This window comes from Emydura macquarii, unplaced genomic scaffold, assembly GCF_026122565.2.
Source record: "Emydura macquarii macquarii isolate MOO-44397 ecotype Brisbane River unplaced genomic scaffold, CSIRO-AGI_Emac_v2 contig_629, whole genome shotgun sequence".
Lineage (NCBI taxonomy): Eukaryota > Metazoa > Chordata > Testudines > Chelidae > Emydura > Emydura macquarii.
In genome coordinates, this window is record NW_027130766.1 from 7554449 (window position 1) to 7673391 (window position 118943).

The 118943-nt window shown below is 52.2% G+C and overlaps 5 protein-coding genes across 9 annotated transcripts; 4 read left to right on the top strand and 1 right to left on the bottom strand.

The window, feature by feature from the left end:
* Nucleotides 1-11663: 11663 nt before the first annotated feature.
* ORMDL3 (ORMDL sphingolipid biosynthesis regulator 3) lies at nt 11664-26632 on the top strand. Its single transcript, XM_067541241.1, has 4 exons — nt 11664-11793; nt 18468-18674; nt 19565-19716; nt 21315-26632. The coding sequence occupies exons 2-4, from the start codon at nt 18501-18503 to the stop codon at nt 21448-21450; spliced, it is 462 nt and encodes a 153-aa protein (XP_067397342.1). The 5' UTR covers nt 11664-11793; nt 18468-18500; the 3' UTR covers nt 21451-26632.
* Nucleotides 26633-29963: 3331 nt separating this feature from the next.
* GSDMA (gasdermin A) lies at nt 29964-38689 on the top strand. Of its 2 annotated transcripts, none has more exons than XM_067540931.1 (10): nt 29964-30079; nt 31432-31694; nt 31955-32144; nt 32458-32623; nt 32726-32819; nt 34103-34147; nt 34880-35025; nt 35528-35678; nt 36381-36454; nt 37245-38689. In XM_067540931.1, the coding sequence occupies exons 2-10, from the start codon at nt 31481-31483 to the stop codon at nt 37482-37484; spliced, it is 1320 nt and encodes a 439-aa protein (XP_067397032.1). In that variant the 5' UTR covers nt 29964-30079; nt 31432-31480; the 3' UTR covers nt 37485-38689. The 2 variants fall into 2 exon arrangements, with proteins under 2 accessions (XP_067397032.1, XP_067397031.1); XM_067540930.1 differs by having other exon boundaries at nt 31454-31694.
* A 1586-nt stretch (nt 38690-40275) lies between these two features.
* PSMD3 (proteasome 26S subunit, non-ATPase 3) lies at nt 40276-49023 on the top strand. Its single transcript, XM_067541242.1, has 12 exons — nt 40276-40585; nt 41376-41566; nt 42055-42192; nt 42758-42894; nt 43082-43272; nt 44358-44461; nt 44691-44805; nt 46091-46210; nt 46477-46580; nt 47177-47332; nt 48216-48266; nt 48680-49023. Exons 1-12 carry the CDS (start codon nt 40402-40404, stop codon nt 48755-48757), a joined length of 1569 nt encoding a protein of 522 aa, XP_067397343.1. The 5' UTR covers nt 40276-40401; the 3' UTR covers nt 48758-49023.
* Nucleotides 49024-56671: 7648 nt separating this feature from the next.
* On the top strand, nt 56672-63504 carry CSF3 (colony stimulating factor 3). The gene is made up of 4 exons (XM_067540932.1): nt 56672-56980; nt 59473-59580; nt 60546-60692; nt 61165-63504. The coding sequence occupies exons 1-4, from the start codon at nt 56858-56860 to the stop codon at nt 61336-61338; spliced, it is 552 nt and encodes a 183-aa protein (XP_067397033.1). The 5' UTR covers nt 56672-56857; the 3' UTR covers nt 61339-63504.
* Nucleotides 63505-72817: 9313 nt separating this feature from the next.
* On the bottom strand, nt 72818-106723 carry MED24 (mediator complex subunit 24). 4 transcript variants are annotated; one of them, XM_067541245.1, is made up of 26 exons: nt 106618-106723; nt 105844-105977; nt 102236-102318; nt 101578-101616; nt 99330-99403; nt 97058-97281; nt 96322-96433; nt 95503-95653; nt 94860-94973; nt 93427-93474; nt 92575-92657; nt 91631-91717; nt 90978-91089; nt 90009-90151; nt 88012-88049; nt 87336-87418; nt 84862-85040; nt 84472-84571; nt 83203-83378; nt 82300-82564; nt 81773-81954; nt 81192-81285; nt 80627-80726; nt 77265-77345; nt 76442-76590; nt 72818-75706 (listed from the first exon to the last, which is right to left on the bottom strand). In XM_067541245.1, the coding sequence occupies exons 2-26, from the start codon at nt 105971-105973 to the stop codon at nt 75590-75592; spliced, it is 2964 nt and encodes a 987-aa protein (XP_067397346.1). In that variant the 5' UTR covers nt 105974-105977; nt 106618-106723; the 3' UTR covers nt 72818-75589. The 4 variants fall into 4 exon arrangements, with proteins under 4 accessions (XP_067397346.1, XP_067397347.1, XP_067397345.1 ...); XM_067541246.1 differs by having other exon boundaries at nt 84868-85040; nt 105844-105982; nt 106618-106661; XM_067541244.1 differs by having other exon boundaries at nt 105844-105982; nt 106618-106661.
* Nucleotides 106724-118943: the final 12220 nt, after the last annotated feature.

Here is a 118943-nt window from a genome sequence, read left to right on the forward strand (position 1 = left end):
TCATTACAGACAGACCAGGAAACAAGGATCTGCCACTGGAATGCAGCCACTTCTGGGGCGGAATGCTGCCACACAAGGGCTGTTTAGAACAGAAAGTGCAGAAGAATCCCATGCCCAAGGGAGACATGTCAATGACCTCAGCTGGAATCAGGCCAGAGCACCAGAGCAATACCTTTTGGGGGACAGTGCCCCCAAGACTGCAATTTACCACCAGACTGGAGAGTGGCACTTCCAGCAGCACAGCGCCCACTGGGCTAAGTGCTGTGTCAGAGGGAAGAAGAGCATCCAGAGCTGAACCCCTGCCATGTCTTCCTGCAGACGGCTGGGATTTCCTCCGAGGGCTCCCATCCAAGCTTGGCCCTGCTTAGCGTGCAAGGGCTGGTATGGCTGCTGGCCATGTGTTGCATAAACCGACCCTTTGTCCTCCTTGGCCCTATTGTTACTGACCGAGACGTTAATCTCCAGGCTGCAACGAGCGAACCATCCCGAGAACCGGCCCCCAGCCCTGTTCCCACTCTGCAACAGGAGCCAAAATTAGAGCAGCTAAGGACAGCAGAGAGGCATGCTGGCCTGGATTCCTAGTGCTGGCCGGCGAGGCAGAGCTTTCTAACGTAATAGAGTGCAGGATGCAGCCTTGGCACTGCTAAGATCAAGGAGGGGGCTGGGGCAGGGGGCGACTTTCTCTGCCATGGGCAGTCTGGGTGGGGAGGGCCAGAGCACAGTGTTGCCCTGATTCCTCTCCCAGGGTGACGCCTATGCCTTGTTTTCTGCCTGGTGCACGGTGGGGAATCCCTCTGCTCTGCACTAGGCAGACAGCAGTGATTCACGAGGCTGCAGGGCCAGGCAACAGCTGCATGCTGGCCAGAGCCGATGCAACCCGGGTCCCTCCGTAAACCGAGCGCAGTGGATCTCGACCACAAAGCAGAGACAACCCTGCCTTGCCCTGAACAAAGGGTTTGTCATCTCTCTCTCACTCCCCCCTTCTCCAAGGAGAGATGGGGCTCCCCGTACATCCCGCCAGCACTAATACTGCTCTGCCTCCCCCCCAGGAGAGCCGCTGAGCTCTCTTCCTGCACTGTCTGTACACTTGTACCCCTGTCCAGGGAGAAACAACAGCATGGAACCCAGGTGTCCTGCATGGCAGCACGGAGCACTGGCTCTCCATGAGGCCACGGAGCTAGCCTGCCTGGGGGCCGCTAACCATTGCGGTACATCCGCCTGGCCCTGTCCGCCCCCAGGGCTTCCGCTCGCCCCTGGTCACAGTTCATTTCAGTTAGTTATTTTCCTGGATGGCCTTTTGGCGTCCTCATGACGGGCTCCGTGCATCAGCCCCCGGGGCGAGCCTGCAGTGCGGCACAATCCCAGCACCGACCCTTCCCAGCAGTGAGGATGCTCGGTCTGCACTGTAAACGGGGCAGCGGCAGCAGCGAGATAAAAATAGCAGACACCGAGACGTCTTGCTGAAGCGCTGCAGTTAAATATAGCAACATATTGACCCAGACGGCAAGCAGCAGCAGAAGTGGCAGCCTCTGGGGAGGGAGTGGGGGTGGGGACGCGGGAAGTGTCGCCACCTGGGAAGGAAAGCAAGCAAGCAAGGCAGGCTTGGAGTGAGGATGGGGGAGGAGGAGTATAAGGCAAGACTCTCAGCATTGGGAGGTGGCAGGAGAGCCCCATCTCTCAGCCCCTGACGCTGGCGTCCTGTGCGTTTAGTAGCCTGGACGTACCTGAGACACTTATTAGCAGAGCAGGGTCAAACGTAGGACATGCAGTTCTCACCCTTCGCTTCCCCCAGCACGAGCCACTGACCTCATCCCGCTTTGCTGGGGAAGCCGTGCCAATGACGCACAGCGCCGAGACGCTCTGGGGCCAGGCCAGCAAGCTGAACACTTGCAGAGTCGCGTGGGGAGTCATCCACAGCCCACTGGAGTCAGCAGAAAGGCTCCCAGGGACTCCAAAGGGCTTTGAACTGTCAGCAGGTTGGGGACAGGAACCATCTGTTTGTTCTGTGTTCGTACAGCACCCAGCCCAGCGAGGTCCTGGTCCGTGATGGGGGCTCCTGGACACGACGACAACACAAATAATAAATAACAAAGAGCAACATATTTTTTGTCTCTGGCACCTCCTCCCACTCTAGTGCCTTATCCAGCCCAGGAGTCAATCTGTTCTGGCCTCTGGTCTCCAACCACCATCTATACTAGATGCCTTCTTGTGGATATGTATGGAATAACCTGGCCGGAAGTGGAGTTCCTTCCTGACCCCATGGTCCGTAAGTGGTTGGGCTGGCATGCTAAAGCAGGAGAGTTTATTTCCTTTATACGTTTTTTGTATTTCACTGTGGATGTTCTTGTTCTCCACAGAAACGTCTAATCCCACAAGGAATCTGACAAAGCTCCCAGCCTCAGTGAGACCTTAGGGCAAGGAGGTTTTCAATGTACTATTTTTTTTTATTTAAAAAAAAAAAAGGAGAAGAAAACAGAGCAAAATGTAACAAACAAAGGAAACCAATCAATGTGTAGAATCTATTTTCCCGTCTCCCGAGAGCTGCATTCCCTCCCCACCGACCCAACACAGCAAGGCTCCAGGGCCTCCTCCTTAGCCGGTGTAAAACAACCCAGCGGCACTGAAGTCCATGGAGCAGGGCCAGTTTAACCAGCTGAGCATCCGGCTCAGAGTCCGTACTCTTTGCTCCCACTATGTGAGTGTTGTTATGGTACCTCTCTGTGATAGAACAACCCCCACAAACCCATCTTCACCTCCATCCCACCCAACCCCTTGACGTGGAGGAAGAAGAGTGAGTGATGGCTAAAGTGGTGGGAAAAATGAGGACTCTTTTCCCGCACCCCTCAGGAGATTTAAAAAAAAATTATCCTTCCTTTCCCTGAATCCCAGCCGCTGCCCCAATGCCTGTGGGGTCCCTGACATGTGGTTGCAGGTGTGGGGTACAGATGAAGGTGCTGTTTCCTTTCACGGCAAGTGCTAGCAGATTGCCCAGCACACACACAAACATGCACTCCTTCTACTTTCACACACAGGCAGCTGAGAGAGGCTGCTTGATAAATGACTGAAGGGGATTAATATTTATGGGATTTAAAAATAGCTGCTGCATTGAGTTTCCCCCTCACGTGCAGAGCCAGCGGGATGTGGGGAAGCTGCTAAATTAGATGTCACGGTGCAGAGGGATTCTGCTCACTCAGGCAGGAGAAGGGATAAAAATAGATACTGCGTATGTGCATGTGTCTCCTATACACCAGGGCAAACTCTATTGGGAGCTCCCTCCCTCCTTTCCCCCGCCCGCTCCTGAAAGAACAATCAGGCATCCCTGTGTCTTTGAACAAGCTAGTGCCTTCCCCTGCTTTTCTGCAAACACACCCTCCTCTCTTGCACCATCCCCTTTGTTCTAGCATTTCTGTTTCCATTCATGCACTGTTCTGCTTTTAGAGCAGAGAAACCCCAAGCAAATAAAGAACTGAGCATGACAAGGTGTAAGCCTTTCACACAAAATCAGAGCCTTTCTGCAAATTCGTGATAAAAAGCAAAACCAAATGGCAACATTTCAAGCTCTTGGAATTTCTCTAAGAAGATTTTTACTAGCTCTAAGCGGAATTCAGAGGACCTGGTGCTCTGGCCCTCTGTTCCAACCACTCCCAGGAACAGACCCCAGGAGCTCTGGCTCCCTCTTTCTTGCTGCTCTCACCACACTCTACACCCCAAAGCAGGATAGAAGCCAGGAGTCCTGACCCCCAGTCTCTTAGTCCAACCACTAGGTCTCATACCTCTACTCCTAGGTGGAACTAGAACTCAGGAATCTTCAGTCCCAGTCCCCTGCTGTTACCATAAGACCCCATTCTCCTCCCAGAGCTAGAGTTCGAACCCAGGAGTCCTGATTCCCAGGCCTTCTTGTAACCACCCCATCACAGTCCTCTCTCAAAGCCCGCAACAGAACCCGGGAGTCCTGTGTCCCTGTTCTAGTACAAGTTCTAACCACAAAGGCCACAATCTTCCCTCTGGAAGCAAATCTCATGTGGTTTCCAGCCTGCTCCCCTGTGTCTGTGTGGCATCCTCAACAAGTGAAATAAGCGAATAAAGCTGATCAGACATTGCAGGGGAGGCAGTATGCCAAGAAGAGGAGCCTTTGCAAAGCAGCAGCAGTTGGGGGAGGAGCTTTGGACAATATTCTTGGCTATAGCTAAAACGACACAGGAACAGGGGGCCTGACTCTGCTCTCTCTATCAGGAATAACTCCAGTAAGTCTATGGAGTTTCTCTGAGGTAACACCAGTGTCAGAGGAGAATCAGGCCTAGATTAGGTCAGACCATAGGTCTATTCCTTCCCACGTCCTGCCTTTGACAGTGATTCATCCTGATGCTTCAAAGGAAGGAAAAGCCCATAATGCATCTGGCCATTGGTGCAAGCCTGCACATGGGGGAAAGATTCCTTCTTGCCCCCATGGTGATCAGCTAATGCCCTGAAGCGTGAAACTGGACCGAGCTGAATATAGAAAAATGTTGTTAATGAAAGTAAAATCGTCCAGCCCCTGTGTGTCTCTGACCTTCTGGGCCAGCAAACTCACATTTTACAGCTGGCCTCAGAGAATGGTGCTTGGTAATTGTGCCTACTGGGTGGAACTCAAGTAAACAGTGACACAATCGTTCCTCCCAGCAGGAAAGGTTATCTAATCCCCCAGCTCCGTGAGGCCAGGATCACGCCCCTGTGTGCAGACAGCAAGGGCAGGAATTGAATTTAAAAAAAAAAAATCCCACAAAGTAAACTGAGTCCAAAATGTCAGCAGGGAAAGTAAATGGGCCAGATTCTCAGCTCGGTAAATCAGCATGCTTTGCTCGACCTCCCCAGCTAAGACTCTGACCAAACTACATTGAAAGAGAGGAGGCATGGGCCAAGGATGCTGGCTTGGGACTCCATAGACCTGCCTAGAGTTCCCTGCTCTGCTCCAGACGCCCTGTGTGACCTTGGGTCAGTCTGTCTGGGCCTCAGTTCCCCTCTGTGCCCTGGGTTACTAGCCCTGCCCTGCCTCCCAGGGGTGAGTGAGGGTGAATACATCGAAGATGGTGCGGGCTAGGTCAGACAGATGAACAAAGAGAAGATGAAGGGTGAGGCACAAGAGTAAAGCTGCCCATTGGAGGGAGATCTCTGCGAGAGGGATGGTGAGGAGGCTATGTCTACACTACAGCTTATGTTGGCATCATTTATGTTACGTTCCATTGCTGGTTCCACTGCCCCTCCCCTGGCTGTGGTCAGTCAATAATATTCCACTGAAATCGGAGGGTGGGGGTGGACCTGGGAAGTTCACCCGTGCACCATGAGTCCCACGTTAGCCAGCTCCACTGGTGCATTCAGCTTGCAACTCTTGACAGCACCTCGACAGACCAAGTTTGCCCGTCTGATGCCCTGACTGCTTCTTTTAAAAATCCATACACGGGAGGTATCCTCTGCCGTCTACTACATTGCCAAACCCATAAACAAGCAGCTGCTGCGAGGAAATCTCTGCCTCGGGGAGGTCGCCTCTCTGCACTGGCTCGCACGCCCAGTCTTTGATAAACTAGACAGTCCCCAGTATTGCATGCTCCAGCAATTCCTAGCTGCCTCCTTAGAGCTTAGTCCAGCAGTGCCCGTAGGGTGGGTTGCCATCTCTTGGCGAACCCTGAGAATGCAGCGGCTATACAAGGCGCACAGGGATTCTAATGACTGGCGAGCTAGGTCCTTTGAGCTCAGTGTGTTTATATTGATTTCATCAGCTAAGGATTTTGCCCATAGTCCCTTCAAGAAGCATTTATCAGAGGCTTGGGCCAATTATTTCACAATCAAGCAAAAACAATCCCAGAGACCCAGATTAACCATAATTGTAAACATCTTTTCATTTGTTCCTGGATTTTGATTAATAGAAGAAAACTAGGAGTGACAACACTAGGAGAACCAGCACCCTAGCATCATGGCAGCCACCTGATTCAGAGACAGCTGCGGGTCCTTGTTTAGCAACATTGAAAGGAGAAATTATGCAGGAGAGAGATTTAAAATAGGAGTGACCCAGGGAGTGCCCAGGTATCTATTCCCAGCTCTGCAGTTGACCTATTGTGTGACCTTGGGCAAGCTTTGGGCCTCAGTTTCCCTTCCTGCCTTTTGTCTTTTCACATTGCAAACTCTTCCTGGCAGGGACTGTATCTCATTATGAATAATACAGGGCCTAGCGTAATGGGGCCCTAATCTCAGTTGGAGCCTCTAGGTGCTACTGTAATACAATTAATAATAAACAAGGAGCCTCAATAACTCTGGGGTCTCCAGTGAGGTCATCTGCATGAGGTGGCAATATAATATCTCTGTAGGGCTAGAGGCTGTCATGCAGATTTCCATTCTGTACACCCAGCGTGCCATAAAAATGCAGCCACCTCTAGATCACCAGTGTGAGTCCAGCCCACATCAGCAGTAACCAGAATAGTATTTCCACTACATGGCACTTCAGTGAAGTAGCTGTGACAGTTTTGTGGGTCTCAGTCCAGCTCTCAGCCGAGAGTCTAGTCACATCACAAAAAACACCAGCCTAGGCAGCGCTAAATCTTGATGTAGCAGATGATATTACTGATCCGCAGGCAGGTTAATTAGGCAGTTGGTACAAATAAACCTCCCAGATCTAAATGGTCACGTCAAGTGTAATTAATGTGGTGGAAAAAGCAGTGCTGTCACACAAACATGCACATTCACATAGTCATAAACACACTCATTTGCATGCATGCACACACACAATTCTTGCACATGCATACATTCACAAATGCATTTACTCGCTGGCCCCCAGGGTATGTACTTGGGCTAGCCCAAGCCGCCAGGGCCACACTACTAGCTTGAGTGCTATCCAAACTGGGAATTACCCCTCCCACTGCAGCGTAGATGTACCCTCACACACCACATTTACTCACACACCCATTCACAAACTGACTCACTCACACACATACAAATGTAATTCCATACTCACGCAGCTACAAACACACTCTTCTGACAAAAGATGAGGAGCTGCCCATCTCTCAGTGACCAACTGACACCTTACGTGTGTTCCTGTGAGCCTGACTGGGAGCTCACACTCAGCAGTTACAGGGATATAACATGGCAGAGAGCAGCTGGGTCATCAGTTGAGAGATGCATTGACTTCTGGTAACATCACAGGAAAACCTCAATTACTTCTCAGATCACCACTGGAAAGCACGCCGTGTTGTTACTCTTGCTGCTCAAATTCCAATCAAAGAAAACAAGGTTTCCCTGGATAATTATTACACAGTCGGGATGAAAAAAAAATCAAATGAAAATCTGGGCTAAAATGAAATTCAGCAAGTTGGGTTTGAGGGGCATTGACAGAGCAGTGTGAAGAAGCTAGGACTGGAATAGTGGTGGGGCTGTGGGTCAGAGCTGTAGGGGTGGCATTCAGACTGGAATATCTGGGGTCGGGATTGAGAGGCATTGGCAGAGCTCTGGCTTGGGGGAAACCCGGGACCGGAGCCCCGCGTGCTACACAGCAGAGGGGTGTAGGCAGAGCTGCATATGTGAGGCCCAGGGCTGGCCTATCAGATCGTGTGGCCAGTCAGCATGGAGGTGCATTGACAGAGCCGTGAGGAAGCCTCCAAGCAGAAGAGCAGAAGGTGCTGTGTGTCAGGGCTGACGTGCATCAGCAGAGCCCTGTGCAAGTCCCTAGCACAGCATCCACAGGTCTCTCTCTGGCCATATAGGGCTGCACTGCGCCAATGCTCCAAGTCCCACACTCTCAGGAGTTGCACCTTCACATACATTCATCTGATTACAGCCTGTGTTTATAAAAAAGAACAAAAGCAAGTGTTAACAGCAGCCCGGGATCTGAGCTGCGCTGTTGGGTTAGTTCTCAAGGCAAGGTGGGTAGGAGGATGCTTTTCCAAACTCCTGTTTAGTGGTTAAAATAGCAATCCACATGCACTAGAGTTAACTCCACTAGCCGATCAGAGCCCAGCTGGGCTGTGACTATGGGAACCCCACAGACTAGACAATTACAACCCCCCTCCCGGACATGTAGGGTATGATTATCAGTGGATACTCGGCACTTTTGAAAATCAGGCCACCTTATTAAAGTGCCTAAATGTGGATTTAGGAGGCAATTTTCCAAGGCACATCTGGCAGGTAAGCTCCCAGTTCCCACCCCTTTGAATATCTCTCCATAGGGTTTGAGGAAGAGATAGGCAGCTGCCCTGGGGTAATGAAGAAGAAATGTTGAGCTACGGTGACTCTGGCAAACATGCGCTGTTCTCCATCAAGCCTCACACGTGAGCTTAGGAAGGGATTCTCTCTCCACCACTACCGGGACCTCAAGTGTCTGAGCTGGCTACCATCAAGAACTGAACCAAGGCGTACCAGTGGTAAATGTAGGAGCCGGAACAGCACGAGCCAAAGAGCCAGGTTCTGCAGCTGTAGGCTGGAACAGACTTACATCCCTGTGGATCAGGCACACAGGGGAATGTGTAAGACACTGTGACTAGGGAGTTACATTTGCTTTTCCTTACTTTTTGCTGCAGATCAATGAATATGGGGCACAGATGTCTTCAGCTTTTCTTATCTCCCCTCTGATGCTGGTCAGGTAAGGTGCGAATTAGGGGAAAATAGCCCTGGCCAGGGACCAGTGAACCCAAATGACTGACAGAGAAGCAACTCATCTTGGGAGCTGGTTTCCAAATAACAGCATTGCACCCTCTGCTGCTGCGTAGTGGGAAAAGCTCACAAGCTGCACAGAGCAAATGCAGTAAGCATGCAAATGGGCCATGCAGGGGCTGGAGTGGCAAGATGCTTAGCTTTGATTATTTAGCAAACTAATGCATGGCCCAGATACACTCCTCTGCCATGCAGAAGGCAAAGAATTCAGAGTGGAGACAGGATCCTCACCTTGGTCCCTTGGCCCAGTGATGTTACAGTGTATACAACTATTACAGGATTATTAGACATTGGTGACACAATGGGTGCCACTGATTAGCTCATGGTTACTTCACAGTCTCAGGTCCTGATCCTATAAAGCACTTAAGCATCTGCTTAAGTTTATGCATGTGAGTAGCTCCAAGGAAGTCAACAGGATTGTTCCTCGGTTTAAAATGAAGCACATGCTTAAGTGCTTTGCGGGATCACAGCCTCAATTTGTAGACAGCTATGAACATGTGCCTACCCTATAATATTATACTTGCACCCCACAGAGTATGCTACATTGCATGAGATTATTATTGCTATTAACTGTTTATGTTAATTATTGTATGTTACTATAGCACCTGTCATCCCACAGGATTCCCAAAGTGCCTTACAGACATTATTGACATGGGACTACTGAAATAAACAGCCAACTAGCACACAACACAACTATGGGAAAGGGAGGGGAATTTTGGCCAAAGACCTCAAGGCCAACCCCATACTCTTAAAAGAAGGGCAATGGGTTATTTAATATCATTCAGAGAGGATAGTGCTCCAGTTTTTAAGGTCTCATCAGAGAGGGTGCTAGAAAACTACCTGGGACACAAATTTAAGCAGTGGGTGGGGTGAGGGTGTCTTTTGAATCAGACCTTAAAAATCCAGACTCTGCTCTGTGCAGACATGAAAGAACCCATGAGGCACTTTCATAAGATAAAGGGTTTGCCCCAGTGTCCTTGGGCCAAATTTTCCTCATCCCCACTGCATATTTCTGCCAGTATTTGGAAGCTAGAAACTGGGACATTTGAGAAAGGCTGATATCATGGGCTAAAACTCAGGCAAGCTGGCTTCAATTCCAGGCTCTACCACACACTCCTTGAGTGACCTGGGCAAAGTCATCTAATCTCTCTGGCCCTCAATTTCCCGCTCTGTACAAAGCAGATAACAGTCCTTCCTTTGTCTGTCTTGTCTATTTAGACTGTGAGTTCTTTGTCTCTCATTACATGTATGTACAGCACCTAGCACAATGGGGCTCTCATCTCAGCTGGGGCCTCTTGGTGCTACCATAATACTAAATCATAATTATAATTTGGGGGAGAAAATAACAACTGAAGTGAATGGGAGCAGGAGAGCCTTTTGGAGGAAAGTGGATAAAAAATTAGAGCTATTTAGTGAGTGCTTGTCCTTGCGAAAGTGTACTGCATGCTGTGCCCAGCAGCCCAAAGGTCAGGGATGGGCCTTCATACAAATAACACAATCAGCTGCCTAGGGCGCTCTCGTTTGTGGAAACGGGCAATGTCCCATGTGAACTCTGCACCTCAGGGGGCCGAGGGAAGCCAACTCATCCCCCAGAATGCTTTGCAGCCCTCACAATTTACACGTCAAGGAAATGAAGGGTGAACATACGAAAAAATAGAGAACAAAGATAATTGGGCAGTTACCACAATGTGTTATCCATGATGCAAAATCGTTCTTAGTATTAATATTAGGGTCCATCTCCAGCGTGCTCAGCTAAGATCAGGGCCATGGAGTGCTGGGCACTGCACAGAGACAGAATTAAACCGTCCCTGCCCCAAAGGGTTTCCAGTCTAAATAGACAAGTGGGAAACAGAGGACAGAGACTTGCCCCCAGGCCACTGATAGGCAAGAAGAGACCCAGATTTCCTGAGGCTCCGTCCACTTTGCTATTCATAAGGCCACCGTACCTCCCTATTTAGCACAAAATCACATACTTATATCATGGTCTGTGCTTCGTTGCGGTGTATGCTTCTTGCTGAAATACAGGACTAATAGAGTCCGGTCACGCAACCACTTGCACATGTGAATAACTTTACTTATCTGATTTCTCAGGGCCCCGCTCCTGCAATTGGATCCTCATGTCCACACAGAGACCCATTTGATTTCACTTGTGCTCCATATGGGAACAGGATCAACCCATGTCATTCCCATTGCAAACTCCAGGCTCATGTAAGTAAAGATGCTCCTGCACATGACTTTGCAGGGCTGGGCTGGGCTCACAGACCACGTAAGCTCTTCAATGCAGGGACTGGTTTTGCCGCTGTCCCTTGCAAAGACTGAAGCATACGCTTAGCTGTAAGCACCTAAATATTAAATTGAATGCAGTGTGTTTACTCACACACTTAAAGTTTAAGCCCATGTTTATGTAATCCACGTGCCTAACCTTAGACACTGAATTTTGGGTCTCCAGGTGCTTTTCTATAGGAGCTGGGATGTTTTTAGGCACTGGAGAAGTGACCTCTAGCCCAGCCAAAGGTTACACGTACAGCCCCAAATTCTGCAAGCATTTATTCCCACGCTAGGCTTTACTCCTACATTCATTTCAAGGGGACTGTTGCTGGTAGGAAAGCGAAGCGTTTGTAGGGCAAGGACTGTAGTCTCGTCTTTGCTGGCCTCGGGCCTCGGCTGTGTGCGCTGTGCAGCGTGGGGCGCGCGGCCGATGTCCAACAAACCCTCCCCGAGTAAAGGAAGGCGCCGGGCCTGCTGACAAGGCAAAGTCAGGAGAGACTCAGGGGTGAAAACAATGACACATGAGAGCCTGCGCACCCATGAGCGGAAATACAATAAAAACGAACAATGGCAACGCACAGTGTCTGCGGCGACCCGGCCGCGAACGTGCAGCATCGACCCTCCCGCTTCCGGGGGCCATGGGACATGTGGGAGTCCCGAGCGCCCCCAGGGGAACTACATTTCCCAGCGCGCCCCGCGGCCGCGGGGGATGCTGGGGCGGGCGGGGCCGCGGGCGGGCTGCTGTGTTGTCCGCGGCTGGGGAGCGCGGAGCCGAGCCGGGCTGCGGGGAGAGGCCCCCGACGCTGAGCCCGGGGCGCGGGGGGGGGAGCCGGAGCCGGAGCCGGCGGCGCGGTGAGCAGCGGAGCTGGGCGGGGTGCCGGGCCGGGGGCAGAGGTGGGGGGTGGGGACCTGGTGGGGGGAAGGGACGTGTGGGGCGGGGGGGGGAAGGGATGTAGGCACCGAGAGGGGCAGAGACCTGGCGGGGGGTGCAAGGCTTGGGAAGAGCCCCAGTGATGGGAGGGGCAGGGGGGCCTCAGGGAGTGTATGTGTGGGGGGAGGCATGCTGGACTCTGGCGGGGGGGGCATTTCGGGGCCCTCTGCTGCCTGGGCCATGGGAGGCTGGAAAGCCAGCTGGGCGAGCCGTGCCAGCTTCCGTCTGGGGGGGGGGGGAAGTGGGGCTGGGAGCCTGCCAGGGTGGGTTGGCAACCTTTTGTCTGTGTGTTTTGTTTTTGTGTGTGTGCGCTTCAAGATTTAGGCCCGTGGACCTTTGCTTAGAGCCCTGGGGCTCGTTGCTGCTGTCGAGCTGGGGTTTTGGGGGTGACCTGGACCTGAGGGTAGGACTGGGAGCTTCAGGCCACCTTCACTGAACTGTACCTGCAGGCAGCACAAGAGGTCCCTGGGGGAATGAATGCTTAGCCACTCTTTGGGGGAGCCTGGAAAGCAAGGAGCCAACCCTCAGCACAGCTGGGATTTCAGCAGGGTGAGGGGCTCCTGGAGCTTTGAGATCTGCTCCAGGTGTTCCGTGGTAGCATCCCAGGCTTTCTTGGGGAGGTGATGGAAGGAGGAGCTGTGGGTCTCCAGGGAGGGGTAGCTTGGCATCACTAGAGTTCTGGCTATCCACAGAGCAGATACAGCATGGGGAAGTTTCTCACAAACGCAGCCACGTCCCCCCACAACTACTGACCTACAGGGGCCCTTTGGTCCCTGTGTCTGACAGTGTCATGGGCTTCTCCACTGAGGCTGCAATCTCCATTGTGATCTGGGTGTTTGTCCAAAAGGCCCAACTGCTTTGCCAGCCTGAGCTGGATTTGACCTGGTGACCTCAAGGTGAGTCCCATGCCCTCTTTGTCCTCCCCTCTCTGACTCACACAAAGTCTCCCAGCTGGAGCAAGGCATCCACTTCTGCTGCAGTTTCCTATAATACAATATAATGGAATGAGCTGGCGCAGCCAGAAAGCAACAGGTCCCTGAGTTGGCATGAAGGGGTTAATAATGGGAGGCCTCTGGGGAAAGCGCAGACTGGAACAAATTCTGCTGTGAAAGCAGAGGTGGGGGGTGAGGCTGGAGCTGTGGGAGCAGAGGTCTCTGCAGTTCATAGACAAAACAGCCCTCACTAGCTGCTTCGGAAGACTTTGGCACAACTGTGGGAAATCCCCTCTATGGGTGGGAACTTTTCTTTGAGAGTCTCTAGGCTGAGGGCAGCTGGGGCGTGAATCCTGTATGGTGGGTTCACTTTTGTTTTGGATATGTATTTCCCCTTCCCCCTCCTCCTATGTACCAAGCAGGACTGGAAAGGCCTCAGGGCACATATGTCTCCAGGACTGCCAGTAGTCTGCTTTATTTGGATTGTCATCTCTTTGGGTGTAAAAAGACAGCGCCAGGTGCTATGAAGTGGAAAATGTGGCCCAAATGATCTCCTGTGGTTTTCAGAAACATCCCATCACCCTAAATTAGACTTAACTTGGCACTAACCAACTAATGTTAAATATTTTGAAAATGAACATGACACTGGTGTAAAAGGACATGTTAAATGCCTACAGAGCTATAGCGTCCATCTGGCAAGGGGTGGAGGTGCTGGTACTTCTCTTGGCAAGTGATGGGGCATAGTCCTTTCCCATATAACTGCAGCAAACAGGCACTGCACACTTCCTGCAGCGTGGTAGGATGGTCCCCACCTTCCAGCAGATCCTGTGCCTGGCAGGTGCATCTGGAAACCTGCTGCCCTTCCACTGGGGTGCCCAGGAGACAAGTGGATTTTAGGAGAGTACATCCATTCCCATAAAGGAGGATGGGGAAATGACCAGCTCCCCAATGGCCAGCCCACGCATACTGAAAGCATCATGCCCATCCACCCAGCGAATGGCTTGCTGCCTCATCAGCCCATTAACAGCCTGATCTCCCAGATACCATGTCTTGCATAATGTGTTGGTTGTTTGTCATCTGTGTTGGTTCCAAAGGCCCCTCCCTTGGAGTCCTTGAGCCCAGCACAGCCCCAGCATAGGATGGTGCAATGCCTGCTGGCTTCAGCCAGCGTCACCGGGCTTAGAGTGCTATTTAAATATACCACAGGAAGGCAAGCAGCTGAATATTGGCAAAATGTAGAAATGCTTATCCACAAAGGCTAGAAATCTCAGTACTACAATGGGTGAACTAGAGTGCCTGGCATTAATGAGGATCTCATAATAGGCATCATAGAAACTTGGTGGAATGAGGTTAATCAATGGGACACAGTAATACTAGAGTATCAAATATATAGGAATGAGAGAGAGGTCATGCTGATGGGGGAGTGGCATTATATGTGAAAGAAAGCAGAGTCAAATATTACATGAAACAAACTGAACCATAGAATCTTCATGGGCAGAAATTCCATGCTTGTAGCAGTAGAAATATACTACCAACCACCTCGGCAGGATGGTGACAGTGATTGTGAAATGCTCAGGGATGTTAGAGAGGCTACAAAAGCAGAAAGTGCAATAATAATGGGTTAGGGTTAGGAAAGGAATAGATAATAAGATAGAAAATATCATAATGCCACTATATAAATCCATGGTGTACCCGCACCCTGAATATCACATGCAGTTCTGGTCGCCCCATCTCAAAAAGAAATATAGTGAAACTGGAAAAGGTTTAGAGAAGAGCAACACAAGTAATCAAGGATATTGAACAGCTTCCATACAAGGAGAGACTAAAAAGCTTAGGGCTGTTCACCATAGAAAAGAGGCGGCTAAGGGGCAATATGATAGAGGCCTATAAAATTATGAATGGTGTGGAAAAAGTGTTATTTACCCTTTTCCACAATACAAAAACCAGGGGCCACCTGCAGCAGGTTGTATACAAATGAGACCAGTGTTATGTCCTCCGGTTGAGTCTGAAGGATGTCGGCAGAGTTGTGTGTATGGCAGGCCAGAGCTGGCATACCAGGGGAGCTGCAGAGCTGTATTGAGGGGCACCAGCAGAAGGCAGGGGGGCAGGGCTGGGATAGTAGGGGGGATAGTGAGTTGAGGTTGAGTGGCATCGCAGAGCATACGTGTTGGAAGCCCAGGGCTGGGCTAGCAGGGGGCTGTGGGTCAGGATTCAGGAGCATTGGCACAGCTGTGTGTGTTCCAGGACTGGCACAGCAGTGGAGGCTGTAGGGCAGGATTGGCACATGTCTCAGAGCTGGACTGGAACAGAGCAGGCAGAAGGTTCCATAGACTTGTCTATCTCAGAGATCGGTCTAGCTCTTACAACAATTTGGACTTTTCTCCCCCTTGGGAGGATGCTCTCCAGCAATGCAACAATCCCAACCTTCACACTCAGCCTGGTGAAACACTGAAGTCTTTCCACCCCCAAGAAACAGTTGCACAGCTGGAAAATTGGAGCTTAGCATCCATCTGCTTCAGAAGGGGGATGGGGCTGCGGCAAAGTCTCCATCACTTTTCTCATGTGCTTTATTTTTCCTGTCAGTGAGCAAATCCCATCTGTAAAACCATCAAAGCTAATAAACTGTGTCCTGGGAGGGGGAAAGGAGCTGTTGGCTTTGATTGGTTAGTAGCTCTTAAGTAAGATTTGGAATAAGAGGCAGAGACGTGAGCTATCTAGAGAGTGGGGCTAGGGATGGCATCTGTACAAGAGAGCTAAATGTCAATCCAGGAACAGAGGGAGCCCTGGCTGAAATGGGGGATGCTGGGGTATTTTAGGCAGGAGAGCAGGACTTTGAAGTGGAATCTGCAAAGTTTTTCTGATATTACTCAATGGCTGGCATCCTAAGTGTGCAGTAATCCCTATGGTGTCCACATGAAGTAGGTTTTGACCGTGTCTAATCCACATTTTACAAGTGGGAAACGGGCACAAAGAGGATACGGGCCCCAGATTTCAAAAGTGGCTTCTTAGTTTGCACCTGGCCTGAGTTGGATTTTCAGCTCCCTCTGAAAATCCAGGCCCCTGTGTGTCCTCAAATGGAACACCTGGAACACTGACATACCTTCTGGCCTAAGCGCTCGATCCAAAGCTCTGTAGGAATTTACCCATTGACTCCAGTGGGCTGTAGATCGGGCCCTACATGACCTGTCTAAGGCTGAAGATGGGCTTTGTGCCTGAGTTGTGATTGGGATTCATGAGTTCCTGCCTCCTAGCCCCATGCTCAGACCCCGCCTCTGTCTCCCACGAAAATCTCAATGGCTGGCCCCTCTTGGTAGATGTTCTGTGATCCAGGGAAGTGGTGACAAGAAGCTGAGCAATTAGTGGATTCGGGGTGCAGAGCAAGTCCGAAGACTTCTCCAAGCACAACCACTTGTCAGCCTGTGGTGTCAAGGTTTCTAAGCAGCAGAGGAATCTGCGTGTGTGTTGGATAGCAGACCTGCCTCGTGCCAGATGTCTGATGCTGAGCAGCATCTACATGTGTCTACAAGAGGCCTGAAGGACACAGCACGGCCAGCAGCAGCTGCAGGAAGGATAGTGCTTGTTCTGTGTACTAACCCTTGGCAGGGACAATAAAAAAGATAAGAGCTGCAGCCTCCAAAATAACCCAGGCGCAGGATTCTATGTAAGGAAACTTGGAACATCTGGCAGCTGTGTAGAGAGCACAACAATGGGTCTGGCTGCAACCCGCCTCCCACGACCCAAGCATGTGAGGGCTGGAGAGAACAACAAATTTGAATGTTTAAGACGAGCCCAAGGATGGGCAGAAATTGCCAAATGTCAGCCCTGATCCTGGATACATGCTTAACATGATGCATGCGATCAGTCCCGCTGACTGACCCACGTGCTGAAGGGTTTGCTGGATAGTTAGGCACATACAGGTGTCCAGGCCGGAAGGAACCATTCTGATCATCTAATAACAGGCCAGAAACTCCCTCCCAGCGATTCCTGCATTGAACCCAGGAAGTGGTGGTGGAGCTGGAGTGAGTCTCTTAGCAAGACTTCAAGTGATGGAGAATACACCCATTGCTTCGTTAAAAGCATGGTGACATCCTGATACTCGGTACCTGTGGGAGACAGGTGACTAAGAGGTCCCCCAAGGGTCTGAGTCTGAAAATACTTGCTTACTAGGCCTGGCAGTGACTTCACTGCTCAGTACCACGAGTTATCCCACTGTCTGGCAGCAGTTTGCTCCCAGGATTGGGCCCATCACTAGCATATTTTGGCCCTCTCTAGAATCTGAATTTTTCTGGTTATGATCTCATTCTTAGTGAATGACATCACAATCTGCCTTCTGATTGGAGCCAGCTGTGGAGTGTGCAGGCAGGACCACAGCCAGCTGAGATCTGATGGGGGTGAAAGGCCTCGTTTCCTGTTTGTTTTGTCATGGTGGTTTTTATCCCTGTAGGGTGGTAGCAGTGTTTGAACCTGGCCACAGATAGATCTATCCAATTCCATTCTGCTCCCGCTCCTTGTATGTTTCATCATTAGATGAAAGTCCAATAAGCATGCTCCATATTGAATCCTGTGACTGGGGTTTGCTGTTGAACCTGTTTAATTATACAGGTGAATCAGTGCAGCAACCCTAGGCCCAGAGATTTCATGTATTCCTGTGTATGGCACCAACTCCAACCTTACTCCAGCCAATGACAATGTTCTCCTTTTTGGCAGTGAGTTTCTCTTTCTGGCCTTATCAGCATTGCTTTGAAAATGCTTCTTTCCATGCTGCTCCTGGGTCTGTGCATTCTGCACCACAGCAGGGGAGGAGCCTTCTCCTGTGTGGTTGCCTGCATCGTTATCTCACCATTGCTTTTCTAACCTCGCTGTTAAAGGATCTCTGTCCTTCCTCACCTGGGCTCTTCAATTCTCCTTCCCTTTACTTTAATAATCTCTGCAAAGCCTTTAATTGGGGGACATTTTTTTACTCCTTACAAAATAAGGGTCTAGGTCAGTGTGAGGAGACCCCAGCAGCCACCCAGAACCCCATGGCAGTCAACGGTACTCATCACAAGTGTAAGATTACACACACACCTATGACTTTGCAGGATTGGGGGCTGAATTTTTTCTCTGGACATATTATGGCCTGGATCCTGCAAACAAACTTTATGCTCCAGATTTTGCAGGGTCAGGGCCTTAATATGTCATGAAAAAGAAAATTTGGTCCATGTTATGCTGTGAAATACCCATTTGGCTCTTCCCAGGCAGAGTCACAGGACTGAAATCATCCATGTGCCCTGCTCCCCCAGAATATGCTGCCAGAGTTATAAACACTCCATTGTAAAGATGCTTTCCTCTTCCCTGGCACCTTCCACCTGAATCTCAAACTTTAGTGGATTTAGCTCCCACACAAGAATATTGTCTTCATTTTACAACTAGGGAAACTGAGGCAGAGGGCGGTGAAGTGACTTGCCCAAGGTTTCGTGGTGAGTGGGTGGCAGTATCTGGGACAGAACTCGGTAGTCCTGATTTTCTGCAAGATGATGCTCCATCCTGGGCCATGTTGGTTGAGTAGCAGGAATGGGGAAAGATGGGGCTGTTGGGTGGAGGGTTCTGGTTCGCTTCTAGCTTACTGGAGTAGCAGCTTCTGCTGCCTCCCTGCACTGACCTGGCTCTCGCTCTTGGTCCAGTTTCAGGACTGCCTACCTGACACATGAACCAGCATGAACGTGGGGACAGCTCACAGCGAGGTGAACCCCAACACCCGTGTCATGAACAGCCGGGGCATCTGGCTCTCCTACGTGCTGGGGATCGGCTTGCTGCATGTGGTACTTCTCAGCATCCCCTTCTTCAGCGTCCCTGTGGTCTGGACTCTCACCAACATCATCCACAACATGGTAAGTGGGTGCCACAGCTGACTGGCCCTGTGGGGAACTAGCCATTTGGGTGACTAGCCCTTAAAGGGATACTACCAAGGGATCCTGCCGTGAAATCAAACCCCATGTCCTGAGTTCCTATGTGCATGTGGGATGCAGTCTGGCTGAGTGAGCAGCTATATCCCAGGCTCAGCCCCCTTTCACCTCTAGGTCATGGGTTCAAATCCAGCCCGGGTGGTAACAACCACACTGCCTCCCCATGAATCTCAAAGCTCATTGCAAATAGCAGTGAGTTCCCCTTTCCCTTCTGGCCCCAGGATGTGGGTCAGTATTCTCACCATTTCACACCTGAGGGAACTGCGGCACATTGGAATGAAATGTCAGGTGAGATTGGAGCTGGGAATAGAGCCTAGGAGATACCACCCCTGGCACCCACCACCAACATGCAGGCAGAGCCGAGGGCAGCGAGTCTGTGGCTGACTTATTTCAAAGGCTTTCTCATGGCAGATGGGCAGGAAGCACCTGATGTTGTCTGTGCGGCCACGTTCACGCTTCAGTATTGCATCTCTTCCTGATACACAGACTTAAGTTTGATTCCACTCCATTTGTAGTCTCCTCTGATGCTGGGGATCTGAATTTCCTAATGTGTCTGTCACCATCTCAGCCAATCCCACCGGGGAGCTCCAGAGCCCAGGCTTCCTAGCTGGGCTGTCATGGCCGGCATCCTGTGATCCTAATTGCCAATGCCAAAAACAAATCGTTCATCAGATGACAGCAGCTCCCCCTAGTGGCCCAGCCTGGTTTGCAGCTTGCCAGGGTGAGACCTTTCCTAGTGATGCGTTCCTGGCTAAGGTCAAATGAACCTCTCTAGACACTGCGCGAGTTTTACCTTCTGCTTGTGTTTGCTACAGAGTATGTACATCTTCCTGCACACCGTGAAAGGAACTCCCTTTGAGACTCCGGATCAGGGGAAAGCCCGGTTGCTCACACACTGGGAGCAGATGGACTATGGCGTGCAGTTCACAGCATCGCGCAAATTCCTGACCATCACGCCCATCGTGCTGTGAGTACTTTGGGCTGGCCAGCTGGTCACAGTGACATGCTGCCAAATAAAGCCAAAGCCCTCCATTGTCCTCCCAAAAAAAATGCTAACTCAGTGGCCTAAAACCAGATCCACACACTGCAATAAGTGATTTATTCATTGTGTCTGTAGCCACTTGTGTCTGTGCTGCTGTTCACTCTTCCTGCTGTGGATGTCTTGGGGATCTGCTTTTAGCTTGTGACAAGGTGCTTTTCAGCCTGGGTCAGTGCCCATAAAAAGTGCCGCTCGACAGAGACCGGTGCAGACCTGATGTGGCTCAAAGGCCCACTATCTCATAGATCACCAGGGTGGGAAGTGAATTTATTATTAACATTATTTACTACGTGTATTATGGTAGCAGCTAGAAGCCCCAGTCACAAATCAGGACCCCGTTGTGCCAGGTGCTGTACAGACACAATAAAAGGACCGTCCCTGTCCCAAAGAGCACACAATCTATGTTTAAGACAAGAAATAACAGATAGATACTCTAGGAATGATTTTGGGCAAGCTCTGAGACAGTATAGGTCAGCACAACAGGCAGTGGTTTCAGCACACCAGCAGTCTGACTGTTGTCATGTTGCCCTCACAAACTGACCCCACCTCTGAATTTAGCCACCAGACCAGATGCAGAAAGGCAGGGTGTTGGATTTGGCCTCATGGCAGAAGGGATTTAACGTAGGATACTGAGGTAGCTTTGTGGATGTGTATGGGGAATTCCTCTCTAGCACGAGAAAACATAACAAATGGGCAGTGAAGGCTGGCACCCTGGCTTACTGGAAACAAGAGTCAACATCTCAGTAGTGAATGAGAGAGAAATAGGGTGGGAGAGACCGTGAAGGGCTCTGAAAATACAGACAAGTAGTTTGTGTTTAATGCGATGGGAGACATGTTTTAGATCATCCAAAGTCTGTAGTGTCCCAGCAGAATGAAGTGTTGATGCCTGGATCAGACCATAAAATCACATCAACAAGGGGAACATCTTGCTTTTTACCCTTCTCCCACTCCTCCACATTTCAGTTCTGATGCTGTGGGAGCTGCCTAGCTGCTTGGAAACGTCGCTTTCCTGCCATGTACAGTGTGAGGCATGGAGGACAGGCTCCATCACCTCTACTGAAGGTGTTTCTGAAGGACTGTCCCTGCCATTTCCTTTGCCAAAAGCACATAAGAGTGACTGCTGCAAAGATGCTCCGCTGTTTAAAGACTTTTGGGACCAGAGCCCATGGCCAGAAGCACAAAGAGCCTGAGATTCCCCCATGTGAGACTACATCTCATATTGGAATCTGGGCTTGTTAGCAGCTAGAAACCCAATCTTTGTGTCTTTTATTTGGGATTACCCAGCTTTATGTTGTGCTAATCTGAAGCCCTGCCTTTCTGTCCTGAGCTGGGGGCTCAATTCAGAGGTGGGGTCGGCTAGTGGGTGGGTAATTTACACACCAAGGGAGCAGGATGGGTTGTAGCAGGTAAAGCAGTCAATGAGTCTCTTGCAACCAATATCTCTCCCTCAGAGAATATTCCTGGCCACTGGGAGTGATGGAAGCTGTGGGCAGCGGTGATTCAACTTCCCCATCTCTCTCCCCTAGGTATTTCCTCACCAGTTTCTACACGAAATACGACCGGATACACTTCATAATCAATACCATCTCCCTCATGAGCGTCTTGATCCCCAAGCTGCCCCAGCTCCACGGAGTCCGGATCTTTGGGATAAACAAGTACTGAGCCCCCTGGATGACGTGATCTGAAGGGGAAGGGGAAATCCCGTCATCTTAGTCCTCCCTTTCCCCCCAACTGGGATATAATTTTGCGATGGCTGTTTAAATGCAGTATCCAATAGACTTGTATGCCGCATGTAGCTCCTCATGCCCAATAAATCTAAGAAGCTCTGGAGTAGCAGAATCCTGAGTAGAGTTTAGCATGGAGCCAGGAGATTGGTTGCTGAACTTCATGTACTCCAGTATTATGAATAGCTGCAGATACACTGAGACGTCAAGGTACAAATAGGTCAGTCTCTGGAGAGGCTCCCATCCAGAGGCCAATACACTGAATGGAGAGAGCAGGGGTGGGGAGAAAGCTTAAAGAGCTAGAAGTTATTACTATGGCAAATGCACTTTAAAATACATTGGCCCTTTTTGAGGTTAGATGCACTCACAAAGGGCTACCTGGGGAAATTAAAAGGGGGCATGGCTGGATTTCCCAGGAGTGAAAACTCGTTGGCCACTTTAATTTTGGGAGGTGGATTTTATTCTTAAACTTCTCTCCTCCTGCTGGGGAGGGGATTATTTTTTCTAATGAGAAAATAGGAAGGAACGACCTGGCGCTCCCAGCAGAGCTTTCCCATTTTCCAAGGCACAGTTTGTACGATTCGTGGGGTGGGAGAGAATTGGATTCCAAATCCCACTTGCTTCTGTTTATTTAAACTATTACCAATGTCTGTTTATTTGTAAAGCGGAAGTGGTTATGTTTTAAGCATGTGTGGAGGGGGGTTGTTCTCCCCCATCATGTGCACCCCCTCAGTGGTAACACTATGTGGCAGTAGGATTAAGGGTTGGAGATGTGATGGTGCTGCTTGTTAGTTTTGTTTTAAAATGTTAATGAGAATGATCTGAGGCACTTGACATGTGGAGATCTGGCAAGGGGGAAGGCTGCTGACTGACAGGTTTGCTCTAGGTGGGGGATAGATTGTCGTTAGCTACAGTAATGGGGGTGCTGGTGCAGGAAGGAATGTGGCCATGATTGGGGTTAAATGGGTCTTGTTCTTCTCCCCTCCCCCTGCCCAGGGCTCCAATGTCTATATCTAGGTCAGTGGCTTTTGCCAAATACCAGCTGTGGGCACATCTCTGCATGTGACATCACATGCAAAAAACCATTCTCAGGCTTCTGGTTGGGCCTGGAGACTTGTCCGTAGCACCCCATGGGCCATGAGCAAAATGAAAGGAGCTGTAAAAGGACAGGGATGTTGTAATGGTGCCGTGTTTCTGAGTGGAGGCAGGAGCAGACAACAGATGTGGCTGGCCCGGAGAAGGGCAATGAATATGACAGGTCATTGAAACATTTAACTTATCAATGGCATAGAAAATCCGAGATGTGCAGTCTGTCGCATACCCAGACCATGGCTACAGAAGGCTACCTGCCTGTCAGGATCTGGCCAGTGAAGATGTTTGGCACAGCAAGGAGGCAAGTGTTTCTTACTTTGCCTTTTTATTATCCAAATTTGTTGTCGTTGTGCAAATACAAAGCCCTGCCCTTCTGCCCCTGAACTGGTGGTTAGATCCAGAGGTGCGGTAAGGTACATGTCAATTAGTGGGTGGAACCTGCACCCCAAGAGAGTGAGGGACAATGGGGCATTGCAGGAGGCAGTTAAACAGCAAGGGAGATGACTAACAAACCTTCTGTTTGACTCATTTTGCTTTTGTTTATGCATCATGAACTTATTTCAAGCTGCTCCATGGAGCGATCATGTTTTCTGCACCTTGCATTGGTGTGTGGGAGGGACACTACCTGGCAAAGTGTGTGTGTTTCTACTAAGGGCTGTTACGATATGCAGATGAGCTAGTTATCCAGAGTCAGAAGCTGATTTGGAGGACAATGTGGGATTTTTAATTTAAATTATAATCTGCAATAGAAATGCAATAATCCCAGTGTGGAGAGAGATTGTTGAATAAAGTTTTGATAATCAAGGTTTGGGCTAAATGAGGGACTTGTTGATGTAATTACTAGATAAGGGAGGCATTTCCAATATAACCAGGAGGTTTATATAACCCAGGATGCAGCATAGTTGCAACACTGTGAAATCCCCACCCCCCCGGAAAAAAAAATTGCTAACTAAAGTTAAGGGTGAACAGCAGATCTGGCCCCTAGTAGCTGTGTATCTGTCCACAGAAACCGCAGGATTTTCTAGAAGATCAATCTGCTGGTTGAAATATGCCTCTGTTTATATTTTTCATGCTACCGTGGCACGTTCATGTAGGTGATTTTTTTATTTTTCTTAGTGCTTTGATTATCTCAAGTTTTCTGACAATATAAACATTTTAAATAAGATATTTTAGTTCCTGCATTAGCCAGACGTAGCTTTAGAAGTGAGCAGGTGGCACAGTGAATAGAGACAATAGAGTTTAGAATTGATCTAATGGTCCTAGCACAGGACGGGGAGACAGGAACTCCCAAGTTCAAATCTCAATCCTTGTAGTGACTCCTCACCTGCCTTTGGGTGACCTCTCTGCCTCAGTTTCATCATTTGTACCCCACGGGGGGAGGGAAATAATTAGCCTACCTCACAGGGCTGTTGTGAGGCTTATTTAGCCACTGTCTCTAAAGTGCTTCAAAGACAGAAATGTTACTTTAAGTATTAGTGAAAGGAAGTTGACAGGAAGAATTAGATGATGGAGGAGGAGAACCTGCTTTGGGTTCTTGAAGAAAAGGAGCCTGTCAAATGCAGGTTAATTAATTTGTTAGGGCTCTTCCCTTCTCCTCCTCCCTCCCTCCCCCCCCCTCCCAACACAGTGGGAAGCAGATTGCTGCTTTGGTTAATGTACTATATATGCCAGGGCTAGTGCATTTTTTCAAGCTACTAGCCCATGAGGTCTGGAAAAAAATAGTTTCAGGCTAGTGCTGTTTTCTGATGAGACTGTCTGAGTGGATTCAGAAATGAACATTATAGATCCGTGCCTCGGATGGCAATGTTGACACTGCAGATTTCCCCTTTGCAGTGATAGTACCTTCACACAGATTGCTGGGATGATGTGCCCCATCTAAGGTGCACACTGCTGGATTTACTCAGGGGTCCAGCAGGTCACAGAATTACAGTGCTAATCCTAAACCTTCTCCAGTGAAAGAGATGAAACACACAGCATGGTGTTGTTAATCTTGCTTGGAGACAAACAGAAACCTAATAAGAAGAGACAAAATGATCACTTTAAAGGTGGGAAGCTCTACCCAGAGACATGGGGCAGGAATCATTTTATCCTTGTTTTGCACACAACTCCCCCACCATAAGTAAACAAGGGCTTTTTTTTTTTCTTCATTTGCTTAAACCCATTATTCCCAGATACATGTAGGTTTTGCACTTTCTTTCTCTCTTGCTGGTGCATGCAACCCGTGCAAAACTGGTGTGATTTTTGTAGCAGAAATGTAAGCTGACGCTAGGCTCCAGACCCTTGTTATTGTACAGCACTGACTCTCGGCAGACCTACACCAGCCTGGGTCTGTACCTGCACTGTTTGTGGTGTTGCATAACATGACATATGTCACGATCAATCAGTTCTGTTAAATTAATGAACTGTAAAACTATTGAAAATAAAATCATGAGCTCTTCAGTGGGGCAGTTTAACACCCAGAGTGTAGGTTTTCCTAATGGGTTACTAAGTTGTGATATTCATAGAAAAGTCTAATGATATCTCTTTTAAAGCATTTCAGTGAAACCGGTTTCAGTGAAGTGTTTATGGCACACTGATGTCAATGGAATTTAAGCACACGCTTGTGTTTTGCTGAATTGTGGCCCTACTTGGCTCAAGTGAGGGGAATCGGGCCCTAGGACTTGGCAGTTTAAAGGGGTTTTAGATAACTTTTAAAAAGAGTGACCCATGATTACGTCAGATAAATCTATTCCCCCTCCCTGTACAGGGGTAACTTCCATTAAAACGTCACTTATAAGTGGGGGTCTGCATGTGCAGTATCTTTACTAGGCACTTGTGGGTGATCTGGGAGTGAAAGTAATGAAACACTAGTCCAAAAAATAGAGAACAAACCACACTGTCAATTTCCTGAAACTCTGCATTGAACAGGTGGAGAAGTTTGCAAGAATTTAGAGAATCTTGAATATTTAAATATGGCTGCAGCCAGTGTGGTGGTGATCCCAGAGTGAAATTCAACCCTTGTGCAAAGGGCCTGTTAAGCTGCTCAGACTAGAGATAGGATTTCCAAAGACACTTGACTCCCCTTGACTTTCAATAGGATTTTGGTGCCTAATTCATTTAGGCCCTTGGGAAAATCTTCCCCCAGGCCTCATGCTGGCTCCCTACATAGTGGGAGGTGTGAATTTCAATACTGCCAGTGCTTTTAGTTGTAGTTTTGTCTGCTGCAGATGAAGAGCAGCAAAAGAGAAACAAAGGGTTTTAGAATCTATAGTATACCAGTTCACAGGCATTGGCCTGACACAAGCCATTCACGTTACTTGGTCTTCTTGCTGCAAGACCTTTTTCATCAGCCATTGTGAGGACTGTGTGCTTATCCAGATAGTACAGAAAGGGAATCTTCCCCGCCTTGAGGAAAAACAGAACAGAGAGCTGCTAACTTGGCGTTGCTGAGTTAAAGCCCTCATCCTGCAATTTGTTTCAAACAGCTGGATCTTTAACATGGCACTATACAGCTCTTCCACATGATCCAATTGCACGATTGAAGCCTTCTTTCCTCTTGTGCTGCCTGGCCGAGATCTAAGGCTGTTTAGTCCATGAGGGTTTATTTAAAATAGTAGCAGCAGTTTAAAAATAATAATGTAAATACTGAAAGAACGGTACTGATCCTCAAAGGGGGGACAACAGCTGGGTCACTGTTGGTAGTAGCACACCTTATTCAGAGTCTCATATTACATATCATATGATTTTCTTTAATACCAGTGAGATATATTGCTTTGACTTACCATCATGCATAAAACAGATATGTATTTTTAAGTGTGTGCGCACATAATACATTCTGGGGGCAATTTCAGTGAGTTAAATCAGTTTTGTATGGAACATTCTTGCATTGTACATAGAATTTTAGTTTTGTTTTTTCCGGTTCCCTCTTCTTTTGTGTAAAAAAGTTTCATCTACAGGAACTTTCTAAGACAAAGTGTGAATATTATTTTTATTACTCCTTTGTACAGTATTCTAAGATAAACTAATAAAGGTCAGTATTCATGTAACAACCTGTTTGTGCTCTTTACATTTTTGTGTATGAAGTGATTTCATTTTAATTGCAAACTACTGCCAAGAGTGAAAAAACAGAGTAAATGACAAATGAGTATCAGATAGCAAACCTACATTATCAGTAAACAAACCAAAACTAAAGCCATCTGGCTTTTCCTGTATCCTAGCAGACAGAGAAGGGATGAGATCCAATAGCTGGAGGTCGAAGTACACAAAGTTCAAATTAGAAATAAGATGCATATTTTTAAGTGAAGATAATCAGCCATTGGAACAGATCCACAAAGGATCAGATGGATTATCCATCCCTTGGAGTTTTCAAATAGAGTGATTTGTCTTTAAAAGATGTGTCTTAGTTCAATCACAACTTGTTGGAGTGGAGATAGGAATTGCTGGGTGAGATTCTCTGGCCTGTGCTATGCAGGAGATCAGATCAGATGATCAGAATGGACCCTTTTGGCCATAAAAATCTATGTAGCTGGATGCAGTCACCATCCCAGAGCAACATCGAAGGAGCAGAAATTTGTGTCTGGGAAATTTCAGTCTGGGAAGATGCTTACAGACACTCAGCTCAACTCTGTCTGCAAAAGCAACCCCCAGCCCCCAATAAAGCTGGACCTCGCCCTCTGCCCACATGCCCTGTTCAACTTGCCCTATCAGGAAAGGCCTCGAAGCAGCAATAAGCCTGCTGTAGCGGGGCCTGAGTGTTGGCAAATCCAAGCTGTGGCAGGCCATAGAGAAGAGTGGATTCCAGAGTCAATGACAGTACCCTGGTGCCAGCTTGCTCCTGTTGAACTGGGAAGAAGGGGAAACTCAAGGTTCACAGCTGATCCCAGCTGCAGTAGTATCATGTGGCAGGAGAAGGCGGTGGTCCTGAGAAACATCCCCAAAAGTTCCAAAACAAATCACGGCCTGCACACACACTTCTCCCCTTGGTGACGGAACAAACACGTAACAGATGTTAGTTGTGTTGCCTAATGCACGACTGGACGATGCTCAAATACTAAAGTGCTGAACGCAGCCTGAGAACCTACACAGAAAAGATGCAGCAGTCAAAATCCACAGTGGTCTTTGCAGGTTACAAGTCAGCACTTGAATCAAATCAGAAATGCCTGCAGATCTCTGACAGATACAGAGCTGTGGGCGAGTGTCTGGGGGAGTTTTACAACGGATCAGGCCATTGGGTGAATGGGTGAGTGCAAATCTTTGAAGATCCACACCAGCAACGCAGAGTACCCCAGAAGATTCCTCCATGAGCATGCAGCATGGCGCCTTCTAGTCTGCTGCAAGAGATTATTCAAGGCAGGATTTAGCAGCATGAGAAATCACATTCAGAGGAATGCCTCTGATCAGAATCACCTGGCTGCTTGTGGGGGAAGATGGGAAGCTCTACCCCAGCGCCCAGCCTGTGTGCAGGTGGGAGGCAGCTACCAGGCCCACTGACATCAATATTTTGGTGGTGGTGGGATAGAGCCAATAACTTTTAACCAGGCCCTCTGTCTTTTGTGTCTGTGGGTCTCACGCTGGTTCTGCTCTGTTTGCTCTTCTCCCACTTTTTCTGATACATGGAGCCAGCACATGAATTTGCCTCACATCCTGGATGTGGCTTTTGGGCCAACCTCATAGGCTGGGCCATGAAGCTGGGCATCTTGTAGCTGCCCCATCATAGGTGCTTGACTGGCAGCCAGCAGAGAGGTGGTGGGCGACATAGCTGGTTCTTGCCCATTTTTAAGGCTCTTTTAAAGGTAAGGTGAGGGGATCTGCTATGCAGGAGACTGTCTCCCAGCTGCGCTTCCCTTTCCCTGAGCAGCTGACCAGATAAGGGGAAGGGTTGGGAAAGAGGAAGTGGCCAACTTGCCATGAGCTATGCTGGAGGCAGGAACAGACACAGAGAGCTGTGTGTGGAACAGGCTGTGACGGCCAGACATTACAGCTGGACACAAGTCTGTACAGGACTGATGGGGGAGTGACTGTAGAGACACTGACTGGGTGCTGTACAAACACAGAACACAATGACAAATACTGCCCAAAGAGTTTCCAGTCTAATGGCCTAGCAATGATAATGTTGAAAGGAGGATCATAAGTGTGTACGCTGATTCTTGAGCCTGCTTTTCACCTCCCTGCCCAGCTGGAGATATTTTTTTTTCATAAGCAAATGCCCATCACACCACCTCTAACACCATATCCCACCCGTGCTTGTCATTTTCCATGTATTGTCAGTTCAGTTACAGCAACCTAATAATCCCTAAGTGGGCTAGATTCCAGCCATCTCAGCAATCACCTGTCACCTGCCTGATTGTCCAGGACAGCTACAAGAAGCCTGGCTTGGTAGCCCAACATAGGCAGCATCATATGGAAGGCGCAACCGAACAGCCAGGAACAGATGGGTGAAGCAAATCTACAAACTTTCTGCCTGCAGCACAAAGCTATAATGGGATTGGACATTATTATTAGAGGAGCAAACAGACTGAAACGGGCATGCCAACCACTTAAGCACCATGGACACACCAAAAGCGATCCAGTATTACTGGGGCCAGGCAGCAGTTTCTTCCTGTGCAGTAGGTTTGTTTCGTACAAGAGAAACCATGAAAGGTGCAAGAAACAAGAAGCTGGTTCTGGTAAACTGTGGCTGTAGCAACTTTATGATGGGAGACTGAATAGCTGCAATGGGGGGGATTTTGTTCGAGTTGGACCCAAGATGCAAAGTTCCGATTGGAATTGGAATTTCCCCACAGTTTGGGGGTGTTTTCAAGTTGGGGGGTCCAGTTTTTGCCCATTTAAAGAGTCAGTTAAACTGAGTCTGCAGAGGGGATGAGTTGGTCTGTCTAGGTTCTTATATGATGTTCCCTCCAAAAGTATAAAGTGTGCACATAATTTTGTATATTCAATTGATGGGGTTTAAAACTCGCAATCCACAACTCCACTTCCTCCCGTTTGCTTCTTCCACGGGGATCAATACAGATCAGTGCACGCCGCTAGGGCCTGTAGTTGCTGTAGATTGAAGATACCCTAAGGTGGCATTGGAGAGCTTTGGAGTAGGCATTTTGTCCACCTCCAGTGTCCAGCCTCTCCGGGCCTGAGACAGCTCAACCAACACCAAGCAGAAGGCTGCTGCAAGTACAGAAAAGCTGACAAAATGCTGAGATGGTAAATGAACAAACCAATAAAAACTTGGATCAACAAGACGACCAGCTGTTCAGAGTCAGAACTGAAAGTAAGAAACGCACATTTCGCCATGTCCATTGCTCTGGCAACCACTTCCTGTAATGTCAGGGAACATAGAGGAATCTGGATTTTTTTTTTTTTTTTTAATTTCTTCAGCTGCTGAAAAGTGAAACTATAAGAAGCCATGCGGCACTGACTAGAGGCACTGTTGATCACAGCAGGAACCATCAGGTCTAAGTTTGTTTCTGAGAAGACACCATTTAAGGATAACAAACAACGGATTGGTATGTTGCTGGTGGAGAAAGTTTACGGGAGGGAGGGGGGTAGGCTACCTGTTAGTTACTTCTGAGGCCCTCCTTTCTTCCGTGATCTTCAGAAACAGTGTGGTATGTGTTTAATAAAAATATTGTAATGATGCAAGCTTAGGGTAATATTGGGGCAGGAGGGCTACTCCTTTTTCCTCTGGAGCTGCCAAAAAAAAACCTAAACAAAAACCTGAAACTCCCGTTTCCTGTTCTGATTTGTAATCTGTGCCTTTCTGCTCTTTAAAAACAAATCTGTGCTACTGGAGTGTTTGGTTTTAAAAAGAACAGCCAGGTATGGACTATGAGTAAAGCAAGTTATGTAAAATATTAGAAGAAAAGAACAGTGACTTTTTTTTCAGGAGAGTAGGAACCTGACGTATAGATGTGGGAAGCAACCCTTCCTTCCTTCTTTCCTTCTCCATGGGAGTTGAATCCTAGCAGCGGGCACAGAGGAATGGCTGTAACTTTCTTCTGTGTGGGCAAAGCCAAGTTTAGTTTGTAAATCACTGCCATACTGCTTTGTCCCTAGCTGTGGCTGAGTCACCGCAGAACGTACCGCATTCTAATCTAGTCAAAGTACAGAGGAAAGGCGGGGGTTGGGTGAGATAGACCTGAAAAAGGATGTTGCCTGAAGGGCACTTATTTCCTTTCTGCCCCTGCCAGACATTTAACTCCCATCTGTGAGGATATGGCAGCTAGAAGAGGTCCAGGGCAGCTCTCAGTTTCCATGCTCCCTATTACCTGAGCTAACACCATCTAGTCCTGTATTTTCAAACAGAGGGGACTGGCACAGAACAAGACAGGATGTCTCCAAAACAGTGTGGGCTGTTATGTGAACTCCTCCCTCTACAATACCAAAAAGAAACTACGGAATCATTTTGAAAACTTTTTTTTTCATCTTTGTACTGGAAATATTATATGCAGCTGTTGCCTGATTTTGGGTGTTTAGTCATTTGAATGGGGTTCTAGGCTCGCCAATTGATCTGATCAGAAGATAATGAGGTTCTTGTCCCGGAATCAGGCTCCAGAAGAGTTTTATAGGGACCCTGGGGTGCACGACAGGAATGCTCACACTGATAGCCAAATCTGTATAATTTTAGAAGCTTTTATTAAGATAACATAAAATGATAGACAAATGACTGATTATAAGAAAATGAATAATCGAATGGATAATGGATAATAGTCTTACTTTAGAGTCTCATGTGATATATATTTCTGCAGTATGCTTTGGATTAATATACTCTCACCCTTTCCTGCCGACCATGCCTTGCTGCAACCTCCAGTTTAGGTTTCAAATCGGTTTGCTTTACTTGTCTTTGCCTCCTCCTAAGGTACAAGTACATTTTGCTTCAGTTCAAGGTACGTCAGGCTGCAGCCAGGATGTTTCACAAGGTAACCAAAGACCTAGCAAAGCATCTGGCTCCAGATGGAGATCTGCTCCTGGTTCGCAGCCTTATCGACCAAGATCACTTCAGACCCCTATACCTACTTCGAAGGAAACCAAAAAAACCATTCTGGATGACTCACCACTACTACAAAACAGGGTTAATGATCTGGGACATTCTGGAACCTGGAGAAGACAACAAATATCTAGGTAATGCCTGACTTAAGTTATCTTCCCATGTTTACACATCTAGTATGGTAACAGTGCCTGGAGCATCCTGTCCTGAGAGGCTGTTTTCTTTCAGTGACTGACTAGGGAATGATGCCACTTGTGTCTGAACTCTATCAGGCCATATCCTGCTTGTGTGCAGAGGCGCTCTGGACCATAATTACATATAAGTGGTACACATCTAATGTGTTAACTGTTGCAGGGTTTCTCTCCCCCTCCCTCTCCTCCCCCCCCCCCCCCAGATGTCCAGGATTCGGGCTCAGTCACTGTTGTGGACTATGTGGATGGTAGAGTAGAAGGGAATGTTAATCTGCCCGATGATTTTGGGAGAATGGAAGCGACAGGAGCTGCCAGCATGTACCAAGTGAAATCTGTCAAGGTGAAAACAGCACGAGTCAGCCCAGCAGCCCTTGCGTCACTAAAAGGAGAAAGGTGAGGCTGGCAGAAATGGGGAAAGGGAGGACTGCTAACAACTTATGCTAGGCTGCCCATGGGCCATGTCAGCTGCTGAGACAAGCTGTAACAGAGTCACATCTCATTTCCCCTGGCCGCATCCCTCACCAGGACTGTGAAAAGAGATGGACTAGAGCCTTCTGTGGCTCTGTGCAACTCAGGGATTCTGCTTAAATGAGGGGAATTCCCGGGTGAACAGTTCCCCGGAGTGGCAAATCCAAGAATAATGGAGGGCCAGTGTCGGGACTGTACACTAGCATACAGAAAGATGCAGAGTCCACTTCTTTTTTAGGAAAATCAAAATGGACCATCCCTTCATTGAACATTTAAGGCGGCGCAGAGAGAACTTGTATGTGATCACTGAGGCAGTACAGACTTTGGAGGAAACCACATTTTACAAGTCTAACACCATGGAAGGCAGCATTCTGAATGAGATCTATGTCCATTTTTCATTAAAGGTTTGATTTGTGTCTAGATTCAGGAAAAGGGGGAGAACAGTCCCCTCTGTTTAGCACATCTCTGTGCTGTATGAGCTCACTAACTCCTCTTTCCTGAACCAGGGCAGCAGAGGCAGCAAGAAAGGCATAGTTGTCCCTAAGGACTGTGTCCTGGCGTTCAGAATCATGCCACTAATTATTGACGACGAATCATTGGGTAAGCATCATCCAGAAAACTCCAGCTCATCCATTAGAGGGGAAAAAATGCAATACACTAGAAATAAACTTCCCAAACATTTTTTATGCTTATTTGCAAGACAGTGGACAATGTTTTTCATGAATGGCACAAATATGTGGGGTGAAGCCATTGTATGGTGGATAAATAACCATATCTGCTCTGGGAGAAGATAGGTATTCACATGAGATTTCAACGGAACTGGAGTGTCAGTTAGATACAGGGAAGCTGGATGGCAGAAGCTGCAGAGATTCACAGATTTCAGAAGGGACCATTGTGCTCATCTAGTCTGACCTCCTGTATAACTCAGGCCAGAGAACATCTCCAAAATAATCCCCAGAGCAGAGCTTTTAGAAAAATATCCAGTCTTGCTTTTAAAAAGTGCCAGTGATGGAGAATCCACCATGACCCTTGGTAAATTGTTCCAGCGAGTCATTACCCTCACTGTCAAATTTACACTTTATTTCATCTGAATTTCTCTAGCTTTAACTTCCAGCCATTGGATCATGTCAGACCTTTCTCTGCTAGACCAAAGAGTCTATTATTAAATATCTGTACACCACGTAGATACTTATAGACTGTGATCAAGTCACCCGTTAACTTTCTCTTTGTTTAGCTAAATTGATTGAGCTCCTGGAGCCTATCACTATAAGGCAGGTTTTCTAATCCTTTCTTCATTCTCGTGGCTCTCCTCTGAACCCTCTCCAATTTATCCACATCCTTTTTGAATTGTGGGCACCAGAATTGGATACAGGACTCTAGCAGTGGCCGCACCAATGCCCAGTACAGAGGAGACTCCTGCACAGAAACTGTATGGCAGAAGACGAGGGCTGGGAAGGAAACAAGGAGGGTGGTCCAAGTGGACCTGCAGAAGGGAAGGCTTTGTAGAATGAGCACAAAATGCTATCAAACCAGAACAGCATTGTTTGACACCTACGTTGCCCAGACACAAATCCAGACAAAAAGGTGCTGTGTGGTGGAGAATCAGGCCAAAGAGTGCAATTGTGAACAGAATCCTGAAATAAATGGGATAAAAAGTAGAATGTTTAAGGACAATTGTGATAGCTTTATACCCTAACCCCAAGATGCAGCTTGCACAATACAGATATTTGGAAGTGGGATAGTGGTATTTTCAGGCTTAAATGTTGCTCGTGAAAATCGGTGGGGTGGGGTGGGGTGGGGTGGGGGGGCGGGGGAAAACCCTGAGGCATCAAATAACTCTTCAAAGGTTATAAATAGTTATTTCCCTTTTTGTATCTTTCCAGGCATTTCCTATCATCCAGATGATAAAACATTTGTTCCAGATGGTGGTAAACAGCACATTTTACTGTCTCTATTTGTGTTAATTCTCTTTCTAAAGCATGTTTTTAGTTAAAACAGTGTGACTTTGTGTATGAACACTCATATCAATTTAATCCTGGCTTAGAGCAGTTTACCTTGCACCAGGACGTTTACAGAGTAAACTAGATTGATATAACCAGTTTTAAACCAATGCACAGCTTTGCACCAGTTTAATTATACCTGGTTTTAAACTCTAAGTGAAACCAGTGCAATCTGTATGTAGACAAGCCCCCAAAGTTGCTAGTACAGGTGTAGCTGAACCAATCCTAGCAATAGTGCCTGTATTCAATTCTGGACTCTGTTATTAACTTATCATGTGACTTTGGACAAGTTATTTCTGTAGCATTAAAAAACCACTTTGATAAGAAAATGTATCCATATCCTTGGATAGAAGGCATTAAAGGAGAACCAAATATTACTAATTACCTATATTGCATCCGACGAAGTGGGTTTCTGCCCACGAAAGCTTATGCCCAAATAAATGTGTTAGTCTTTAAGGTGCCCCAGGACTCCCGCTGTTTTGCTAAAAACAGACTAACACGGCTACTCTCTGGAACTTACCTAATGTGTGATTCTCTGACTATTCACAGAGGCCTTTCTAAATCTAAATTTTCCAAATCTAAATTTTGAGTCTCAGCTGACCTTTTTTAACAGGGACAAACAGGGAATCCTGCATTCTGACTCTGCTCTGCTATTTTCAGATGAAGGAATGGGAGGCCTGCAGGGAGAAGTTGAAAAGGAATGTGCAGAGCTCTTACAGTTATCCACAGATCTGCGTGACAAGTTCTTAAAATCAATCATAGCCATGATAATAAACAGCGACCTCTTGCAAGAACTTGTGCTGGAGGTAAAGCTCCCTTTTTCAGTCATTATGGGTGTATAGACCCCTCCCCCCAACTCAAAGTCCCTTCCTATCCTGTGACTATCTGTCAGTCCAGTACCTTCTGATCTGGCCTCCATTGCCACATAAGTAGATAAACTAAATGCACAACCCCAGCCCTGCTCTGGCAGGAAGAGGGACAGAATGACTCCGTAGGCCTCTTCCACCTAGCATCTATGAGTATCATTTTTAAAAGGAGCACAGAAATTTCCACATCTGAATGTGCCAATGGACCATTTCTTCCAGCATCCTGTATCTAACAGTGGCCAATGTGAATATTCAACTCCCCTAATGCCACAATTGTGCTACCATAGATAGCTGAGGAAAAATGGGGTCACCCAACACCCCTTTCTTCCCAACGCAGTCGGATGCATGCTTCAGTACATCACATCACCATGCAGGATTCAAATTTCTCTCAGTAGTCTCCAATAAATTAGTCCTGAAGCTTTTTTTTTCCTCTAACCCTCAGCTAGAAGAGGCTCTTGAAGATGCTGATAAATGTAAGCTGAAGAGTGAGAATCCAGACTTGGAAGGCTTGCTAAACAATCTACAGGCTTCTGAAGGCAGCATAGTCCGTGAGCTTGCTGAGCCGGTTCTCTACACTCTTCACGCTCTATGTGGTAAGAATGAGTTCTGGGTATTTTAATGGGGGCATCCACTAACTACACCAGAACATAAGAAATGTGTCTGCCTATAAAAAACAGAATGAAGGACTAATGCGAACTTGCACAGTTCAGCATTCCTTAGATTCTTGACTAGGGCAGAGGTGTAGAGTCTGGTGAGAACTTAGACCCTGCTTTTGGCGGTCACTGTCCAACTAACATAGTGTACTATTTGCCAGATGTAATATTGTGATTTGCACCCCTTTATGGCATCCTAGCAAAATTATCCTGTTGAGGCACCCACTTAGAAACATACTGCATTGGGGACCCTAAAATGCAGCATGCAGAGGACCTGAAACATCAGTGAGAACCTGAAAAAGGGCAGAAGGGTGGTTAAGTCACAGGAGTGGGAATCAGGACTCTTGGTTTCTGTTCCCAGCTTTACCACAGCTTGCTCTGTGACTCTGGGCAAGCCACTTCCTCCCTTGTCTATGCCTCAGTTACCCCATCTGTATAATGGGGATAGTAATTTCAAACACTCACACCCTCACAAGGATAGTGAGACTTAATTTAGTCAAATTATTAAACTGCTTTGAGATGATCAGAAGGGAGGGTGGATAACTGATGGTTATCCATCCGGGCTTGTCTGCCCTCTGCTCTTGCCATATGATTCTCCCAGAAAAAAACCCTTTTCTCACACCATTTCTTCTTTTTTTCCAGAGCTAACTGAGGATCAGTTGCTGCGGCTGGCACAGTCTGTGGAGAAGAAGATTGTATCCAAACAGTTTGAGTTGGTGAGAGAGAATGCCAATGAAATATGGCACCACATGTCTCTCAATGAAGTTTTCCATGTTGTGGTTTTAAATAAAAGCTATGATTAGATCAAGGCATAAACAGCAACATCACAACATGAGGTGACGCGAGAAGGAAGGGTTACTACAGGCTTCCGATGAGGCAGGGATCATAACTGCCCATTTTCCAAGGAATCCATTAAAACACGGAGGCCGAAATTTTCTGACACTGAGAGCCATGCTGGCATTTACCCAGGAAACCAGGGATGGCATTTACCTTGCAGATCAGGATATGTTTAAAAAAAAAAAAAACACACACACAACCCTGAACAGAAGCAACCCTACCATTTGCTGTAATTTTTATTCTCTTTGAGAGATGAATGGAAATTTCTTTGTAATTTGAATTCAGCATAATCTAGACATGCTGTTGCCCAGTTTTACCCTCACCCAGAAGTTAGGAGGAGGATGTGGCTGTGGCTTGCATTTGTCTGTCACATTCCTGCTTTAAAAGCAAAATACTTTTAGGGAACTAATCCACTAAAAACTGGAAATCAATAAGTCTTTATCATGATCTTAGCAGAAAAGAAAAACCTTGACGAGTTCTAATAATAATGCACGTTTACACACAGCACCTTGAAGGATCTCAGAGCACTTTACAAACTGAAAGACTGAGATCATTTATTCATCCACCACGGTGACTATCGTGAAGTTCCACAGGTGATGTCTGGCAAAGGCTTATTCCTTTAGCAGCCAGAGATTTAACATTTTGATTTTGCTTCTTTGTGTTGCAAAGGTCAAGAGCATGTTGAAGCAAGATTTCCCGACAGGAGCTTTCAGCCTGGATGCCGAGCTGGTCTCATCCCTGCAAGAGGAGGAACTGAACATAACCAAAGCAATGATGGAGCTGGGTGGAGTGACGCTGCAGGGAAATGCACCTTATCTTACTGGGACTGGGGACCTGGCTGCTTTCTCAGCCCTCCGTGCATTGTATGTAGCCTTGTATGTGTTACATCTTCTGTCTAGATCAGAATAGACATGACACCTTTCCTCACATTAGGAGGGAGGTCAATGGAAAGACTGAAAAAATATTTCCTGAAGTGAGTTTTTCTCTAAAAGAATCCCCAATTGTATACACCCACATACTGTAGCAACCTTATTTTGATCTGGATGAGACTTCATATCTCCTCAGTGCTGCTTCTAGATCAGTGGGTGGGAGAAGGGGATTGTTGCAAGTTGCCTGGCCGCCAAAAGAAGTGAGAAACCAGAACAAAGAATTAAAACAGGTTCTCCCATAAGATTGTGCAAAATACCAATCACACTGTTTACTGGACCAGGATGTCATGAGCTTGTCTGCCATTTTCTGTATGATCCGAATTTCACGCTAAAACAATGGCACATCACTTCCTTTGAAGACACAATGTGACAGCCAAAGACAGCAGAAGTTGTGTGCATATTTCTGAGGGCAAAGTCTGGGCCCTATATGCAAATTCTCATGCAAGTCACTAACTGACTAAATGAAAGAGCCATTTCTAGTAAAAATCAGTAGAATTAATAAAATGCTAATCTCTGGCATTCTCCATCCAAGATCTCAAAGCATTATACAGATATTAATAAATTATCCCTTAGGCTTGCCCTGTGAGGTAGGTGGTTAGTATTAGGTTCTTCCCCTAAAGGGGACAAAGCAGCACAGAGAGGTTCAAGTGATTCTATAACCCCCATAACCACTATTCTATTATCACAAAGGGGCAAATAACTTATTTTCAAATGTTTGGAGCCTGTCCCTTCTGTATTTATCCTAAGACCCGTTACTGAAGTTGCTCTTTCTTCTACTCCTTCGCCCTTTAGTCCTATTAAAACCAGAGATAGGGCAGACTGCTTTGGATTTCCATCCCATCCTCAAATAGTAGCAGTATTCTCCTCACAACTGCACTGAGTCTTTCTTCTTATCTGCCAAGATGCTCAGTAATAGCATTGAGCATCAATGTAATCTTCTTCACACTACAGCCTCTTACAAAAGTGTAAGACTGCTGCCAACATGTAGGGTTGAATTTCACCATCTCTGACCATATATTATAAAGTTTGCTCCCCACTACTCACCTATTGCACATACTTTATTAATAGCTTTCTCTGCGTTCTTTATTTAGACTGTAAATTCCTTGGACCATAACTGTCTTGTACTAAGTATTATTCTTTGATCAATGACCTGAACTCAGGTCAATAAACATTTATATCTTACAGTTAAAATGTTTGTTTCATTTGCACTAATTTAGCAATCTATAATGCAAGTAGAAGTAAGCAAAGAAACAAAGATTTTAAAATAGGCTTTGCAGTGAACCTGAGGCGCTCGAGGCCTAGTACCAGTAAGCATAGACTCATAGGGTTGGAAGAGACTGCAAGAGCATAATCCCTCTTATGCAGTTAGCATAAGGCCACATTAAGCCTAATATAAAAGTTAGCATAAGTAAGTAACTTTGGGCCAGAAGATTTAGCAATATGTATCTTGTGATAGACTGTTAGCCCACAAAGTAACAATAGTTCAGACTTTATCTAGCCAGATTTTGGTACTTTCCTAACAGCATTGTATAAAGAACTATGGCAACACCTATCTGCACAAATGCTTACAAAAGTTGAATCCCAAAAATGGATAGCAGCAATGACAAACATGTACAAGAGGCCAAGACTTCATCAAATACGGTCTCAAAAATAGGAGGCGTGAGTAATAGGCGCATAAAAGGTGACCAAAGACGACCCTCAACAGGACTGTGACACCCTTCACATTTCTCTCACCTTAATGGGCACCCACAACCCCGCAAATGCTGCCACTCTTGTTTTCTAGTTCTGACAAGGTGGGTGAGGTAGAATCTGAGTGGACCAGCTTCTTCTATGGGTGAAAGGGACAAGCTTTCAAGCCACACACACACACGACTCTTCTTCTTCCCCTCCTTCTGAAGAGTTCTGTGCAGCTTGAACACTTCTCTGTGGGGATGGGGGGTCTGTCCAGGTGGAAGGCTCTCCCCTGGAGAGGGGGGATCCCTGAGGGGAAGGGGGGTCTGTCCAAGGGGAAGGCTCTCCTGTGGGGGGGTGGATCCTTGGGTGGGGGGAGGTTTGCCCAGCTGGAAGGCTCTCTCCTGGAGGGGGGAGGATTCCTGAGGGGAAGAGGGATCCCTGGGGGGAGGGGGTCTGTCCAGGTGCAAGGCTCTCCCCTGGAAAAGGGGGGTATTCCTGGGGGGAGAAGGGGTTTGCCCAGGTGGAAGGATCTCCCCTGGGGATGGGGGTCTGTGATAGGGAGCGGGTTACTGGGGGGAGGTGGGGGTCTGTGCAGCCGAAGGCTCTCTCCTGGGGGTTTGGGGGTGCTGGGAAGGAGGGGGGTCTGTGAGGGAAAGGGGTGGCGGTGGGGTTAAGCTCTAAGGGAGCAGGGGCGCTTTGGGGGGAACAAGGCCCAGGTGTCCCGTCTGCGCGGCGGTGGGGGGGACGGGACAGGAGGCCCCGTGTCCGTGTAACTAACTCGCCTAGCGTCGATAGGCCCCGCCGCGGGGTCCCTCCTCGCCCCCCGGCCACGCCAGTCAGCCGACACCGCGCATGCGCCGCCCAGCGTCTCTGCTGCGAAACCGGAAATACCCGGACGGGAAGGAGCGCGAGACACCCGAGCGGAGCCGGAAGTAGCGAGTGCTGATACGTCACGTGACGGAGAGTCAGCTGCGCCGGGGCGCGCGACCCGGGCTGTGACGTCCCAGCGGCGGGAGGCGGTCCCTAATCCCGTTCGGCGCTCGACTCTCTAGTCTGCTTCTGACTCCTCCTCCTTCCTCTCTCTGGGCTCGGCTGGCCGGGCCTGGCCTTTCCCAGCAGCCCTCGCGGCGGAGCGGGCCCGGCTCGCTCTCGTCTCCTGTGATTGTTGCAGCGTCACCGCGAGCGGCGCGAGCTTCGGGCCCGGCTCCCGCCCCGCCGACACCATGAAGCAGGAGGGCGCGTCCCGCCGCCGCCCCGGCGCTGACAAGGCCAAGCCGCCCCCTGAGGAGCCGCCGCCGGGGCCCCCGGACGTGGAGATGCAGGAGGAGGCGGCGGCGGATGGGGCCGGGGGCAGTGCCGCCGGGGAGAAGCCTCCGCAGCGCGAGCTCGATGCCGTCACGCTGGAGGGTAAGGGGAGACCGGGGGGCTGGCCGAGGGGGGGGGGCCTGGGGGGGGGGGAAGAGAGCGCCGAGGGGGGGCTGGCCTGGGGGGGGGAGAGCGCCGCGGGGGGGCTGGCCTGGGGGGGGGAGAGCGCCGAGGGGGGGCTGGCCTGGGGGGGGGGAGCACCGTTTAAGGTGACACAAAGTCTCTAGTAGATCTGGGGGACCTGAACTCACAGCCACAGCCAACCCCATCTTTATCCCCCCTCCCGTCTGAGGTGGTGTTTTGCTTGTCTGTCAGGTTGCTCCTAAAGTGCAGGGGGACCCGTGAGTGCTTGTTATAACCATTACTTTGTCATTAGGATGAAGGCAGTAGCCAACTGGATCAGCCCAACATCTATCTACCGTGTTTCTGGTTTGTGTTTGCACAGTACCTAGCACAGTGGGGTCCTGGCCTGTCACTGGGGCTCTTAGGTACTTTTGTAATGTAAATACTAATACTCTATTATCCCCTTTCTCACTGTGCCTGGCACCAGGAAGATGCAAGAAATCTGTAGTAGACAGATATGGTATAACCTGCCTCCAGGGAAAGTTTCTTCCTAAGCCCCATTAGTTAGAGGGTGGCTTATGTCCTGGAGTACTGAGGATATCTTAAATCTCCTTAAATTGATATTAAAATGGGCAGGTAGGAGCACGCATCAGTCTTCAGACAGGAAGCAGGGATATCTCCAATATGATCATCAAGTATTAGGTTTTGCCCTCTGACTGTCTCCTTTGTGAGAGACAAGTGCTAGCTGGGTTTCCCTGTGCTGATGCAGATATCAAAGAGCATGTGAAGCAGCTTGAGAAGGCCGTGTCTGGAAAGGAACCTCGCTACGTCCTGCGTGCCCTACGGGCTCTGCCCTCCACTTCCCGCCGACTAAACCCCAACGTGCTCCATAAAGCCATCAATGGCTTCTTCACTTCCAACAGCACCGTGCGGGATTTCCTGCTGGGATTTCTGGAAGAGGTGAGTCTGCAATGGGTGCAATGTGACTCTGTTTTGGCAGATGCCAGGTATTTTAGTACCAGAGAATATGTTAAGTGCTGTCATAATGGAGGTAGGGAAGCAGAGAGACCAAAGGGAGCGTTCAGACATTACAACCCGGCTATTCAGGAGTGTCTGGGAAGTGAGTTGTGGGGCAGGGAGGGGTGAGAGTCAGTCCAGATCCCAGCTAGCTTGTGTCTGTATCTGAGAAAAATCACAATCCACATTTGCTGGCCTGTGTTGGTATTCTCAGGAGAGAGAGCAAAGACAGAGGGGGCCCTGGAGACTGAACTCTCCTTTTTTCCTAGAGGAGATACCTCCAGGTCAAGATGAAGGCACACTGGGGGCAGGCGGGGGAAGCTGGTACGGGCATTGGTAACAGATATGGCACATCCATGTTGAGTTTCCTCTATGAATTATTAGAGGACTTCAGAGCTGTGGATCCAGCACATCTCTGTCTCTCTTTATAGCCTATGGACACAGAAGCAGAGCTGCAGTTCCGTCCCCGGACAGGAAAGGCAGCATCCGCCCCCCTCCTGCCAGAGGTGGAAACCTATCTCCAGCTTCTCCTGGTCATCTTCCTAATGAACAGTAAACGATACCCAGAGGTAAAACCCCAAGACTGTCCTGCACACTGCACTGGGCAGATCTCTCTCACTACTGAAACACATGTGCTGAGTGTGCATGACCATAATACTGTAGGGTCAGACTGGAATAAATTGGCAAACCTAGGTGCTCTCCCCATTACCTCCCTATTCCCATGAGCTGAGCAACAGATGCTAGAGCATCTTGAAAAGTACATGTAGAGTACAGGTAGATGGAGATAGAGCTTCAGAGCAGAGAAGCTTTCTGTACCATCCTAGCCTACAGCACAGGCGGAGGCTTAGTAGTTAGCTGGCAAAGAAATTACCATCGCCTCCATTTAGTCACCTCACATTTTACTGATGTCCTAGGAGAGTTTTCCCAGGTTTATTTTAACTGCATCCCAAAGGGATTGATTGAGAGGCAGCCCTTGGGAAGCTACTCATACTTTAGGGATGAGGGTTTTACATTAATGGGAGTTCCTACAACCAAATTGCTTCTGACCACTTCCCCTCCTGTGGTTCCTTACAAGTGAGTGCTCTCTCTCTCTGTAGGTTTGTCTGTTCTGACCTTTCTCCTTCCATTCCCCAGGCCCAGAAAGTGTCTGATGATTTGATGCAGAAGATCAGTCCTCAGAACCGCCGAGCCCTCGATCTGGTGGTGGCCAAGTGTTATTACTACCACTCCCGCAGCTACGAGTTCCTGAATAAACTTGACGTGGTGAGAAGGTATGACCAATTGCAGTTCTGTGTGCTGCATTCTCCCTGAGCCTGCCTATACAGGAAAAAAAGGGCCCTTTTGTCCTGATGGCATTGCAGCCCCTGGCTAGGATCAAAACTTTGTGGAGTACCTTGGCACTCTCCCCTTTTGCAGCTTCCTCCTGACACACTCTTTCCTCTCCACCCTGTTTTGAAGTTTCCTGCACGCCCGTCTGAGGACAGCAACTCTCCGCCACGACGCAGATGGCCAAGCCACCCTCCTGAACCTGCTGCTGAGGAATTATCTGCACTATAACCTCTATGACCAGGCGGAAAAGCTTGTCTCCAAATCAGTGTTTCCAGAGCAGGCCAATAACAACGAGTGGGCCAGGTATCTCTATTACACAGGTGAGAGGCAGCAGTGCCACTGCAAACTGCTTTAGTGTAGTGTTGTCTAGTGGCTAGAGCAGGAGACTAGAATTAGGACTGTTCTGTTCCTGGCACCAACGAAGGAGTGTGATCAAGTGGTTAGAGCCAGGGTCAGGATTCTCAGGGTTTTCTCCTGATTCTGCTAGTGACTCTGTGCCCTCAGGCAAATCGCATATCTCTGCCTCCATTTTCCCTAAAATGGGCTAGCACTCAGACCCATGTGTGTAGCAAATTCCACTGTCCAGAATTGTGACACAGGATCCACCCCTTGCTGCAGAATTGTATTCCAGAATCTAAACATCCTGCCCTAGTAAACAGGAAGAAAATATTGAACAACATGAACCAAGCATAAAATGTTAGTCTTGTCTGCAGACAGCCTAAAATGGTAGCTCTGAGAGGAATGAACTGCCACAGATTTGCCCTGGACTCTTGCAGTGCTGTTCAGCGTCGCCAGTACAAAAACTGAAAAGTGAAAGTGGTGGGGCAAGTAAAACTGAACTGAACGGAAACTGGAGAACGCAGGGACCACTGTTCGGATGTGTTAATGTTCTTATTTAATTACAGACCATGTCCCTCTTGCTACGGAGTATACAGGGCCTTGGTAATACCCAACATGCTAGTGAGGAGAGTGGAAGTGAGACTTTGAGATCTGATGGAAGGGCTATGGATGTGCAAAGAGGTGGTAGTGTAGCTACCCTGGGCAGGGAAGGTGTGAGGTGAAGATTGCTCACTTTCTGCTGTCCTTGCTGGGGACGCCCCCCACTACACAGAATCGATAAGTGTGATCCCTGAAGGACAGCAGCTCCTCTAGTCATTTGGATCTGAGGCAACTGAGCACAGATCTGTTTGTTGCTGAGGTGACTTCAAGTCCTGTCAGTTTCTCAAGCTGCACCAAACTAGACCAGCTAAACGGCTGGTCTGGCATGGAGCAGCTGGCTTGAGTAGCAGTTTGTGTCAGGTAGGGTGATGGTCCCAGTGCCTGGGCTGGGCTTTGTCAGTTAAACCAACTTCTCTCTGAAACCATTTCTGTCTCCCAGTAACTCTCCCTTCCCCTTCCTTTCCAGGTCGCATCAAAGCCATTCAGCTGGAGTATTCCGAAGCACGGAGGACCATGACGAATGCCCTGCGGAAGGCACCACAGCACACAGCAGTCGGCTTCAAGCAGACGGTGAGTGGGTGCGTGATCCTCCAGGGGATGCCTTTGGGTGTATGGATGTCAGGCACTTGTGCAGGCACCATGCGTAGTCAGGCCCATGGAGAGGAGCAGAGCTGGGTAGGATCTGAGGTCTCTCATCAGCTTCTTGTCCCATCTGTTTTAATGAAGAATTTGCTTCCTTAAGGTTTCTAAGGCAGTTCTAACAGATTCATAGTCTCTTGCATCTGTCTTCCTGCCTAAGGTCCACAAGCTGCTCATCGTGGTGGAGTTACTACTGGGCGAGATCCCGGACAGACTCCAGTTCAGACAGCCTTCCCTCAAGAGGTCACTCATGCCCTATTTTCTCCTGACACAGGGTAAGGATGCTCTGGATGCTCCCCAGATCTTCATGATCTGTTATTGGATGGTCTCAGTGTTGCATGCACGTTCTTCCAGGAACCTTAACTTTTTGTTCTGTGCTCTACCGTTTGATCTAGCTACAGCTTCTCAAATTTTCATGAAAAATGACCGAGATAGTGACAGCAGCAGGTAAATTGTACACTCTTATTTATGCTGTCTCATACTGCAAGAACAAAGAGAAATTATATGTACCTGAAAGATGTAGCTGTAAGGAAATGTGGGTCATAACCTGTGGAACAAATGGCCACAAAATATAATTGAGACCAAAAACATAGTTGATTTTTAAAAAGGTTAGTCATTTGTATGAACAGTGAGAACATTGACAGTTTAATTACATAAGACAAAAACTTTTTTTTTTTTTTTTTTAAACATAGGGGCTTAAATGAGGTAACCATAATTTTCACAAACATGGGTCACTTTCATGGTTAGATTTTTTAGGCTAGCAAAACAGTCATGAGAAAGATAAAAAGTGTATTTAAAAAAAAGTGCTAGAGTTGCTATGGCCAGCTTCTGATTCCAGAGCCCCACATGCACATTTTTCAGATTGGAAGATTATTTTCAGTAATTTAATGCTCTGTTGAGTGGTTTGATGACCACTGGACGTTGCTCTTGCTTCCAGTGCCAGAGGTCTTGGGTTTTAATCTCACTGGATCCCTGGCCAGGGGAGTAAAACTTACTGTTTACAATGAGTAATTAATTATTGGAACAATTTACCAAGGGTTGTGGTAGATTCTCCTCGCCCACAATTTTTAAATCAAGATTGTTGGGTTTTTTTAAAGATGTGCTCAAGTTTAAAAATAATTATTTTGGGGCAGTATACATGAGGTCAGACTAGAAGATCACAACGGTCCTTTTTGGCCTTGGAATCTTTGACTCTGTCTCCTGAAGTCACCACGTCACTGTAAATTGGGATAATGATCTGCTCTTCAAAGGAGCAAAGTATTTTTAATGTTTCATCAATAAAGTGCACTGTCTCCTGTTTTATTTCTGGCATTTATGGATCTAACCTCAAAATTCCACCTACTGTAATCTAACCTACTGTGACACTTCAGTGTCAGGAAAGAGTTTGTTGAGTGGTGGTTGCACAGAACTCCTGGGTTCTATTCTCAGCTCTTGGAGAGGAGTAGAGCCCAGGACTGGAAGTCAGCACTCCGGGTTTGTGTTCCTGCTCTCACTTTGTGACCTCAGCAGATCTTTTCCTCTCTCTGTTTTTTCTCAACGATCTCCTATATGTTCCCACAGCTGTTCGGACGGGAAACCTAGCCAAGTTCAACCAGGTCCTGGATCAGTTTGGGGACAAATTTCAGGCAGACGGGACCTACACCCTGATCATCCGGCTGAGACACAATGTGATCAAGACAGGTAGGAAGCTGCCATTGCCATGTTGTTGGGACTCGAGCAATGTGGTGTTGTCGTGGCTGCCTCTCAGACCTTAGTAGTCAGGCTAACTAGCCATGTGGCTTGCTCCTAACGTCTCATTCAGCGAAAGGGAGCAGTGTGCATTTGAGTCTCCTGTGGCTTGGTTGAAAAGGCCTCTCACTGTTGCACCCACTTCCCACCTCACTCAGTGTATCTGTGGCCCTGTGACACACTCTCCAACTCCTGTTCTCTCTCTCTCTCACATCCAGGTGTTCGCATGATCAGCTTGTCCTATTCTCGCATCGCTCTGGCTGACATCGCTCAGAAACTGCAGCTGGACAGCCCAGAGGATGCCGAGTTCATTGTTGCCAAGGTGGGTCATTGGGATGAAGCACAGGTTCAGGGATCAGTATGGGAAATATAGTCCTTGACCCCTTCTCACTGCAGTGCTGAGATGGCAGAACTAACAGTCTCATTCCTAATGGCTTGGGCCTGTATCTTTCAGGCCCTGCTGAACCAGCTTTATGCTCCTCCAAAGGAGTCTATCACCAGCCCCTTACTATTGGGATCTGGGCCATCAGCAGCTCTCCAAGTTCCAATTTAACCTCTCCATGCTAGGAAGCTCTGACACAAAGCATAGCCTTATCCCTACCCATCTGGCTACATCTGTCATTTCCTTGAGCAATTATTCGCAAGGGATGTTGCACCAAGGAAATACTGAGGTGCTTCCCCTGAGTGGAAAAGGAATCCAGGGGCTCAGGGCTTGAGGGAACAGACAGACCGATTGGCTGTCCTGTGGGAGCTAGCCACAGCATCCCAAGAGTGCAAAGTGCTGCTGGCAGCCGTGGATGGCAAGCCATGGGCCCTCTGCGCATGCAATCACCAGCCGTCAGGCTGGCCCCGCACTGTGTGGCACAGCAGGCCCATTGGTTGGCCACTGGTCATGACTGTGTTGCCTCTGTGCTGTAGGCCATCCGGGACGGTGTGATTGAAGCCAGCATTAACCACGAGAAGGGCTACGTCCAGTCCAAAGAAATGATTGACATCTACTCTACACGGGAGCCCCAGCTGGCCTTCCATCAAAGGATCTCCTTCTGCCTCGACATCCACAACATGTCTGTCAAGGTAGCTAGGCCACGGCGCAGGCTCTGCCCATTGTGTGCCCGGGGGGCTGGGTCTGGTGTCCCAGTGGGATCCATCATGAGATGTGTGAGTGCAGCAGGGTGACTCAGAAGCCTCGGGCCTTCAGAAGCTCCCACTGCAGGTTCCAGGCCCCTGTGGGGTGATGGGGTGGCTCTTCTCCTTCCTCTCCCTCCTTTGCACCCCCAAATTCCCTGTTATTGGGGCACCAGTCCAAAGCATGGTCCTTCTGTCCTCCCTTTGCGCACCCACATTTTCCTGTTATCTAAACACACCCCATTCTGTACTAGAGTGCTGCAGTGGGGGATGGGAGTCAGGACTCCTCGATTCTGTTCACCAGTTTACTGCACTCCCTCTGCCTCTGTCACCCCACCTGTGAAATTCTCCCCCACAGGGCACTAGGAGGCCTCGTTCATGCCAAAATTCTGTGAAAGCCTCCACTAAGAGGGCCTGATCTCTGGCAAATCTCTCAGCACTCTACCTCCAGCTGCTGGGAGCAAGAGCTGATTCCCCATGTAGGCCCACGAGGCCTCAAAATGTTACCTTTGTGAGCATATCCTGAGCTGTGCCACCCTGGGAGATGCATCTAACGATTGCTATCCCATCAATGTGTCAGGGAAGCAGTGTGACCTAGCAGGCACCTACCTGGCCATGCTAGAACTTGCCCATCCATCTTCAGCTGATGGAGCTAGGAGTGTGATCCCTGGCTGCAGTGTGCTTGGAAATGTTTGCTACTGCCTGTGAGAGCCTGGGCTGGAAGGTCTTTGTGGGCTCCTTGCCTCTGCCCTGTCGCCCTGGCCCCGGTGTAATGTATCTTTGGTCAATGGTCACTGTCTGCTCACTGATCCCCTCTTGTTTGTGTTTCCAGGCCATGAGGTTCCCCCCTAAGTCTTACAATAAGGACTTGGAGTCTGCAGAGGTGAGATCCCACCTGGGTTCTGGGCTTCCTGCCGGGCAAGGAGGAGGGTTTGAGAACACCTCATTAGTGACCCTGCCTGGGAGTGACACTTGCCTCCCAACCAGTGCTGTGTATTCTTGTCCAGGCTGTGATGGAGAGCCCCATCCCTGCCCTGGTGGGAACCTTCCTGGGGTGAGCCAGGAGCTCTGTCTAGGGCTCAGTTAGTCCTTGGCCTCTGCTGGGTGCCAGCTGTGGTTTGGACAGAGCCTTTGCTCCATTCGTTGCACACAGGTCCCTGAATGGCCCTTGCTTCCCACTCTCTGTCACTGCTGACCTAGGATCCTCTCCGAGCGGCTTGGCTCCCAGTGCCCTGAGCCATCCTTCCCACAGCTGCAGTTGACCTGTTAGGAAAGTGCTCTGCTTTTGCCTTCCAGGAGCGCCGGGAGCGTGAGCAGCAGGACCTGGAATTCGCAAAGGAAATGGCGGAGGATGATGATGACGGTTTCCCATGATCCTCTGCGGAGGCAGCCTATTTTTATTTTCCCACAGGGAATACCCTGTCTGACAGAAACCATCCTCTGGTGGCTACAAGCCAGAATCTGCCTTTCTTTTATAAACTCTGCATGTACGTACTGGGGGGGAGGGGAGAGACACCCAGGTTCTATATCGCCCTCTGCCTATTGCAGAGGGAACTGCTCCCCTAGAACCATCACCCAAGAGATTAATCAATTAAGGGAAACCTACCCTCCCTATTCCCAATAAAACAAACTTCTTTTAAGGTTGCTTGTGGTGGAAGTCATTGCTGCACCCGGCCTGGGAAGCACACAAGGGGTTAATGAATTAAACATACTGAGCTCTCACCAAACCTCTTACCTGCTTCTGGGTGCGTCCGTGTGTGTGACCTGCTGCTGGAGGGGTGGTGGTTACTGCTACATGGAACATGGCAGAGCTGCAGCTCTCACTATAATAATGGGTTAAGACTTTGTTAAGCTTCAATTATGACTTTTAAAATAAAAGTTGGAAAAAAACACGTGTGTGTGTGTGTGTGGTTTTGCCCCTTTAAGTTTCACAGTGCGGGGGGTGGAGCACCTTGGAAATCCCATAGCTTAAGGGTGCTGATGTAGTGACCGATGGGAGGTAACTGTCATAAGATCACACTGTCCTGAGAGCTGCACTCGGGGTTCCTGATCTCCCTAGCTCTAGTTCTTGTAAGCAGTGGAAGTGGCACTAGCCCAGTAGCTCCCTGCATGGGTTTTGGGGTTGGGGGGGGAGTGGAACAAGCTTTCTGGAAACACCTGACTCTGGTCAGATCAAAGGCTCTTCCTGACCATTTCTTATATAGTCTCAGCTCCATCGAGAAACCCTCAGGTTTCTTCATAGAGTTTGAGGCCAGAAGAGACTGCAATGATTATCTAATCTGACCTGCGTGGCACAGGGCAGAGAACCTCAGCCATAAAGATACCACACAACATGTCCTGCAGCACTGAATCTTCAACTCTCCTTCCTTCTATGGCTGTTGCTGCTTTCTTCAGGTGTGTGAAATGGTGCTAATCTTTGCTATGGGACATGAGCCAAGGTTAGTGGGCCCCACATAGATCCTGTAGAGCAGGGGGTAACATTGTTTGGCTGAACTGGTTACACCTGGCTAGTGCACTACCACCAATGTGCTGCCTGAAAAACCACCCTGTCTCAAGGTTCATCTCAAGACTTCTCATTATAATTAGATGAATCTGCTAGCTCTCTGAAACTACTCCTTGCAGCCTGCCCTCTACCCCATTTGTAGGTAACACACCTGACCTCAGTGGTGTGTATGAATCCTGTGTATAGCAGGTGGTTGGGTGAGGTCCTACTTTTTCCCTTTTTTTCTATGCAACTGGCTGGGGTCTCCAGATGCTCTTGGACATCCTGTCCCTTGTCTCTGCTAGAAGAAATTATTTCAAGGTCCGCAGCAGGCAACCCTCCACCCTAGTAGTTGTGCTGCAGTTGTTCTGTTCTGCAAAGGTTCTTCTAGCATGCTCCCTACCGTACAGCCAGTGCCTTCCAGTTGTGCATTAAGCAGCGCAACTGACATCCACTCCCCAGGAGAAGAATGTGCTGTAGATTGATACTAAAACCCTGCCAAACCAAGCCAATGCACTGGGTTTGTTAGAGAAGACAAACACACCAAGCACTTGGAGATTTGTGATGGTCTTGAATGCCTGGAGGAGTTCAGTCCAGTCTCAGACCAGCCCTGTGAAAGCTCCGGTACCAGCACAGAAGAGCTTTACTGTGCCAAATTCCTTGTGCCTGGGGAGTGAAGTGGCTGATCAGGGCTCTTTACTCGCCAATTTTAGGCTCTGTTAACCAGGGCTTAGGGCCAGGAGATCTGGCATATCCAGGAAACTTGTGTTCTGGAGCAAAGGATCAACCCTCATCATTAGATAGAAGATCTTCAAGCATCTTGACAACATCCATGTGCTGAATTCTCTTCATTTTAGCATTCATTGTACTAGCATTAACCCTCATCAGAGACTCAGGCAGCTCCCACGGATTTCGCTCATGAGTGTTTCGGGGCAGGAACTGTCTTTTTGGCGTGTGTGCAGCAGCCAGTGCAAGGGGTTGGGTCCATGACGGAGGCTGGTAACCCTTACTTCAGTACAAATAACTTAGGAACCTTGTGCGCTGACACTTCGTAATGGTGCTTCTGCCTGTAGCCAGCAGGTGGGGCTGGCAAACCGGACCAGGGATGCTCCCTGGCATGGAAAACAAGTGCAGCTGGAGGGAGGGCAGGACTTCGTTACATGCCTTGTTTGAAACAGGACCGAGACACACGAAACGGCCTGTGACCAACTTTAAGCCAGAGCATGATTCGCACCAATCTAAACCAGGCCAGGAGGGGATCCTATAACATATCTCACCCTCTCTGTCCCCCTGGAACCACCGTAATTTACCCTCTGCCAGGACAAATGGTGCAGGGAACCAGCTGGGCGGGTTCCAGTAAGCGGGGAACAAAACCCGGAAACTGTGCTAGTCGGTCAGGCCCTGATCCTCCACCACTGAGCATAGGCCCCAGCCCCTGCCCTTGTTAAACACGTGAAGGGGGCAGGGCCTAGAGATCAGCTAAGACTACAGTCCCGTTCGCCTGCTGCACACGGCTTGGGTCTCCAACTTGTGGTCCAAGCTGCTCTAAGCCCAGGTGCCCCATTCCCCCTGTTGAGCGGGAAGAGATGGAGGAAGGTTGCCGCAGGAATGTGACACAGGGACAAGGCCTGGAAGAAATGACTGGGCTGCTAGGAAGGGCAGACAAGATGATCCACCTGGTCAGTGAGGCCCAGCTCAGTAGATGAATCCCTGCTGTCCTCAAACGAAGCCATCGAGGGGTCAGGGCAGCTGGAGCCGCTCTAGGGCTTTTGTGGCTCCGTAGATGATGATTTGCATTTGGTTTCAGAGCCGTCGACAGGCTGGGCATGATTCCCTTTTATACACAACATGGGGGATGCCCCCAATCCCCAACCCTGCTGTTCCAGTCCTGTGCCTCTCCATCAGAAACCGCCCCGGGAACTCTCCTCCAATGCCTTCCGTCCTCCTCAGTGCGCTTGGTGCGCGCATCCCTTTGCAGAGCCTGGAGAGCGAGCAGGGCAGCTGTCGGCTGGTGCTCGCCGGCCCCTCTCTGGGATGAGTGATGAGCAGAGACTGCACTGCACCACCCGGGGGTGCCGCTTCACTGGCGGATAAACACTGCAGCCTCAGGCAAGCCAGCACCTGGGCCCGTTGTAACCAGAGGCCCAATCCCGGGAGCCTCCATGGGAGCAGCGTATGGCTCTATGTCAGCCCCGTTACTAGCCCTGAGCCATTGCCTGCTGGGACGGACCCTGTGCAGGGCCCTTGGCGTCACAGAGAGTGCAGCACGGGTGCTGCCAATGGGCGGGGGGCAGGACACCTGGTACCTAGCAGTAAAGATCCTGCCACTACAGTCCCCATCGCCCGGCCAGGCATGCAGGGCGGGAGGGACAGCTCTGGCTGGAGCCAGGCACAGGGCAAGTGGGAGGGCGCAGCCTGCAAAGCCAGCTCCTGGCCTGCAGCCCCCTGCTCGCCTAACCCCGGGCTCCCCGCAGACAGATCTGCCCGTGCCCTTGCGCCTGATACCCAGTCTCTCCTGAGCTGCCACCACAGTTAGCCCTGCTGGTGCTGCTCAATGCCAGCCTGCCGCTGCCTGCTAGCCTCGCCCTGGGCATCCTCCCCCCCCCCCCAACACAAATCTGGCGGTGCCCCTCAGTCCCACCCCGCAGCCTCCAGCTACCCCCACCCTGCAGCTCTTGCTCAGTTAACCCTGAGGAATTCTCCGCCAACGCTGCTCTTCTCCCAGCTGCCGCTTCACACCGGGTGCTAGGCAAGCCGCACACAGAGGATGGCGAAACACCCGCTGAACAGGGGCAGGGGAGGAAGCGGTTCTGGTGTCTCACTAAACCGGAACTTCCCATTACCATTTTTTAAAAGCCCATTTCATAGGCCGTTGTGTTCCTGTGGCTAAAGGGATTGACCAACAACATCCAGGGAAGAATTACTCACGAGGCTCATATGCCAGCTAGCCGCAGGCGCGGTGTACGAAGAGACACAGAGCGCACTCAGCAGGGAGCCGTGCTGTATCCTGCCCAGGCCAGGGCATGAGCCCTGTACCCTCATAACCCACCATTCCCAGCAGGACTCCTTGCTTTGCTGAGGTTGTTACGAACCCCCACCAGGCCCTCGCCCCTTCCATGCCCCACGTGGCCCCCTGCCTCCTTTACCACTCACAGGCCCGGCTCGCTCTTCCTTTTAATAGTCCTAATTCTTGAAAATAAAACCTGATGACGGATGACTCCCCGACACACCCGCTGTTCGCCCCTGAGCCAGCACTTTCTAGCTTCACCAGTTCCGGGGAGTTGACACTAGTCCATGGGCCTTCAGTTACCGCCCCAGGCCTTCAGTTACCAATACCTACTGGGAAATTTCACTACCTCTTTCCTTTCTTTTTCAAAGCCCAGCTTTATATCATGGCCTCGAAATCGCAGACAGATTTGTTATGAATGCCAGTTGCTTTGAGATTCTACACCAGCGTGATCTGCGCCATTATCCCTCAATGGGCTGCAGGGCAGAATTCAGTTCATCTCACAAACATTCCTGCTTGATGGTCACCCTTGTGCAGAGGGCCAGCACTATCTTGGGCTCTGTGTGACTGAAGCCAGGCTGGAGAGTCATCAGCTCGGCAGAGCTTGTGTGCACAGGGGAATGTCACCTCACATGAGGCAGCGGTTCCCAACCGACACCCTCTTGTGGGAAAGTTTCCAAGCTTTCGAGAGTTCCTCCTTCTGCAGCACACTTAATCAGCAGTGAAGTAGTCATCACCGCTGAAAGTGTCATGGTTGTCATTAGGGTTCAGAGTTAACACCTCATGGCGGTGGATGGTGTGATTTGCACCTCTCGGAGTGATTGCCGGGGGCTGGCTGGATCAGCCATTCAATCAGTGTAAATCAGCACAGGTCGTTGCCCTTGGCTGACCTACACCCCCTGGGATCAGGTATCCATGCCGAGCCCGGGTGGGAGCAGCCAGGGGGACGTCTGTGGCACTGCGGCACACCTGGAGCCCAGCTGATTATCCCAAGGTGAAGTGATTTGACCAACGCCACAGAGAAGGAAGGCGGGCGGGGCAGGCAGCATGAGGAGCGCCTGGCTCCCAGCCCGCACCTCGGTTCTCGCCTCTCTGAGTGATCATGCTGGGACGTGGGTTGAGTCCCAATACCGGGATTCGAGGAGGTTTTTTATTTCTTTGTCACCTGCCCGGAATCCTATTTCCTCCTTCTCGGGCAGGCGACACAGTGAGCTTGCGGTTAAAGCCGCCGGGACAATACATTCCAGGCCTTTCCGCTAAGCTCTGCAGCCATTCTGCCAAGGGGCTGGGCTCTACCACGGCCCCCCAGCCCGGCTTGTAGCTCCCCCCTCCAGCTCCCATAGGCTGTGAAAATTTCTGACCCAGCCACCCCTCCCGCCAACCAGGAGTTGGCTCAGCTGGCACTGGGCCAGGTCGCCGCTGGTGGAACTGCGCGTTCAGTCTGCCCCACCAGCCTGCCAAAAAAAGAGCCCTGAGGAGTTAGGATTCAGGAAGCAGCGTCCACGTCCGATCCCCTGTCTGGGAAATGATCACCATCTCCTGGAGACTGGCACATCAGGGCCTTCCCAAGAGTGCCGGAGGACCTAGCCACTGCATGGGACTTCCACATCTTGTCTCAGGGTCCATGCAGAAAAGAGGGCTAGGGCCCTAGAGACCATGGATGGGGACCCTAGAGAGCCTGCTTCAGTTCCCAGTAGGGGGGGTGTGTTCCTGCAGCGCTGAGTGCTAGGTGCTGTACATACACACAGAGTGAAATCCTGGCCTGCTGAAATCAATGGCAAGACGCCCAGCGACTTGAATTTCACCCACAGCAAGCTCGCCCCAATGTCTGCCCCAACAAGCTCGCCCTCTGAATAGACCACTCGAGATGGCCGTGTGTTTGGGGTGTGACCCTGGGCACGTCACTTACACCACGATCTTCAAGGACCTTTCCTGGATTTTAGGGGTCCAAACTGAGATGTTTTAAAAGGGCTGATTCTCCACAGGGCACGTGTTCAGCACTGCTGGAAAATCCAGGCCCCTTTAAGAGGTCATGAGTTGGGCTTCTGCAATCACTAGCCACTTTTGAAAGCCAGCCTAAAGCCTCGTTGTGCCTCAGTTTCCCCGTTTGTGACTAGTGATCTTTCCCTGTGTCCTTAGGGTGTGCTGTGAAGATTACAATCATTAATGACTGTCTGGGGCCCAGATGCCATGATGATGGGCCCCTCATTACCTAAAGTACAGGATCTATCAGCAAGCGCAGACATGCTGTTTTAATTCTAGGCAAAGCACATGTCCCACAAGGGAATGTTAGTGCTTCTACTTGAACGCAAGTGAACAAAGCTACACGGAAAGAGGAATGTAAAGGTGTTTTCCCTCTCTTCATTGTGACCTAATTACTGGGTTAAATTAACAAATACTCCACTCTCAAGTTGCTCAAGAATAACACAGCTATTTTGTGAGGATAATGAAGAAAGGATAAGGGTGGCTGGCCTGGGGGGCATTGTGGGGTGTAAAGAGCAGTGAGAGGTAGTAAGTTGCTATTGATCTCACCCCAGAGGGCTGGAGAACGGGTCTAGTAGTCGAAGAATCAAGTATACCCAATTGGAGCAATTTTAAAAAAGCATACATTTGGCAAAAACGGAAACACAAATCTGTGAAAATAAAAATTCTAGGAATTTGGTATCGATGTGCACAGTGATTTGTCATACTTGCCTCATAATTTCATCACAGTGAATTTTCCCCGCAGACACTATAAATGCCCTTTATTGATGAGAGGTTCAGTATTCGTGAACTGAAAGGGACTAGTGCAGCTTTTGCATTTGCCTGATTTGCATTCCCGGTAACTGTCAGAAACTCAAACGGGGAGGAGATACTGAGACGATTCCAGGCATTTAGAATGAGATCACTCCAAAGTAAGTATAAACCTTCATTGGACAGCAACAGCTACAGCAGCCACTGATCTCCTAGTAGCAAATTGCTGTGATTTATTCTGGGCAAGGGGGCTGGTAAGTTTGATTTGGGGAATAGCAACTTCTACCTTTACTGTTTGGGAGGCTTGGATCATTGCTTGGATTTTATTTTAAAAAATTCTATTTTCCCTTCTTCCTGGGATATTTGTCTACTTGTAATCAGGAAAAGAATAGCTGTGAGGACAAACAGGCATCACTTAAGAGGCATGTGTTTTACACAGCCTGGGTTATGTTTTAAACAGGTGAGGCTTACTTAATATATATAATGGCTGCATTTGCCTCTGCAACAAAATTCTGAGTTATGAGCAACTGAAGGCAGAGGGGATTTAAATGAGAGTCTCAGGCTAACTTTAAATATAAAAGCTTTAATGTAGAGATTGGGTTTATTTCGACCAAGCTCCTTGGGCAGGGACTGGATCTTAGTACAGGCACAACTCACTGTGAGGTGATGCTTACATGAGAACCGTTTCCACGGGGCATTCTCCTGAGCACCGGGTACTGCACACATACATAGTGAGACAGCCCGTGTGTCACAGGCTCCAGCCAGGGGTCTGTGGTGGGTCCCTTGCAGGGCTCCCCAAGTCTCTGTTTACCCCCTGGTCGGGGGGGGGAGTGTCACTGGGGTTAGTGTTTCTCTTTCTTTTTGAATCCATAGGCCTGGAGCTGTCTTGCAAAGAGGCTCAGGTCTTTCTACCTCCACTTTGTTGCTCTCCCCTTTTATATTAGGCTTTGCCTCCTTCATAAGGTTCAGCTGTGGTTGCCTGCTGCCATGATTGGCAGCTGTGTGTGTGTGCGCGCGCGCGCGCGCGTGGGGGGTGAATCTACTTATTTGCAGGGAGGGACAGTTCCTCTATTTCTTCTACCTTGGTCTTGATGGGGGCTTCTAGACCCCTTTATGCCTACTTTGCATCTCTGGCCACAGCGGGGTTCTTCTGCACTTACCTGACTGACTCTGTTCCTCTTTCTCTTTCCCTCCCCCTTCCCCTTCTATTCTGCCCTTGCTAGTCATCACCGTGCTGTGGTGCTGGGCCGCCATGCTCCAGGCAGCTCCCCTGCCAGAGTTCTCTGGGGACCAGGATTTCCAGCAGTTCCTGCAGAAGGACCTGGAATACATCCGCAAAATCAAAGGGGATGTTACCCAGCTGCAGCAACTCATGGTGAGTAGCTTGACACAGACCAGTAGGAGAGGCACTGAGGGCTGCTGGGGTCCGTGGGGGGCAATGGCATGCATACATGCAGCGGCTTATCTATTGATCTGCATGCAGAAGAACAGAGAGGAAGGGGCTTCCTGCCATCTGAGGTAGCTACACACCCTCCCCCCTGTGACTCAGGATCTCTTGGTCAGAACTGGTGCTGGGGACTCAAGGGAGGGCAGTGCAGTGGGTTAAATTGTAACTGGGATGGTGCCTGCACTCCTGGGTGGGGCCCTGACTTTCTGATCCCTGGGGCTTCATCTCTCCTGATGATCTCCGGCTCCCAGACAGACCGAGATCCAGACAGACAGGCTTCTCCAGTAACTATCCCCCTGCTCCGAGTCCTGATAAGTCTTGGGTTGCGGGTAGGAAAGAGCAGCAGGACGAGACAGTCATAGGCTGGGAGATCACTCTGCGGCGTCATTCCCTGTGCTATAGAGCAGTGTGACAATGTCCTGATCGTCCCCAGGATCTCCTGACGCCTGACCGCTCTCCATAGCCTCCGGCTGGCAGGTTCACCACCAAGGGCCCTCCTGAGCCAGGAAACTTACCCCGCTTCAGCCCCGTGCCCAAAACAGACAACTGGAGCAAGAGGAACTGTGTATCTTCTCCTCCTCCTCCGTAGCCAGAACCAGAAATAGGGCCCACGCAGGGGAACTGCACACGCCTCCTCCTGGACAAGTGTCTTCTCAGGGACAAGTCACAGGGCCACTAGACAGAGAGCTGGTGCAAACTGCAGCCTTCCCCTTCTGGTCACTTCCCTCCCCCCCCCGCCCTAGCCTGATGCAGGCAGACAGTGGATTTGGGGGGAGGTGAATCCTTCTCAGGCTTTGGACTGCAGACGCTCCTGTGGCTCCCTTGCCTCAGGCGAGCAGTTTGCTGTTACTCCTACACAGATGTGTTTTCAGGATTGGGCCCTTAGCATTTGATCCAAAACCATTTTCACACTGATTGTGTTAAATTTGGAAGCGTGCACTGGCAAGGCCGCTGGCCCGGGGGATTCGAATGGGCATGTTTCCTGTAGATTACAGCGAGCGCGTTCCAGCATTTTATCCCTGTGGGGCAGGATATTTCTGTAGCCAGTGGATTTGTTTGCTTTGGTCCAGTTTCCAAGGTCTCGCTTGACCGTGCCAGCTATGTGCAGAGCTGAGTTCCTCTCCTTCCCTGCTAGTCTCTGGGTCCTGCCAAAGGAAAGGCCAGTGCAAATGAAAACAGAGACAGTGCTCGGGAAAAGGCAGATGAGAGTAATAGAATCATAGACAGGTAGGGCTGGAGGGGACTGGAGGCAAGACCAAGCAAACCCTGCCATCTGGACAAGTTTTGGTCCAACCTGTTCTTAAATACCTCCAGTGATGGGGATTCCACAGCCCTTTGGAAGCCTGTTCCAGAGCTGAACTGCCCTGAGCGTTAGAAAGCTTTTCCTAATATCGAATCTAAATCTCCCTTGCTGCAGACTAAGCCCATTGCTACTTGTCCTGCCTTTCGTGGACGGGGAGAGTAATTGATACCCATCCTCTTTATAACATCGCGTTGCATATCTGAAGACTTATGAGGTCCCCCCTCAGTTGTCTTTTCTCAAGACTAAACAGGCCCAGTTTCCTGATAGGGCAGACTTTCTAAACCTTTTATTGTTGTTTCCTGCCTCTGGACTCTCTCCAATCTGTCCACATCTGTTCTAAAGTGCAGACCCCAGAACTGGACACAGTCCTGCAGCTGAGACTAGCAGGACAGTAACCTTCTGTGTCTTACATATGATGCTCCTGTTAATATACCCCAGAATGATATTAGCCTTTTTTGTAACTGCATCACATTTTTGACTCCTATTCCATTGGTGATGCACTGTAACCCTCCGATCCTTTTCATACTATTGCCTAGCCAGTTAGTCCCCATTTTGCAGTTGTGCACTTAATTTTTTTTCCCCCTCCCTAACTGTAGTACTTTACACTTGTCTTTATTTAATTTCTCCCTGCTGAGTGCTCCTGGAGGAATGGGGATTTCTCATTTGTTTGGGATTTCAGGTTCTTAGACTTGTAGGTCTGTTTGATAGGTCCTGTTTTATGGAGCAGGTGTGATTACAATTTAATAATAACCTCCCCAGGACCAGGATGAGCCAGGCTGTTCTGAAAGGGCCAACTATGCAGTGAATTCAATCCTTGATCACTGCAGGTTTTCCACTGTGTAAAGTCACTTAGCTACTAATCCCCAGGGGCCCCGCTGCCAGTTACACCGAGCCTTGCGCTGCGCACACACTACATGCAGGCAAGGAGCCCAGTGACTTCAGCGGCTAAAATTGCTCCCAGGACGGTTCGCCAGGTTGGGGGTTTCACCGGGAACCCACACTGGCCATCGGTACATCCTGGGGTCCATTAAGAGAAATCGCTAGCTGTTATGTAGGCAATGCTTGCTTTCTAATTCCTGCCCCCCTGATGGTGCCTTTTCTTCTCATCCCCGATCAGTGCACGACCTTTCAACTGTGCAGCGAGGAGGAGCTGATGCTTGTCAAGCAGAAACTGGGCATTTCCCAGGCTCCGCTGGACCAGTGTCACAGCAAGACCTTCCAAGTGGTGAGTCTGACCGTAAGGGACTAGAGCACGGTTGGGAAGGTGGGAGCGATGCTTGGGCTGCGTGCTGACTCAGGGCTCGATCCTGCTCCCACTCACACCGGAAGCCAAGCGCCCGGTCACACTGACTTCAGCAGCAGGCCTCTGCCTGGGCCAGATGTGCACCATCAGCTCTCAAAGGAGCAGCACCCTGCTGTGCTTCCCGTCCCAGGGGTGAAGGAAAGACACTCCTGCAACAAGCTGATGGTTCTTAGCGTTGGCCTCTCTCCCGTTACTGCAGCCGTCTCCAAAACAGCAGCCACAATGGGACCATTTCAACCCTGCTCCTCAGCCCGCTTCACAGAACCCAAAGGCCTCTCAGCGAAGTCTGAAGCTGGGCTCCCAGGCCCAGGCCTGGCTCTTGAACCAAACCCTAAACCCTGCCCCCCAGCCAAAACTAGCCATGCGTGGGCAGGCAGCTAGAAAGCCGGGGGAGGCTGCCTTCCCTGTAGCCCTGGAAAATGCTTTTGTAACTTGGCTCTGCACTTCCTGTTCTTGGTGATACCCAGGGCCAGCCCGGGGGCGTGGGAGGGAGGGGCCCATGTTCTTTGCCTCCTAGCGGAGTTCCATGGGCAGCTTCATAGACAACTCAGCAGGCTGGGCTGGGGGGGCCCCCCCGCTTTTGCAGGGTGTCGAGGACCCTGCTCCAGAGCCACAAGAGCCTGACCAGAGGCGAATCCGTGGCAATGAAAGAGCCCCAGGGGAAGCTCCGGACCCCAAAAGAAACAGCCGGCCGGCCCACTGCATTTACAGTTAACCCCTTCCACACGGGCTGCAGTGCCAAGCGTCCCAGGCCCAGCAGCCAGTGGGTTTCGCTGGGGTAGACGCTGCCCAGGAACCTTGATGGCAACCAGGTCGCTGTGGCATGCGAAGAGCCAGTGCTGCAGCTCACGCCCCCTCTCTAAACTCCTTCCTCCTTGTGCCCACAGGATGCCTGCTTCAGCCAGATCCGGGACGGGCTCCAGATCTACCACGGCCACCTTGCCGTCCTCCTCCAGCTCCTGCCGGATCACGCCAGCTCCGTGGATGGCCTCCGGCTGGACGTCTCCAACCTGTCCAGTAACGTCCAGCAGCAGGTACACAGCGTGGCTTGCTCCCCCAGCAGGCGGCACCAGGCCCCCGTGGGGGAGGGAGCAGCCACAATCCTGGCGGGCTTCCCCCGAGGCAAGTGGCTCGGGTGGGGGGGCCAGCCAGGGCATAGTCTTGCAGCGAAGGGGGACCCGACCCCTGCTTGCCATTGCCCAGCTGCGTTCTTGGGCCCGACACGCTGGATCGATGCCAGCACCAGCAGCCTGTGTGCGAGACTGGATGGGACAGGGAGAGCGACCTGCCTTCAGTCAGGCCTTCAAGGGTGCGGGGAGCTGGTCCGGACGCTGGCCCTGATTTGTGACCGGACTGAGGCATCCGGCTCCACCTGCCTCCTTTCGCCAGCACTAAGGCAGCGGTTGTCTCAGACCAGGCCCAGCTTCCCTGGGTGCGTCAGACGCTGGCTCCCCTGGATTAGCCGTGTTCCCGCTAACGCTGCTTACTTGTCTCCCGCTCCTTCAGATGGAGGATCTGGGGCTGAACGTGGTGACGTACCCCAAGACCGAGGGCCAGGGCACCCTCCCCAGCCTCTTGTCCGACTTCGACAAACAAGCCGGCGGTTTCATCATCCTTGCCAACTTCCAGCGCTTCCTGGAGACGGCATTCCGGGCCCTCCGCCACCTCACGCAGCTGTGAGGGGGTGCAGGGACATGCTTCCCCCACCGCGGCCTCCTCACCGAGAAATCCTGAGCATTGGAGAGGCTCCAGGATTTGAGATCTAAGGGGGATCTGTACAGGGGGCCCAGCAGGAGGATTCTCTACTCACCCTGCCTTGATTTCCCCCTTTATTCCCAACCCATCCCCCACCACCACCTCCCACCATCGCTCTGCGAAGCAGCTACCCGGGCTCTTACCTACTGGGCTGGGGTTTTATCAGCAGCTGCCCTTCCCTTTCTGGGTCTGCAGCAAACCCTGCCCCTGCCCCAAACCCGTTTCCTATTTCCAGGCTTTGAGGCCAGGCATGGCTCTTTTAAAGGTTTATTTATTTCTCATTTGTGAGCTCCAGCACTAGTGAGTGCATCCACATGCGCAGCCCCACTGCGACCGCTGCCTGGCTTATTTAATATTTATCACTATTTAATATTTATATGGGTTTAGAGCCTGTGGGCGGAAGTATTTAAGTGAAACTGGTCAGTGATCTACTTTTTAAGGTCAAAATCCATATCCTTGTAAACGAGCCTCGGGCGTCAGCATTGAATGTTTTTCAGCATCCGCAAACCCAGCGGCAGGGCAGGCAGCTGGGCCTGTGCTGCTGGTTGTGCATATTTACGTATGTGTGCAATGTAGTGACTGTTTAATATTTAAACTCATGCGTGTCTCCAGTACCAGGTATTTGCTGTTTGGTAGCTGAGCCAAGCACAGGACTGGGAGCCAAGAGCTCCTGGTTCTAGTACCAGTAACGGCCCGACTCCCTGTGGGATCTTGGGCAAGAACCTGTGCCTCCATTTCCCCATCTGTCCAATGGGGGATACTAATGTTTACCTACCTCACAACGCTGGTGTGAGGCTTCATTTTTTCTTGTCTGCAGAAAGGCAAGCACCAAGTGAGTAGGATAGCAAAGCGCCTGCAGAGGAGTTGGCTGGGAGGTCTCTGCCATTGAGCGTGGAGGAGTCCACGCTCTCTGGAGAGACTCCCACTGCCCTTGGTGAGCTTTGGATCCAGCCCCCAGCATGCACGGTGTGCGGGACTCGGCACAAGCCACTGCCCTCCTTGCTACTGCTTCTGTCCTTCCTTGACCACAAGCCCGCTGTGGGTGGATAAAGGGGTCACAGTTCCTGGGTGCTATTCCCAACTCTGCCACTGATTAGCTGTGTGCCTGTTGGCATGTCCCTTCTCTGGTCTTTGCCTCAGTTTCCCCATCTATCCTCAGATGAAGGCACTTTGAAATGGCATTTTCCTCCTTGGCTTGTGGGCAGTGCAGGGATAGAATTGGCTAGCGGCTATTGTTATGACAATAGCGCATTTATACAAAACTAATTTAACAGACTTGGCAGGGGCCAGGCTTCTTACTTAGCAAAGTCCTTGGCTTGTGTCATGCTTATGCATATCCATTCCCAGCACAAGACATGGAGGTGTCCTACACAACCACCCGCAAAGCAGGAGTGTTGTGTGAATGAACCAGCTTTTTTGTAACTTTTTTCTATTTGTAGATATTGCACAATCCACTCTGCCTCCTCATTCACCCATAAGATTTACATTCTTGTCAAACTGAGCTTATTTATTATAAAGTAACTTTATTTACATCTTAATTCTTTTAAATATCACGTTCCTTTCATTTCAAATGTTGTTTTGTTGTTGTTTTGGTTTGGTTTTTTTGCCAAGAATGGGCCATAACTGAATCCTACCAGATTTCTGCTTGGCTCAAATTTCATTCATGCCAAAATCCAATCACGGTGGAGTGGGCTGAGAGGATGGTGTGACTTCTCTATTTCAAAGATGTCACTGGCAGACCATATGCATTTTGATACAAATTGCATTGTACTAGATTAGCGCGGCTGTGCAGTTCTACCTCCGCAAAAGATCCAGATGACGAATGTCCATTCTTGAATGGTTGGGGTTTAATTAAAAAAAAAAAAACCAAATGCAAGATCTTCATTGACAAATCCTGGATTTTTGCCTATTAGCTTGGCGAAATGCCCAGTGGAGTGAGATATTTTGTAATTGTCTGTCTTGAACTGGTTTATATTTCAATGTGTTCTATTTATTACCTTGGCTGGGCTTGGACTCAGACCGCACAGATTGTATTTGTATTTTTATTTAAAACAGAGAAATAAAAAATATTTTGGTGCCTTCAAAAGCTTGTATGGTTGTATGAATGTAACAGCTGGCGGGAGTGCGTTTAACCAGAATTGAATGCCAGCAGAGAGACCCCCAAGCGGATAGTTAATAGCTGTATAGTACTCATGTTCAGCTTGGGTCAGATCATCCAGCCCCCATGCCCGCAGGCGGAGAGGGCCCAGCCATAGAGAATTAATCTAATACTAAATGGAAAATGGCACGTGAGCCTGCCCAAAGCAAGAGCCCCAAGACTTCTTCAAAGGTCAGAGCCGTTGAAAAGCCTGTGGCCGAGCTAGAGTGGGGTTTTCCAAGGAGACTAAAGGGAGTTGGGGCCAGCTCCCAATGGGATTTTGCCTCTGAATAGCTTCAGTTCCTTTGAAAAAACTCCTAGTAACGTTCATTCCAAAGCTGCAGGGAGGCTGGGCTGTTCTCGCTCCCAGTGGAGGCAATATAAGAGGTGAGGGAAGGGAGGGAGATATTACCTCTCAGGAGCAGGGAGGGGGAAGCTAGTGCCAGCCCAAGGGGGACAAGAGTCTTTCCTATGTCCTCCGTTATCCCCAGTCCTGCTCCTCTTCCTGCGCACACCAGCCACTGCTCTGGGGGCTCTGTATCTGGAGCGGGGGCTGACGGGGCTCCATCTAATCCCCGCACACCATGTGACGGGGTAGGAAAGGCAGAGCTCTGGGCCTGGCGGCAGGGGCTCTCATGTCCCCGCAGAGCGGAGAGGCTGCTGGTCTCAGTCCCATGACCCGCCAACAGTAAATGGCCCAGAGCTCAGTGAAGTGAGCGCAGGACCATGGGCGGGGCTCACTCTGCTGGGGTTGACAGGCTTTCACACCTGCTGCGAGGCTGCTCTCCCCGAGTCAGTGATGTCACTTCCCGTCTCACAACACAACAGCTGCAGTGGCTGGCGGCGCGGGACGCTTTCCCATCTCAGCCCCTTCCAAGCCGAGCGCCAGCCCGAGGGTGGACAGCTGTGCCCCACTCCACAGTGCTAGCTCCTGGCATTCGGGCCGAAGCAGCCAGCTTCCTGACCCCCGTTACAGCGTAACAAGGGGTTCCCCATAATCCCCACACGGGAATCCAAGCTGCCCACTCTGGATTAGACACTGTCAAAACACCCCAGGGCAAGCTGCTCTGTGTCCCCCACGAGGTCTGCTTCCCAAACCAGACCCAGAGGCACCCCCCCTGCCCCCACTCAGTGCAGGCACGGCCAATGACCCAGCCTCCACCCCAGCCCTGACAGCAGAAAGTCTGCACCTGACCAATCACCCGCTAAGGACAAAAGAAAGTCCCTGCAACATGCCTCATGACTGGACTGAGCTTTCCCAAGTTGAAAATGGCCAGGGGACGTGCAGGCTGAGCCGGAACCATGTTCTGCTGCCTGGCTCAAATACTAACAGACAATCAGTTTCAGTGTCACCAACCCCCATGTGTAACAGGCTTGACTCGGGCCCCTGCACCAGGAGGACGAGTTTGAAAATCATGAGTTTTTTAAAATACAATAGAACACGGGCGGTTCTTTTAATTTACCTTCTGGTTTTTAACCTCCAGCTTGCACACAGCTTATGTTTGCAAGCAGTTCTCCACAACCACAATAGCTACAAGACAGGCCCAGACCTTAAGAACCTGTGTGAGTCTGAATCTTTGCCCTTTTTTTTTTTTTTTAAATAACAGGTGAGGTTCTCCGCGGGCTTTCATCCTCAAGGACTCTGACTTTAAGTGAGGCACCAAACGCTGGGCGGGCTGGCACCACTGCATAATCACAGTGCTTAGCTCTGATGCAGCCCTTTGCCCGTGTAGAGGCCAAAGCACTTTAACAAAAGCAGAGTCAGGCTCACTAAGCCCCTTTTTATAGCTGGGGAAACTGAGGCACAAAGGGGCAGGACACAAAGGTTCAGAGTCTTTCAGCTAGTAAACGCCTCAAAGCAAGGATGGTTCTCCACTTTCACGTCCTTCCGTCCCCCAGCCGGGACTCTCTGCTGCGAGTGCTGGACGTTTTCTACAGCCCCACACCGCAGCGGATCCTTGGACTCTCTGGGTTCTGCACAGTTAGGCTGGGCAGTGCATGACAAGGGCCCTGCAGACACCTGGGAGCGTGGGCTCCTCAGCCACACCTCTGCCTCGGCGGCTGCTGGCCCCCCTCAGCGCAGCGTTAAAGTGATGGGGCTGTGGCTGCAGGGGATTAGAGTATTTAAAGGCCAGCGAAGTCAGCAGAGCAGGACGACCCAAAGCAAGAGCCACTGGCTGAGCGAGGGGGAGCTAGTATCAGGGCCAGGCTGCGTCCGGGCATGTCGGACCCTTCCCAGTCCGGCTCTGCAGCAGCTTGGGAAGGTCACTCTGACGTGCAGCCAGCAGAGGGTTTTTCCCTGGGAAGCAGCGAGCTTTCCCACATTGCTACACGCCTGCCTGCTGCTTCCTGCTCGTTGGCTCAAGAGCATGGGAAGAAGGGGACTCCTCCATCATTCACCACTCCCAGCTCTTCCGAGAGCTCAGCTGAGGAGAGCCCTGGCTGGTTTCCAAGGGCCCCCAGTAAGTACAGACCCGTCTGTCGGACCTGGACCATCTCCCCTCCCCCGGGGCCAGCCGGCGCGGATGCAGATCACAGCACTGCGCCTCCGCCCAAATCTGCATTTGAATCTGAAGCAGCGCTCCTGGGACAAGGATCCCCAGGCCTAATGTTAACACGTTAGCGAGGCCCCGCTCAGTTGCCGCCCAACCCCTAGGCCCAGTGGGCCCAAACCAGGAGAAGCTGGGCGTTCACACCAAGCACCGACCCAGCGAGCACGCTCAGCGCTCACCTAGCGGGTGAGGCCCCTGTAGCAAGTTTGCACAAGCCACGTGGCGGTGACTCTGCAGCAGGAGGAGCAGCCCCATGGGTAGGGTATTCATGTGGGAGAGCCCGGGTTCAGGTCCCCCCGCTACACCTGAAGGGAGAAGCAATTTGAACTGGGTTCTGCCACCTCTCCGGGGAATGCCCTGACAACCGGGCTAGAGCCCAGCCGGGGGCAGGGCTCCTTCACTGTCTTCTCTTGAAGCTGTTCCACTTTGGATAATAAAAAGTCCTTGGAGCAGGGCGACGGGCTCTGGGGTCCTTCCCTCCCAGCTGAGCCCTGCAACCACCCGGTCTACAGCAGCAGGCTTGTGTTCGCACCCGCTCACCCTCCCTGGGCCAATGATTCTGTCACCACGTATCCAAGGTGGAATAGCAGCAGCAGGACAGACTGGTGGACATGGACACGTCTACCCAGGTTGCCTCTCTCCTCGGGAGGGGGAGGGGGCTGTCACTCAGCTGCGCCACGCCAAGGGGATGCTCATGCTCTTCTCCCATGATCTAGTGCAGCTACAAACTGGGCAGTGACGGGCTGGGCCGTCGTGCCGGAAGGCTCTGGGCTCACGGTGAAGCGCAAACAGCTATGCCATGCAGCTGTGAAAAGGGCTAATACCCCCCATCTGAGGTGGCGGCTGTAAACCCCCGGAGGTAACCGTCCCATAGGCCTGGGCTCTGGTGAGGCCTCACGCTGCAGCACTGTGCTGCGTCCCGGGCGCCACGTTTTAAGAAAGATGTGGATGAATGGGGAGGTGGGGGGGATACAGAGGAGAGCAACAAAAACTGAGCAGCAGTTTAGCAAGTCTGCCTTAGGAGGAGAGGTTAGAAACACTGGGCACGCTTAGTCTTAAGAAAAGCAGACTGGTGGGGGGTGATAGGCTGCAGATAAGTTCAGGGCTGTTACAAAGTGGATGGGGCTCAATTGTTCTCCATGCCCACTGAAGGTTGGCTAAGAAGTAACAGGCTTAATCTGCAGCATGGGAGATTTAGGTTCGCTGTTAGGAATGATTTCTGACTCGAAGGGCCGTTCAGCTCCGGAACAGGCTTCCAGAGGAGGCTGAGGGCTCCCCATCACTGGAGGTTTCTAAGACCAGGTTGGACAAGCTGCTGTCAGGGCTGGTCTAGGTTCACTTGGTCTCGCTCAGCACGCGGGGGCTGGATTTCACTGCTCGAGGCACCGTCCCGTCCGTTTCTATTATTTTAGTGAACGTCAGAGAAATACTGAGTCCAGCATGAGGCCGGACACATTTCTGCCAAAGGAATTCAGCCCTGTCAGGGTCCTGCATGACAACAGCATTTCCCACCCATTGCTGCTCTCTCTGCAAGCCTCCCACCAGCTCGTTAGCACAGCCAGTGCACAATGACCATGGGCACAGGCTGCCAGCAGGGTTTGAACCCAGGCCTGTCCGCCCCGTGGCACAGAACGCTACCAGCTGGGCTAAAGGAGTAACTCAGTGGGCAGGCAGCAATGGTGGGCTGGTGTCCTCTGCAAACCAGTCGTGGGCGGGGAGACAGAACACACGTTACAACTCCTCACCGCTCCTCCAACACGTGGCTCCTGAAACGCTTATTGGGAGGGACTGGGCCTAGTTTCACATAATGAAATGTACACAGGAACCCACCAGCCCGTTGTGGCCCCGCCTCCTCTCTCTTCTGCTGTCACTTTTGGTTTTGGCTCCGTCACGGGTTGGCGTGAGGCATGGGTGACTCCAACCCAGCACAAATTCCTCTTTCACTACTGCTGCGTGGGGATTTATTTCAGGCATGGGCCAGACTAGTCTGGTGGTAACAGACCCTCGCTCTTCCTCAGCTGATATCCAAGCACTTTAACTAAAGAGGTCGGGGTCATTAGCCCGATTTTACAGAGGGGTTGCCAGGTCCATCACTGACTTGCTGCATGGCCTGCGCGAAGTCACTTCAGTGCTCTAGGTCTTGCTTTCTCATGTTCACACACACACACAGGTTGCATGACTCTTGCCAACAAGCAGCCATCTTGTGCGGGCTCAGGTAACATGACATGTTAACCGTCCCCTCCCCAGGACAAGATCTGTTGCCTTCCAACATCTGGGACTATCGCTGGCATCTGGCCCCCAGGCCCATGTGCTAGTTTTCCTTACCACAAGTAACCCGAATCCCAATTCAGCAATGCCACAGGGCGATTTTGGTCCCATGGAAAATCCCCATGGACTGTGATTTTTGCCACAGAAAATCATTCCAGTCCCACGAAGGGCTCTCGACCTGGGCTGAAATAATTCCACACCCCCGTCTGGCAAAAGGCTGGTCACTCTCTCCCCAGGCCATCACTTTGACTGGGGTTAGCACTACTACGGGACGGGGGAGCCTCCCCAGAAGAGACAGGGATGGCCCGGACTCCCATGGAATTGCATCACTTTATGACGGCACTGAATCGAAGCTGATATCTCTTCCTCATTTCTGCTGCCAGGGTATTTTGTAGTTACGGTTCTCCCTCCTAATTCCCTGGATTACGTCAGTAGCTACTTCCCCAGCTACCAAACGCTTCCCCTCATCCCATGACATTGCCACAGCCTCTCCCAACCCACTCCTGGAGGTGTTAGGTGGGGGCATGACACGGGGAGTGAGGCAAGCGTCTCCATCATTCACTGCCTCATGAGCAAAGGGTTCCCCTTTTTTTTAAAAGCCCCCACCCCCCCTCGTAATTTTCCAAACCCAGTTCAGAGAACTGGAACATCCCTAGAAAGACAGCTAAACCCACCCCCCCACCACTGTGGCAAGCTGGGTTTCCCCAGTGACTATTTTCCACTACTCTGCCCAAAGTACTTTTGAAATGGCCCAAGCGCTGGGGTTCCCACCCCCATCGGCGGGGAGACAATCCCAGTCGAATCCATCTCGTTGCCTGGACAATATTGCTGATGTTCCTTTGACCACAGCTCTCTTGGGGCTGGTCCCACACACAAGCTTTAGGAGACAAAGGGATAACAAGGTCATTCATCCCCCGCCCGTCTCGCTTATCAGCATTTACAGGAAACCTGTTCTCCAAACCCTGCTCCCTTCCCGTAAGGCAAAGCCGGCTGCTTGACTTGAGGAAAGCCTGGCCTTGAGCTGCCAGGGCAGTCCCGCCTGGGGTTGCTGATGGCCGCCCTTCCAAAGCAGGGCAATTATTTACCAGCCTGCTCAAGGTTGGGCTGGTGGCAGGCTGCATGGCCTCGGGTTTGCTTTGCTGCAACGATGCCAGGTCATAAAGAGGCTACATATAAAGCTGCCACCCTCTGCCAATAGCCAAGGGCAAATGCTTGAGAGGAAGTCATAAAACCCACAATGGTAACTGCCGCCCGGCAACGAGACTTGATTGTTCCCCCCACGTCGTAAAAGGGGAGCAACAGGTCTCCTCCTTCTCCTGGTTTCTGCTTCTCAAGCCGTTCTGCTCAGCTATTCCACTCTAATTTAAAAGCTACTGAAGATAATCTCCTGCAGCAGGGAGTTGCACAAGTTCCTTCTGCATTACCCAAGAGCAGCGCCCATTATTCTTGTACCATGGGAAAAGCAAAGAGTAGCCGCCTGGGGGCCCTTCCTAGGGCCATTGGCTCAGTGTTCCTGCCCCCGCCCCCCAGGAATGAAGGTGCCACATGCCAATGAGCAATCTCACCCGCTGCATAGCTCTCTTGCCCACCTCTTCCCTTGCTACGTCAACCGGCAGTGTTGCTCAACTGCACCCATCCGACCAAGCCGCTTGAAAGCGGCCACTGGTGATTTACGACCCCCTTTATTGCTCCCCTCCCCCCCTTCTGAAAGCCCAGGGAAGAGTGAATTGCTCCAAGTTACATAATGATGTTACATCAGCACGGGGCTCGTTATCGCTGCTCGTTGCAGCAGCTTGGCAGAGACACAGGACAACAGCCCAGCCTTGTTGCTACACACAGTGGAGCTGGCTCAGCTGGGAAGGCTGCACCCCAATTCTCCCTTTATCTTTCTTCGTCAGCCATGGGCTCCCCTACCCGACACACTGTTTTCCCCTGCTTCGCACAATGACTGTGAGCTGGAGGCTGGGTCCACGCGGCAGCCAAACAGGAAGGAAATGCTAATCAAGCTTCTAGGACATGGTGCTCTCCTAGCCAGTCCCTCAGGGGACTAGAGAGAGTCTCATGGAAGCTCCTGAGCTGACTCTGCCGCCAGCCACGCTAACGGGCCAACGTGGAACCCAACTGCAGCTGATGGCAAGACGCCCAGTGGTTTCAAAGGAAACTTGACTGCAAAAGAAGTTGCACGGTTTTCCTAAGCACCAGCTCTACGCCTTGGGTTTAGAGGCAGGCAAATCTCCCATGGATTGGTGAATTCTCGGGGCACACGGCCTACTTGCTGCTCGGGCTCACGAGTGGTGACCAAGGCCAAAGCAAGCAGTGCTGGTTAGAAGCCCCTGGATCTCCACTCCCCGCAATCTCTCGGATCAGCCAGGCCGATCCCAAGGTGGGAATTTAATTTCCCATCCAGTGCTGTGTCAGGGGTTTGTTATGTTCCAGGCCGTTCTGCCTCAGCAACGGCTCACTGGCTGAATCAGCCCCATGCGTGATTCACGTGTGGTGTTCAACACGGAATCCCATCGGACATTTCCCAGCAGGAATTTCTCTGCTTCCTTTTCATGAAATTGCTTAGCGGTGAATCTGCTTTCTAGGCTTGGTGCATGGACCCAGCCACAGTAAGAGAGATTGGTCTGAATGGCAGCACAGGGCGTCCTTCCTTCGCAGCCATGCTACAATCCCACAGCTGCTGTGGACAGACTAGAATGACACATCCAGGCAATTCAGAGACTGCTAAAAGCACTGTCACCTGTGTCCGAAAGGCCAGACCTGGTTCGCTACAGCTGTGACCAGGAGCGGAGATCTTTAGGAAGAGAGCTTACGAGATTCAGGCCATGCCTTGTGTTAGCCCCTTGCTGCTCTGCCCACAGATGACAATGCTGGTAAACACCAGAAATGGCCCTTCTTTAGGGAGGAGTCTCCTGCTGCAAAGCCGCCACCCGTCTGACCAGCGAACGGCTGCAGAGGGCAAGGAGGAGTCCCCCCCCCCAACCTTCCCTCCCTGCTGTGTCACACTGCCCAGACATTTCCCCTCCCCACTCAACAAGCAGCGACTAGCCAGCTCCAGAGCCAGGCTAGCAGGCGGGAGGGGCCCGCCCTGCGTCCCGGTGCAATAAAGTGGGGCTGCTGGGTAAGGGCCAGTTACCGCAGCAGAGATGTGTACAAATGGGCCAGAGGGGAATCTGAGACGTTCCCACAGCCTAGAGAGCTGCCCCGATCCCAGCCATCAGTGGCTGCCCCAGTGCAAGTCCCAGGTGTAGACCAAGCTTGGCACAGTTTGCACCACACCCGTTTACTCCGGTTTCAAGCATGGTGGCTCCCTCTGTACTGAGGGTCTGCACCGGCTCAGCTGCACCCACAGCCCGCCCGCGCTGGCTGGAATCGGGCTGAGCGCCCCGGGCTGGGAGGGCCACACTTGAATGGGGGGGTCGGGGGAACACAGGAGAAGGGCAGCGAGCGGGGATGGCTCAGAGACAGGGAAGGGCCCACTCTGCCCAGGCAGCTCCCGCTTACACGGAGGACGGGACCCCGCTGGCCTCCTGGCTCTCTCATTGGCCTGCCTGCCCTGTCAATCAGGCTGACCTGGCACCATGGCCTCTCCCCACTGGCCCCGGGGGCTGTCCATCTCAGGGTCCCCGCCCTGTGGTGCTGAGAGGTGCTAGTCACCAGGGCCCGTCGGCACCGGCAAGGGGCCTTTTTAACGCCCGGCCCTGGGGCTTGCTCCGAGCGCGGCGGGGCGGGGCCGACCTGCGAGCTGCGTGGGCGCTTGCTGGGCTCACTCCTGCCCGCCCGTGTTGCGCAGGACGCGGGGCTGAGGGGCTCGTTAACGCTGGGGGTCACCGCGGCCAGGCCAGCAAGCCAGGCCGAGCCGGGCCACAGCAGCAGACCCCGAGGAGCAGGCCAGCGAGCCAGGCCGGGCCGAGCCCAGCCGGGACCGTCTGGGGTGAGTGAGCGGCGTGAGGGGGACCCCGGGCAGCGCCCAGCCCAGAGGCTGTGCAGGGCGGACGGGGAAGGGGGCCGTGACCCCGACGGGGGCGACGCTGGGGAGGGGGGCCCTGCCCCCTAGCTCCTGGGGACATGTGGGCACCACCAGCGCACGTCTGACTGCGGCGGCCCTGCAGCGCAGCCAGGGGCTGGGCCGTGTGAGAGAGAGACGGTGAGCTTCTCTTACCCCCCAGAGACGCTGGGGGTGCCCCCCGTGCCCGGGGTGGCGGGGGGTGTTTGCCTTTAACCTTTCCCATCTTTCCTTTATGTTTTTTTATTGGTGGCTGTTTAATACATGGTATTTGCTTTGAACCATGTGCATTGCTCAGTGGGTCAGGGAAACGTCCAGTGCAGAGAGAGCCCCCCAGGGTGGGGACACCCTAGCTCCTGCCTTAAGTGACCGGGACAAGGTTGGGGTTTGAGCCCCCCCAAGAATCCTGGGCCCAGCCCTGTCGAGGTTACAAGGACCCTGTCACACGAGAGCGGGAGGGGAGCCCTCGAGGGCAGGCAGGCCTCTGGGTAAAGGGAGTGGGAGCAAGACTCAGGTCCTTTCACTAGCCAGCCCCACCGGGGTAGTGTATGGGCCAGGAAAGTCCCCCCAAGAGCAGGACAATTCCCCCACTTCTACTTAGTCCAGGCAAATGACTTGCACAGAACCACAGCCTTGTCCTCGCTGCAGAACCGACAGGATAACGCTGTAACAAAAGGAACTTGCAGTTACTCGTACACATGATCTGATGGCTCACCACCTCAGCCACAGTCATCCTCCCTCCCTCCCAGGAATTTCCTCCTAGCTCACTCCAGCATCCCTGCCTGCCATTGTGATTCAGCTGGACCCTGACCCCGTATCTTACAGCAACACTGGACAGACAGTGGTTATCAGAAGCGCTCTCCCCATCCAGGCAGACGTTACACTTCAGAGAGCGCTGAGGGTTCCAAGTCCTTGGCAGAGCTGAGAGGAAGTGTTTATATATCCCTGGGAGCTGTAAGCAGGGTTGGAGACTGTAGTTCACCCAATGCACAGATCTAGGTCTCTCCTTAGGGAGGTATTTTTATTTTAAAAATCAATCTTATAAGAGTCCTGAACCCCAGCTCTGAAAGCAACAGGAATGTATAAAGCATAAATCCGTTAGGCACAAGGAGTCCAAAGGGAATTACAGACATTACAGATTGAAATAATGCTGCATCTGGCAGTAAGGCTGCTACCTCTGAGGCAGAATGTGGGGCAAGACTTCAGCAAAGGTAAGAATCCTTTCTTCTTACAAGCAATGTTGGTTTTCCTCTGGTTGGGGAAGACAAGCTACAGGTTCCCTTACATTAAGATTGCATTAAATCATTCCACCCAGCTTTCCCGTCTCAATGCATTCCACTGAGAGAGGGGAATGGGCAGGTTTTAGGCTGGCTTCACGAACTGCTGGAAAAAGGAGACAAGGCCCCAGCACAATAATGCTGCATTATAGGAAGGAGGAGAAAACCACCAGGCTGAATTGAGCAAGAAGGAGCATCTGAAAGTTGTAGGTAGCACTCACTTTTCGGTTTACTGTATCTCAGAACTGCCAGTTCCTTCATCTATTGTTGAGATAGAGGAGAAATGCCACAGAAAGATCTGCTCTTGGGGGTTTACTGTAGGCTTATTCCCAAGCCCAGGAGAAGGATCATTAAACATGCTACAAGTCAATCGCAGCACACGACAGGCATCTTACAGGGTTAGAAACACACGGGCCAGCAGGTGGGCAAGCGGAGGGGACCGAGCGTTTCGACCTATGAAGGCAGGAGGGCAAATTCCCTGCTGAAATACCCCAATGGTGTCACATGGGATGAACCATCATCGCCCACGGACTTGAACTCAGAAGCGAGTTTGGTTCATCTCTGCCCAGGCAATCAGCGAGGGTGTGTACTGCAGAGCACCGCAGTGAGATCTGGATTGACTGGCAGCACCTGCTCAGGACAGGCCTGGGACAGGGACTACAGCAGGTCAGCTGGAGAGGCATCAGCAGAGCTGTGTGGGGGAAGCTGGCCACACAGATAGCTGGCTCCGAGCCATCGTATTATGTGCTGTCTTCCACATGCACTAAATGTCACCTCTCCCACCTGCAACAGAAGTGCCTGGTCTCCAGTACACTCCATATGTTGCACTGCCCTCCCATGCACTGGTCTAGCTGTTTATCTTAGGAAAATTAAGAGATGGCAAATCCAGCAAGAAGTCCCCATCCAGAATTGTATTCCCACAGGAATCCGTGCACTCCCCGCCGCCAGCCCCTCCCAGCTGCGCATGGGTAGGAGCTAATCAGAACAGGAGGGAAGCATGAATTGGGTGCTGCAATGTTTTGTCTGCAGAGCAATGGGGGCTGCAACGTTTGACTTCAGAGACTCCCTGAGACACCCCAGCCAGCAGATAATCATGCCAGATAAGGGATATAGAAGAAATCACCACAACACCCCTCTACACCTCTTTTTATCTAGCAAAAACAGTTACACATCCCCTGTAGATTTAAAAATAGCACTTCAGAAACCGCTGGGATCTGTAACTTGCAACAGGAAGCACCTTTGCTACAGACAAGATGCTTTTCAGTTGGATGTTCGGAGATGAAGGCCCATGACACTTCTGTTTCAGAGTCACCGGTCCATGGATGAAGCGGATCCAGCTGCTCCCCCTGCAGGCAGGAAGGTGTCAAGTAGCTATGGGGTCCCTGGAGCCATTCTTGAGCTCCAGTTCCTGGGTGCAGGATGTTTTGCTCATCAAGGGGCCATGACACCTCCAGGACCCAGTCACAACTCCACAGACCCAACAGCAAGTGGAGAAATATACCAGCTACTGGGTGCCAAGGGAAACCGTTAGTCTCTTGAGACGTCATGTCTTGGCACAAAGGCTGTTAGGAAAGTCATGATCATCTGAGCTTTATGATGATAAAAAATGAGGTCATAAAATATTAGAAAAAAGATCCAAGCAACAGCCAAACAGCGTTTGGCATCATGAACCACAATCCCATGTGAACTGGCGATAACGGTACCTCTAACACGCCTAGTGCTGGGGAAAGCTGCTTCTCCAGCCACCCAGGCTGCTCTGGGAACGAGGCACCGCTAGGACTCAGGGTCGGCTCCATATCAACGGCGTCCCCCTGGCACGGGGAATGGGCAGGATCCACGCAGCTAGAGACGATCCATTGTCAGCTTTTGCTAGCATCCCCGAGTGTCTGTCCTGCCTTCCCCTCACCCAGCATAGCCGAAGGGGAAGCCGTGTTCACAAAGCAGCAATGGCCTTGGCAGCGACCCGGCGACCCAGGGGTAAGCTGAGATCTGTGATGGCCAGGACAATTTTGGGACTGGACATGGTGGATACTTTCACCAGCTCTGACACCTGCCCGGAGAGAGAGAGAAGGAGAAAAAAGATGACTGAAAGCAGCGTCGGTCTAGAGAGAGGGCTTAGAATAGCACATGTACCAAAGCTATCAGCATGCAGGTCACCTGAGCCAGACGGTGAGGCACAGGGCAGACTAAAAAAGGGAGCTGACCTGCTGCCAGCGGGTTAAGATACAGGAACCTCTGCCCAAATATAACCTCGCTGCAACCGAAGAGGCTGCTCCTGGGTGCCAGCAAATCAGGTATTCATGATAAGAGCAATGATTTGCCTACATCCAGAGACTCCCATCAGAAGATCTCAAAGCACTTTGTGCCGCCAGGTAGGGATTAACCCTGATGTACATGAAGGGAAACTGAGGCACAGGAGAGGTCACGCTAGGTGCCAAAGGTCACACAATACGTCAGCAGTAAAGCCAAGAACAGAACCCAGATCTCCTGACTCCCAGGCTCATGCTTTAAACCGTCTTTGCCCCAGGACTGAGCTGCTGTAGCAATTTATCCTCGGTCAGACCAAGGCCAAGGATACTGGTCACTGCCCCTGCCCTTATAACTGGCTTCCAGAGACAGTTAAATGCTAACGATCAGGTCTCACCTGCCTTAATAGCCCTCCCCCTCTGAGATCGCCGGAAGTTCCACGCCACAGCAGTGCCAGGACCAGGCACCGCAGAGTGAGTCTGCCACATGGGGGCTGGGTCAGAGATCTCACTGGGAGCTGTCGCGGAGCAGGACTCACCATTGTGAAGGGCATGAATTGCAGGACGCTCCCGCGGCTGCCCTGCTCCAAGCAGTCCACACACTCCTCCATGAACCACTGGACAAACTGGGTGTGCGTGCCGGCCGTCTTGGCTCCCAGGATAGAGGAGATCAGCAGGAAGAGGTTCGCTGGGGAGGAAGGGAGACAGGCAGGTATTTGTGGCCTCAGGACCAGATCAGATCAGGAATGGCAAAGGGCTGGGTGGTGCCTTCAGCCCCGAGAGCAGAGGTCATCTCTCCGCTCGTTAGCCCTCTAGCTGGGGGCAGGCCCAGGGCTGCCATGCTGGGAACTGGGGTCTCCTTTCAAAGGGCTGGTGGTGGCTGGAGGGATCAGTGCTCCATGCTCACCCGCTCATGGGCACTAGCTGCCCCAGGGCACCTGAGTCTGCCAGGCCGCTCAAGAGGAGTCGGGAAGCAAAAGCGATACTGGGTCATTCACCACCAGAAGCAGCTGCATCAGAAGGGCTTTAAAGCAGCAAATGTACCAGACCACTGCGTTAGGAAGACCAGGCACCTTCTGCCACTGCCAGCGGGAAGGGAGTCACGCGGGGTGGGAGGGACGCAAGCCAGTTCCACACCGAGGGGAATCAAAGGAAGCCGTGACTATAAAAGCAAAGCCAATTCAGAAAGGCATCTCCCAGGGGACCCCTGGTGCGCCACAGCACATCAGGGGTGATTACACCTTCCTCCGCTGCCACAGGAGCTGCAGGCAGGATCCCACCTGACAGGCCAATGCCAGGTTCCTGTACAGTCCACGCAACCCTCCTGATCCAGGCTGGGGAACAGCTCCTGCTGGGACTCACCTAGTACTCTGTTGAGAGGGTCCCTCATACTGACGGTGTGAAGCTGGGAGGCGGACAGTGAGCTGCTCATTGACCGATCTGCTGCAGAGTAGAACACACCACGGTCAGGGTGACAGCTGGAATCACCCAGCCATGCAAGGCTCCACAGACCACCTGCCTTCAACCACAGCTGCCGACTCAATAGAGGGAGTGGTTCATTCAACCCCTGGCAAGATCTGGGACCACTTCCCCCTCCTAATCTTAACCCAGCCAGTACCACTGTGAAAGCCAAGCCAGATAGGCACACCCCCGCCCGGAGAGACAGCAGAGAACTCTGATGGGTTGCTCCTCCTCTACAGAGCCCATCTGGGGGTGTCCTTCACTTTGCCACTCGAGGGCTATCACTCCACCCTCAATAAGATGCCCTTCCCAAGCCCTCCCATTTTTTCTCTAATACAGTGATACTCGGACCTCAGGGGTTCAGGAGCCAAATTAGTGATCAGCATTCCCCAAAAGTGGTGTGAATTCATTAGTAAAGGAAACATAGTACTGTAAAGGTGTGACAGGAGAAATACACATACACACATACACACACAGACACAAATAATTATTCTCACAGCAAATAAGCTAATAACTTAGTGCAAGATGATGAACAACATAGTAAAACCATCCTGACTGGTTAATAATTTAATCTCAGAGTGTTTCAATAACATGCAGGAGGCCCATTAAAGAGCCTCAGTGTGGGTATCGCTGCTCTTAACACAACCAAATCCAGGAAGTTCCTATCCAGGGTTCCCAGCCTTCAGGTGTGTTTGAATCTGGGGCTTTGCTTTGGTCCATCAGGCAAAAAGGTGAGGTCTAAGGTTCGAACCCAGAGCCAAAGCTGGCTCCACATGTGAGGTATTAAGATTGTTTCTGAACACAACACAGGTGGATTTGATTTGCACGTTAGTCCATTCCAATGCTGGGGTGGGAGAAAAATGGTTTCTGCCCCCACACTGGAAATTCAGATCCGCAACACCTCCTCTCCCCCCTTTGTTTGCAACACACTGGATTTCCCACATTTGCCCATTGGTTCCTACTGTTAATGTTACTTGCAGGCCAGTCTGATTTACTACAGGGTTTTAGGCCTTTTGGGATGGGACTAGAAATGCCACTGATAATTTTTGGATGTGTCACTGTTGCACAAGTCCAGATGCTTATGGTGCTTTCTGAAAGCCAGCAGGGCTGGTAAAGCTTCCCAGGGTCTATTACAAAGATGTACCCATCTTCATTTCCCCAGCAATCCACGTCTGGTTTGGTTTTAATAATGGCTCTAAGCCAATACTCAGTAAAATCATGACTGCCATAAAGCAGTAGAATATTTATATAGTGCCTTTCATGCCAAAATACTTGACAAAATGAACTGATACACACATTGTTCTTACGGTGCATATCACAGTGTGCGAAATGCAGCCAGCTTTGGGGTGGAACACGGCAGCTAAATAACAGCCTCAGAACGACACTGCTTGACAGGGTAGGGTGTTACTGATCACTTACTTCAATGTCATTACTGGGTCAGGTGGGTTCATAGACATGTTGAGCTAGAAAGGACTGTGAGAAGTCATCAAGTCCAGCCACTGCGCTGAGGCAGGACCAAGTGAACCTAGACCAACCCTGACAGCTGTTTGTTCACAACCTCCCGTGGAAGCCTGTTCCAGCCCCTAACTGCCCTCTTCTTTAGGAGGCAGAATTCTATTAAGAGAGTTGAAGTTTGAGCAAGACACCAGAGTTAACAGTGCAACTCTTGGGAAAAGGATCACAGTATCTAGAATAGCAAAAGCAGGCAGGACCTCAGGTTTACATCTCAGCCAAAAGATGGCTCATTCGACACCAGAGAGCACCCGAGTGCTACCTGTTCAGTGCTGGGTCCCCAACCTTACTTCCTACCCCAGCTTACATTTCCCTGGAGGTCTCGCATCCAGTACTGATTAGGCCTAATTCTGCTTAGCTTCTGACATCACACAGGGTCAGACAGGTAGGATTGCTTGAGAGTTATGGATAAATTCAGGAAGCAGGATTTCCAGATCACTGCTCTGTCACAGCAAACAAAAAAATTTCTAAATTTCACTGAAGAGGGGAGAAGAAAAAGGCCCACTTAAAGGAAGTCCAGGAAAGACGGTGAAATAAGGGGAAACCGCACGGAAGGCCATGTGTTTAAACAGCAATACAATCATCAGAAACCCAGGTTTAAAGGCCATATGCTGAAAGCAAACTAATCAACAGCTGAAGAGTTCAAAGCAAAATTTGCAAGGGCATCTCTGATTCACTTCAGACATATCTGAGCAAGCATATTTCTGACCTGTCACATCCTGCTCTATATTACACACACCCCTTCGCCCTGGAGGGGCCAAGAGCCAGAATGTGTTTCCTGTTGCATCTTTCACAACCATTATTCATTCATACACAGAAATTATATAATGTTACATTAAAAGAGGCTTACCGGGAATTCTTAAAATTAGCTGAATTTTGCTTCTCTAATATATGAAATGGCAGCGTGAAATTCCACACATTCACATTGTTACCTGAGAGGTATCAGTAATGTCAACTCCAGCCAGCACTAGTTCTGCTGGAGCACGGGTTGAGGGTCTCTGATGCTGACAGAGCGCTCTCCTGCCCTTACACAAAGGGCAAAAGTGATGAAGATTTAATCAAAGATTTCCTTGTTCCCAAGTATGTGTGAGGCATAGGAGTTCAACAGGTGTTAAGAAGCAAGGCAACCTTACTAAAGCTTGTCCCCACTCACATCCTTCATGCCTCATAAGGAAACAAACCAAGTCACAACCATCCTTTACTCCTGCATCTCACTTTATGCTTCAAGTCAAACAGTCAAAACCTTCATTAGTAAAGTCTATAAAACCTTCCTCAACTCGCCTCATCTAGCCAAACTGGGGTTACAGCGTATCCGCAGGCAGTTGATTATGGCTTTCTGCAATTCACCTCCTAGGATGTTGTGCAGTATTTGCTGATCACTGTTAAACAGGTGGCTGCATTTCACTGCTGGGCACAGAGATTGCTGTCAGCACACAGGTAATCAAACTACACAGAAAACCTGAATCCATAAGGTGCCGAGCACCCGCAATGCCCAGCCACACCAGCTGCACAGATGCAGGAACGAGAGGAATGCTTTGCATTTAGACAGCAGTTGACCCATTCAAATATCAAGCAATTAACCTCTGAGGCATGTGGGCCACTGCTAACATCCCCAGAAGCAGCAGAGGAAATGAAGTGGATGGCCTGAAGCCACATCTCATCAGTGGCAGAGTCAGGAACAGAACCAGGGTCTCCTGATCCCCAGAGCCCCACCCTGCCTCTGGGATGCTCTTTGCCACAATGTCACTTACTTGGGCTGGACAGAACATTGGCATCTTCCTCGTTGGAGCTCAGCAGCCGCATAAGCTTGGAGGGCTGAGTGTCGTCCAGTGGGAACAGACTAATGTAATCCTGGGGGGAAGCAGAAGATTCAGGCCCGTCCACCCCTCTGGCATGGCTGGTCTGGGGTTCACTGCACCACCCGCAGCATCAGGCCTCACAGCCGCATTCCTCCCTGTGGACTGGGCGCAGCGCGACGGGATGAAATGAAGTACAGGGCGTGTGGCCAGGAGGTGATTTTAACACGCAGCTCGCCCGGCACCAATCAGAGGCGTGGTCTAGCCCAATGTGGCGCGATGACCGCACACTTGCATGCACATGTGCGAACACGGTCAAGAGAAAAAATGTCACCAGCCAGCCCCAAAGTATCCCCACAAGGCAGCCAGCCCTGGATTAGACAGCTGGCTCTCTTTACAGCAACCTGTCTTCCAGCCCATCCTGAGTGGCTGCTTAGGATGGGTTTCACCAGACACACACTGTCCATAGGATACAGATCCACGCACCCCTCAGACCACTCCCCATGTTATACCCACATACCTCAATGTCCTCTCGGTGCCTCTTCTTCTGCCTGGCTGATGCCTGGCCCTTGTTGTGGGAGGAGTAGGAGCTCAGGGCGCACCAGACAGAGAGCCTAGCATGAGAATGACAGGAAGGGAAAGCAGTGTGAATGGCAGAGAGCAGTATCAGTATCCCTCCCTGCCCCCACCTCCGCAGCATGGTGGACAGTGATCAAGGGGACGTGGATTCCTACATCAGTGACTGGGTTCATTGTTTGGGGGTAACTTCATTGCTAGCATGCGCTTCCCAACATGACACGGCAGCTTATCACCCCCACAGCTCTACCCACTGAGCCTCAAACACAACCCGGGAGACTTCATGCCTCCTGCTAGCCCAGCCAGATTTGCTTCGTCATTGCTTTGAGGCAGCAGGACTCCTGGGTTCCATTCCCTGGGATGCCACCGACTTGCCAGGAATGCATGGGTCACCTCCAGCAGGGAGCCTCAGTCCCCCCAGCTCTAAAAGCAGGACTCCTACCACTTCCCTCCCGGGCCAAAGGCCAAGTACGGCACGTGTCTGTCAAAGGGCCCGGACTGAGGCAGGCCGGGAGGTTCCCTTACTTGGCAAGAGCCTTGCCAGGTGGGTCCATCAGGCTGTGCCACTTGGAGGAATCCGTCAGCAGGCTGGGCAGAATGTGGCCCAGCAGGGATAACGTCAGCTGCTGCATGTCCAGGCAGAAGATGGAGTAGAGCAGCTCCACGGCCCGCAGCGTGTGCTCCTTGCGGGTTTCCTTCAGCAGCTCCTATGGAGGAGATGGTGGGGGACAAATCAAGGCCCGGGGAAGGGATTGGCAGCCAGGGATAGGGGTATCTCTGGCAGCCACGACTGCCACTCCTGCACCTTGCACCAGCCATTGCATGCATTTAAAAAGCAAGCAACATATATTACCTGCGCACCTCCAGAAAGAACAGCAAAAGGGAGTAATGGTTAGAGCAGAGGTCTGGGAGTCAGGACTTCCCAGCTCTACCATCAAGTTGCCCCTTGGCCCACTGCAAGTCACTTCCCCCCACTGTCTGTGCCTCAATGTCCCCACCATTCTATATACAGCCCCCTGGTGCAGTGAAGCTGCCGCCTGTCCCCCATGTACCTTGACAAGGTTGTTGCAGAACCAGTAGACTCCCCCCATGTGCAGCAGCGTGTCGAAGATGTGAATGGAGCGACTATCTACCCAGCCCTTCTCCAGCACCTTGGTGAACATGCCTGTCAGGACCTCTCTGATGGGCTTCTTCGGGGGCAGGAGGTTCCAGTAGGGGATGGTGTCCGTCCCCGTGGAGGGGAAGCGGATCTGCGTGGCCGTCTGTTGCAGGACGTCGGCGCACATGTGCTCCAGAATGGAGCTCATTATCACCACTCTGGGAAGCAAAGAGACAGAGGGGGCTGAGTGCCAGGGCGCCCCACACGCACAGCCTGCTCCCTACACGGACCTGCTTTGTGCAGCGGCCAGTCTGAGATTTAAAGCTAGAAGAGGCAGGAAATAGAGCCAGGATCGCAAACTTCCACAGCATGGATCACCATGCAATGGAGGACTGGCTCCAGGACAGCTCAACCCCTCCCCTCCCACTTGAGATCACCACCACCACCTTCCCTCCCCTGGAACATCCCTGGGGCACCTACAACCGCTGCCCCTGCGGACAAGGAATGTTCAGAAAACACGGATGCTTCTTTGACTGCAGCAGCTGGAAAGGAGGAGCAGCCTGCCCCATGTGACCAGCTCTCTGTCAGCCAGCGAGGGAACCACTGGCAAGAACATTCAGCAGGTTTCCTTCCCATAGCAGGACCAGCCACGGAGATTCACACAGGGACTGGGCGGGGCTAGAGCTCTGTGCTCCCAGCCCCTCGGGCCAGCCAGTACATGGTCATGCCCTGCAGTCTGCTCTTCAGAGCTCTGTTTAAGCTAGTATAAAATGCCTCTAGCGACGGAGCCCTCCCCTCGGGAAATAAAGCCCCAGCCCCATGGACTCTGTCCTTCCCCTGTGACTACCCCACTCACCGCTCGTTGTAGAACTGCAGCGTGTTCTCGCTCTGCAGGGACGTGGCCAGCTGCCGGATCATCTGCAGCGACTTGTCTCGCTCGTCCAAGCCCAGCATGCGGACGTGGGCCACCAGCCAGGCCACGGCGCACACGGCCATGCTGCACACCTTCCCTTTGATGTTATCCGTGATTTTCTGAGGGCGAGACACAGGGAGGCGGCTGAGGCTCGGCACGAGACACAAACGTAACCCCTGCCCCCTTTCCAGAGACACCGCTCCGTTTCATGTAGCTGGGGCGTCCTGAAGGGACAGAGCCAAATCCATCCCTGGTGCAACTCCATCCATTTCAGGAAGGGCCTTATCCAATCCCTGCTGAAGTCAGCGCAAAGCTTGGATCAGCCCCTTGGTGAAAGTGCTGAAAGCCAACAGCCATGCCTAGCGTTTCTACAGCCTCTTCTCCCCAAACCTCAGAGCACTTGACGGAGCGGGGGGGTCAGTGTCGAGATCCCCAATGATGCACAGAGAGGAGCAGCAACTGGCCCAAGGTCACATGGTCAGCAGCGATCAAAGGGCAGCAAACAGGGCATGATTTTGTAAGTACGGGATCCTCCATCCTACCAAAGGGCTGGACGTTTGTTAGTTTCCAGGGCCCTCCACAGAGGAGCCCTTGAGCTCTGGTGTCTGGCTGCTGATGGGCAAGAGCTATGCTTTGCAGTAAAGTGTCTGCAGGGAGGGAGAGCTCCCAGCAAAGTTGCTAGAGCAAACTCTGGATCCAGCAATCCAGGATGGGGGAGGAAATCTGGACTCTGTCCTAACCAAGAGTTTTCATCCACATCCACCCCTGCTGGCACTAGCTGCTGGCATGGTAACGGCCGGGGCCTCTGAGCACAGGACACCCGGATGCCACTGATGGCGTGCAGGGACATTCCAAGCGTGATTTCTTTGTTTTAGTTTAATGCTGGTGAAAGGTGCTGGATTGACGGTTCTGGAGACAGGCCTGGTAACCCAGGAGTCGCTCGCTCACTCGTGCCACCGTGCTGAAGCCTATCCTATGGGGGCAGCGTTCGGAGCAGGAAGGATGATTGGCCCCCAGGACCCACTCAGATTTTGGCCGAGGTTGTCAAGGAGGGAGACAATTGTCGCCTGCCCTAGGGGTGATTCTGTGACAAGGATATTTGCCAGCCTGCCCTCAGGAAACACAGCGCAGGGCCCGTTTGCGCCTTGGCTCTACCCCAGCCAGGGGAGAGCCCGTCTAACGCACACGGGGAGGAGCCAGCACAGCAGCTACCTGAATGGACTCAAAGGTGAGCACGCCATTTTCCCAAGCATTGAGGATCTCCAGGATGGCTGCCGAGATGCTCAGACACGCCTCGTGCCACTTCATTTGCCTGCCGGGTGGGAAGAGGAAGAGGAACAGAGGGAAACATGGTCAAAGGCGCAGGAGATGTTTCAACGCTCACTCATGACAACCCTCCCAGCCCAAAGAGGCAAGTCGCGTACTGGTGGCAGCATGGGTCGCACAGGAAAGCAATGCTGCTGGCATCTGTTTGAGAAGGGAGTGGGCTCACCAAACTGCCCTGTTAGGAATCTAGCTCAGCCCAGGCTGGATTTCACGGGAGTCAGGAGTGGGGTCAGGTCCCCCCGCTCACCCTCCCACCCCCTACCAGGAGCTACATACACCAACTTCATTTCCGAGGAGCTGTTCAGCAGAGCCACCAGAGATTCCACCTTGGTCGAGTCGGGCCGGAAGCAGGGGTGATCTGGGTTGAGGATTTTCCCCTCCTCTGGCATGCAGGTCTGCATCCAGGTCTCAAAAAACGGCACCTCGCCAGTGGGGCTGGACTCCGAGAGGATCACCTGGCAAGAGGCACCAAGAAAGACATCCTCAGAGACCCTGTGCCAGAGAGCGGAGCAGCCCAGCTAATGCCTCCTGGCCACAGGCTAGCGTCAGGTGACCACTGCTGATGGAAAGGCAAATCCCTGTGGTTCTGGCCAATCGCAATGAAGTGACTCACTCTCTGCCCTTCAAGTGACACTCTCCCCCCGGATGGAGTGGAAGCAGAGCCTACATCAGCTCTAAAAGGTGCTCTCTGGATGGAGGATGCTACTGTCCGCAGGACCTGGTGTATCTGTCACGAGCAGGGATTCCTGCCCTGCCAACTCTTCAGGTACAGAGTGTGCCCATGTCCTCCTACGGAGCATCCCTCATTTCCCTACAAACCACTCAGTCAAGGCTCCTCGCGAGAGCCCTGGCAATGCTTCAGACAAGGACTTCCCCCGACACACACCTGGGCTCAGGAAAGTCTGGCAGTGAGGGAGGCAAGGATTATGCTTGGGCTTGCTGGAGCTAGGAGGTTGCATCCGACCAGCCTCCTCAGCTCTGGTTTGCTGGCATGGGGAATTTCCACAGGGTCCCCCCCAGCCCGGCACACAGCAGCTCTACCTCAGAGGTCAGGATGAGAAATGGTTAATAACAAAGCCAGCTGAAATTGCGGTGTGAATTTAAGAACAATCCTGCGTTCTTTTCTATCCCCTTCCCTCCAAGGATCTCAGTATCTTACAAACATCAGTGAACTAATCCTCTCCGCACTCTTGAGAGGTGGGTATTAGCAACTGGGAAACTGAGGCAGAGAGCAGGGAAGTGGCTTGTCCAGGGCCACAGAGTGAGTTAGTAGCACAGCCAGGAACGGAACCCAGGTGTCTGACTCCCCAGTCCTAAGCTTTCACCACAAGGTCACCCTCGGTGGGTTAGAGAAAGGAAGGTAGAATGGGAATCTGCCCAGGACAGAGGGATTGGCCCCAAACACAGAACATGTTTTACGTCGGAGAGAGAGTTCCCCATAACTCTAGTGATGACCATCCCTGGAGCTGCTCACTGGTTCCTGTTTGCTATGGTATTAATATAGGCTAGGACAATACTGCCTCCTTCCACAGCAGGGCCCCTGCAGGCAAACGGGTGAGACAAAGACCCTCCCAGAATCCAACGGGAACTTTTATATGGACAAGTCAGAGAGCAAACTAAGTGCTTCTTAGACAGCGTTAGCCCCTGCTTTCATGAGCATGAACATGTTAACTATAGCTGCACAGCGCCATCAGGTGGGCATCTTTACAAAGTAATCTCTGCCTGAATATAAAACTAAGCAGGATCCCAGAATTCAGAGATGGGAAGGAGTCTTTTCAACCACTGAACCTGTCTTGTTACACCAGGCCCGGCTCTAAGAAACAAAGCAGGAGTGCGAGGGGCGGTCTGTTCTGTCTCTGACTCCTGGGATGTTACAGTGCTACGCCAAACGCCTGCATATCGTGGGTCTAACACGTCAGGCAGGGGAGAGGGAATGCGAGAGCTGCAAAGGAGTGAGCCGGTTACGCCAAGGTTAGGGGTGGCCATTGATTTTCACAGGTTCAAGACTTTAAGGCCAAAAGAACTGGATAGGATCATCTAGTCTGATCTCTGCAGGACACAGGACCTCAGCCAGTCCTTCCTGTCGCGGATGTATCATTCTATCCTGCCCAGTAATGTGAGTGCCCTCAGTTTGGGGGTGTCCCACTGGCAGCACCTGGATCTGATTTTCACAGGTGCTGAGCACCCGCAGTTCACTTCAGCTGGAGTCGTGGGTACTCGATGCTTCTGGGAAGGGGAAAAAACCAGCCAGCCCCCAGGCTACCAGCTGAAGTCCACAGCCACTTACGGATGTTTGGCTGGAAGTTAACTTCATGTATCCGTTGACACATGAGAGCAGAAAGGGAGTTCCCACAACTACCGGGGTTCTTGCTCTTTGCAAACCCAGCCCTTTCTTTTCCAGGCTGAAAGGAACCAGGTGAAATTCAATGCACAAAAGGAGCTCTGCACAAAGAACTGTAACGGGATGCCCCAGCGGGTCACGGTCTGTGGCGATCGAACCCACAACCTGTGGATCCAAAAGCATGAGCTTTCGCGGCCCAAACAAAAAGACCCAGCTCCGTTAGCTGCAGCCTGTACGTGATCCAGACACTAGAGGGACACCAGGAGCCACAGTGCATTAGCCCGGGCTATAGAAGTGCTGCATGGTCTGAGCTCATGTCTGTTCATTCAGGACCTGCTAGCTAGATTGCACGAGGTCAGGCTTCCTGGACAAACCAGCCCACAGAGCACACGGATGGGGGGCAGCCTACCTCTGAGCCGTAGGTCTGGGCGACGTGGCACAGCATGAGGAAGGAGATGTCGAACAGCAGGGCCCTGACCGAGGCCGCTTTGGCTGCGGATGAGAAACCAAGCTGTTACCCTCAGGCTCAGATGCTCCTCGAGGGGCTGTTGTGATCACTGCTGGGACCCCGTTCTAGGCCGATAACCTGCTTCACCACTAAGTGCCCCTGCAGCCTGGAGCGAAGCCTTCGCTCCCTCCAATGGAAGGTCAGAGCACTTCACGGGTTTAATCACATGCAGATCTATTCAGAATCCTTATCTCGGGTCCTGTGCTCAGACATCATCCCTTCCAAAGAGGGGAGGCCATGGGACGCTGGCAGCAGGCGGGTCTCCCACCTTTAAACCCCATGGACCTGGGGAGGGAAGGGGGGGATTCGTTATCTCCCCTCCAACACAGAGCCCCCGAGCAGTGGGGATGAGCAGCGGGAGCTGCAGGATCGGGCACACGCTACTAGAGCAGATAAAGAACCCCCCAGCGAATCAATGCCCCGGTACAGGGAGCCCACACAGACAGCAGCCGGCTGGGATAGCGTTCACTAGTGTTACCCTTTCAGGCCAGGCAGGGCCTGGGCACAACTCCTCGACACCCAGTGCTAAGGGGCTATACAGGTAAAGTGACCACGTCACGCAAAAAGACAGACTTACAGCCTTCTCCGCTGATGTGCTTGGTAAATTCATTCAGCCTGAAGAGAGGCAGAGAAAGGAGCAATGAAGCATCAGGCACTGTGGATGTGGTCTCTGCGGCTTGTGAAACTGACACCTCTGTCCCCAGAGCAGGGCAGGCTCCCCGCGCACGCTGCCCCCCCGCCAACCTGCCTCTACCCTCACCTGCCAGGGCAGCTCAGGCCCAGCGACCCAGTCAGACCTTGGACCCTCTCCCCAGCCAACGCTGGCTTCTCAGTTCCTATCGGCTCCTTAACTCAGGAAGGGGAAGGAGACAAGGTCCTGGGCTGGGACGCAACAGACCTGGGTTCGGTTCCCAGCTCAGTGACGGGTCCCCCTGTCACTTCATCTCCCTGGGCCTCCATTGCCCAGGGGCAAAATGAGGATGACCCGGACTTCCGACACCCATCGTCTGCCTTGTCTGGTTAGCTTGGGAATCCCTGTCTCCCCTTCAGTGCAGCACCCAGAACAACCTGGCCTTGGCTGGAGCCTTTAGCCGCTGCTGCAGTATCAATCAATACGAGCAGAAAGGGTCAGTTAACAGCACGTCACGTCTGACATGGGTGCACTGAACGGGGCAATTCAGGCTAATACAGCTGATGGCACACTGTGTGTTAACGCATGCACACCCGGTCTAAGAAGTCAGCACCACACCAGCCCGATCCACTCCCACGCCCCAGCTGCATTGGCTCCTTGGTCACATCTCTTTCAATATGCTTTAATTCTTTGAAGACTTGGAAGTGTGCAAACTAAAAATGACTCCAAATCCAACTACAGTAACAATTCTCACGAATGATTCCAGCTGACAGGCCAGGCTGCCCAGGGCAGGGCTTTAACGTGTCCAAATAGTAAAAGCTCAGCTTGTTTATATTACGGTAGCACCCAGATGGCCCACTGTGCCAGGTGCTGCACAAAAAGCTAGTGAGAGACATCCCTCCGCCCCAAAGAGCTTGCCAGCTTACCAGACCAAGTCCTTGTCTCCATAAGAAGCACTTTGCAGCTTTAGGAACACAAGTGTGCACACGCGCGCACACGCACATGCACACACACACACACGGGGAAAGCACAGTTAGCGTGGACACAGCTAGAGGGGCAAAGCTGCGCTTCCTGGTGTAGTAAAACCACGAACGAACAAGCGACATCAGTAAAAGCGCAGCGTTGTCAGTAGAGCCGTGTCTACGCTAGGGGCTCCTGCTGGCACAGCTAGGTGGGTCAGGGTTCGCACCCGACTGACACAGCTACACTGGCAAAAGTTTGTAGTGTAGACATAACCTAAGGGATGGAGGGGAAACTGAGGCACCGAGGGGGGAAAGGGCTTGCCTGAAAGTTACACTGCAAGTCTGTGGCAGAGCTGGGAATAGAACTCAGGAGTCCTGACTCCAAGTGTATGCCATGCCATGCCATGCCCCCTGGGCCAGGCTGCCTCATGTAGGCTTAGAGTGTGCGTTCCCACATCCGCCACCTCACACTTCTATCGAGTTACTTTGAATGCACCAGTAGCTTTTCCGCCGCCCCCCCGGGAAGCATGAGGAATTTTAGCAGGGTGAGTGGAGGAGCAGAGCTGTTGGTTTTTGAGGTGGATTTGGTGCCTGGGCGGTACGTTTCCAGCACAGGAAGCTAACAAACCCTAGCATAACGATCCGAGATCTGAGCATCTGCAGACCTATCCAGAGATTGCTGGAAAGCATCAATTAAAGACGCGTTCCCAGAGCACCACACGGGGCTTTGCTGTTCAGCTCCCACTGCCAGCCAAGGCCAACGTGTGGCCAAAGCCTGCCGCGTCGCCCTGCCCACAGCGTGAGAGTACACAAAAACCATCGACCGAGCCGGCCTCGCAATATCTCCAGGATGTCTGCAGCCACCTGCTTTCCTCATTTGTCTCCGAGATGGGCGGGCCGAGGCACAAGCACGCGACACAGCTCCCCCACACTCTGCTCCCAGCGACAACCCGCATGGACAGCGCCTCTGGAGTCACTCACTTGATGAATTTCTGAGCAAAAGATTTCAGCTTCCCTGTTGCTGCTGCAGCTGCCAACAGCAGATCCAGGCTCTTCCCAGACAGCATGTGGCCCAAGACACCTAGTAGCCCCTCTGGGGATTTGGAGTGATCCGCGTCCATGGTCTAGGGAGAAAAGGGGAAGGCGGAGAGCAAAGCCATTTTAACCAGTACCATCAAGTGGCTGTAGAAGTCTGGGCATGATGGAGATCTCTGAGTGGCTGTGGGCGATGTCGCATGCAAGTCGGTCATCACCAGAAGCCACATGGTTCTGCTAGATGAGAGAGAGAGATTCCTTCTCCTAGGAGGACCAAGACTTTCCAGACAGCGCCTGGCGGTGGCTGCTCCTCTGGAGTGGCTGCAGTTGCTCTGCCACCACCCCACGAGAGCTGTAATTACCTATAATCCACCACCTGCTGGGGCTCAAGCGGGACCTATGGAACAACATGTACTTGCTGATTCTGAAGCTCGGGGTCCTGCTAGCTCCTAGGGAGAGTAGCGGCCACAACAATGCAGGGAAAGACTGGGTCTGTCGGGGGAGCTGCGTGAGTTCTGAACGCATGATCCAGAGAGAAAGGCGCAGGGAGCAGAACGTACACAGAGTTCTCTAACTGCAGAGGCCGGATTCATGCTGCTAAGGCGCTAACAGCCAAAGTGTTTAACATGCTGCGTCCGCTCGCTGATCCCCGCTGCAGTTAAAGGGATGGCCTGGCCTGGGAACAGCCCCTCCGACTCGTACAGCCACTAGACCAGGACAGGAGCAGTCAAGCCCAATGGCACAGCACAGGACTGCTGGCTGCCTGCCCCCAGGCTGGCTGGAAGTACCCGCTGTCCCCCGGCACTGGGAGAGAACCTGCAGCATTACAGCTGCTCACACACCATCAAGAGCCAAGGTGTCCAGCAGAGGAGCGCTGCGGTCCGGGCAGGGGCGAGGAGCACGGGGGGGATTTACCTTGAGGATGTTGGTGACGGTGGGCTCGGCTCTCAGGATGAGCCCCGGGTTGGGCTGGATGTTGGCGTTCTCTGCCGATTTCAAGCGTGGCGCGTGCTCCCTGTCGGCCGTCCTAGTGGGGACATGATGGAGATGAAGGAGTCAGAGAAGAGGTCTCTCCTCTCCTGCTTCCCCCTGCTTTCCAAACACCCTCCCTTGGCTATGCAATCCCCCACTCTCTTCAGCAGCAGTGCTGTCTACACCAAGGGGGTCAGGGTTAATACAGCTTGCGGGGACCCAGCACCCGCACAGGGAGCCTTCGGCCAGCCAGATCAGCCACACAGCAGAAGATCTGAGCAGAGGAAGGCGTTCCCTATATCGAGACGGCCCCCTTCCCTCCTGGCGCCTATAGTGTGCTCAACAGAGACCAGCCAAGGGCTTTCTAGTCAGGCTGGGAAACCTAGGATCTTTTAGCCGCCTCCCCCGCCCACTAGCTCTTCCTTTAGGGTTCTGATGGCTGGTTAGATCCAAGCTGACCCGGTAACTTCCTCCCTGTGGAACAAAGACACTCAGAGCGCCCAGAACCCAGTGATTCTCCTGGGGAAAGGGATGACAGCTATCACTGTGCAGCCATGGCAGAGGGAATTCCCAAACCAGCAGAGCTGGGGACCTACCGTTTGGCGACCAGGTTGGTCATGTTGGCCTCAGACAGCAGTCCCTGTTTGCTACACTCCTGCAGGAGCAGACTGGTACAGTCACAGCTGGAATGGAGAGAGATGGCGCTATAAACACCCCCCAAGCTCACTGACCCATGGCAGAGGGAGTGGGAAAGAGAGGCTGGTGCTTTCATGCTTCTGACAAACCCAAAGGAGACAGCGTTGTGCGGGGAGCGGCGGGGTGTCAGGACTCTGGGCTTCTAGTCCCACGTCCAGGAAGATGTGGGGGCCTAGCGGCTCAGGCAGGAGATGGACTCAGAACTCCTGGGTTCTCTCTCTGGCGTTGCAAGGCCTCTGTGCAATCCTGGGCATGTCAGTGCTGCTAAAGGAGGTTAACAATATTTCCCCAGCCTTGTTTGTTTGCACAGTGCGACAGCAGAGAGTTATTAAGGTGGCTCAGCCAACACTCAGCTGTTAAACACTTGCTGTGGGGCGGGGAAATGAGGCCTGTGTCACTTTGGGAGAGAAAAACTGTCCTCTCCAAACTGCACTTCAGCCACATTAACCGACAGCAGGAAACACGCCAGCAGCTGTCCAGCACCCCCTCAACAGTCAGAGCAAAGCAGTGACACCGTAACCACAAACCTAAGGCTGGGCTGGTCGTTTTGCCACAGATCCAAGTGCTCTGAAGCTAGGGATTAAAAATAAAATTGGATCTAAGTTTTCCAAATGGTCTTATTCCAAGGACACAGGCCGGTTTACATGTTTGGGGCTGTGGGGATCATCCGGCATGAGGGACACGCTGCCCCGGTTGTTCTGCGTGGTGCTCAGTGGTTCTCAGCGGCATCCAATCATTCCCACAGCAGGGAGAAGGAGAGGCCCTGCCTGTGGCATATAGCAGCCTTGCCCTTTCTCCGGGGTGCTCGGAGATCAGGCGTGGACACGGCAGGGGGAGGACTCACTTGCATCGCTGATCGGCTTTGTCCAGCAGAGGGGTGAGTTTCAGCAGGAACTCAAAGGCACAATTCACGTCCTCGGTGAAATCCTGCAGTCGCACAAGAGGCAAGTGCTCGATCAGACCTCGTTTCACAAGGTACGAGAGGTTCTTTCAGCTGAAGCAGCAAAGCCCCTTAGAACCTTGGCCTCGACTCTGCCGCACCAGCTGCAGAACTCTGCGCAGCTTCGTGCTGGGGGAGCGGAGATGCGCCAGCCGGTCAGCGTGACCTTAGCAAAGGGACTAATGAGCCTACTGCTGCTTCAGGGACACGGAGAAAGCTGCACAGAGATAGTCTCATATTTAGAGGTGCCAGCTCCCATGGAAGTCACAGTACAGAGAACGCACCCCCCGCACCAACAGGAGCTGCAGGTGCTTGCCAGGAAAGTCAGGCCCTGAACTCCCTTCTAAGAGCAGCCAGGCAGGGACGACTTGTGACCATTAGCTATAAACCTCCTTCAAGGAGTTTCAGCCTGCGTCAGCTATTATGGTATCCCCTGCATCCCACCGATACAGCCCATGAGTTTGTCTCCTCCATCGGTCACGTCTCATCTTTTAGACTGTGCGCTTCTTGGCGCAGGCGCTGCCCTTGGCCACGACAAGTTACAAAGCATGTGATACACACATACCCCCCTGGGCTATTAGACCATGAGCTCTCTGGGGAAGGGACTGTCTGCAGCACCTAGCACAATAGGGCCCCCTTTCATCTGCTCCCTAGGCACCTCGATGAAACATGATCTTGTGAGTGTATACACTGTACATACACACACTGCTGCATGTAAGTGGTCAATAATAAATACCAACCGTCACAGCAACTCACTTTCTCTCCCTGGGGATATTTCTTCAGTTTAACCAGAACCTGAGGGATCTGAAAGAAACAGGCTTTTAAACATGTAACTCTAAGCAGAGCTCCCGGGCGCAGAGACTCGGGCTCATGCAGCATGATATGTGGCTCGTACTCCAGAGGCAGAACGCCAAGACTGAAGATGCCGGCCCTAGAAAAAAACCCTTTGAGCTGCCACACAGACCTGCACCAATCCATCTAGTCAACCTCCTGTCTCCATCAGCACCCTGGCACCAGCTGTTCCAGAGGAAGGTGGGAGGAGACCCCCCCAGTGGACATTTATGGACTAACCCGCACAAAAGGGAAGTTTCACAGTTTCTTCCTAACCCACCTCCCCATCACTCAGAGCTAGCTCTGGCCCTGAAGCCGGAGGGTCTGTTCACTTCCACTCAGTCACCAATTCCCTTCACACCCGTCAGTCCCTGGGGGATTACAGGGAATGAGACGGGGGAATGCGAAGTTGTAATCTGCTGGGCTTGTTGTGTGAACTCAGTTACCGTCACGTCTTTTTTACGAAGAGTGGACAAGAGCTGGGAAAGGAAATCTGGGGCCATCTGCTGCTGTTTACATAGGGGAGGGAGGGAAAGAAAGAAGCTACACACAGAACCTTTCAGTCTGCCAAGGACAAAGGAGGAATGTGAAAAAGTAACAGCACTGGGTGCTTAACACAACACTTACTGCCCCTCGCTGACCTAAACCGGACAGTCATTTAGCATGTATAAAGCATTCTGCAAGCAAGGCCTTCCTGCAAGGGAAAACTATCACCCTTGTTTTACAGATGGGGAAACCGAGGCAGGCACGGGTAAAGCAACACGGCAGTGCTGAGAACAGAACCCAGCTCTTCTGGGTCTCAACCCAGTGCTTTACCCACCACACCACCATCCTTTCCCACACCGCTACAATGATAAAGGGCACAGAGGAACCAAAGGCCTGGCGGAGAAAGGCATGAGGGGAAGGAGGCAAAGGAGCTATTGAGATTTGAACGCTGGGATCCTCCACGTTGCTGAGCCAGCTCTTGGCTGACTAATAAGATCAGGGCATCTCTGCATACAGCCGGATCAAGTCAAGTCAATGTCGTATCCCACAAGGACGCAGGTCCAGGACCAGCCGCGCCCCACAGCCAAGGACAAAGTGAGATGAAAGCGGTTTTGCAAAACTAAAATAAGCCCCAGACAAATCAGCGTTAAGCAGCTTGTGTAAAGGGACGCTGCCCGCGGGCTCAGCCTCAGAGCCTGCCATTTAACGTGCTCTGCACAGCTGGGGCATGAAAAGGGGGACACAGTGGGAGAGGAGAGAGAATTGCTCAGCAGCATCCTGGAGCAGCCAGGCAAGGACAGACTCTGGGCTCTTTCCTGAGCTGCACCTCGCTGATGGCTCTTGGCGGGGACGGGTGCAAGATGAGGAGTTACCTTAAGGAAGGTGAAGGCCGTCCATTTCAGCTCCTCTGTGCCCTCGGGGGACTCGATCAGGCCTACGAAGCAGGCTTTCCAGATCTCCAGCACAAAGAGAGGCGAGGGAATGCGCTACAAGTGAAATGAGACAGATCTCAGGCCCGGAGAGTCCAGTTTATACCACCCCCTTCTCTCCACTCCACTTCCTCAGCCCCACGCACACCTTGCTGCGTTGGTCATCAGTGGGGATCGAACCTGGAGCCTCTTGATTTAAAAGCAGGAGCCTCCCCCACCGGAGCTGGATGGAGTAACCCCATCCTACCCCTAAACATCCTACACGGACCAGCCATTAGCGCAGGGCACAGACCCACCTGGCACTAAGATAGGTGACACATTACTGGATTTGGAGGGAGTCGTACTTCCCTGCATTTCTGTGTGAGATCAGGGGCCAGCTTCGGTCACACCCCCTCTGTGCAAGCTCAGACGCCAAGAGGGCAAGTGACCTGCCAATGTCACGAACAGATTCAGCACCACAGCCGGGATGAGAGCTCAGGAGGCCCAGCTCCCAGTCCCACTAGGCCACGCTGCTTTTCTGAGTCAGGATTCACCCAGGAAAGGGAGGAAACAAGCTGCCACTCCTCATCCTCCGATCTCGCTGTACCTGCATCCGCTTCACCATCATCAACTGTTCCACCAGAGGCTGGGTCTCTCCTGTGAGGTTCATGGTTCCTTCCAGCAGCACCACGGCATGCACAGTGGGGAAGCCGGTTTTGTGCAGCTGCTCGGAGTGGGCCGAGAGCATGGTGGGGATGCTGCAAACGAAGAACAGCGGTGATCGGGCAGGGGGTTCGAATGATGGGGGGAGATGCTACACCTGGTCAGAGCTGAAGGTCATTAGGTTTCAACCCTCCCGTGCTGCTGCCATGTCTGGGTCAGGATGGGCTCTGGCAATCTTTGGGCACTGGCTAGGTCTCAGGCGTTTAACGCCTGGGGCTGTGCACTGGGAAGTTAGTCCGGAATAAGGACAGGTGTGAGTTTAAGGGTCTCTGGCTAGTCCAGAATAGTTCCCTGCATGGGCGCTCTTAGTTCAGAACAGAGTCCACATGGACATCATTCCGGTCCTGTTCCCATGTAGACAAGGCTGGAGAATTAAAGGGGGAGGGGCTGCTGAGGGGGTCCCACGAGGGAGACTTCCAGCCGTTGGGAAGAATGGTGTCTGAATCCCACCTAGCCCTACATCCTCCCTCCCACTCCCCGCTGCCAGCTCCCAACCCCTCCGCCAGGCCAGAGGCAGGAGCGGCAGGGAGGGAGCAGGAGGCATCTTCCGGCTGTCAGCAGAGGAGCAGGGGCAGAAACAGAGTCCACCAGCATCAGTGGTGACCCCTCCTGGGACGTGCCTACGTCCCCAGCCAACAGGCAGCGCCGGCAGAGCAGGTCGATGGCCCACCCCAGTTCTTAGCCCCCCCCAGTTCTTGGCTACCTCTTGATCAGGGAGATGCACTCGTCCGCCTGGCTCCGGAGCTGGGGGTTGCTGAGGCTGCCCAGATGCTCCCCCAGTTTGATCAGCGACTGCTCCACGGTGCTCCAGGAAGCTGGAAGGGGGGGAGGAATATTTGATTTTCAACGCGGGGATCCCAGGGAGCACACGAGAGCCCAGGTAGGTTTGCACGGCTGAGAGATCCTGACAAGGGCTGGGATTTGCCCAGGAGCTCAAGGAAGTAGGGAGCCCAATCCTGCCGGATTGCAGTGGGAATCAGGTAGCTGACTCCCACAGGCGCCTGTGGAAACCCCAGCCAGGCTCTGTACTGCTTCCAAGGTGCTCTAGGCACAGCTTGGTTTTGCACAGCTCCCTCTCCAGGTGTCCTTGGGAAAGCTATAAAGAAAGGAGCCAGCCTGCAGCAGCCGTTAGCTCCCCCAGCCTCTACACTAAGAGGCAGCAGGGCCTGGAAGGCAGGCAATGCGGGTGTCTCGTCAGGGAGCGGAGGCTACAGTGATTGAGATGGCAGGTGAATGGCGGTCTGAGAGATGTGGGGGGGAAGCTGAGCAGGGTTGGGGAGAGGACGAGTCAAAGATGATTCCCCCAGGTGATGGAGAGGAGGGTGGTGACAGTGTTCTCGGGAGCGCAGGTCTGGCCATGGCAGAGACATCAGCAAGAGGAGCTGAGGGGAGGGCGTGGGACGGACGGGGCCTACGCAGGTAGCGGCTGAGCAACATACACGTCTCCTCCAGCTTGCCGATGTGAATCAAGGCCTGGTTTTTGGTACTACCCAGGATCTTCTCCAGCCGCTCCAGGCACATCTTCAGCTGGTTCTCAGCAGCCGCCTGGTCCAGCATCTCTTTGAACTTCTCTGCATAGAAGGCCGCGCAGCGCAGCATCCAGTTGAGGGCACTCATCAGGGCCCGACATAGGCCAATGCACTCCTCCGCTTTGCCATGGCAGCTGAGAGAGGAGGGCGGAAGACAAGATTAGGTTTGAATGCCTCATTTCAGGAGCTTTCCCTTATTCCAGCCAGGCTCCCCCACCACTGCAGCATCCAAACAGCTAAGGACCCTTCACAGTGAGGTTGGCTTAATGACATCCCTCAGGGCTGTGAAAAAACCACACCCCGGGCAGTGCAGAAGCCCAGGTGCAGACACTGCTAGGTCATGGACTAATTCACCCGTGAACCTAGCTACCGCCTCTTGGAGAGGTGGATTTACTACTGTGAAGGAGGAAGCCCTTTCGTCGCTGTAGGAAGCGTCTACCCTATAGTGCCACAGCAGTGCAGCTGTAGTGTTACAGTGTATACAAACCCTAAGGAAGATGCTCGCGGTCATACAGGAAGCTGAGGAATTGAACCCACGCATCTCGAGTCTCAGGCTGCACCTTAACCACCGGCCCGTCCTTCCTCCTATTCACTCTGGCTGAAATATGTGGCTGAATTTCATCCACCCATTGATTTCCCCGCTCAGCTTGCCCAGCGCTGTGCCATGCCTATAACCTCCAGCATGGCTGAAACATCTCACCAGCACGGGCTCTTCCTGGCCTTTTCTAAGTCCCCAAATGAATTATCTCGCTAGCAATGATCAGCATTGATCGACACACCAAGGGGTGGAAGTCCCTCTGGAGCACAAATCATTTGGTTTAAGAGGTTTTGATCTAATTAAATGGAGGACCAAATTAAGCCGGGATTGGATGAAGAGACTAGCTTTGTATTTGGCCAGTGGCAGCTACTTGGCAACAGTTGGTGACAAATTAATATTAATTGTTGCAATTCTGCTTCATGAAACCTAAGAGCAGCTATTTTCTCCTTCCGACCCCATCAATTCACTGCCCTGCACACACTAAGCTCAGCAATATCGTTTATACCTTTCAACAGGTTTATCTGGGTTTTAAGGTAAACCACAAGCTTTCTGGATTTTTTCGATTGCCCTGAATCATTGATAGAACATCAGCCCCTCACTCACTTTCTGGAGACACCGTCAGCAGCCTCACAGCAAACGCCTACTGACTAGCACAAAGGCAAATGCTCAAGGTTGCGAGATTGGCCAGCTCTGTTCCAAGACAGAAGGGTGCAGCAAAGAGGTGCATCGGCTGCACTGAGTGTGCACAGCCCAGGATTGTGGAGCAGGAGGAGCTGCAGGTGAGGACTGAGATGCGTTAGCAGGCATATAATCCCACAAGCTTCAGGGCTTAAGCCTACCTCTAACTACTGGGAACCAGGAAGAAATCTTTCCCTGGAGGCTGGTTACCCCAGAACTGCCAGATACAAGGTTTCTTGTACCTTCCTATAAAGTAGGCGCTGGCCATGGTCAGCGAAAGGACACTAGCCTAGGTGGGCTACTGGTTTGAGCCACTCTGGCAATTCCTGTTCCGTGTTTAGTGCAGCTGTGTGGGGAGCCAGGACTGGACGGGCAGGAGGGCTGTCAATCAAGGTGCATGTGCAGAGCTGAGGGAGGTAAGCTCCCCAGCTCCAACATCTCTGGATCAGCATGATCCCATTTTAGTGAACTATTTCCTCCTGGGACCCCAGACAGCACGGAGGACATCATTTTCAAGAGCAAAATGGAGTCCTCTGCACAGTGTTACCTCGCACACACCGTACCTGAGGTCATGTTGCATGGACAACCCCCTTTTGCTCTATGAAATGGCGTCCTCCATGCAGCATGACCTCGTACGTACGGTGCGTGTGAGGTCACACTGTGCAGAGGATGTCACTTTGTGGTGCAAAACAGCATCCTCCATGCACCGTGACCTCACACGCACCATACATGCAAGGTCACACTGAGAAGAGCAAAATGGCTTTCTCCACTCACTAGACCCCCTGCTGATGGCGTGACCCCACTGGGGGGAGAGACTCACAGTTTGTGAACCGCTGCCCTAGATACCCACTGCTCCTGGCTCATCAGCGTTCTCAATCTTTGCGGGCACTGGAACAGCTCCCCCGCCAGCACTATCACACAAGCCTTTAGAATAGAGCACAATGCAATGGAAGCACAGCACTGTACCTGAGCCGATCACAAAACATGTCCATGATCTCCAGCAGTGACTGGACACAGAGATCTCGGGAGAAGTCATCGAACTGCAACACAGGAACACAAAGGGGTTTTAAAACCAGATGCACTGAATACAGATGTCAGTTTTTAAAAAAGAAAGTTAAAAAGTCTGTGTCTCACTGCAGGATAGGACACCGAGCTCCCAGCCAAGAGTTTTTATTAGCAGCTGGTTCAACAGCTCCTCAGAAATGAAGTAGGGATGTATTAGCAGGAGTGTTGTGAGCAAGATACAAGAAGTAATTCTGCCACTCTGCTCAACACCGAAAAGGCAGTTCTGGGCACTCCGCTTCAGGAAAGATGTAGACAAATTGCAGAAAGTCCAGAGGAGGGCAACAAAAAATGGTTAAAGGTCTAGAAAACATGACTTACGATGAAAGATTGAAAAAAATGGGGTTGTTTAGTCTGGAGAAGAGAAGACTGAGTGAGGGACATGATAAACCGTCTTCAAGTATGTAAGAGGTTGTTCTAACGAGGAGGGTGATACATTGCTCTCCTTGTCCACTGAGGACAGGACAAGAAGTACCAAGCTTAAAATGCAGCAATGGAGATTTAGGTTGGACATTAGGAAAAACTCCCTAACTGCCAGGGTCGTTAAACACTGGAACAAATTCCCTAGGGAGATTGGAGAATCTCCATCACAGAAGATTTTTAAGAGCAGGTTAGACCAGTGATACTCAGACCTCAGTGATTCAGGAGACAAACTACCGATCAACAGTACCCAAAAGAGCCACAATGGGGTGAATTCCTGGTTTCATTTACTATAGCGCTAGTCATATTGAACCAGTGTGACAGGGGAAGTATTTAGGTTTTTTATACCTATATTATTCTCCCCGCAGATACATTAATAACTTAGTGCAAGTTGATAATTTACTTGGTTAAGTTAGCAAAAGCATCCTGACCGGTTAATAATGAAACCAGGCGGTATTTTAATATGAGGCGCTGCAGAGTCACTTGTGCCTCACAAGCCTCAGTCTGAATATCGCCGGGTTAGACAAACACCTGTCAGGGATGGTCTAGATAATCCTTAGTTCTGCCTCAGTGCAGGGGACTGGGCTAAACGACCCATCAAGATCTTTCCAGTCCTACATTTCTAGGATTCTAGCTCAGTGTTTCTCAGCTGGTGGTTGTGACCGGCCAGGAGGGGGTCATGAAAGGCAGTGAAGGGGTCACCAGGGGTTGGAAATTTTATTACCATCTAAAGCAAAGAAAATCTCACCCGCCCACTGCTCGCACACTCTCACTCTTCAAGTGATCTCTGTCAGCCTCCCGACTCACTGAGCAGGGAACTTACTCTAGCAGCTACTAGCAAGCTTTCATATTAACCACGTTTTACCCATCGCTCCCGTGTCTGGGAGTGCATTTGCCTCTGAATGACAAGGTCTCCGTGGGCAGATTTTCAGAAGGGCTCATTGCTCAGTCAGAACAGCCAGACTGGTCAGACCAAGGGTCCATCTAGCTCAGTATCCTGTCTTCTGACAGTGGCCAATGCCAGGTGCTTCAAGGGGAATGAACAGAACAGGCAGTCACTGAGTGATCCATCCTATCAGCCACTCCCAGCTTCTGGCCATCAGAGGCTTGGCACACCCAGAGCATGGGGCTGCATCCCTGACCATCTTGGTTAATAGGCATTGATGGACCAATCCTCCATGAACAGTGAGAGCTGTTGGGTGCTGCGTACTTGTGGAATTGACCCTTCATGTGTAACCTCAGCTCCAGGGACATTTCATACCAGTTATGCTGGCTAAGACGTTAACACTGCTTCAGTCAAAGAGAAAAAGCAACAGTTTCTGGATATAACATTGCTTTAACAGGCAGCGCTACGTTCCCCCATGTTGCTGGTTTTAAGTATCAACCTCTGGATTCCCCCGCCAATGCTGGCGTTGTCGACTGCAGCGAAAAGGAAGTGCCAGGATGTGATTTTAAATGCGTCATATGCACATATTAGATGGATTAGGCTTTTAAACCTGCATGCAGTTTCCCAAAGGAAAGGCAAACTGATCTCTTCCCATTGACGGTGAACAGCTTGTTCCACATAGCAGGGACAGGGAAGCGTAATCTCTTTGGTTTGTGCCATCTGATAATTGCTGATTCAGCAAAGGATGTCATTTTCCACTTGACCTATATCTGGCAGGAGTTAGTGGGCTAGAAATGGATAAATAGATTGTAGGTAAAATGAAAGAAAGCATCCATCAAGATCTACCTTACTGATGGCCGTCAGGACAGTGGAATAAGACACCATCTAGGAACAAAACAAAACAAAACAAAAAAAGAGCAAGAATGTTACTAGGTAACATTTTAAAATACAATTTCTCCTGCCAAGGAATAATGAGGCCAGTTTATGGCTGTGCTACTTGTCTCTTAAAAAGGGGCATGAGAACTGACCCAGCACAAATTGAAACGGACATTTTTAGGTGATCACTGATTTGCTTTACACAAACTTCACATTAAGCTACAATTTTAAATAACAAGCTAAGGAAAGCAAGTGTCTAGCAGATGAGGCCTTGTCTAGAGGCCAAGGGATCTCTATGACCTCCTGTAGCACAGGCCTCTATTGGTTACACACTGATTACAGAAACTGTATTGCTTTGGCACACACTGATCAAGGGGACACTCTGCCACTGTCTCCTTGCAGAGGAAAGAAGCATGATCAAGTGATCAGAGCGCAGGACTGGGAGACAGGAAATCCTGAATTCTAATCCTGGCTCTCACATAGACTCCCTCTGTGGCTCTAGACAAGACACTTAACCTCTGAAACTCGGTTTCCCAGGAATAACAAGTCCCCTAACTCGGAGTTAGGAAGGTTAATTCATCAGTCTGTAATGCACTTGAAAAGGAGAAGTGCTAGGGAGGATTATTACCTGAGAACTGATTGCATATTTCAGGTAGGACAAGATCAGTGGGTTGGGTGATGGGCCAATCATGGCCTGTTCGAGAAGAGCTTCTGCAATTAAAACAAGAAAGGCCAGAGATTTCAGTTCAGGTAACACATGATCTTTCATTTTTTGGTACATCCCAGAAGCAGGAAGGGAGGCAAAGAAAATATTGCTGATCACAAAGATTTAGAACAAAGCCTTCTTCAAATTAAATGAGCCCTACAACTTTCCACTCCCAGTAGCACAGGACAATAAATAATTTAGGAAACAAAGCATCCTGCAGTTAACTCAGCTCTTGCAGAGACTCTTGGACCAATATGGACCCCACTGTACGAAAGTTGCTGTTATCAGTATGCATCACCCTTTCTCCAACTTACTGGCCCAAGATGAACTGGGGCCCATTGATCTGGGAGAGAACCTCCCCTCACACATACCTTTGGAGGCTGCCACTGCTGGGTGGCTTTTGTTATTCACTTCTGAACTCACCAGGACTGGCAAATGACCCCTCTGCTGAGAATGCCCATGTGCTTTTGGCTCCCACTTCCTCTGGCATACTGCCAGAGCCTGGATTTGGCAGCTCATGGGTGCAGTGCATGTCCTATCTGTTCAGTCAAGCTTTTAATTGACAGTTTGAACTACTGCAGCAGAGCAGGGAGGCTTCTCACAAAGACAGACCCATTTTGCAGCATTTATTTTAATTAGTTTGAGGTGCCCAGACGCTGGAGGTTCAAGCTGCCATTTGGGAATCTCTAAATAAATGCATCCCTCACTTTCATGAAGGGCAACCGCTCAAAAATAATGCACCAGCCTGAATCCCCAGACAATAATAAATCACGCACTGAATCAGAATCGTTGGCTGCAAGACACGTCCTCGCTCTTGCTCAGTGATTATGGACACCGGGAAGCTAAATGCATCTTTCTGCGCACCAAAGAGAGAATTCTAATGGTAACTTTTCTCCTTCCAGTCATCCTATAACCAGGGAGCATGGCGCAGCCCAGGCCAGACATTATGATCTATCATGTACGTGTCACTACAGCTTCGTCAGGCACTGGGGCTGTCCTGGCATCTCGCTGCCAGACTTTCTCCTTTGCTCTTTGGATTAGAAAGCAGTGCCCATATATTAAAAAAGCATCATTCTAGGGCTAATACAAGGAGGCTTAAAGGAAATCACTTCATCCAAAATTACGAACAAGGGTGACCATCACAGCTGTTTCAAATGACAACCCAGAACTCCCCGGGCTCCCACAACCTGTCGTTATTTGTATTATGGTAGCACTGCTAGAAACCTCACTCAAGACCAAACACCCATTCTGTGAACACATAGTAAGAGACAGTCCTTACCCTCCCTACAGAGACAAGACAGGCAGTGGGGGAAGGGAAAACAGACCCACAGTGAGGGGAACACACTTGCCAAAGGTTGAGCAGCAGTGACAGAACTGGGGCAAGAACCAAGTCTCCAGAGTCCGTCTAGTGCCTTTTCCCTGCAGCTCTGCAACCCCATCCCCCCTGCTACCCACTCCACTCAGTTTAGCCAATTCATAATGGGGAATCACTGCTTCACCGGTGCTGCCCCGTTTCGACAGAGACCCTGAGAGGACAGAGAAGCTATCATGATTGATATGGGCCATAAGTTTCAAACTCAGCAGCCTAGAGTTCAGCTCCCCACATGCAGATTTAGGCAACTAAATGGAAGTGCCCTGAATTTATGCAATTCTCAGCATCTACAGTTCCCACTGTCACGAGGGAGCTGATGTTATCCAGAACCTCATGGGAGCAGGGGTGGGGCAGATCAGGCCATTTTGATTTAGGTGCCTAAATCTGGATGTAGGAGCCTAACCTTAGATACCTGGGTTTGAAAATATTAGCCCAAACTGTGCTAAATGCAGTCAACCTAGAACTAAGTAGAAGCGCTGTGCTGAGTTTATCAGCTAAAAGGATAAAATGCAGACAAAGGAGTGAAGGAAAGAAACACTGGACAAAGAGGAGTGTAAGGGCTGGAAGGAGGAATACACAGCTGCTAGCCATGCCTGTGCTACGAATCAAGTTAGTCTCTCAATATAGGTGCACTTTTAAAGTTACGATTTTAAGAATCTGGGGGGAGGGGGAGGTTAGCTATCTCGTATTACAATGGCATCTGAAGGGTTTTTATCATTTGCTGCACACAATAGTTGATGGTAGTAACTCAGAGTCATTGATCTTCCATGTGGATCACGTGATACCCAGTATATTCTTTTGAGTGACAAGTATCAGATCATGCAGGGCTTTTAAAAAAAAACCCAAAATCTATTCACCACTAGTGACTGGGGAGCTCTCTTTAGTTAGGGGAGGGCTTGCAATTGGAGGGCAAGCAAGCCAGAAGGTAATATTACAAAAATGGTACTCTCAGGCAATGTCCAGGCAAAGCATTACAGTACCCTCCTTCTTCCCAGCAGGACTGAGCTGGACTTTTCACCAACACATCACTCCGGGGCCTTGTGGGTGTCCTTGAAACCCAGATTTCATACTAGTTTCTGGCTAGGAAGTGTAGTCCTCTGGCTGGTAGGTGTCTGGTAAATTCTGTAAGCCCTATGTTAATGCACCAGTAAATAACTATTGAAAGGAACAGAAATGGGATATCACAAGTGAAACAGAGAATTCCTCACACCTCACTGAACAGAAAACAGACTAACATGAATAGAATTGCATGTGGGGAAGATATGATTTTAGGTTATGGGAGATCCAACTTTCATCTAGCATAATGAGGACATTCAGTCCAGTTTTTCATGTTGATTTGAATAGGGACTATTTTCTTTGAAAACCACTGCTTTACATCAATTCAAGAACAAGTGATTTGTGTTAGTTTACACAGGGCTGTCAAACACACTTACCACACAGGAAAATCTAGCAACACATTACCATAATTGGCATAAAAGCCTGGCAATTATTTTACCTACAAATACTCCGTGGTTAACAATGTTTAGCAGGATTTGTGTCAATCTCCCTTCTTGAACTGGGATGAGAAAAACAAATTCTAACGATATGTTTAGCTTGGAAGATGCTTTCAGTTACCTAGTAAATAATAATCCCTAATGCTTATAATAATAAAAAAATACCCAGTTCTTATACAGCACTTTTTAATCCATAGATCTTTAAGTGCTTTATCCTCATTGTATAGCTGGGGAAACTGAGGCACAAGCAGGTGCTTAAGGTTTTCAAGCAAACCAGTAGCAGAGCTGGGAATAGAACTTTAGCCCCAATTTAGTGCTCTAACCACTAAGCCATCCTGCATCTCTCTTGGCATCAGTAATAGTTCAGCAAGTTATTGCAGCCAACAATCATGATATATCCCCCAATATTCCATGAGTAGTTCAGCGAAGGACTCCACAGGTGTATAAGTCTCTGGAGGGCAGAAGCCTTAGCTTCCAGCGTTTACTGCTGGGGAGGTTTTCAGTGCTGATAACTATGGCAAGTTTACAGGCTAGCACAGAAATGACTTTGAATATAATACAAGTGCTGCTATTTGCTTTTCTAGATCATATATTCATCTCACTTTGGACCATGCACATAATACAAACATTTGCACCCAAGCAGCCAAAGAAAACCAAATCCTGACCTGCCAAATTAAGTATGTCCCATGTGGCTCCTTTGGGGAAGAATTTCTTCATATTTATGGCCCATTGGTAATCACTCCATCGCTCTTTCCAGGCCTGGAGAATGGCCTGTTTTAGATTGACAACCTTCATCTTTCTGTTCTGAAAGGGAGGAAAAAGACACTGCAGTTTGTTCACAACGGACATTTCTCCCCCGTTCCCCTCATAGATTTCTCCCACGCCTGCCTCTCCCTGCGGTTCTGTACGGCAGGCCCGTCTTTGGTTTCTATAATAGAAGATTCACTTAGATGGAGGCAGGGGTGCCTGGTCAGCGCAGGACTCTGCAGCTCTATTCCCACGACTGTAGTCTGCCGCTCAGAGCAGGTGGGTGCTGGGGGCAGGACTCCTGGTCCCCTTCCAGTCCCCAGCTAGGAAACAAGTGCGGCCTGTGGTTTAGAGCAGGAGGGGAGGAAGCCGGGCTCCTGGTTCTGATCCCAGCTCGGGGAGCGGCAGGCTCCTGTGGCCAGAGCTGGCGGAGTGAAGCCCCATCACCTCTCCCTTCCCCCGTGGGAGCGGGGGGTGAGCCCCATCTATCAGCGCCCCCTTCACCTGCTTATGGGGGACGAGGGCAGCCTCCCCCTGGAAAACACCCGGGGTCTCTCTCTCCCCAGCCCCCCTGGAAAAACACCCCGGGTCTCTCCCTCCATCCCCCCCAGGAAAAACACCCGGTCTCGCTCCCCCCTGGAAAAACACCCGGGGTCTCTTCCAGTCCCCGCATTCGGCAGCCGAAACAGCACCTCCTTGTTCAGCCCCTGGGCTCCGCCATCTTGGCACCCACTAACAAGCCCGTCCCTGATTGCCTGGAAGAGCGCTGCGCGCCGCGGAGACTGCTGGGAGTTGTAGTTTCTTGAGGCTGGCTGCACTAGGGTGGGGCTTTCTCTGGCGTCTGGGGGCGGGGGGTGTCTTGGAGGGTCTGGAGGGGTGGCGGAGTCAGGGTGTTTTTCAGTACTTACACATACTGGTCCCAGCCATAGATATCGGGGCCGTTCCTCTAATATTGGGGGGGATTTTCCGGCCTATAGAAAATGGTAGGTTTTTTATGTTCTTTGTGATTCTTTATTTGTGCCCCGTTTCCCACTGGAACTAGAAACACATTTGTGCCAGCCCTTGGCAACTCGTGGAGAAATGGGGCTGAAGCGTGGGGTGGGCCCCCCAGCCAGAGGGGCTCTACCACCCCACCCCAAGAAAGATTCAGCGTGCATCGTTAATTCCTTTATTTACGGTAGTCTGCGCCCAGTGCCAGGCACTTCCCAAACATGCAGGAAGGCCAGCACCGGCTCACAATCGGAGGAGTTGGCAATGTCACCAGTCTCTCCTCCAGTCGATGGTTTTCAAGCCGTGGGCCCCGAGCAGCCGGCTGGGCCTTGGTGTTGCTGGCTGGGCATGTGGGACACTGGGGTTGGCTGGGCTCGCCTCATTTCCAACTGCTACGCTGCGGTAAAAGATGCTAAACATATGTTTAATAATTCAATCAATATCACTTTCCCCAAGCAAGCAATCACTCCGGCAACCACAACCATGAGATCCATAGATTCCAAGGCCACAGGGGCCTATTGTGATCATCCAGTCTGACCTCCTGGATAACACAAGCCAGGGAATATCCCCCACGTCATTCCAGGAGCATCTCTCTTAGATCGATAATCCAGTCTTGAGTTAAAATGTGCCAGTGATGGAAAATCCCCCCTGGATGTGATAGGGAATGGGAAAGGAGACGGGGACCAGGCGATGGGGAACGGGAGGGGAGATTTCTTTGTAGTTTCCTCTCTGAATCCATCTCTTGACTCTTGCATTATACTAAAGTTGTAAACGCCTTGGGGGAGGGATTATCACTTTCTTCTGTGTCTGTACAGAGCCCAGCACTGGAGGGCAATACAGATGATAAATAATAATAACAAGATGGGGGGGGAGGTGATGGCGAATGGGAGGGGGGGTATTTACATGTGGGAGCCCCTTTCTGAGATAAATTGGAATATCTCTGTATCTGCACCCACCCTTTGCCCCTCTCTACACTTACTGTGGGGAAGGTGCAAATGCAGAGGGAATGTTCTTTCGTTCTCTAAGACGACTGGCAGGTATGTAAGGGGAAAGCACTCTCTTTCCAATCTGGCGCTCACATCTCTATCCAAGCCCTCTGGTTAAGGGAGGCCATCTGAAGGGGCAGACCTCACAGATGTTTTTGGATCCTCTTCCTCCCCTTCCCCGTCTCAAGGGGATGTGGAAACGCTGGGGTGGGACTGCTCTGCCACTGACACATGCATGATCAAAATATTTGTGCAAAGCCCTAGACTGACTCACATGCTGGGACCCGTTGTCTGCAGGGGCCTCACCAATCAGAACAAGACAGAGCATTGCATACTGGGACCTGTCTCCACGGGTCGAGCTGGGACATGTTCTCCTGGGATGGGAGCTGCAGCTTGTGTTGGAGGAACAGCTGCACTTGGTGTTGAAGACAGAATCAAAACCACTGTCTTGGCTATCTACTCCCAGGCGCATCCCAGCCCAGGCTGGCTTCCGGGCTGATCATTCTTCATTCCCCATCCTCTTTGGTGCTTACTGCTTCATTGGGCCTCCCGAGAAAGCCCTGGCCAGAGTGATTTGGGGAGGGATGCTGACTCAGCTCCAGGATGATGCAGTGACTGGGGCAGTGAATTGGGACCCTGAAGAGCTGGGTTATCTTCCTCTGCCCTGCTGCATGACCTTGGCGGGTCACATCCCCTCTCCGTGCCCAGTCCCCCCATTCTCAGTCTAGCTAGACTGTAAGATTGTTAGGGCAAGGACTGTGTTTGTACAGCACCTAGCGCAGCACGGCCTTGGTCTCACTGGAGGCCTCGAGGTGTTGCCATAATGTACATGATAAATAATAACAGGGTCTATTCCAGGAGCCACGACTTCTGGGTTCATAGATTCGAATTGCATCATCTCGGTTTCCCAATCCTTGGAGAGGGGATAACGACACCTGTCTCACCCAGGTGATGCTGGCGCGACCCACTGCAACAGCACCACTCTTGGGGAGGGGCTAGAGGAAGGCAAAATATTATTGACACACTCATAGTTGGTGCCCTGCCGACTCTCAGAAGCCCCTGGCAGAACCCAGATCCTCAGAACAAAGGCCCAGATAGAGGAGACTCCCCATTCGTTTTTAACGAGGCAGGGGCCTAATCAGAAGCATCATTCTGATTCAATCCAGTAGGGGGCAGCGATCTTGCCCACATGCACAGCCCTGTCCATCACAATGTGATTATTGCTCTGTCCAAATGGATGCAGCCCCTCCAGATCGCCCCCGAGCCCTACAGCGGCATTTTGCCAACGGGACCCAGCCCCAGCCCCAGCCCCAGCCCCGCAGTGGCCCACTAGCGGGTTCCCCAGTCGTGCAGCTGGATTGTCCGTGCCCGCACACCTTGCGATGGTGGAAAAAAGGGGAACTCTCCCCCCCGGATAGCGGCAGCGGACGCTGGGCTGATCTCTCTCTTCTCTCGCTCTCCTGGCATTCGTTCCCCCCCACAAACTGCCACACACCTACCTGGGCCGGCTTGCTGGTGTGCCCACATCACCTGATCCCCCTCCCACTAAACCCAGTGCCTGCCAGTCACATGCCCTGCGCTCACAACAGAGAACGGTGCCGTTCGCCATCTGCCCGGAAAATTGGGCAGCGGCTTGGAAGGGAACCTGGAGGAGGAGCTGCGTGCCTGGCAGCGCTAACCCAGCGAGCTGCCAGCTCCGTGCGAGGGCTCTGTGCTCACATTGCTACAGCCGTGCGTTGGGCTGGGCCAGGCCAGGCCCCAGTGCCGAGGTGTGCCAGTGGCCAAGGCTCCAGGGCCGTCCTCGAGGATCCTGCATCTCCAGGGTGCAGGACAGGCCGCATGTGCAAGCTGCGCTGAGCCAATTCCACGCGGCATCAAGACGAAGCCAAGAAGCAGATTTGGGCCCAGCTCAGAATGGGGGCCTGCCTGGTGACGACAAGGTTCCTGGGCGCGAGGCTGCAGCCTGGTTTTCAGAGGTGCCTGGTGCTTACTGGGCTCCAGTGGGGCCTGCGGGCGCTCAACTCTTCGGACCGTGTCTCTCTGCAATGACAGCTGCAGCCAGCTGAGTCTGAGCTAGTCCCAGCTTCGCCACAGGGCAGCCGACTGAGCTGGGAGCCAGCAGCCAGGACTCCAGGCTCCCGCTGTGGCCTTGGACGAGTCCCTTCTCTTCTCTGACCTTTAGGTTCCCCGTCGGCAAAGCACCCCTGATGCTGCTGACTGAGCAGAGCGCTGGCCACGTCCAGGATGAACATTGCAACAAACCGGCGGGGGTGGCTGGACGGAATCAGAAACTTATTGGCTGTGTGTCATAGGCCCTCTACCTACCGCTCGCAGAGATTCCCCTGGAGCTGCCGTGCAAGGCGCCGGACTCTCGGAGATCGAGCACCAGGCAGCTGCGAATCCCCACGCTGGAGCCGCACAGAGCCAGCCACTTCGGCTTTCATTTCCCCTCTTGTGGCGGTGAAACACGTGGTTCTGTCTCTGACCACAGCCCGGCTGCAGGGAGCAGATGGCCGCAGCATGGAATAAGAATCAGCCCACATGTGGTTTCAGAGCCCCCCCTCCTCTTTACTGATACTCTTCCCCTCCAGGGTCCCTGTCCTCTGTCCTGACCCCCTCTCCCAGCCCCGGCACAGAAGATGGAGCAGAACATGGCTGTGTCGGGCATCCTCAGACAGCCCTGGGCATCCTGAAGGCATGGCCTTGCCGGTGCCTTTCCCCCGTTGCTTGTGTTACAGGAGAACCCTGGGACTGCTCAGGGCCCGGCACGGGGGCGTGCTCACAGCCGGACGAGCGTGCTGATCTCCGTGCTGCCGACGGGAACGGAGGCACAAAGGACTCGCCCGCACCCGAGTCCCGTCCTGCACGCTGCACCCGATCCCGCTGCCACACGACACAGCTCAGAGCACACCCTGGGCAGCGCCCGCTCGCAGCAGGGGGGTGTCAATGCAGGACTCCAACCCCTGCCTCGGCTGGGCAGGCCTGGGCAGCGCCTCTACGTGGGACATGTCAGCAAGGCTGGGGCCGGGGGACGCTGGCCCTGACCATGCCCGTGCTGCCCCTGCCATCTGCAGAGGGTGCCCCCCCCAGGAATGCAAGCGCCAGAGCAGCCTGGATCACACGGCGGGGCTCCGGGCCCAGCCCTGCTGTGCTGCGAGCTGACGGCAACGCCCCGCGGCCTTGGATGAGGCCTGAACCTCAACTGAAAAAGCTGCTGCGGCTGAGCACCAGGGAGAGATGGGGGAGCCCTGTGCCCCATGATGCCAGGCCCCCGGGCTGGCTCCCCCCAGCCTCCGGGATCCCGCTGCTGCCCGGGCCCCAGGCTCTGAACTACGCCAGCTGCAGCCGCAGCCTGCGGGAGCCATTGCGGACACAGCGTGGGCGCTGCCCACACACGTGCAGCTGCTGCCAATGCCGGACGCAGGCACCTCAGGGTGGGGGGGCTGCAATCCGTGTGTTGTCGTCCCCCCCCCACCCCAGACAATGCAGGGCTGTTCTCAGCTCCAGCATTCTGCCCTGCGGCCAGCAGTGGGTGCTGTGCAGCTGGCCCCCCGCCCCCGGCTGTCCCTGGCACCCCGGCTGTTCCCAGACGCCACCGCCAAGCGCCCCCGCTCTCAGGCGGGCCCTTGTTTATTGTTCAGCCCAGCTCCTTCCCCAGGAGGCAGTGGGGGGGGAGGGCTCTGCAGAGAGGCTGCAGCTGTCAGCTGAGCTGGCGTCTGTCCAGCATGGCTCTGGGGGGGCGATTCAACAGGCCGGGAAACAGCCTCAGCTTCCTACGCTCGTGCTATGGCACCGACAGCCCCGTGCAGGCCGGAAAGACCTGCCTGCCCCTGGCGGCCCCAGCCCTGGGCTCCCACCACCCCCTCCCAGCTGTGCCGGTGCCCCTCAATCCCGACCCGCAGCCCCTGCCATCCCAGCCCGGCCTTACGCAGATCTGGGTCTCAGACGAGCCCAGCCAGATGCAGCGGGGACGTCTGTCCGTGGCTAGAGGTGACCATTCAGTGGAGACCAACGCCTGCGAAAGCCAGGCCTAGAAGCGGCAGTGATCAGGTGGCCCCGGGCTGCCCTCTGCCACGTCCTTTGCCAGGCAGGGAAGGGGGAGTCAGGCATTTACCCCAAGCAACGCTGGCTTCTTGCCCCTTTGTTGCACGGCTTCCGCTCTGGCTCTAGGACCTACTGGCCGAGCTGCTGGCACAAAACGTGCCAGGGCCCTGGCTGTGCCAGGAGGGATGGGCATGGCGATGCTGCGCTGGGGGAGAGAGAGGCCATGGCCATGAAGTAACAGAGGGAGAATTTCAGAATAAAAGCAGGGCTGGGTGCTCGATAGGGCCCCCCCTCACCACACCTTGGGCCCCTTGTGGCTTTGAGGGCGGCTGGAGGGACAGACAAGATGGAATTGTTCCTCAGGATCCTGCATTTCTGGAAGCATCTGAGGATCTCAAAGCACTTTGCAGAGGTGATACAGATGGGGAAACTGAGGCAGAGAGGGCTCACCCACGCTCTCTCAGAGACAGAGGTGGGCAACTCTGGCAACACAGCCGGGCACCGGGTTCCTGAAGATCCTTAGTCCCTGCTCACGCGCTTGCCTGCGGAGATGGGAAAGGCCCAGCCCCGTGAGCCGGCTCCTTTCTCATCCAGGTGAGAGCCCCTTCTGGGCGGCTGTGGGCCCGCCGACCGGCCAACCCGCCAGCCCTCTGGTGGGAGCCATCCCGGGGCTTTGGCAGGCTGTGAATGAGCCACGGCTCCCAAGCCCCGGATGAGGCCGGGGTCAGCAGCTCAGGAGCAGCTGGCCAATGTCAAGCGTGTTCCGCAGAGTCAGCAGGCGAACAGCTGGGGGGGCCGGACGCGGCGCTTGGGGGTCAAATATTTGGGTCGTTACAACCGCGACGGCGGGAACAAAGAAAGAGGCTCCGAAAACACAAAGGGCCCCTGGGTCCAGCTGCGGAAACGGCCCGGAGCCGTGGCTTACTAACGCAAGGAGGACGAAAAAAGGCCCCCTGAGGCTCTGCCAAGCTGGTGACTGCTAGGGGAGAGCCCCCCCGAGCCCCTCCCTGCAGCACAGTGCCCCACAGCGCAGTCCTGGGCTCCCCCGGCTCTGCCAAGGACCCTGCCAAATGCACTGACCCGCGGTAGCCTCCATCCTGGCCGGTGCCGGTTGCACCGTGATTCTAGGCCCCTGCCCGCAGCGCTGAGCAGTGAAGGGCGCCTCGCCCTTCGCTCAGACAGCAGCAGCTGTAACGCTGGGCAGCGCTGGGCTCAGCTCCGGGGGCGTGCGCTGCTCACACAGGGACTCGGGGGGGGGGGAGCACAGTTGAGCAGCCAGAGCCGGGCTGGGGGCTGGATCTCAGGACTCCTGGGTTCCGGCCTCCGCTGTCAGTGACTCGGCCTGGGCTCCGCTCTTGGTCCTGCCCTGCCACCGTGACCAAGTTTTGCCCCCAGCCCCGCGCTGGCTCCAGGGACATGGGGAGGAAACTGCCCCCACCTGCCTCTGGGGCAGACGAGGAAACTGGGGCACAAAGACTTGCTCTCAGTAGCTGAGCTGAAATGGAACTCAGGAGTTCTGGCTCCCAGCCCCCACCCTCCTCTAACCACTAGACCCAGCTCCCCTCCCAGAGCCAGGGACAGAACCCAGGAGTCCTGGGCACGGGTGCCTTACACCCAGACCCTGCCAGAGGAACGTCTGCTTGGCCACCGAACCCTGCGGGCTGTTTAGAGCAGCACAGGGATGGATTTAAGGCCGGGGGCGAGGGATGGTCACCCCAGAGAAAAGCCCCATCTCTGTGGGGAGCAGGGGACCATCCTGGGTGCCAGCTGGGTCCCTGTCTCCAGAGTCCATGGTCAGGATTCCCCAGCTCCCCTGGGGGACCCCAGCCTTTCCCTGCCATGCCGTGGGCCCGTACTGAGGGGAGGAGGGCACATTGCCCCCCCGAACAATCTGTCAGAAAGGCCAAAATCACCAGTCACAGCAGAATCCGGCGCCAGCAGCCAGTGGGGCAGCTTCACAGGCTTCACCCCCAGACTTTCCCCGAGCCCAGCAGCTCCGGCGCCTGGAGGGTTGGCGTCAGCGCGCTGCTCCTACCAGGGCTCTGCCGGCTCCCGGCCCCAGCGTGCCCTGCTCACAAGGGAAGTGGAGGTGGCTCCCAGCGCCAGGACGTGGGCCCCGGGGCTAGTTCACCCCGGGAAGCGCATGGGGGGGAACCAGGGAGGGCGAGGGGGAGGGCAGAGCGCCTTCTGTGTGTGGCCCTGAGGATGCCCGATCTAGGGGTCCCAGGACACAGCCCAGGGAAGGGGAGGTGAAGAGCTGGGGTCCAGCTGTCGGTGATGGGGCAGGGGATGTGAGCGGCGTGGCTGGGAAGCCCAGCACACGGAGGGCGGGGCGGGGCGTGGGGATTGATCCTGCCCGTCACGCAGAGAGCTGGGAACCTGCAGAGGAGCCCGTCTCCCGTGCTGCAGATCCCAGTCTGACTCCTCACCCCTCCCAGGCCATGGCTGGGCCCTCCTGGACACTGGGGTACATGCTCCCACCCTGGGGGAGGGCCCAGTCTCCTGCAGCCCCCCTTGTGTGGCAGGAGCAGCAGGCCATGTTCTAGAGCAGGGCGTGTGTTCTAGAGCAATGTCTGTAATTACGCTAGAGCAGGGCATGCCCACAGGTGTGAGCAGGGAAGGCTCAGACGATTTGTTCTAGATCCGTGCTGTTCTAGAGTATCAGAGCATTCTGTGTGTTCTAGAGCGTGGTGTGAAATTATTCTAGAGCAGGGAGGATGCAGACGAGTTGTTCTCTAAAGCAGTGCGTTCTAGAGCAGGGGACACATTGTTCAGGAGCAGGGCATTCAGGAGGCCTTAACCTGGGTATCTGGCAGGGAAGGGGCTGGGGGCTGAGCTGAGACTCTGCTCTGACCCGGTGACACAAGAGCTGTGGGGGCTGCTGAGAAGCCCCCCACGCACCCGGGACAGAGCAGAATAGCCTCGGAATAACACTCCCTGGCGCTCCAGCGTCATGCCATGCCTAGCGGCCCCGGCCTCCAGCCAGGAACCAAATCCTCGCCCAGTTACAGGGGCCGGGAGCTGCCGGCCCAGGGGCCAGCCACCCCAGCCATTGCTCTGATGAGAAATAACAAAGGCCACTTAATTCCTGGCCTTAATTATTCATCCGGGCCCGGCGGAGCAGGGAGCCACAAATCCCCCTATTCTGGAGCCAGGATTAAAGGGATTTGGGCACTGCCTTGCCGGCTGGTGGAAGTGAGGCCGTCGGCGCTGGAGGAGCGCGGAGGGGCTGGTGGGTATTAATAAGGACAGATTTCCTGTGACCAGGGCTACGCAGGGGGCCCTCCGCACGGCTGGCAGCTGCAGGCCGGGGGGGCCGGGAGGGGGGCTGTAATCGGACACTTGTTCTTCCCTGCTGATGGGCGCTGGGGTAGCGGGGCCTTGTCCAAATGCTCTCTGATGGCTGTACGGAGGGACCTGGGCCCGACCCCCAGCGCCCCTGGCCCTCCGGAGAAGCCCTTTGGGAAGGGCAGTGAGAGCTGAGGCCCCCCGTGCGGCCCATCACCCGGCCCGCTCTGTGCCCGTGTTGCCCACGCAGTGCCCAGGGCTCAGGGTGTCTCCGCCGCCAGGCTGGTTCCCGCTGGCAGCTCCGCCGGGGTCCTGCCAACGCCTGCATCCATCAGGTGATGAGGCGCGGGGGGGGGCAGCACAATTCACTGTGCGGGGCTGGGCACCGCACAGGGAAGGAGTTGGGGGGGCGGCAGTTCGGGGTTGAGGGGCACTGGCAATGGGGGGCAGGAATGGTTCCCAGTGGCTTGTTGTGGGGGGAGGGAGGTGTTAGCTGCCAGTTCCCTTTTTAAGGTGAGCCCCTCCCCCCGCAGCTGGGAATATCTGGGCGGGGGGATTCGTGCTCTGGGGAGCCTGTCGGATTCTCAGCCAACGGCCCCCTCCTGGGACCAGCCTTGGCAGGGAGCCTTGGCCCAGCTGCATCCAGCCCCCCTGGCAGCCGGCACCAGGCTCCCACGCCCCAGGCAGGGCAGAGCTCCGGGGGCTCCGGCTGTTCCCATCCTCCTGCAGACACAGGGAATCTGGCCCCGCGGGGAGCCAGAGGCAGTGGGCCCCCCCAGCACCGCAGGAGTTAATGGCCCTCCCCACAGTGCACTGAGGGGAGACAGATGCCGGGAGCAGCTGGGGGCGGGACCAGGGACTGTTCCTGGGTGCGGTGGGAGCTATCCAGGGACCCCGGGATCAGGCCTCCCCCATGCTGGAGATGAGTGATGGGCGACCAAGCCCTTTGCCCCCAGGTGGCTGGATCGAATCCAGCCCGGGACTCTGGGGGCTCTGGGCCTCAGGCATTGGTGCCAAGCTGTCTCAAGCGGCTGAAGGTGACCGAGCCCCCCAAGCTGTGGGGCAGCTCCAGAGAGAGCTCCCGCGCGGGGGGCGATGGGAGGGGGCAGCAGAGAAGCGTGAGGCTGCTGGGGCCCACGGCTCAGGGCCTGGGTGTGGTGTGCAGGGGGGCCGGGTCTGTCCTCTGACTGGGAGCCAGAGCTCACAGTGCAAACCATTCAGGGTCACCCGCACAGAGGCCACGCCTCTCCCAGAGCAAGGGATGGAACCCAGGAGTCCTGGCTCCCAGACCCACCCCACCTTTGCCCCACACACAAGCTGCTGTCTGGTTCCTGGCACGCGTCCCGGCAGCTCCAACCCCCCAGCAGCTGATCCCCCAGCCATTGTGCAACATCCTGGGTGGCTCCAGAACGGAGAAGCGACTGGCTCCATGCAGGCGCCCACAGCCAGCACCACGGGAACGGCCTGTCATGGCCGGGACACCCCAGGTCTGGCCATTCCTGGGCCCCGACGCAGCCTGGCTGTCCTGAGCCATGCTGCGGCTGAGGGACAGAGCCAGCTGGGCACCCTGCACCCCGTGTGGAAGGGAAAAGCCATGGTCCCCTGCTGAGCCCCCCAGAATCATCCTCTGCCTGGCTCGAGTGCCCCCCCCTCAGGGCTCCATAGCGCTAGCCAAGCAAAATCAGGGAAACCGAGGCACAGAGTGAGGGGCTGTGACCTCCCAAGGCTGCACAGCAGGGAACAGAATGCAGGAGTCCAGGCTCCCAGCGGTGGCTGGGAGAATGACTCTCAAATGGCGCTGCTGAGCAGCTGCTAGGCCCCGCCCCAGAGGTGGGCGCATTCAGGGCTGGCATCCCTCGGTGTTTGAGGATGGGTCTGGCATGGCCAACCCTAGAGAGGTGAGCTGTTCTAAGCCCTGTCGGCCTCCTGCCAGCCTGGCTGGTGGGTCAGTTGCAAGGGAAGCAGCTACGGCTCTGCCACCTCCTGGTTTAGCCTGTGATGGTGGATCCCCGCAGCAGAGAATGCCGGAGGGACCGGGTTGGGACGCGTCTCTCTCCAATATGCACTAGCTCGGAACAAGCTCATTAAAATTCATCCTGCAGCTCGGCATACACGGGTCTGTCTATATATAGCCAGGGCCCCAGCGGAGCAGCCGGCGCAGCTGGGGCTGCTGGTTCAGTCAGAAACCGGTGAGGCTGGATTTTGGGGTCCGTGTCCTGAGATCTGAGCCCATCGTGGGTGATAGGAACAGCGACCGCTGCGCCACACCTCACCTGACCCGCAGCCCCCTGCTACCCTAGCCCTGGGCTCCCCACACACACGGCTCTGCCGATGCCCCTCCGTCCCGACCCGCAGCCCTGTTCGCCCAGCCCAGCTAATACTCTGTGCCAGCCTGCGGATGCGCCCAAAGCAGTTTGGAAAGTCATCAGTTTCCAGTCCCAAAATCCTGTGACCTCCAGCTTCCCGGCCCCTCCCTTCATTGCCACCACACACCAGCAGATGCTGCCCTGAGGCCTGGTTGACCCCTTCTGAAACCACAGGGCTCTTTGATGGACAGCTGTCTATCACCTATGGGGCACAGGTGTCATCCCAGCTGCCCTCTAACTGGGCAGGAGGGAGGCTGGGTCTCGCCTGAAACTCCATGGCAGCAGCCTCAGGAGTGAATTTGCAGTGAAAGCAAGTGCCAATCCACAGACTTCAGGGCCAGAGATGAGAGGTAGGACTGTGGTCAGGAAGGAATTATTTTTCTCTCACCCTGCCCCTGGGCTATGGGGTCACTTTCTGCCTTCCTCAGGGCCTGTCACTTTAGGGAAGGGAGGGTGTTGAGCAGGGGGTGCTGGGAACCAGGACTCCTGGGTTCTATTCCCAGCTCTGCCCCCAAATCCCTGGGTGAATGTGGGTGACTCCCTTCCCTACCGCATGCCTCAGTTTCCCTGTCTCTAACATGGAGCTGATGATCCTGCCGCACCCCCGGGTCTCAGCTCTCCAGCGCTGACAAGACCCTTTAGGATCTGTGGAGGGGAAGCCTGTGGGCTGGGCTGGGGTTATGCTCACTGGAGCATGCCAGCATCCCAGAGGGCAGGGCCAAGGCCCATGGCCAGCACAGTGCAAGCGAGGGGAGCTGTGGGGACACCGGACTCCCCCGTGCCCTGCTGAGCAGGCCCTTCCCCAGAGGATGAGCTCAGCCCTGGCTGGGTCCTTATCGCAGCCAGACGCCGCCGCAGACGTAGCTTATTTGCAAAGGATAAAGTGTACAGTACAGTGAGGGCTCACGGGGGGGGGCAGCTGCACGGCCTCACGCCCTCCCCCACCCTGGCTCGCTGCCTCCAGTGTGGGGAGGGGGCCACGGCCACTGTCGGGGGAAAAGAACCCACCTGGAGGGTACCAGGGTCCAGCTCCCAGAATTGGGGGGAGGGGGAACAGCTGGCAGCCTCTTGGGCCCTCCCCCGGCAGCTGGCCGGAGAGAACCCTCACCCCCGTCCCAGGGAGACTCACTGCACAGAGGCGGACGGGGATGGGCAGCAGAGACCAGCCTGGTGGGCAACACGGTGCCTGGCTCCCCCACCCGCTCTCTGGCAGGGGCTCAGTGCCCAGCCCTTGCCCCGGTGTGGTGTGTCATGGGAGGGCGGGTGGGGGGACACCAGGCTGGATGGGCCCATTGATCTGAGCCAGCTTCCCAGTCAGGGCCTCATTACCTCCCCCTGGGCTCC

Bases quoted from the DNA above. Each gene is read 5' to 3' on its own strand.
- ORMDL3 (XM_067541241.1), top strand. From the start codon at position 18,501: ATGAACGTGGGGACAGCTCACAGCGAGGTGAACCCCAACACCCGTGTC. The intron at 18,675-19,564 runs GTAAGTGGGTGC...TGTTTGCTACAG, and splicing joins CCAACATCATCCACAACATG to AGTATGTACATCTTCCTGCA. The intron at 19,717-21,314 runs GTGAGTACTTTG...TCTCTCCCCTAG, and splicing joins ACCATCACGCCCATCGTGCT to GTATTTCCTCACCAGTTTCT.
- GSDMA (XM_067540931.1), top strand. From the start codon at position 31,481: ATGTTTCACAAGGTAACCAAAGACCTAGCAAAGCATCTGGCTCCAGAT. The intron at 32,624-32,725 runs GTTTGATTTGTG...TTCCTGAACCAG, and splicing joins ATGTCCATTTTTCATTAAAG to GGCAGCAGAGGCAGCAAGAA. The intron at 35,026-35,527 runs GTAAAGCTCCCT...TCTAACCCTCAG, and splicing joins TGCAAGAACTTGTGCTGGAG to CTAGAAGAGGCTCTTGAAGA.
- PSMD3 (XM_067541242.1), top strand. From the start codon at position 40,402: ATGAAGCAGGAGGGCGCGTCCCGCCGCCGCCCCGGCGCTGACAAGGCC. The intron at 42,193-42,757 runs GTAAAACCCCAA...TCCATTCCCCAG, and splicing joins ACAGTAAACGATACCCAGAG to GCCCAGAAAGTGTCTGATGA. The intron at 47,333-48,215 runs GTAGCTAGGCCA...TTGTGTTTCCAG, and splicing joins TCCACAACATGTCTGTCAAG to GCCATGAGGTTCCCCCCTAA.
- CSF3 (XM_067540932.1), top strand. From the start codon at position 56,858: ATGCTCCAGGCAGCTCCCCTGCCAGAGTTCTCTGGGGACCAGGATTTC. The intron at 56,981-59,472 runs GTGAGTAGCTTG...ATCCCCGATCAG, and splicing joins CCCAGCTGCAGCAACTCATG to TGCACGACCTTTCAACTGTG. The intron at 59,581-60,545 runs GTGAGTCTGACC...TTGTGCCCACAG, and splicing joins ACAGCAAGACCTTCCAAGTG to GATGCCTGCTTCAGCCAGAT.
- MED24 (XM_067541245.1), bottom strand. From the start codon at position 105,973: ATGAAGGTTGTCAATCTAAAACAGGCCATTCTCCAGGCCTGGAAAGAG. The intron at 88,050-90,008 runs GTGAGTGACTCC...GCCTCTCTTCAG, and splicing joins TTTGCTCAGAAATTCATCAA to GCTGAATGAATTTACCAAGC. The intron at 81,286-81,772 runs GTAAGGGAACCT...TTCTCATGCTAG, and splicing joins CCTGGCAAGGCTCTTGCCAA to GCTCTCTGTCTGGTGCGCCC.